The sequence below is a fragment of the Mesocricetus auratus genome, unplaced genomic scaffold, assembly GCF_017639785.1.
Source record: "Mesocricetus auratus isolate SY011 unplaced genomic scaffold, BCM_Maur_2.0 Super-Scaffold_100004, whole genome shotgun sequence".
Lineage (NCBI taxonomy): Eukaryota > Metazoa > Chordata > Mammalia > Rodentia > Cricetidae > Mesocricetus > Mesocricetus auratus.
In genome coordinates, this window is record NW_024429189.1 from 8,045,471 (window position 1) to 8,188,885 (window position 143,415).

At 42.9% G+C, this 143,415-nt stretch overlaps 5 protein-coding genes, 1 long non-coding RNA gene, 1 other non-coding gene and 1 pseudogene across 11 annotated transcripts; 2 read left to right on the forward strand and 6 right to left on the reverse strand.

Annotated features, from left to right (window-relative positions):
- The first annotated feature begins 3,551 nt into the window (after positions 1-3,551).
- Positions 3,552-35,872, forward strand: LOC121140335. Its single transcript, XR_005877115.1, has 3 exons — positions 3,552-3,734; positions 3,813-3,903; positions 35,779-35,872. It is a non-coding gene; the product is annotated as an uncharacterized LOC121140335 (long non-coding RNA).
- On the reverse strand, positions 8,857-8,962 carry LOC121140575. The gene has a single exon (XR_005877504.1). It is a non-coding gene; the product is annotated as a U6 spliceosomal RNA (small nuclear RNA).
- Positions 28,497-36,304, reverse strand: Il1f10 (interleukin 1 family member 10). Its single transcript, XM_005083746.3, has 5 exons — positions 36,258-36,304; positions 31,346-31,406; positions 29,773-29,858; positions 29,365-29,492; positions 28,497-29,094 (listed from the first exon to the last, which is right to left on the reverse strand). The coding sequence occupies exons 2-5, from the start codon at positions 31,375-31,377 to the stop codon at positions 28,882-28,884; spliced, it is 459 nt and encodes a 152-aa protein (XP_005083803.1). The 5' UTR covers positions 31,378-31,406; positions 36,258-36,304; the 3' UTR covers positions 28,497-28,881.
- Positions 36,305-42,598: 6,294 nt separating this feature from the next.
- On the reverse strand, positions 42,599-50,485 carry Il36rn (interleukin 36 receptor antagonist). Of its 3 annotated transcripts, none has more exons than XM_040745293.1 (5): positions 50,331-50,485; positions 47,132-47,184; positions 44,935-45,020; positions 43,694-43,821; positions 42,599-43,489 (listed from the first exon to the last, which is right to left on the reverse strand). In XM_040745293.1, exons 2-5 carry the CDS (start codon positions 47,161-47,163, stop codon positions 43,265-43,267), a joined length of 471 nt encoding a protein of 156 aa, XP_040601227.1. In that variant the 5' UTR covers positions 47,164-47,184; positions 50,331-50,485; the 3' UTR covers positions 42,599-43,264. The 3 variants fall into 3 exon arrangements, with proteins under 3 accessions (XP_040601227.1, XP_012978725.1, XP_005083804.1); XM_013123271.3 differs by lacking the exon at positions 50,331-50,485 and adding an exon at positions 47,533-47,645; XM_005083747.4 differs by lacking the exon at positions 50,331-50,485 and adding an exon at positions 47,521-47,645.
- An 11,335-nt stretch (positions 50,486-61,820) lies between these two features.
- Il36b (interleukin 36 beta) lies at positions 61,821-72,048 on the forward strand. 2 transcript variants are annotated; one of them, XM_005083776.3, is made up of 5 exons: positions 61,821-62,170; positions 63,032-63,110; positions 68,535-68,642; positions 70,392-70,531; positions 71,312-72,048. In XM_005083776.3, exons 2-5 carry the CDS (start codon positions 63,044-63,046, stop codon positions 71,522-71,524), a joined length of 528 nt encoding a protein of 175 aa, XP_005083833.1. In that variant the 5' UTR covers positions 61,821-62,170; positions 63,032-63,043; the 3' UTR covers positions 71,525-72,048. The 2 variants fall into 2 exon arrangements, with proteins under 2 accessions (XP_005083833.1, XP_040601228.1); XM_040745294.1 differs by lacking the exons at positions 61,821-62,170; positions 63,032-63,110 and adding an exon at positions 67,698-68,034 and having other exon boundaries at positions 68,540-68,642.
- Positions 72,049-89,371: 17,323 nt separating this feature from the next.
- Positions 89,372-89,915, reverse strand: LOC101824478 (annotated as a pseudogene).
- A 2,293-nt stretch (positions 89,916-92,208) lies between these two features.
- Positions 92,209-104,732, reverse strand: Il36a (interleukin 36 alpha). 2 transcript variants are annotated; one of them, XM_040745295.1, is made up of 6 exons: positions 104,602-104,732; positions 95,291-95,368; positions 95,091-95,204; positions 94,485-94,624; positions 93,315-93,528; positions 92,209-92,443 (listed from the first exon to the last, which is right to left on the reverse strand). In XM_040745295.1, exons 2-5 carry the CDS (start codon positions 95,304-95,306, stop codon positions 93,316-93,318), a joined length of 483 nt encoding a protein of 160 aa, XP_040601229.1. In that variant the 5' UTR covers positions 95,307-95,368; positions 104,602-104,732; the 3' UTR covers positions 92,209-92,443; position 93,315. The 2 variants fall into 2 exon arrangements, with proteins under 2 accessions (XP_040601229.1, XP_012978721.1); XM_013123267.3 differs by lacking the exon at positions 104,602-104,732 and adding an exon at positions 95,692-95,829.
- Positions 104,733-109,574: 4,842 nt separating this feature from the next.
- On the reverse strand, positions 109,575-113,447 carry LOC101825001 (interleukin-36 gamma). The gene is made up of 5 exons (XM_005083778.4): positions 113,386-113,447; positions 112,752-112,891; positions 112,240-112,347; positions 111,270-111,409; positions 109,575-109,829 (listed from the first exon to the last, which is right to left on the reverse strand). Exons 2-5 carry the CDS (start codon positions 112,789-112,791, stop codon positions 109,620-109,622), a joined length of 498 nt encoding a protein of 165 aa, XP_005083835.1. The 5' UTR covers positions 112,792-112,891; positions 113,386-113,447; the 3' UTR covers positions 109,575-109,619.
- Positions 113,448-143,415: the final 29,968 nt, after the last annotated feature.

The following is a 143,415-nucleotide window of genomic DNA, read 5'->3' on the forward strand; positions in this document are numbered from 1 at the left end:
AGCCTTCTAATATAAAAATGGAGATTTTTGTTAAGACAAGTAAATAGAAAATGTTCAAGTAAACATTTTGGTTAACACAGTTAATACAGCAAAGATACTTTTTTCACAAACTTGCTTCTTTAATATATAAATTGAAGGAAAAATAAAAGATTGAAGTCGTAGATTAACATTTAGGAGATAGAGTAATTCTGTGTACTGATTGGGCTTCTGTGTTAAACAGACCAACTGAATAAAGATCCACCAGACTACTGGGAAAAGTTAATGCTGATGATGTAGTTACTGCTATTAAAGATATTTTATTAATTTAAAAGTTAACTATAGTATTTTGGTTGTGTTTTTAAGGAATCATATTTTAGAGGTATTTTTTGAAGTATGTATAGATGGAACAATATAATGTCTAGCATCAGTTTCAAAATAACAGAATTGTAAAGTTACAAAAGGGAGAACAGATGAAACTAGAACAGCTTTGTGTTGACAGGTTTCTTGACAATGTGTTTTGGGCACATGGAAGTTCATGATACTGGTGGATGGGAGGATGGCTTGGGTGGGAGCATCCATGTAACTCTCTGATGTTCACTATTGTAATCCCAGTGGTACACACAAACACATGCAGGTCAAACACTCACATGCATAAGACAAAACAAATAAGCGTAGAAAAATATTAAGTGCATTGGTGGTGCATGTCTTTAATCTCAGCACTCAGGAAATAGAGGCAGGTGGATCTCTGTGTGTTCGAGGCCAGCCTGGTCTACAAAGCGAGTTGCAGGGCTGTTACACAGAGACACCCTGTCTCAAAAACAAAAAAAAATTAAATGTGAACAAATCATTTAAGGGTTTAGATCAATTAGCTCAAGTAGCTAGCTAAATGATATAAACAGCAGTGGAAAATAAAAATTGTTTGCTCCTGAAGTGAACCTTGTGTCCTGTGTGTCTGCCTGCCATTGACCCTCCTTTCCAGTCCATGTGCTTGTTGCTCATGGCTATGTTAGCTACAGCCCCCAGCCCCCAAAGAAACCTTTAAGTAATGGAAATTTTCTCTCACACAAAAGCACAGAGGGAAATAATATGAACTCTGTGTGTGTGTGTATGTATATATATATATATGTTAATGTTTGTATGTACATGTATTGAGGTAGAGGTCAGCATCAAATGTCTTTACCTTATTATTAAAGATTTGCTTTTACTATTTTAAAATATTATGTGTAGGTGTGTGTGCCTATATGTGCATATGTGTGTGAAAGTTGAGGTGCCCTGGAGGCCAGAGGCATCAAATCTACTGGAGATGAAGTTACATATGGTTGTGATGCAGGGAACCAAACTTAAGAACTCCAGAAGAACACCCAATGCTCTTAAGTCTTGCTCCATCTCTCAATAGAACAAACACATCCCACAGTGCAGTGAAGATTCTTAACCCAAGAGGTTTGGGAGAGATATTCCAGGAACCCCGGACCTTGAATGTCTGGTGTATTTTGAGGATAACAACCCATATTCTAAAAGTGTGTGCAATATCAAAAGTGCTCAAAAGTCACTACTCTGTGGGAGCTTTATGAAAATAATTGAATAATTTGTATCTTTCCTCATTATTCCTTGCTGATCTTATTTCAAATCCACTCTCCCTTTATGTGGATTTAAGAAAGAACAATGGAATAAATATAATTTGAAATCACAAACTGGAAAGAAAAAACCTGAAATTTTAGTAAGCAAACAAAAAGTAGAATTCAGATAAAAATAGAAATATGGAAAATGCTTAACTTCTACCATAAACAGGAGAGCAATAGCTGAAACACTCATATCTAATAAAGTAGCAAAACTTAGGGAAAGTGTTCTTCCCAGTGTTGTTGAGATGCAGTAAGATCTATGCAGTTGGCTATTGTTATTCTAACTTCCTCAAATGGTGACTTATGACATGTATCAGCACTTTAAAAACATTGCTCCATTTTGTTTGAACTGTATATCTCATTTTAACAATAAAAGACTAGCTAAAACAGCAATGCATCTCACACATTCCAAAGGGAAGGAGAATGGACATGTTAATCCCATTTTCATGGATATGTCCACAGGAAAAAATCCAAAAGGTGAATTGTGCATGATTGCCCCACCACAGATGGAAACAGTAAAAACATTAGAGGAAAACTCAATGTCCAAAATGAGGCTGGCTAATTAACAGGCCGTATTTATGGAAAAAGTATGCAACCATTTGAAATGTGCAGTTATGAAAACTGAGGGGTAAGTATGAAACAACTCGTTACATCACCCACCAGAGGTTTGAAAAAGGGAAGATTTCTGAGGTGCACAGTTCTTGGAGGCTATGGAAGGATCATGCAAAATTTTCCTTATTTAAAAATTTCTGAGCACATGGTTATGCCTCATGAAAGGATAACCGTATTGCCTGGGTGATACACCATGAGGTCTTGACTATGTTTGTACACTTTACGTTTCCAAGGAAACAATCATCACTGACAAAAGCCACCCTGACATGAAGATAATGAGCAGCATAACCACTGAGCATGATGATGTCTGTGAGCAACTATATTATCAGTGTGGCTCCAAGAATCAGATGAAGTGTGAGGGTTTTCTTTCCACGGACTCTGCAGTCATTGTCTGTGTCAACAGTAGCCCCTGACGTCATAAGCCCTTGACTCACTGTCGTCATCTTCTGCCTACTCATGCTTCCCAAACGCATCCACGTGTCTCACCTCTATGTCCTTCTACCAGGAATATCCGATTGGTCAGACACTTATGCACGCACCTCAGCTCAGCTCTAAGGCCACCTTCTCTGAGAAGCCTTACATACATGTTTACATACATGTTTCCCCTTATTGACCTCAGAGCTTCCTGCCAGGCTTCCCATGCCCTGGCTTCCCATGTTCCTTTTGCTTCTAAGTTATGCTGTATCTTCCTGTTAACCTATCTGCTTGAGATTGAGGGTTTTTATAAATCAGAACCGTGCTTAAAAATGAGTCAAGTATAGATTTTGGAGTTAGGTAACCTTAGTTTCAAATTTTAGCTGTTTCACTTAACCCAAAACACGCTACTGAGTCTCTCTGGACTTCTGTTTTATTCACCAGGCCGGTGTTGAGAACTCAGTAAGAGTTGTGCAGACATCCGGGTGTGAGAGCCACTGGAGAAGAATAAAACCAAAGTCTTCCAGCGGTCAGCTCAGTCTCACGCCAAAGAATGTATAGAAGACGCAGAGGACCTCAACCCTGTAAGCCAGTGAGACACCGACTCTTACATCTGGACATTAGCCTCTGCTCTTCCTGTCTCCTTGGAGACATCAGACATCAGAGAAATCACTTGGCACACTACCTGCCCCAACAGTGAGGAAGCCCAGGAGCAGACACAGTGGGCATGAGGGAGTCAGATTCCCTATCTGTCCAGCTCGCCACTCCTTCTTTGGGCTGACAATGAGTCATTGTTGACATCACCTGAAACACTTCTGGGCTTGAAGCTGGTGACCTAACAACATGAGGACATTTTCCTTCTGAGAAGCATTTCCTCCAGTTAAAGGAGATCCAGCTCCTTTCTCACTACCACTGCTTTAACATCTCCTCTGGCCCCTCAAAGTGGTCCCTTATCTCTGATACCCATTGTGATGATGCTTCTCCTTCTTCTGTGTGGTTGAGAAGATCCGGGTCATGTTCCAGGACTCTCTTCCTCCTGTAATGTGCAATAGGTGGACTGAACACCACACAAGGATGAAAATCGTTCAGTCTAGAACCAGACCGGACCAGGTGGGTCTGAGGTCTATCTACTGTAGTAGACTGTGTGATTTTATGACCAAATTCATTAACTCCTGTCTACTTACCCAGGCTGCTGACCCGGCAGAGTCTAATAAAACAAGCCACCTCCTGGATGTCGGGAGAGTCAAACAAGACAACTTGGCAAGGATCCATGAGCCTTGTAAGTGCGTGCCAAAATTAATCATTGCCTCCCTCTTTTCCCCCTTAAGGTGTTGCTGTTTGTTGCACACTGCTCTCAAAAGTCCCATCTGTTGGACACGTGATGTCCAGAATGCAGAAAAGAGTCTCCACCCAGCTGCTGGCCTTCCAAAACAAGCCATTTCTTCTCACTGCTCTGTTTCTGTGCACAGATTACCCCCTTCTTGTGGTCATTTCTCATTGCTGCTCTTAACACATTACCATAAAAGTCACGTTCCCCTCAAACAGTCTACCTTTTTGTAGGTCAGAAGTCTGACATAGGTGATAGAGAGCTAAAATCAAGGTGTCATAAAAATGTGCTCCTCCTAGACTCTCAGAGACAATTCATCCCTTTGCCCTCCCCAGTGAATGGAGTACTCAGAAAGCAGGAACTAAAGGTGCAGTTTCTTTCTGGGATTCTACTGTCCTCCTGTCACTTGTTCGACTGTCTTCCCCCACAAGGCAAGCCCAGGAAACAAGAATTTATTTTTCTCAAGATGAGACAGTCAAAGAAATGAGAACCCATTTCCTCCCAAACAAGCCATAAAACTTAAAGTATAATCCTCCTTCCATCTAGCCTTCTGTCTTAACATTGACCACAAGTAAATACTCTGACACACCTTGTCTGACTCTGGGGCACAAGATCCCCTCCCTATTCTGGAATAGGTCCTGCTTCATTATGGGAGGAAGGAATTCTGCACAGAGGTCAAGTAGAATCTCTAGACATCTGGTTTCCTGTTGAGTGTAGCATCATTACATCATACACCTCATCCAACCACCTTTTCTAGACAGCTGTTCAAACTTCCTGCAATATAAGTGAACAGTTGACAGTTCACCTTATCATCATTGATGCAAGTGTGAACTAGTGCAGCTACTATGGAAATCAGCATAGAAGTTTCTCAAAAAGCTAAAAAAATAGAACTTCATGTGACACAACTATACCACACCCAGAGAACTCCATATCTTACTATAGAGTTCATCCCTGTTCATTGCTGCTCTGGTCACTACAGCCAGGAACTGGAATCAGCCTAGATGTGAATGGATAATGGAAATTGGTATGGACACACCCAATGAAGTGTAACCAGCTGTAAAGAAAAATTTCAAGTAAATGGGTAGAATTGGAAAACACCAGACTAAGGTTACTCTGGCTCAGAAAGACCAATGTATTAGTGTCCTCTAGAAGGACAGAACTGGCAGAATGAATATATATGGGAGATTTATGAGGATGACTTACAGCCTAAGTAATTAAATAATGACTGTCTCCTGATAGAAAGGCCAAGGCTTCTATAGTTATTCCATCTACAAGACTGGATGTGAGGGGAGCAGGCAAAGAACAAAGACTTCTTTCTCCCATGTCCTTTTATGTGGGCTGCCACAAGAAGGTGTGGCCCAGTTTTAGGGTGGACCTCCTGACCTGAAATCATCCAGATTTAGGGTAGGTCTTCCCACCTCAGATGATCCAATCAATAAGAATCCCTCATGGTGTGTCTGGCTGTTTGGGGTTTAGGTGGCTCTGGATGCAGTCAAGTTAACAAGGAAGATTAGCCAATGACAACGAACATCAACAGCTCTCACCATTACACCTATCTGAGCTTCATAGTTTTAGAGTTGAGTATTTAAGTTTGGGTGTGTGCATATAGAGCCAAGAAAGTTACAAAAGAATGAGGAAGGGGAGAATTAGGAGGAGGGTGGAACAGACGCTATAGGAAAGTACAGAGAGAGGATATTGGATGTGGAAAGCTTAAATGGGAAGGTGTGTGTGGGTGTGTGTGTGGGGGGGGTTGAGATTTGGAGGAGGACTAACCAAAACTAAGGATGTATGAAAAACCATATGGGAACCTACTGTGTAACTAATTTTAAAAAAACGGTCAGTTTACTCCTGACTTTTTTTATCTTCAATTTTGATTAAATATATTCCTTATGCTTTTGTTTTGTTAATTCATCTTTTGGTGTTGGGGTATGGAGATGGTCCCTATTGTGAGCAGAAAAGGATCTCCACACCAGCTTCTAGCAAACTCACCTGCCTTAGGGAGTTCACGCAGTGATGGCTGCATCAATCCAACCCCTACTATAATCTATGCACCTTATCAGCTCAGCTTCTGCCTCATTGTGCAGACCCTTGTGGTATGAATATGAATATATCTACCTTCAGAGAAGTCTCATTTTTCTGGCTGTTAAGGAAGAACAGAATGTCAGAGAGGAATCCTCTTCTGTGAGTGATTTCTCTCTATTCTCTGGATTTTTGTTCAGGACATGAAACTCTCCTCCCTTAACCTCTGATCATTTCTAAGTCGATTCTTCAGCCTTCTCAAATAATTGCTGGAAATTACCAGTTAATTAAAAAACTCTTTTGAAAAAGTCAATGAATTCTTGTTTAAATGCATTAACTTTACTTCTATTGTGTATCCAGTAGAACTCCAATAAATAGAGGGATACACGTGGACTACTAACAGGATTCATTTGCCACACCAATGTCATCAACACACTGTATATGCACTGATACTTCCAAAGTGCAGCATGACTGTCTTTGGTGTCACTGGAGGTGATTTCAGATCTCTGAATGTTTGTGTTAGTTACGTTCCTCATTGCTGTCACAATAATATCAGACAAGAAGCAACTTGGAAGGAAGGAGGCAAGTGCTTGTTTTTGCTTGTAGTTCAAGGACACAGTCCACTGTGTCAGGGAATGCATGGGGACAAGGGTATGGGACAGCTGATCACATGGTATCCATAGTCAGGGAGGAGAGGGGGGGGATGAACGCTGATGCTTAGCTCATTCTCTTATCCCCTCCACACCCCAGAGCACCGGATGCTGCTGATTCCATTCAGAAGCTGGTCTTTCCTCGTCAGTTAAGCTTCCCTCATAAACACACCTAGAGACGTATTTTCATGGCAGTTCTAAATCCAGTCCGGCTAACGATGACAATTCCCCATCCAATGCTTTTATGTTTTAGTAATATAATTATGTGTTTATGTTAAGATTCAGCAGAAAAACACTGATTAGCATCTTAAAGTTATGATTTCACAGCTACTGGTGTTCAGGAGGAGGCAAAATGGGCAAGCTCTGTGTAGAAATATACACAACGACATTCGCTTTCTTGGTATAGTAGCTTTTTATTTTTTTAATTTTTTTTATTTTAAATAGCTTGTTTTACATGTCAATCCCAGTTCCCTCTCCCCCGTCCTCCCGCACTCCCCCCCATCCCCCCCATCCTCCCACCCTATTGCCAATTCCTTCTGAATAGGGGATATCTAGAGTCTGTCATTTCATTCAGGGTAGGGTCCAGGCACTTCCCTAAGAGTCCAGGCAGAGAGAGCAACCCTCTTTGTGTTATGGACACACAATGTCTGTTAGTATTTGAGGGATAAACACTGATCCACTGCTCAGGACCCCATAGGTAGCCCAGGCCTCCTCACTGACTCTCACATTCAGGGGGTCTGGATCGGTCCCATGCTGGCCTCCCAGCTGTTGGTCTGGGGTCCAAGAGCTCTCCCCTGTTCGGATCAGCTGTCTCTGCTGGTTTTGCCAGCCCATTCTTTGCCAATTTGCTCTTCGCTCCTCTCTCTCTGTCGCTGGGTTCCTGTTCAGTATTTAACTGTGGGTGTTTGCCTCTGCTTCCATCAGTCACTGGATGAAGGCTCCAGGATGGTTATAGACATCAAGTTCATTATCAGGAGTAGGCATTTGAGGTGGTCTCTCCACTATTTTTCATTTGTGATCCACTAAGTGTGCATGTTTCCCATTAAGAAAAAGACAAATAAGAGGTGGGAGTCTACGATGTCGGGCTGGGATATGGTTGTCTTCTGGGACCGGATTACCACTCTTTACCTTACGCGTCTTCACCTGAAAGAACCAACCCTTCCCTCCTCTCTGGGTGGTGGGGAGAGTGTAAACACAGGAGCAAAGATAGGGAAAGTGTGTGCTTCTGTTAAGGACCTTGAAGCTGACAGGGTGGCACAAAGACACAGGAGGCTTTCAGTTTTCCATGGTGACATGCTGTGGATGGCATACACATTGCTGTATAGGTGATTTTACCAAATGAGATGTAGGATGATATTAAAGCACTTGATCTGTGTGTTAGTTACTATTCTATTGTGAATGGGAAAAAATAAAGAAATAAAAAGGAAAGGACATGACTACTACTAGGTATGGGTGGAGGAGAAAGTTTATCCTAGATGTGTGAGAGAATACCGTCACAAGTAGGAATATCTCAGAGAGTCCAGAGTGGACTTGAGCAGGCTGAGCTGGGCTGTGTGGGGGTTGGGGGGAGAGAAGAGAGAGGGGAGCCAGGTATAGTAGCCAGGAAGCCAAAGGTCCAAAACAGGAAGAGTAACCAGAATGTCTGTATTATATAGGGAAGAGCCTGTGGGGGAAGGGCAGAGAGCTCAGGGTAGAGGGTAGGGTATGCAAGCCAAACCCAGTAAAAGGTAGGTACTGAGGGATGCTGGAAGAATCTGCTGGCCAGGTCCAGCGTTGATGTGTTAAACAGGCAAGCACCTCTGCTATTTGTCTCTGGTTTGAACTTAGCATATGGCTGTGAAGACACACCATGATCAATCAAGGCAACTCTTATGAAAGAAAGCATTTAGTTGTGGGCTCGCTTACGGGTGTAGAGGATTAGTCCATTATCATGGCAGGGAGCATGTTGGCATGCAGCCAGGCATGGTGCTGGAGAAGGAGCTGAGAGTTCTACATCCTGAATCTGGAGGAAGGAGGAAGGAAGGGAGGGAAGAGAGGGAGGGAGGGAGGCAGGGAGGGAGGGAGGGAGGACCTTGAACTTACAGAGATCCACCTGCCTCTGCTTCCCAAGTGCTGGGATTAAAGGCATGCGCCACCACTGCCTGGCCCATTCTTTTCTTCTTCTTCTTCTTCTTCTTCTTCTTCTTCTTCTTCTTCTTCTTCTTCTTCTTCTTCTTCTTCTTCTTCTTCTTCTTCTTCTTCTATGGAATGCTTCAAGAATTTTTGTGTCATCCTTGTGCAGGGGGGGCCATGTTAATCTCTGAATCATTCAATTTTAGTATAAGTGCTACCGAAGCGAACACTCATTTTCTTAATGTAGATTTTAGCTACTATGACATGTTTCTAGAGGTAGCGTTTTGATTTCTGAGGAAGCTAAAGCTGCGTCTTTCCAGAGTCAACCAGGCTCCAGCGGCAGGCAGTGGGAGCCTGACGTGCAATGGCATCTTCCTGATGCTGAAGTGACAGATGACAGCAAGCCAGTTCTGGAGGACTCCCCTGAGAACGATTCTTGATGGCTTTTCTCTGCAACAGACTCTCTGAGTTCTGAACTTCTCACATGAAGGAAAACATTTCCTTTTCAGACATCTAGTGTACTCTCTAGTTCCTGCCATGAAATTCTTACAAATAAATCAACATTCAACATTTTTCTTATGTCTATGATGTGACAGGTATTCTCGCCTCTGTCTAAAAACTCCCTTGCTCTAACCTGAATAATCTCTCCTTTTCCAAAAAATTTGACTCAAACTTTATCACTTCTTCCTTAACACGTTTACCCCATGGTTGGTTTTCTTCATCACCATACATAGGATAATGCTTATACACCTTTTTTCCTCCCTCCCTCCCTCCCTCTCTCTTCCTTCTATTTCATTTATTCTTTTATCACATTTATATTAAATATCTACTGAAAACTGACCCACTGGGGCTACAATAATACACAGGGCTCACTTTTTACCCTTAAGTTGATGATAGATTACTGAAAGGGGCTCAAAATCAATCTAGTTTGGCAAATTTTGTGCTAGGAGTGAGTCACAGCCTACAGTGATACAGGAAATGGGTACTACAAGCTGGCTGTAGAAATGTACAGGGTGTTCCAGTGGGCGTCGTTCCTTGACCGAGCTCATAAATATGAGTATGCTTAGCCTATATAGCCAGCAAGCATGGGAAGGAACTTGTGAGAGAGCGTGGGGCCCTAGGGGACCTGCCAGTGTTTTACGATGGCTGTTCTTAAGTACGGTGTGAGTGCAGGAAGAGGAGAGGGCAACTGAGAGATAGCTTGAAGGATATGTCAGTACTAAAAGCATATGCCATTGAAGAGAAGGCATTGATCTGTCCAGGTGGGATGCAATTGTGGATTAAGGTTTCCTTGAAGGATATGTCAGTACTAAAAGCATATGCCATTGAAGAGAAGGCATTGATCTGTCCAGGTGGGATGCAATTGTGGATTAAGGTTTCCTTGAAGGATATGTCAGTACTAAAAGTATATGCCATTGAAGAGAAGGCATTGATCTGTCCAGGTGGGAGGCAATTGTGGATTAAGGTTTAGAACAAGGTCACACTTTGCAGTAAGGAACTTGCTTCAATGACCCACAGATTAGGAGACAAGATCTAGACAATGACGCTGGCTACTAGAGAATCTATTAGGAATGTTAATGGTGGTAGATTTGATAGGACTCAGTAACCGTCTGAGGCCAGAGGTACTATGGAGTGTGGAGGGAGAATAGAGACCAAGGGTATTCTTACTTTGCAGCCTGGATACCTGGGGTATTAGAAAACAGTAAGCACGTCTGGGAAAGAAGATTCATTGGAGAGCAGCAGGATATTCCTGATGGAAGTGGGAGGAAGGCGAACTCATTTTCAGTTGTGTAGCGTTTGAGATGCAGGTGAGAGACACCAAATGGCAATGTTCATTTATCAACTGTATGCATAGACCTCGATGTTAGAAGACAGTCCCCCAATGACGAAGACCTGCATGTCATATCTGAAGCCTTGAAGCAGAAGAGAGAACATGAAATGAAGGGCACACCAACGAATGTCACATTATTTGACAATGTCACTCAAAGTATCCGTACTTCCTGGGAGCTTAAAGTTACACTTTTGTATATTAAAGTCTTTATATATAATTTTTTATAATAGTATCTTGAATATAAGTGCTCAGCAGGTAGAGGTGAAATGAATCAACAGTAGGTTCATTTGGTCGTTTATTTTAAAGGGAGGGGTGTAAGTTAGAGAGGCTGATTTTCTTCACGATCTCAAGGGAAAACAGGGAATCAGAGATCCTTAGGAAAGACAGACTTCGTGTTATATAATAGAGGCCAATCAGGCAAGGGAGCAAGCATCGAAGCCCGGGTGGCATTTCCAACCTTTTGACCAATCAGAGCACCAATGATTACAGGCTCTGGGGCCACTGTTTGGGGGCGGCCTGGAGTAGCAACATCTCAAATATCCCTACTTCTCACCACCAGTCAGGGCTGGCTCTACGTGCCAAGCATGTTTCAGATCTTCCTTTGCCCTTGTTTAGAGACCTATTAAGAAAGTTTCTTATGTCGCTTAGTGCCTGGTGAAGCAAAACTTCCTTTTCTTTTGCCCTAAAAAGGTCTCTTCCAAGCTTCACTGGGTGTCATGTCTGAAGTACTAGCCACTTCCCTTTGCTCAACTCCCAAGAGCTCCATTACTTCCTGCGCAGCGTGCAAACTGCCTTGCACGGAGCCTCCCACCCCCGCACAGTGGATGTCTGCTCCTGGTCCCCAGTGTTTCTGTGACCTATGGGCCTGCGGGCAGGTATTGCAACCGTCTGGCATTGGCCTTCAGGCTCAGCAAGTAGAGCAGACACAGCTGACCACAGCTTCTCTCAGGGGGCCACAATGGAGGAAGAGTTCTGAGAATCCTGCTAATGACTCTGCAAAATCATGGGTCCCACAGCAATGATTAGTAAACTTTAATGTGTTTTCCTCCATCTGCTACTCTGCAAAGCTATTTGCTCTAGCCAGCATTAATCCAATACGATCTATCTGGGCTTACTATTTACACAATTCCCAGGACACCCTCCCTTCCCTTTGGAGAGCACAATATGTGACAAAAAAAAGTTTCACTTCCTGAACACTTTCTTCAGCCTCCACTTAATAGCCTTATTTGTTTCTTCATACGACGTATCACTCTCCGAAATTGTATTATGTGTTTGCTCAGGTATTTTTTTGCCTGTTCTGAGCAATGGAATATGAGTTCCTTTATCGCATCATATTCACACACGTGCCTTAGCGTCTAAAACCTATCATACTTAGAGCTTGCACACCATGCTAATTTTTAAAAGGTTTTCTCAATATATGTTTTTATTTAAATTAGAAACATGAATTCTTCACATGTCAATTCCAGCTCCCTCTCCCACCCATCCTCCCTGTCTTTCCACCAGGCCCCCAGCCCCCCCATCCAATCCCCACATCATTCCTCAGGGAGGGTGAGGCCCTCCTTGGAGGGGATCTCTAAAGTCTGTCAATTCATCCAGGGAAGGACCTAGGCCCTTCCCCATGTGTCCAGGCTGAGAGAGCATCCCTCTATTTGGAATGGGCTCCCAAAGATCATTCATAAGTCTTGGTAAACACTGATCTACTACCCAAGGCCCCAGTGATTTCTGTGGCCTCCTCCCTGACACTACATTTATGGATTCTGGATCAGTCTCCTGTTGGCCTCTCAGCCATCAGTCTGGGATTCAAGAGCTCCCCTTTATCCGGTCAGCTGTCTTTGTGGGTTTCATCATCATGGTCTGACCCCTTTGCTCATCACTCCTCCATCTCTGTCACTAGGTTCCAGGAGTTCAGTGTTTAGCTGTACACCATGGTAATTTTAAATGAGTGAATCTTGCCCTCCATTTTCTCCAGTTCTTGCCTTAGATTAAATCTGCCTTTGGTCCAGGACTGTCTCTTGAAGCTTTCTCAAGAAAGAGAAGGAAGACCTGGTGTCCCAGAACTCTAGATATTTTGGGCCCAGAGAGATGGGCAAGCATGTTGTTGTCTCTCTGCCATCATTAGCAGATTATGACTTGTCTGATGTTTTTAAAATGCACAACCAACCCAAGGAAACAAGGCTCTGGTCTTGTGAAGTTGACACTTGCCTGTACCCGTCATCGTATCATTTAGCTACCAGCTTCCTGGTCTCCCCTTTATTTATCAGACATTTGGCACATTGAACCAATTCTTCCTGTTTGTCCTAAGCCCCACAGGTCCTCGTCCATCTGAATGATCAACACGGAAACTTCCAGGCCCCTTGACTTTCTCACCTTTGGGGAATTTCCACTTTCGTTCCTTTCTTGGCATTCACTCCCAGGGCATTGTGAACTGCCCATCACCATGCTTGTGGGTCATTCTTTTTTTTTTTTTTTTTTGTTTTCGAGACAGGGTTTCCTTGTGTAGCCATGGCTGTCCTGGAACTCACTTTGTAGACCAAACTGGCCTTGAACTCACAGAGACCCATCTGTTTCTGCCTCCCGAGTTCTGGGGTTAAAGGCATGCGCCACCACTGCCCAGCTCACCATCATTCTTGACCCTCTCACCTCTATAGCAGGCAAATGTAAGCATGTTGTCCTCTGAAATGAACGCTGAGAGTCTTATGGCATGCTCCCCCTACATTTCCTTTTCCCCCATTAGCACCATTACCAATGAATTTCAACCACCTAGGGACCTGTTGTTCTTTGACCTACCCACCTACCCACCTCCTCTTTGGAAGTCTTCACTTCTTTCCAGCCACCTACTTGGATCATTCTTCTGTCAATATTCCTCATGACCTGGTTTCCTCTGCCCTCTAACTGCACAGTAGGCAGAGGTTTAATGTCCAGGGACTACCCTCTTGGATTTTGTTAAGGAGTCTCTGAGCACCTCAGGAAAACATGGCAGCTCAGCATCATGTACACTGGTGATAATCAAACTTCCTGGCCATTGTGATTGCTTTAGCAACCTTTCCACAGTTCTCTAGCTGATGGGCTCTTCCGTCTCCACAGAAAACACTTAAAAGCATCTCCTCTTTAATGTTCTACTGCATCAAATCTTCCTTCAGTCAGAGGGGAAATTGCATGTAATAGCAAAAGTTTCCACCTGTCTGTATTAAATCTGATGGATTTCCTCCATTTCCTTTGTCTCATCCAATGGAACCAGAAAGTTACTATTCTCCAAGGCAAGTCTACTCTTTGGCCTTGTGTCCTATATAAGCTCCCTAAAGTATTCAACATCATCAATCACTCAGTAAACACTTTGGGGTGCTGGGCATATTCGAGATTACTCAGCCTGTAATGCTTTTGTTCCCACTTGCTCAAATTTATGCAAGGTAGAAGAAAACTGTTCTATGCTATTTATCCCACTATTACTAAGTAAGATCCTATTTAGTCCTTATTTCAAAGTCCAAAGGCCTGCTTGTTTGCTTGCCATACAAACAATGCTGCTTGTAGTGGTGGCATTCAGAATTAACCAGGAAAGAAAAAGTTTCAACAGCTCAGGGAATATCTCTTCTCCCTCATGACTTCAGTAAGAGAGATGAGGTTCTGCAACATAAACTTGTTCAGAGACTCCATTTGAGAGCCACTGAACTGAGAACAGCCACAAGCTAGCACTTTCTCTCTGCAGATTATAAAGAGTGTAATGAATGCACATTACCATCACCAGTTCTGTGCTGGGCTAAAAGAAATATGCCCTGCAAGAAAAGGGGCCTGATGATAACTAGAGGCTGAAGAACTGGGCACTTTATCCCACAGAAATTACCACCTCCCCTCAAAAGGAAACATGCCATTTTAATCTGTTGTTTTCGTTGAAAATGTGTTCTTGAGGTTTTAAAACAGACTCACGAATCTTGAGAGACCTTTATCAGTGAGAGGTGGGGTCTAACTTCTCCCCCTTGAATGTCAGCTGGCGTTAGCAAATAGGATGAAGGGTTAGTTATGCTGAGTGACTTCTGAAGTGAGGTCATGAAATGACACATAGCAGTTGTCCGCTAGTCACCATCTTGTAGGGGAGATGAAGTGGTCTGAAAAGGCCACCTTAAGGTATTTTGGTTGTCTCAGAAGTATTTTGGCTGTCTTGTTGCGGACCCTTCAGACAGCCACCATCAACTTCCAGACCTGTGAGGAGGAAACTCAGGTGACTCCCGGGCCCACTCTCTGAGCCCACTCAGCATACGCTCGATAGAGCAAAGCGGTGAACTCTGGCTGCTTTCGTCTTCATAAACAAAATCAGTGTTGTCTTCTTTTTGTTTTGAGGCTCTAGGATTTGGGTGGTCTGTTCTGTGGCGATTGAAAAAACGAAACGGTTGTCTTGGAAATAGTAGCGAAAACCCATTTTTAAATATTTAAGGGTTATAACTACTGGACAGATTTCTTATTAAATCGGAAGGTCAGTAACATTTTTTCCTCAGATGCATCAGGGAACAATGAAAACATATGATTCTGTAATACTGATCATTTGCAAAATTACCTTAGTACATCTACTTCATATGATTTGCGCTCTGCAAGAAGTGTGGAGTAGGATTGTTGATTCGGACCGGTGCTTAAGCTCACACACGTAGCTACTGACCCAGACCACAGTGGCGCCTGCTTTCTCTGATTGCCCCTTCAGAAGCTCGTGTTTTAAACAGTTGAAAACATTTTGCCTTAGCTCCGGATCTGCCTCCGACTCCACCCTTCCTCTTTCTTCCTTTTCACAGCCAGACTTATAAAAGACTCGAAGCCACGACGCCTGTGTTCCCACCCTCACTCTCTCCAAAGATGCTGGCCCTCCGTCTTTACTCCTGGAACTACTCCAGTCTAGGCTCCAAGGCCCAATGAACTTGACTGGGTTTGATCTATGCCAGTGCTCTTTACTGATGGGCCTTGCTCTGAAAAGCTCACTGCCGTTCAGACTTCCGTAAGGCCTGTCTCCTGATTCTACTTGCTTCTGCCTCCTAGAGCAGAGTATTTTTCTGACTGTCCTTCCAGGCTTGGTATATCCGGCTCTTCTCTCTCTGCTTCTTCTCTCTTAACTAACCTCTCTCCAAATCCCACTCACTCTATCAGCTTAGTTATCACATGGAAACTCCAAAATATTCATATTTATTCCAAACTTCTCTCTAAATATGTATATGCCACTGCCCGCTGAACACCTCCACCTGCAGGGTTAGATATTTCTTTGAACCCAAGCCCTTCAGAAATACAGTTTATCCTTTCTCCTCCATCATACCTCATGCCAGGAGATAAAATCAGCAGTCATTAGAATAAGTATTATAATAAACAGAAAAAGTATAAATTCCAACTACATTCAATAATTCACCAAAATTGACCAGTTCTTTATCCTAAATATGTCTTAAACTAAATAACTTCTCTCAGCAATTGCTGGACACTGACCATCCCTCAGTCTGGCAGGAAGCCATTCTGTGAGGTTTCTTACAGAACTGCCAATGGCCTATTCTTGAGGATGGCTAGGTAGAATACTTATTTAGGATGCAATTCTCACTGTGTTGGTGCCCTACTTAAAGTCATCTCTGGGGACATCACATTTCCTTGATAAAGACCGGGCTTTCGGTGCACCTTCATGACTTTCATGGTCTGGCGACATTCTGCTCTGCTTGTGTGAGGTTTTTCAGAGTGATGAGCAAACTCCTTCTGACTTTTATTCCCATCAACTAGAAAACCATTAGAGAGTCTTGTCATTTTAGCACACATCAGTTTATAGCCAGTTGTCATAAGCATTCAAGTATGCAATTTCAGAATGTAAGTGGTGACTCTACGAGTTGTTTAGTGAAGTTTGTGCATCCCCGGGAAGGTCCCAAGAGCTTCATGTTGACTCATAAGTGTATCTAAATAGAAGGTGTCAAAGCTCCTGCCTTTGGAACTCGCACTCCAGTGCCACCTAGCAAACAGGTTGATAAAGGAGAACTGCACGTGGATAAACACGGATGTATCCATGTTTGGTTGTCAGGATCTCGTCAGAGCAAGAAGATCTGTGTTCTTGGGGATGTGACCGGCTAGGCCCGGGGAAGGGCTCTCTATAAGGGACCACAGAGCTACGACAAGGAATACAGTAAGAAGGGCCTGGCCTCCAAAACAGGGAGAGAAGCAGTATAATCTTGAACTGTCACCAAAAATCCACACTCCTGTCCCCATACTAGCCAGCCTGGGAAAAGCACCTCCTTCCCCAAGTGAACCCCAAATCTTTGCTTTCCCTGCCTGTCATGTTAGGGAGGAATCCCATTTCCTTGAATTTCTCTATCAGGTTGTCTGTTTGCCTCTCTTGAGGAAGTGTGTGGGGAAGTCATGACCAGTGTGCAGCTTCTCCAAATGAAGACAATTTTCCATGGTCTTCTGTGACTAATGAGCTGAGCAGAACACACCATGTTGGGTCACAATTGTGGCACATGGTTCTACAGAGGGCAGTTATGTTTTGATTGTCAACTTCCTATTTAATTATTCCCTTTCGGTCATGGAAACATACACACACTGTGTCATATATTCTGACTGGGATTTGACTTCCATGGGGGCTGACTCATGCCTTCACTCATGGAAAGGACAAAGGGTTTCCTGCCACTCAACCCACAGCTGAGCTTCTTGTAAAGGCATTATATAACAAGGTGCTCGGCTAGTTTCAGGGATGGTCAGCCTAGGCTGAGCCCTCTCCTCTCCCATTTGCTCACAGTGACTTGGAGAACAAATTCCTTGCAGTTCTTCCCTTGGGAGTGGTCGAATTCATCGACCCACTCACTCGCCTTGAGCCTGGCTATGACTTGTTTGAACAGGATGTGACAGGCATGGCTGTGTAAACTCTGGAGTTCAGACCTCAAGGGTAGCCATAACAACCACCTTTGTCCCTTAGATAGGTAGCACTCAGATGGTCACACGAGGAAGTGACTTCAGCTTGTTGAAGGACTTGAGGATACCCAAGGGAGATCCAAGGCCCACAAGCAACAGTCACACCAACTGTTAATCATGTGGTTGAAACTGCCTTGGACTATCTAACCCAGACCCTCCAGCTTATTGGGAGTGTCTCACATAGCCCACAGGTAAGACCAAGTGGTAAACTGCTGTGCTAACTTACTAAATTACAGATTGTTTCGTTACACAGCAATAGATATTTGAGTTGTGGTGCATACCAAATTTTCAGACACAGCTGGATGACCAGACCATGCTCTGTACCCATATTTCCAGAGATTAGACTCTTTTCACTACTCTCACCTGCTAACACAGTCCTTTCTGATCATTGGAACAGGCATAACAGTTCAGTTCTCTGGAGGGCCAGACCCTCTAGTTGGACTTTTTTTGGTTCTCCTACTTGGTTATTATGAGACTGGTGTCCTGATTAGTCAAGTGTTCTCCCAAATTGCCTGTGTGTTTATTTCTTCAACAATGTCCCTGCCATGTGTCATAAACACTTGTATATGTTAGTGATATATAAACCAAGTAGACTCAAACCTCTATCTAGTTGATCTTCTATTATGGAGAAGGAGAAAGATGAGGAATGGAAAAGATAGCTAGTGAATAAAAAATAAACCAGAATGTTTGGGAATATAATAGAAGAAGATTTGCTGCTATAATGTAGGTGATTTGGGAGTGCCGAGATTTTGGTACTGGGACATTATAATTTTAATTGAAGCAACTGGGGTGGCGTTCTTTCACAAAAGATGTGAGGCATGAAGGTAACCAGGGAATAATGAATTCTTCCAAACTGAAGACTGAGGGTAGCATCGAGGCAGGTGGATGGAGGAAAGGAAGAGAGAGGCATCAAGACTCAGAAATAAAAGAAAGCACTTGGCAGAGGAAGACTGAAAACTCCTCTCTACACCTCGTTATTAAACAGAGGGCATGTCAAGAAAAGTCCCCAGATCTCCGAATAGGAAGAAGACGGAAGCTACAGAAATGACCTGAAAGGGTGAGGACATTCATGGCCTGGGGTTTTGAATCCATACTGGTCCTGGGGACACCAGGTTCAAATCTTCCCTCTTCCTTTCTTTGCCTAATGGAACTTCAAAGCTGGGATGATTCCATCAGACCTTTTGGGATGTTGGTGGGGCTTCTGCCAGGCAGAGAAGTATGTGGGTTGACCAACCGTGCTGAGCTCATACCTAAGACTACAAAACAGCTGCCCAGGCAGATTCACATTTAAACTGGGGGGCCCACACACAGGGCCGCAGTACCCCCGACCAAGCCTGGAGATGAGCACAGCTGTGATGTCCCTGGGGACCCATGTTCTACAAATAACTGGACTAATGCATACACAGAGCTGACCACTAACCCTACACACGGACAGCCGTGTGGGCAATCAAATAGGACAGCAGATATACAACCAGTCAAGATGGCGACCACAAGGACAACTAAGATAGTAGCCACATATGGGGGTGGCCTTGATGGCGCTACTAAAGCAATGGCATTGAACAGCATCTGGAGATCCATATCGCCACAGAAACACATGACCGCCACGGAACCTGGGTCTTTCTGTGTCACTAGCATTGACTCACTTCCTCTCTTCTTTACTCCTTCCTTTCTTCCTTCCTTCCTTCCTTCCTTTTACTCCCAGTGTCTCCCTGGGATGACGGGAAACACAGGTTCCCCCAGAGTTCTGGTTCATATACTACAGCAACTCTATCTTGTATCTTCCACCCGAGAAAATCTCCCAGGGACCCACTCCCACCCCAGGATACTGATTCTATTGCTTATGCTTAGTTAAGACTATCTGCTGTGTCCCTGGGGGAAACAAAAGATCTGGGAGGAAGACCCTTAAAAGCAGCATGCAGATGAGCTATTTGCATAGTTATTTGCTAATGACTGTCTGTCTGTCCAGTGCGCACATTCTCCACCAGAAACCCAATGCTTGGGGTTGTAACATCCCAGCAGGCACCCAGAGAAACAAGAGGATGACAGAAAGCATTAGTGAAGGAATGAAAAAACGATATTGATAAACAGGTTGACTGTGACATGATCAGGGAGGTCACCCAGGGCAGTAAAACCTTGCCCCATTTTCTTTCTTTTTTTATTTCATAACTTTATTTTACATCGCAACTGAAGTTTCCCCTCCCTCCTCTCCTCCCATTCCCTGCCCATCTCTGCCCCAGCCCACCCCCACTCCTCCTATGTTTCTGTTCAGAAAGGGATGGGCCTCCTCCCATGACTATCAACAATGCATGGCATATCAAGTTGCTGTAGGACTAAGCTCCTCCCCTTGTATTTAGGCTGGACAAGGCAACCCAGTATGAGGAATAGGATCTCAAAAGACAGCCAAAGCATTAGGGACAGCCCCTGCTCCCATTGTTAGAATAAGCTATACAATTATCACATATACATAGAGGGCTTACGTTGGTCCAAGGCAGGTTTCCTGGTTGTTGGTTCAGACTCTGAGTTCCTACAGGTTAGGGTTTCTTGTGATGTCCTTGACCCCTCTGGCTTCTACAATCCTTCCTCCCTTTCATCTGTAGGTTTCCCCGACCTTGGTTTAAAGTTTAGTTGTGGGTCTCTGCATCTGTTTCCATCAGTTACTGGATGAAGGTTCTCTGATGACGGCTGGGGTGGGCACCAGTCTGATCGCAGGTGATGGCCAGTTCAGGCTATGTAATCACTATTTCTAGGAGTCTTGTCTGGAGTCATCCTTCCAGATTTGTGGGAGTTTTCTACCTGACCCCGAAATGCACCCCTTTCCAGTAATCTCTTACAGTACTCATCCCTCCTCTTCCCTAGCCCAACCCCTCAAGTTCCCATCCCCACTTCCCAGTCCACCCAGGTTATGTCTTCTAGTTCTCCTTCCCAGGGAGATCTGTGAATCCTCCCTTGGGTCCTCCTTGTCCCATTTTCAACAGGCAAATTGAAGCATTTAGGAAATCTATCAATCTGTCCCCCCGTACCCCAAAGAAAAAGTTCCTTTGAGCCACAATATTATTAGCCAGTCAGCCCCTGACAGCTATAGAAAGTTCCAGAAATCAGATACGACCTCTGACTACACATATTCAAGTGTTAGATGAACATCAACTTCTCCCTGTTCAAAACTGGTACTTGAAGAAAGGCAAAGGAACCCAATGACCGTGCTTGACTCTGCAGGAGCCATTTGCCAGCCCCATCTACCAAGCGCTCCCCCTGAAAAGCCTCAAAGGACAGAGAGCAGGTCTGCTTCAAATGTGAAGACCCAGGCCATCGGACACATTACCATATCAAATGTGCCCTAACCTCATGGCCATAGCCATTAAGTCAGGGTCCAGAGGACTGGCCCTGCTCCTACAAAAGGACAGGACCAGGGAAACAGACTCAAAAGCTGGCTGAAGCCTTATAGGTTTCCAACCCAACCTCCTGTCACATTGTTAATGTAATTGTGTCCTGTGTACTCATGTAACTGTTTATTTGTCATTTTGTGTTAAAACAACGTGGAACAGAGGTCTGTCTGCTCCTAGAATTCCCAGAAATAATGGAGAAACAAAACACATGGTTTTTATTGCACACTTAAAAAAAATGACTTGCTGGAGTACGTGAAGAGGCTGATCCTGGGGGATGATAACTCCATGACTCAGGGCAAGAGCAGGATATCCTAGAGGAGTTTTGGTGAGGGTTCAGTGATGATGGTGTGCCAGAGGCCAGAAACCTTGAACCAGACCAATGACGCACTGCAATGAATGTTTTGCAGGCGGGGCTGATGGGGTACATGATTGGCTGGTTGACAAAAGGGTGTGCTTCACGACACACCTGCAGCTCCTGATGTCATTAGGGTGAATGAAGAGGTTGGAAAGACAGAGGATAGAGGTGGTTTTTGTTTGTTTGTTTGCTTGCTTTGTTTTTAATTAATGTAGGGGGCATGTTGCAGGGGTGAGGAACAGATGTGGATGAACTGGGAGGTGAGCTGGATTGGGGTGCATGATGTGAAATTCCCAAAGAATCAATAAAGAATTATGTTTAAAAAAGTGTCCATGTGTGTGTATTTTGGGGCTATCTTAAAGGGCCTAGTAAATATATGCTGCCTTATAAATTTAGGCATTCTTCTTTAATTCTACTGAATGGTATTTTCAGATTTATTAAATGTTTCACGACACTTTAAAATGCTACTTGTTTATAATAAGCCGACATTCAACTGAGTTACTAAGCTATGAAATTTAACATTGAATACAGATTTTGGTAAGGCTTTCCTTTCATCAGGTTCTGGAAAAAATAATTTAAGGTTAGTAGCAAAAAATAAAAAAAACATAAAATACTCTATGTTAATCAAAACATCTTCAAGTGATGCACATTAAAATATCCCTGTTAGACTAGTTTCTATGATTTCTTTTTTAGGAATATTCTTAATATGCACGTGATAAATGTGAGATTTTTATGAAGACTATAAGAGATGTAAAATGATGGCTACACGTATATACTTGTCAAGGGCCTTTATGTTAAATTTCCTTTCCACAATCAAAATTCAGGTGCTGTAATCCCAACAAGCAACGGAATTCAGAATCTAGGTAAGTTTACTCTGTACCCAATAAAAATGAAAGTTACTGCATCTTTAAAAAAAATAATAACTAGTAGCTCATATTTTAAGATAAAATTTAATGTACAGTTGTGACATTGAAATATAAAAACTATTGCCTATCCTCTCTTCTTTTTTTATTTATTTTTCAGTTTAAATTTAGATAAGAAACAAGGTTGCTTCACAAGTCAGTTCCAGGGCCCTCTCCCTTTCCCTCCCCTCCTCCCGTGCCCTCCCCCCACATTATCCCCTCATTTCCCCAGGGAGGGTGAGGCCCTCCATGGGGGTATCCATAGTCTGTCATTTCATATAGGGCAGGGCCTAGACCCTTCCCCAAGAGTTCAGGATGAGAGTGCACCTCACATTGTTGGACGGGAGTAGACTTTGGATTCCTCTCTTCTTTTGACAACAACAAAAAGCAAACAAATAGGTTTGCAAAGTTCTTCTTCAATTTAAAAACCAAGTTGTTGGGACCAGTGAGGCGGCTCAGCAGGCGAAGGCACTTGTTGCTGGATTTGACAACCTGAGTTTGATCCCTAGGATCTATGTTGTGGATTGAGAGAACCAAGAGTCACAAGCTTTCCTCTGACCTACACACACACACACACACACACACACACACACACACACACACACACAGAGACACACACACACCCACACACCACACAAACACACACACACACACACACAAACACGCACACACGCACACAAGGGGGGAGGGAGGGACTGTGGCTCACATGCATGTGCATACACACCTACCAAATAAATGAATGCAATGAAAACATTGAAAACAACAACAATCTGTAGATACCTGCTCAGCCTGCTTAGAATTTTGTTACTGATCAGGTTAGGCTCAATGTCCCTTGAGATATAAAGTCTTTTACTTTATATTAAGAGCCATGTCTTTGCAAATCCAGACTTGGCATTAAAGATTATTTAATGTTATTTAGGAAAATAATGAGATCAACATTCTAACTTTAAAAAAATAAATGTAAGTGAAAGTCACAAAAAGCTTTATTTTTAAAAATCTATCTTATGTGTACCTAATGTTTATATACTTTCTCTACAACTTAGCTTGAATTTATTTTAGTATTTTAATTCACAGCGTAACTAAAATTGTAGAGCAGAGGAAAAGTTATGTGTAATTAAGCAGCCTTAGTCAAAATGTTATCTGGTTGATCACTGCTTAATCTATGTCCTCAAGAAGTCTGAAGAAGTCCCTGTTACTTGGGAGAAAATTACAGAAAGAGATAATAAGACCCAGATAATGCAAGTTAACTTTTCAACTTGATTTTGGGGGTGCTGGAGAGATGACTAAGAGGCTAAAAATGCATACAGCTCTTGCAGAGAAATCAAGTTCAGTTTCATTACCTACAATGGGAAGTTCACAGCTGCCTGGAACTCTAGCACTAGTGATCTGAAGCCCTCTTCTGGCCTCTGCAGGCAGCTGAGCTGAAATAATCATGCCCAGAGAGAGAGAGAGAGAGAGAGAGAGAGAGAGAGAGAGAGAGAGAGAGAGAGAGAGAGAGACAGAGACAGAGACAGAGACAGAGACAGAGACAGAGACAGAGACAGAGACAGAGACAGACAGACAGTATGTATAGTTGGACAGGGGCATACACACAAATTAAAAAGAAAATAGAGCTGAAATAAATAAATATATAAATACATAAAATTGTCATTTGGATTTCCATCAACAGAAATAAAATAAAGGCAGTTAAGACCCAGAGGAAGCAAGTTACCAGCTCAATTGATAGCTTTGCCCCAGGGAATAAAATATTTCCATAGACAGATAAGCACTTACCACCTTAAGCAAGCCCTAGGCTGGAGAAAAGCTATACAGGAACAATACTTGCCACAGCTATGGAAAAGCAGGGTGCTGGGAAGGAACTGCCCTCAGCAGGGAACTGGGAAACATCTCACTTTCTGCAAAGGAAGATGTCCTATTGTTTGAAAGGAGGCTGGGCTCCCTTCAAAGACCAATGATACTCATGGTTCCCTAACAAAATCTCCCCCACCCCAAATGTGATTTCTTTCCCAATATTAGGGCTTTGTTCTCTATCGGTGACTAGGAAACTTATATAGTAACCAGTGTTAGTGGAAATGCCCCAAAGTCAAAGGAGCTGTTGCCATCAGTCAGTCCCAGCTTTGGGAACTGACCCACACATGGCACCATAACAAAGGATGGCAATGGGAGGGAGGACTCACCTCGTTGGGAGTGTCAAAACTGTTAATATAGCTTACTTCACCAGTTTGTAGCAAGCGAATATCCAAAATGCTCATAAACTGTAGTAGCTAAGTGGTTCTGGTAGATGTACTCTTGTCAAGAATATAAATGTCTTCTGATGTTTCCTCACACCTCCCTAAGGTAGAAAGACGCATTCTACTCAGTAGTTACTCTTTGAATTCTTTCTCTTTTTGTGCCTCTGTGGTCTCAGGAACACCTTAAAGACAAGGCCACTTGCACACACAACTAAAAGGTTCTCTCCAAACAAAAAGGATATCTTAATTTCTTTCTTTTTTTTTTTTTTTTTTTTTTTTTGGTTTTACGAGACAGGGTTTCTCTGTATTGTTTTGGAGGCTATCAGTCCAGCCTGGCCTCGAAATCACAGAGATCCGCCTGGCTCCGCCTCCCAAGTGCTGGGATTAAAGGCGTGCGCTGCCAACGCCCACAAAGATGTGACCTTTTTATAAGCAAGTAACTGTAAACTTTGTGTTTTAGCTTTATTTATCGTTTGATACCATTGGTACTCTGCTGCAATCCCACACTAGCTTCCTTTGGATCTATTCTACTGTTAGATTCCTTTTAGAAACTGTAGTTTTGGGTTTTTCCACATTTTCAACCAATATCGTATTTTATCAATAGTCAAAGGGACCACGCTTCCAAGAATGACCTAGCCAAAGACGGCTCTTCTGGAACAAGCATGGCTGTGGCTTCCCGGGATCTTATCCTTTCAGGGGACAAGGACTGGCATAACTTTGTTACTCTTACTTAGGCCTCCTGCCATTAATCTTGTAAAATTTGTGTCTTCCAGGATATGATAGTTTTAAACTAGTTCTCTATGATGCAACTTCTACTATTTGTAGTCCAAACCCTCCTCTCCATTCAATAAAGAATGGAGAAAGTCAAAGGACTGCTCTCAGGGTTCTGTGTCCCTCATTAGCATAGACAAAACTATAGAAGACCGATTCTCATCATTCAAGGGCCCCGGAAAGATTTCTGGGCTACTGCTTTTAGGGTGGGGTTGGATCAAGGTAATGTGGGAGGAAGGCATATGTGTTGTCTGAGGACAACTGTGCCAAAAAAAAAAAAAAAAGATACTAAGAGCGAATGTTTATTTTAATACCCCAATTCCCCCCCCCCCCCCCAGATCCAGGCTTCTAGAGAACAGGGTCAACGGTGTCTTGTCACAGGTATACTGTCAAACCTTTTAGTGGCAGAACCAGTGAGGCAAAGCTTCTTAAGTGATGCAGAGCTACACTTGCTGTTTGAAAGCGAAGCAGTGTTGGGGCACAGAGACTGGCGACTTTGCTCACCGGAACTCACAGTCTCACAAAGCAAAGCTGAACTCTGTCGCCACCTGCAGTCCAAATGGTACATTGCAAATTCCCCATCTTAGACGTAGGCTCCAAGGATCCCACCTTGCTTGCTGGGTAGAGTTGAGACAGGAGTTTCTCTAGGATGTAGAGTCTATGTTCAGATAGAATCACAGGAGCTGACTTAGCTATGCAAATGTGAAGTTCAACTTAAAATGTGGTCAAATAATTCAAATGCCAATGCATCAGCTTTTTGATTTTTGCTGACTGATACTCAGGATAAGATGATGTTCATTAAAGTTTTATTTGCTTTCCTTTACTTACTTTTTCTTTCTTAAACTTGGATTGCCTTCCCTTGAACTAACATGTTTAATGTGTGTTTTGTGCAGTTGTTCATCGGGTCTACAGGGATGCTCAAGTTGGTATCTTAAAATAAAAACCTGGTCCAAAGAGAAATATCAATGTAAAATTTGGATCTTGGTTTGAATGATTTAGGAGACTCTGAACATATTTCCCTTTAGGATAGAGTTGTTCTAGAACTTCTGCCCACATTAAATTCTATAGCAGATATACACGTGTGTGTGTGTGTGTGTGTGTGTGTGTGTGTGCACATCATATACACGTGACCACCCACCAAGTTCCTGAGTGCTATCCAAGAGATCTTTCACACTATGTACCAGTCACCTGTCCTGTCCCCACACCCACCATTCTGAGAGTGGTGGATAAGATCTTAAGTGTGCCTCTCCCACACATTTGCATAATTATAACTTCTGCAGCCTGGTTGAGACATTGGTGTGGTAGGGAGGAGAAGGAATTTAAGTACAAGTCTTGGGCTATGACAGAAAAGTATCCCTGGAGTTCCTCCTGAATTGTACCTGTCAGAAGTAAGCTTCTTCCACTTTTGAGTTTTGGTACCCCAATGCCATAACATCCTGCCGCCAATTCTACCAGGGCTCTGCAGAACACGAGTTTTCCTAATTTATTTACTTGTCTTGGTTTTTCGGGGTGGCAGTAGGGGATGCTCACGGCCCACATGTGGGGATCAGAAGACCACTCGGAGAGTTGGTTCTCTCCTTCCACCGTGTGGGCTCCAGAAATTGAACTCAGATCGTCAGGTTCATGAGCAAGTGAATGCCTTTTCCATCTGAGCCGTGTTACTCCCCCCCCATCCCCCCCCCTCCCCCGTGTGTGTTTTCCCTTGCCCTGGACACGTCAAGCTAAGCTCTCAGCCCCAGGCCTGCCCAATCTGGAGCAAGGTGATCTGCTTTCTATAACGTTCACTATACCCATGTGTTCTTGGAGGGCAGAGGCTTCGGGGCTCTGTGTCCTCCCCCCAGTGCTAATGTAAACCTAGCAAATATCAGCTACTGAAAATGTTTTTGTCTGCGCAGAGAATGTTATTCTGCTGGTGCGAGGAGGCCTGATGTGCCTGGGTGGCCCATGGGCACAGATCTTAAGAGGAGGCCAGCAAAAAACAAAAACAAAACCAAAAAAACGAGCGATCATTGTTAAAATAATCAACTGGGGGGGGCCGCTGTTCCAAGTCTTGGGTTTCTACTTTGTCAAACCGACAGGCAGCCCAGAGAATGGTCATAGCCTAAGAAAATGAAACTTAGATTAACTAACCAGAAACTGCCAACTAACCTCTAATTAGAAGCTCAAACAATTAGAAACTACTGACTAACATTTAAGCTGGGACTTTCCACTTTAAGCAATCAAATTTTTCTTCCCCTTGTTTCCTGAATGTCTTCTAAAACTATTCCCCCATCCTCCAATGAGCCCCCCTTGGTAAAGCCCTAAACAACTTGTCATCCGTGCTGCCTAACTCATGAATCACCCAGATAAACTCTAACAGGCCTAAGCTCAAGTGCCTAAGTTTATCTTCTATAATCTTAGTAAGCGAAGGAGAAGATGAGGCATGGGCAGGCTACCCATGGAACCACAGAGCAGAAACTGACCTCTGCAGGTACCTGACTGTGGGGTGAGGGTGTGGGACTTAAAGGAGGCTCTGGCAGCTTCTAGGTCAATTCAGGGATGATCACAGGGGCTCTGCTTGGAATAGCAGATAATTCCTCTGGCCTTCCCAGATAAGGCCTAAACTCCTTTGCAAGTCATTTGCAACTGGACTCCACCCGTCTTCCTGTTTTAATTTTCATCAACTCCTCAACCGCAAGTCTTGGGTTCCAGTCACATGGGTGACGCACCATACCCCAGACATGCCTGGGGCTCTCCTCTATCACACCTTCCTGGGTTGTTGATTCTACACAGCATGCTCGACCCCGTGTTCTCGGACAGGAAAACTCTTTTTCCTTTGAGTCCAGGGTTAGATGTCCCTTTGTGCGGCCCCGTTCTTCCTGGGCATCTCCTGTCATTGGTCCACCTTGCACTGTGGCTCCGAGTGGATGATATCCTGAGAATCCAACCAGAGCCTCGAGATCGCCTTCCCAGCCAAGGTTTTGTACCTGGTACCCTTTGTGCTCCAGCGCTGCTCTAGATACTGGTGATGCCAAAGAGTGCCGGTAGCTCACCCCTCACTGAACCAGGGTAGTACAGGCTAGGTATTGTCAAGTTAGAGCAGGGACAAGGGACAGGATAGTGTCATGCTAGAGCAGGGACACAGACTTTCTGTGAAATGGAAAGTTGTTGGGGCTGTTGGGCAAAGGGTGCAACTACAAACTCTCAGAAGAGTCGAGCCTGATATTCTGGTTGTGATGTCCCCTCAACGTAGGGACACCAATGGATCCTGGACGCAACATCCAAAATAATCTGTGGGTGACTGTCCAGGAAATCACAAGGGTACCTATGCCCCTTGAGTTGCATGTGAAACACAGGTCTTACTATGCCTGCTTCAATAAACTATCACAAACTCAGTGGCTTAAGACAATGGAAGGATATTATTTTACAATTCTGGAGGCCAGAAAAGTCCAAAATCGATGTCAGGAGAGCTCTTGCCTTTTCCAATTTGTAGAAATCACGTGCATTCATCATTTTATAGTCTCTATCTCCATCCTCAAATTCAGTAGCAAAGTTCACTCCAGTTTCTCTCCAACTCCTTCCATCTCATGAGGCCTCATATGATTTCACTGGGTCCAAATAGACCTTGGAGGGAGAGTCCCCTTTGTCATTAATGTAAGATTGCTATAGATTCTAGGGATCAAGACTCAGACATCTTTGATGGACTGTCATTCTGCCTTCTGCAGACTCTGAGCAAGATGGGCTCAGTTTGGAGGTCCTAGGCTGGACCTTAGTCTTAGGCCTCCCTACCGACTCTGTTCAAAGTAGAACTCAGTAAGGGTAGAGGGCTCACTCTCTTTGGTAAGCTGCACTGGCTGCTGGGGCTCAACTGGGCCACAGAGGAACCAGCCAGGGAAAGCAGCAGCCTCGAGCTTGAAAGCAGAGCCCAGGCTTCTCTGGAAAAATGTGAAACGGGTGGTTTGTTCACCGCCCTTGTACAGGTCCTCGATGCTCACATCCTGTGGGGAAAAAGAGAGCCAACTATTAGATGAGTGTTCTGATTGCGATGTCAGCCCTTAATGCCTCGGTAGCTTGGCCAAAGGACTTAAGAGGAAAGAGTGACTCAGGGATTTCCCTTCTGTAGATCCCAAGAGGCTGGGATCCCCTTTCTGGAAACAAAGAGAGATGAGGGGACAAGAGAGGGAGCATACAGGTGCAAAGATTCCTTTGCAACCTGACAACCTGGGCAAGACTGACTCTGTTCTCCAGAATGGGGAGGGGTCTCTCACCTCCAGCTTCAGGGAAGGCCCCTCTCTTGTCTCAACACATGCCAGGCAGCAACTTCCTCCCTGGATCCCCAGGAAGATGGGCACCTTGGAGCGGTCCAGGCCACGGTTAGGAAGGATACAGATCTTCTCTGGGAGGTAAGGCAGAACACAATACAAGAAGTAAGAGGACCCCAGACAGAAGGCTTTTTAGCAAGATATGGCTCAGCCAGGAGTGACTGGACCTGGGCACACTTGGCCTGTTTCTGCATGGAGACCGTAGGGTGAGTGGAAGTCACTAGGACAGGCTGAAACTGCCCTGCACCTCCTCTGGTTATCATGGGGACAACATTCTCATGTCTCTAAAGATGTGAGAGAAGAAAAGAATCAAGGTCCTGTAAACAGATTGAGATTGGGCCCCCTGAGGCTCACCGGCACTGCAGTTGTCTGCATCAGGATCTCCCACCAGGAGCTGGCCATTCCGGGTGTACAAAACCTTTTGATGTGCATCTTTGATTCTGAAACAGGAGGGCAAAGTTAATGGCCTGCTGCCTTCAGGGATCACTGTGCTTTTCAAGCCCTGCACTATGGACCACCACACTGAACCTTTGGTGACTTCTCTATTTCCAGAGAGGAGAGGGACACTGCTCCAATAAGGGCAGAAACAGTTCCATCCCAAAGCAAGAGCAGGTTTCCGAGACTCAGGATTGTCACAGGCTTACAGCGTCCAGTGCCTTCTCATGAAGAGATAGGGGATGTTTTCCTGGCTGTCTGAGTAGTTGCCTTGAGATTCGGGTATCCTGGGGACACAGTGAGCCCTATCCCAGATCTGGAACCACTCATTAATGAAGAGATTGAGACTGTAATAAGTGTGGTTCACTTTGTAACCTTAAAAAAAGAGAGAAATTGAAAATAAAGAGTGTCACTAGACTCTGAACCCACTCTGGCCATGGTGAGGTAAACTCTGGGTGAACCAAATGTAGGAGGCCAAACCAGAAGTAGCTCAGAGCCTGATTAGTCAGCGGGGATGGCTGCGGCTCTAATGACCTGCCTGGGAGGGTAAGTATGCACCAGGGAAGCTGGGGAGAAACAGTCGTGCATGTGAAGCATCAAAACCATGCCTGTTATTAGCCTAGCTGCCCAGCTGGTTTCAGAGATGCCCAGCAATTTCTCTCAGAGCTCAGGAAGCTCCCAATGCCTTTGGACCAACGCCACCACCTCCAGGAGCCTGACTCTGCAACAGCTAGTAATGGCTGTTTAAAAACAGCTCATCTATTGTTTGTAAAGTAAGCTCACTATACATTACGAACAAAGCTCTGGCATTCTTCTCGGATTTGGGGATCTGGGACTTAACCGTTCACCTGCTGGAGGCATTCTGTTTAGACACCACTAAGTTACGGCCAAGGAAGCAGTGTGGTGGTGAATACTTTCATCCCAGCACTTGGGAGGCAAAGGTGAGCAGAGCTCTGTGAATTTGAGGCCTCCCTAACATATGTCCATAGCAAGTTCCAGGATAGTCAGGGCTATAGTGGAATTCTTTTTTTTCTTTCTTTCTTTCTTTCTTTCTTTCTTTCTTTCTTTCTTTCTTTCTTTCTTTCTTTCTTTCTTAAAGATCCAGGTATCAGCCAAGGTCACCGTGAAGATGCTGCCATTGGGACTCAAGATTGTTTAAGCTTTCTAAGAGCTAGATAAGTCAATTCAGGGAACATGGAGTCTGAACCCACTCCCTGCTTTTGGTAGCTGTATGGCATAAGGAAAATTATGCAATCTCTTGGAACTTCAGTTTCCAGATCTGTAAAATGGGCTTCGTGGTACTCTCATGACACATTTCTTAGTCTGCCTCCAAGAGACAGGGCTGTCGTTACTGACAATGATGAAGACTAATTATTAAAATTCTTGAGTTTTTTTTTTGTGGCCAGAGGGAGCTTCATTGCCTTGACTTGGCCTTTTCCCTTCTCATGTGATCCCCAGACCCTTTGATTGAGAAATCACCAAAATTACTTACATGTAGTATCTTGCCATGGGAAGGGAGCACATCCCTGCAGTTAGGAGTTGTCTGGTCTTCACTGGGGAGAAGAAGAAGAGCCGTCAGGAGAACAGCAGTGTGTGTTTGGGGGCAGCCATGCTGGGGCTCAGAGTTACGGCGTTGCATGCTGTTCCCCACCCCTAGGCATCACAGAATCCACCAAGATCTCCCCAGCCCTCCCAGCTCTAGGAAGTGCTACCATATTCCTGGCCATTAGATCAGGTTTAGCCGGCAGAGGTGTGAGCCCAGGACTCTGTCCACTGATGCTAGCTCTCAGAAGCTAGAGAGCAGATTCACCTAAAAAACTACCGTCTTACTTCCCAGGCTGAGAGGTGGGTGCTCCACAGACCAGGGGTAACCTCAGGGCAGATCCAGTCCCATTTCCCAGCCTGGCCCTGATGGTCACCCCTCTCCGTCCCCCTCAACGGGCAGGGAGTAAGACACTTAGCACAGGGAAGGACATCTTAGCTGGGGAGGACAGGCAGGGTTTGAAGGATAGGAAGCATCATTCCTGGGAACTGCAGCTGCTGACACGTGTGCAGAGTTGGTCCAAACGCCTGTCTTTTTTTTTCCAGGTGAAAATAAGAATAGGATTGACAGAGACTCATGCTTTTGAAAATGAGCACCCTGTCGCGAAGAGAGTGGCCGATATATAAACCCCAAGCCATGAAGCTTCCCAGGACTGTGTTCCTTCCTGGAGGAGTGTCCCACCCCAGGGTGCCTCCCTAAAATGGTCACCCAGAAAGTCCAGCCCAGAACAGCACACAAGGAACTCGGAACAGACCCAAGCAGGGGAGCAGACCCCAAGAGTAAATGCCGGGATGACTGGGCCTGACGAGTACGCTCGATCCATGCTGAGCAGGAAGGCAGACAAAAAAAAGAAACCACTGTGTGAGAAAGTAGAGGATGAGATAGAAAAGGAGTGTGTGGGACGAAATGGGGCTTGGAGATGGAAGAAGCCATACTGAGGGAGGCAGATGAGGAGGCAAGGCCGATGCTTGATGGCTGAGTTTCAGGCCTCTTGGGTGTCGCTGAGATCCGTGGCCTGGTATCATAAGAAATGGGGATGGAGCGCAAGTGGCTTCTATTGCTGGTTACATGATTCTGTCACCTTGGAAAGCAACTGGGGTAGAGTTTAAGACCTGTTGAGAGTGAAGGATAGCAGGACACCCATGAGGGTGGAGATGCTGTATGGATGCCAATGTCATGGACCAGGCTCCAAGCATTCTGTGTACTCTGGGATTGCGTGTGTTGTTGCCATGTAGGCAGAGGTAATGGATTGCCCAAATGTTTAGTTATAAAATAGTTCAATTAAATATTTTTACAAGGTTGGGAAGTTGGAAATGCTCTCAATGTCCAATAAATAGGTGGTCGGCTGAAAGGGAACGGCAAACCCAGTAAATAAGAAGTATATGCTCATTAATGATGACATTTATGATGCAAGATTTCCAAATATATGAAGTGAGAAATGTAGGTTAAAAATAATATGCACATTATAATCCCAATTAAACTCATAGTGTAGAGAGGTGCACACATGGGAACAAGGACTTCTGGTGGTCTCACAGCACTCATTCGTGGCTGACAGGGTTGTCAATCATTGTTAATACTCCTCAATGTTTTCCTGTAGTAGATTTGATTTCTTTTGCAATGTAAGCATTATTCTTTAAAAATATGAAGCATTCAGTTAAAGTTATAGGCGCCAAAGAATGCCTGTACATCTGAATCACTTGGTACGTCTTTTCTTCCCACTGTCCTTATTTAATAGTGCTTGAAGAGATTCAAGTAATGAGCCAGGCTTGGGAACTGACACGGCAGGTCAGTTGACCTCACTCTGTGGGTTTCTCGTGTGTGTGTGTGTGTGTGTGTGTGTGTGTGTGTGTGTGTGTGCGCGCGCGCGCGTGTAATGTGTTTGTGTGTGGGGGTGCGGGTACACACATGCCGTGGGGTACGTGTGAAGTCATGGGACAATCTCAGTTATTGGTCCTTGCCTTTCACCCTGTCTAAGACAGGGTTTTGTGTTTACTGCTGTGCACGCCACGGTAGCTAACCCATAGCTTCTGGAGAGTCTCCTGATAAACTCCCGCTTTGCCCCAGGACTGCTGTGATTATAGATGTTCTCTACTGTATCCAGCTTTGTGTGGGTTCAGGGGATCTGAAATCGGAGCCTCAGAGCACATGGTTAGTGCTCTACCTGCTAATCATTTCCCCAGTCCTCACTCTCTAATGCATATTGCTATATCTTGTTTTCTTGTTAAAACAATGAATCCTTTTCTCTAGGTCTGGGGTGAAGCCTGAGACTGCATTTTTAACATTTGACCAGGTCTGGATAATGCTGCTGCTGCTGGCCTCCCAGCCACACTGGGGGTAGTAAAGAATAGTGAATTCTTCCTCTAGCTCAGGTAGACTAATAGCAGCATGGTCTCAAGGCAAGTCTGTTTGACGACATGCTCCCTCCGAGCCAGACCACAGAGTCTCCTTTGGTTGTGGTAGAGGAAGTCCTAGCAGCCAGGAAGCTGGACTGAGGTCCAAGAGCGGCTGCTGAAGTAGGATGTCTGTATGAAGTTGCACATGCGGGAGGATGACTTCAACTCTTGGTCAATGTCAGCTCAAACAGCCAACAGAAATGCAGTGTTCTAGTCAAGCTGGATCCTTGGGGCTCTAGAACTCACCCAGCTTGGTACAGCCCAGACTTCCAAAGTTTCCTATAGCAGGGTCTCTCTGCCTAGGTTCTGGCTAGATTGTGATAGAAGAGTATGAAGTTACTTGCTTGTGGTCACACAGGAAGCTTGGGGTCCCAATGCTCTTCCCAATGTGCCACACACATGACTCCCAAAGTTTTCCCTTCCTTGTTAACCCCCAAACAACCATTCACTCAGTTTGGGTCTGTGTTCCCCTTTTCTCTCTCTAATTTATTCCTGGCCATGGACCTTGGCTAACTCAAACTTCTCTAACTCTCCTGCCCTGGGTCAAGTGCCACCAACACATTACCCTCATTCTCTTGTATATTGTCTATATGAAGCCTGTTGTCCCCAAGAACAACACCAACTTTCATGGAACCTAAACCAAAGGCATTTTAAGAATTATTTTTCTGTTTCTCACTGCCTCCTTGGAATCTTTGGTATTAGTTGATTTTTTTCACATCTCCCCTTCTATTTGTTGAAGACATATTGTGGAGTCCCCTAGGGTCGTTCCTAAGGCTGAGAGTCACAAGGAGATGTCCCACGCACTTGTATTTTCATATGCTATGGAATTACAATCCATCACTTCTTACAGCTACAGTGACCACTTTGGCCTAATGCCTCCCAGACCCAGACTGAACTTCAGCAGTCCATAGTACACCCTCCTCCTTGGGTGTATTGTCATGTACACCAGATATGTAAGATTAAGTTATCTTCTCCTCTCGATGATCTTCCTCAACTCTACTTCTCTCATTTCCCTAATATTTATCTCATTAGTGAACTTCAAACCCCGAGAAGCATTGGAAATACACCTCTGCTTCTCTTCAGGAATCATTCCTTTAAAATGTAACTTTGTTTCTGTTTTTAGTTGCTGCTGTAAACAAGGTAGCCCTCCTGGTTGCTGGACCTTCCACCCAACCTATGGAAAGCAGAACGAATTCATCTTTTAAGCTCATCCTTGACCACATTGCTGCCCAGTTCTAGAATCTACAATGGCTACCGATTTTGCCACCATCTGGCCCTAATTTGCTTGTGCAATAGTATCTCATTTCTTTCTCCAGGACTCCTTCCTCGTCCTCTTCAAGGACATACTCCACACTACCATTGGTTTTCCTGTTCAAAAGCGTTCCCCCACCCCCACTTCCCTCACATCTCACATCACTCATATTAAGGTCACTGGGCATGGCTTCAGTACACACAGGCTCAGTGTCTTGTCTGTCCAATCACATAACAACTGAGAATGAGAGCTCAAACACACAGGGTCATGTCCCCCTCATGGCCAATCCTCAGGTTCATGACATTAGATTATGTGGTTGTCAAGGTTCTTTCTAGGTCAAACTATGATTCTCCCCTTTACTATTGTAACACTACTCTGAGCTCCCATTACACTTTGCTGTATTGCTTATTAGTGTGCATTAAGTTAATTGTTTGCCTTATAAAAGCTGATAAGATCCTGCAATCATGAAGCATGATGTATATAGCTCGTCTGAAGCTCTATCCAACCTCATGATTGACACACACAGGAACTTAACACTAGAACACAGAAACACATGGATCAGGCTTTGACGGCAAGGCTGGATTCCAGAAGTAATTGTGCTACCAGTTCATCCTGATTCTTTTTGTTCCTGAGCCTCCAACCTATTCCCATAGGAATGAGATGTTGGGTAAGATTATTATTTTTTAAACACAGTTTTAAGTTTCATAAGGAGTTCTCTGTCTCTCTTTCTTTTTTAGAAAGAAATCAGTTGGATATATGACAGTTAAAGGGGCGATGGAGACTGCTTCAGAGGTGGTGATGGAGACACTAGCACCTTGGTGGCATTCCTACTGTCTACTGAAGTGAGTCACAGAATATCTCCAAGGAATGTCTTTGTGTCACAGACCAAACTCTGTTTGAATACCACTGACCAAGTTGATTTTTTGTGAGATGATTTTCAAAACTCTGTGATTCTAAATGTATAATAATCTTGTTTTGACCTAATATATACTCCTTAAATTTTACTAAGTGCTCCTAAACCTATAGAGCATCACACAACATTCTATAAAATCATTCCTTGCCCCTAGAGAGCCTAGGCACTGATATAAAAGTGTGTGTGTGTGTGTGTGTGTGTGTGTGTGTGTGTGTGAGAGAGAGAGAGAGAGAGAGAGAGAGAGAGAGAGAGAGAGAGAGAGAGAGAGAGAGAGAGAGAGAGAGACTATCTGTCACCACTGACCTGCAAATTCTGGTGTCTGGAACTCTGATGACTGGAACCTCCAACTGATTTCTTCAGGGAATCAACACTGTGTTTATAATGTCTGGTTAGGGTGGGTCAGGCCTACAGCATCTATAATTGGCTCCAGATCAGGGAAGAAGAGCCCAGAGATTTCATAACATCTTCAACATGGTACAAATAATAAAGAGGTGGGGAGATTAATGAGTGTTTGTGGGAAGGGGAGAGAGTCACCCATAAAGCCTTGACAGAGGCTAGACAGTGACCTCTTGTCTCTGTAGCTACTGTCATTGACTATGTTATTAGTGGTTTTGCTGCTAGATAAACAATGCTGGGGTCAACATCTTTGATGTTCCATCTGAGACCTGGAAAGGTCTGAAGGACCAAAAATAGAAATACTATTGCTGCTGGAAACCAGATGCATCCAGAGAGCCATAATGAAGCGGGGGCTGATTACATCATGAGTGTGGTGGCTGTTTGGGAAAATGAGAAGGAACCCTTTGCTTTTCAGACTTAATTAGTGATCCAAACTTACTGAGACAGAGAATCTAAGGAAACAGCTGTAGAAGATATTGACCTTAGATTTGTATGGAGACTGTATAGGAGCCATGCGCCCTGGACTATCGGGGAGGATGAGAATGTGAACAGTGTAGGGTCAATAGACTCAGTTCTCTAGTTGAGATTACATAACTCTGCCCATCTGTCCATCCATTCCCCCATCTATCCACTGATCTGTCCAGTTAACTATCTATCCATCCAACCATCTACATATTCATTCACCCATCTGCACATCAACCCATTTGTCCATTCTTTATTCATCCTCCACTAGGGGTAAAGAATTGGACAGAGTGTTTTCTGGAGATTTACTGCCTTATTGTAATTCTCCCTTTTGGGTCGTTTGGCAATTTCCACAAAGGACGTGATGAGGATGACTGGATAGGCACAGAATAAGAAATGAGAAAAGATGCATGGGGACGAGACACAGTTTTGCTTTTTTGTTGCTGTTACTAACAGCTGTTGCTGTTTTAAACTGACAATTTGCCAATGATATATATGCCAAGAAACATATATATGGACGGTACTGTGTTGTTTTGGAGAGATAAAATGTTTAGCACATGATTGAGAATCTTTTGGGTATATGCTTAAGAGTGGTATAGTTGGGTCATATATGAGGTAGATAGATGCCCAGTTTTCTGAGAAATCTTCATATTGATTTCCAAAGTGGCTGTATAAGTTTGCACTCCCACCAGCAGTGGAGGAGTGTTCCTCTGACTCCATATCCTCTCCAGCATTGTCTGTCACTTGTGTTTTTGATCTTAGCCATTCTGACAGGTATAAGATGGAATCTTAAGAGTCATTTTGATTTGTATTTCCCTAATGGCTAAGGATGTTGAATATTTCTAGTGTTTCTCAGCCATCTGAGATTCTTCTGTCGAGAATTCTGTTTAGATCTGCACCCCATTTTTTATTTGGATTATTTGTTTTTTTATGTCTAGTTTCTTGAGTTCTTTATGTATTTTGGAAATCAGCCCTCTGTTCTTATCACACAGGTCTTTCACTTGCTTTGTTAGAGTCACCACAAGATATTTTATATTATTTAAGGCTATTGTAAAAGGTGTTGTTTCTCTTATTTCTTTCTCAGTTTGTTCTATCACGCCACAAGGATACTTCCTTAGCTATGCTCATAGCAGCTTTATATGTAAAAACCAGAATCTGGAAACAACCTAGATGTCCCTCAACCGAGAAATTGATCAAGAAAGTGTGGTACATTTACACAACGTAATTTTACTCAGCTGTTAAAAGCAATGCCATTGTGAAATTTTCAGGCAAATGGATGGAACTAGAAAAAAATCACCCTGCGTGAGGTAATCCTGACCCAGAAAGACAAACATGGTATGCACTCACTCATAAGGGTGTATTGTCAGCAAAATAAAGGATAACTATCCTAAAATCCACTAGATAACGAGGGTTCATAGGGGGAACATCCAGATCTCCTTGGAAATGAGAAGAAATAGAAGAGATTTCATAAGTGGACTGCAGATGGGTGGGCATGGGAACATGAACAACCATCAGGTTTGGGGGTAGAGGGAGAGAGTACTGAAGGAGACTCCTGAAAGGGGAGCATTTCAGGGTCAGGTAAAAGCTTGATACAAGGGCATCTCCCAGGAATCTGCAAGAATGACCCCGAATAAGACCCCTAGCTGTAGGAGATACATAGCCTCAACTGGCTGTCTTCTGTGGCCAGGACAGACATCAAGTGGAAGGAATGGAAAACAAACCCAATCACACAACCTTCAACGTATAGTCTGTCATGCCTATGGGATGTGCTGGGGTAAGGTTGGTTTAGAGATTGAGGGAGTGGCCCACCAATGACTAGTCTGCCCTAAAACCCATGCCAGGAGAGTAAGCTCATTCCTGACAATGCCTGAAGCACCAGGACTAAAGTCTGGATTACCCAGAGACCTAGGATAGAACCAAACATGACTGCAGGAAAACTATAATGCCAATATAATAATGCCTAACAATATTCTGCTATACTCAGATCGGTGACTACCAAAATTGTCATCAGGGAGGCTTCATTCAACAACTGGTGGAAATAGATGCAGACCAACAGCCCAACATTAGACAGAGCTCGAGAATTCCTGCTGAAGAGAGGGAGGAAGGGTTTCAGGAACCAGAGGAGTCAAGGACATCACAAGAAAACCCACAGAATCAACTAACCTGGGCTCACAGGGGCTCACAGAGACTGAAAAAAACCAGGGAGCCTGCATGGGACTGATCTAGGTACACTGCCTAGGTGCTACAGTTGTGTAGCTTAGTTCTCTTGTGAGACTCCTAATAGTGGAAACAGGGGCTGTCTCTGACTCCTTTGTGGCTTTTTGGGACCCTATTCTTCATACTGGGTCATCTTACTCAGCTTTAATAAATGGGGTGGTGCCTTGTCTTATTGCAACTTGATACGCCATGTATTGTAGATACCAGGGGAGACCTGCCCTTTCCTAAACAGAAATGGAAGAGGAATGGATTGGGAGGGTGGGAACAGAAGGGTTGGGAGGTAGGAGGGAGGGGAAACTGTGGACCAGATGTAAACTAACTAACTAACTAACTAACTAACTAACTAACTAACTAATGTTTAACATTTTTAAAGACTCCTCACCCTCTGAAAATGATTTCAGATCTTGGTTTGGGTTACCTGTTTTCTGCTTTTATTGTCAATTTTTATTCTTCATTGTTCTTTATAAGTTTGCACCCTCCTGTTGAAAGTACCAAAGCATGAGGGGTCATGTCAGGCAATCAGTAGTGAATACCAAGAACTTACACTGCTGTGTCAAAGACACATAGTGTACCGTGTCTGTTGTTAAGGAACTTTACAGTTTAACTGAGGTGCTAAGTCACAAAACTCATACTCATCTGCAAGCCAAGGGCATGTGAGAGACAACAGCATTGGAGAAACCCTTTAGACATGACGTCAGACCTTGCCTCCAAGTGACCAAATGCTGTGGCATCTCAAGAAATAGTTGATCAGGATTTCCCTAAATAACTCCAAGGTCGGGGACTGTATAGCCCTTGGGAGAAGCACAAAGGTTAAGGTTAAGACTTGGGAGTCATTCAGGCAAAAATGTCCTCCAATAATTTGTACCCAGTGGTCTTTGTTGCATCTTTCTGGATTATAAAAAACAAGTGTATCCTTCTGCCTATAGACCTTTGGATGCTTTACATGAGGTAGGCTGGATTTTACTTTTTCAGGATAAAGGCCATCAGCTCCTTTATTTCTCCCCTATGCCCTGATCTTGAACCTTCTGTGCTCTTCAAGATCTGCAGTTGACACAAGTCCCACCTGCCATGAGCATTTCCTCTCTGAAAATATAGGCCCGGAGCTGTGGTTTCTACCAAAATTACAGAAATCTAAAAGCACATGATGCCAGACTTTCTCAGGCCACATGTGCCTCCTTTTACTGTTCCTATCACAACAATGACAAAACAAATGTGTTTCTATTCCTTCTTTCGATGACTTTGGAAGTGTCAGTTTGCCTAGGATAAAGTCTTTTTGAATTCTCCACCCTACAGAAGATGAAGCAACCACTCTGACCTTTGAGAATGATGTGGGATTTGAACTACTGTTTTATAAGGGTGTAGATGGGTGGAGGAAAGTAAAAAGATGTTCCAGAATTGTGAGTTTCCACATTCTGTACTCACCATGTTCCAAAAGTTTGCCAAGTATTAATCTAGGTGCTCAAAAACATATTGATGCATCTCCAGCCTTAAGGTCATCTGGGTTCTACAGACCCTGAGCCAACTTTTTATAGGGAGATAAGCACAGAGTATCATCATAGCAAATGGCCAGGGAACTTATCTCTTCAAATCTTTTTACAGTAGGTGATATCTTAGCAGGGTATTAAAAAGTGAGTGACTTCTGTAGGCAGACAGGATGGGTACAATGTCTCCAAGCGGAAAATACACCATGACACTGTTTGACTCACAGATATTGTAAATGGGGGATGCAGAAATACAGTCTTGTACCTGAGATTCATGTCCTTGGCATCCCCAAGAGACCTGTGGTAGAAATGGTGCTTCCTGTTGCTCAGGAAACCTTAGGAGTATCTAGACTGAAGATTCTAGGACAAGGTGGAGGTTGCCTCTTCTATCTTGACCACTTCTTTGCTGGTCCTTCTGCTAACCTGCCAACTGTAAACCTGGCCTGACAAGTGAACCACAGCTAAACACCCGGGGCTCAGATATGGACCCCTTCTTTTGCTTTCACTCTTGGTCCCCAATGTTTTAGGTAGGAGTGTTAGAGACAGAGACTGGTGTGTAGGCAGGAAGTGCAGAAATGGTCAGAGATGAATCAAACCTTATGGCAACAGGCTGACAGCTAACAACTGAAGTATGATCAGCTTTCAAATAGGCTATTTGGGTTAATAAAGGGCTGGTGTTCATGTTGAGAAGGAAAATGAAAATACTGGAGAAAATTTTGAGCATACTAAAGTACATGCATGTGTTTCTCTTTTATTGAGTATTACTGCAGGTTATCAACTCACTCCAGAATCTAGAAATAGCATTGGTTAGCTCACAGGGTTTCTATGAGACAGGAATCTGGAGGAGCTTGGTTGGGCAGCCCTGCTTTAGTTTCTTACGAGACTGTAATCAAGCCAACAGCTGGGTCACAATGGCTGCTGGGCAAGCCCTGCTTCTGAGCTCATGTGTGTAGCTGTTGTCCATGGGAGACTAGTTTTTTTGCCACGTGATCTCTCTATAGGGCAGCTTATAGCACAGAATAAGGCTTCTGCCAGGGTACAGAAAAAGACCAGGTACCCCAAAGAAGCCCCTAAGGTGTCTTTTATAATCCACCCTCTGCAATAGGCGCTATCACCTCTGCTGTATTCCAGAGTCCAGAGATAACTGATAGAGCGTTAGAGGGAATGAACACGAGGAAACAGGGGTCACCAGCAGCTCTATCCATTCCCTCCAGCTGCTAGAGCCAATTACCACACACTTAGTAACTTAAAACAGTGCAAATGTATCCCCTGACAATGCAGGGGACCGGAAGTCTGAAATCAAGGCGTCAGCAAGACGGCAGTCCGTCTGAGGCTCTGGGAAGGAAACCCTCCTCCCCTCTTCCTTGCTTCTGGGGGTCCACACTGCCTGGGCCCTCTTTGGCTGGTGGCAGCACCGCTTCAACCTTTGCCTTTGTGTCACATGGGCCTGTCCCCTGTGGCTCTTCTGTGCCAAGTCCTCACGCTTGAAGGATCCCAGTCAAGTGAGATTTGGTCCAGCACTTTAACTGCAAAGACCCTGACAGGGTGAGATCATCGTAGATTTGGGGAGGACATAAATTTGAGGAGGGAACTTTCCAACCAGCACAGTGGCCTCCTCAGAAGCTGGTCATCACTCAGAATCCCAGGGGTTGCTATCACCCCAGGTCAAAGCACAGGGTAGCTTCCCTCCCCCTCCCCTCCTCTCCCCTCCCCTCCTCTCCTCTCCCCTTCCCTCCTCTCCTCTCCCCTCCCCCCTTCCTTCTTTTCTTTTCCATCACAAACTCTTCACATTCTTCCTAGCTTTTCTGGGATTTGCCTCTTGCTCTCTGCTCCTGACACTCAGAGCAGCTGAGCTCAGCTGGATTTCACTTCAGGGTAGCTGGGGTGGGGTAGGCAGACGGTGGGGGAGGGGGAGGAAAATCAGAAGTTCTATCTGCTCCGCTTCCCTCCATATTGATTCCTTTTCATATTATTATGCCAATAATACACCTCCATAATGGAAAAGTTAATAAACACAAATAAAAAGTCACCTATACTGCCCCCATCTGGAGACTGCTACAATTGATGTAAACACTTCCAGACCCCCCCTTTAAAATATGCAATACAGAAAAGTACATTTTAATAAAGATGAAAATACAAGATATGTTGCTTTGTAGCAAGCTCTTCCAAGCTAATGTTCATGAGCATCTTTCTGTATGAGTAGAGACCAGAATCAGGGATTTTTATTGTACCTCTGGGTTCAAACCAGGACAGTGTATCCGTCCATCTTCTGTCTTCTATACTAACATGAACCCCTCAGCCCAGGGCTAGAGAATGAAGGCAGGGATGAAAGAGGCAGCAGATGTCAGCAGCAGGATTGAGGGGAGGGGCCCAGCCAGCCAAAGACCTTGGTGACCTCTCCTTCTCCTGCCCTCTAGGGGGAACTCTGATTAGGTCTCTCTATGCTTAACAATCCCTACCACTCTCTCACACGGCAATCTTTTGTTTTGTTTTGTTTGTCCTGTGTGGTTTGTACTAGTCCCACACCAGAGGTAGTACCGTCCAGTGTGGAAGGAGTCTACACACTGAGCTCCGGATACCCGAAGAATTTACTGGGAACCTGGAGAAGGGAGAAGAGAACCGCTGTGTGCCTGCTAAGTAAGAAGCGGGAGTCTTGAGGGGAGGGAGAGGAGTAAGTCACCCTCCATCACTACCTGACCCCCACCACACTGCCTGATCTGCCTCTGCCTTGGGAATGTAGGGGACCACGCAGCCCTAGTCACACTGCTGAAAGTAGAAGTCCATGATGGGAGTGTCCCAGGCGGCATTCTCAGGGATTTGGGTGAGCCTGACCGGCTGGTCTGCTTCAGGCACAGTGCATAGGAACCAGCCTGGGTAGGCAGCTGACTCGAAGCTGGAGGTGAGGCCCATATCCCGCCGGTAGAAGGTGAAGCTCTTGGATTCCTTGGTCCCGAGGTAGAGCTCCATAATGTTCACTGGCTGTAGAAAGGGCATGATGGATGAGACCCAGGAGTGGGCGAGAGAGAGGGCAAAGCTGGACCAGGGAACGGAACTCAGAGAGGAGCAGAGGTTATTCAACAGTGCCTTCGCCAGCATCCCAAGGCTACCTAGGCTGTGGCGGCAGAGTATGCTTGCCGTTCCTGTGTTAGGCCCAGGAAACGAAGAAGATGCAGTAAGACTCACCTCAAGTTTCAGAACTGGCTCCTTCTCTGTCCCACAGGACAGGCACTGGCTTCCTCCCTGAACACCCAGGATGACGGGGGACAGACTGGCATCCAGTGTCCGATTTGGGACAACGCTGATCTCCTCGCCTAGAGGAAAAAGGCAAGATGCAGGAATTTGCTTGTCCTTCTGTCCACTCTCCCTCAGAAGGGCCTTTAAGGGATTAGAACCAGTGTGAGGCATCTTGCCTTCCAACACGTGGGTAAGGCTAACCTCCTGTCACTTGGTCCAGATTGTAAACCAAAGCACAGGAATACCAGGTACAACCTCCTACTCCATCCCTCTTGCTCAGGGCCAAACTTTGAGAGATTCCCTAAATTCCAAGAGATCATCCTTTCCATCACTCCCTGGACTCCCATGCCTCTTTTCTGGACCTTGTCTTATCCTGCTAGCGTTGTGTCCTGCCTTTAGCCCCCATGGGATTTTTGCAGAAGAGAATTTCTCTTTTCTCTGTACATCACCCATCATACCATGTACACATGCACACACACACACACACACACACATACACACACACTGCATCAACAATGCATATATACATAGATATAATCACATATGTATGCATCCCATACATATTACACATACTCAAAACATGTATATATCCTTAGGCATATATACAGACAATACTTATGTGCAAATGGTATGCACATACATACTTAAGCAATAAGCATATATATATATATGAGCTTATGTGTGCACATAAAGCTATACCCTTTATATGTTCACATTTGCACACATGTACACACAATGCAACAAAGGTGTCTGTATGGATCCAGTACCCCATAAGGGTGTCCAAATAAACATGTATGCACCAATGTGGAGAGGCCTGTCAAAGCATGAGGGCACAACGAGTAAGCAAGAGGCCAGAGGGGCTCCTACTATCCAGATCTCAGCATTGAGGATAACCAAGGATCCCTAGAAAGCAAGATAGAAGAGCAGAGCCTGGGAATGAAGTTCTGTTAGCCTTTTGCACAGTACTGTCTCCCGAAGACACAGAATACCCAAAATAGTCTGTGATGGAAACCTAAGTCATTTGTCCTGGAAAATATCTGACATCTCCACAGACGCTTGAAGCCTGTTTTATGGTGCCCTATCTGACATGGTTCTTGGGTCTGCAGGCCTGCCACTGGTTTACAGAGTCATTTAAAGGCTTCTAAACACATACCCCCAGAGAATCCAGAGGCTGGGACTCAGATACCAACCTTTAATGACCTTCCCGGCATGCAGCCCTCCAGCCATCAGCTGGTTATTGTGCAGATAAAGTACCTTCAAGGCTGAATCCTTCATTCTGTAATACCAGGAAGGGACAAGACTCTGTAAGGGTAGGGATGAGCACCCCACCTTGCCCTGGCTCCAGAAGGTCTCCCAATACTCAGGTATCTTGTCTTCTTCTATTTCCACTGAGCCAGACACAGCCAACAACTTTCAGCTCTGCAAGATGACCCCTCTGCTATCCATCTGTGTCTGAGGTCTGCTCTCTCTCCCTGTAGCAAACCTTGTATATCTCAGAAAATCCCCCTCTCTGTTCAGTTGAAAGAGTCTATGAATTGGAGCCCTGTGTTCTTCAATGCCAGGAGACCACTTCTCCAACCTTCTCCGATGTCCTTGACACATAGGCTTCTTTTATTAAAAACTTTATTGATGAGCCTCAAATTGTTTGTAAATTTCTAGCCCTGTGGCATCCCTGTGAGCAGAAGAGGGTTGTACCTGAGTTAACTCTGCATTGGGAAGATTTGGAGAAGAGCTGCAACAAACAAAACTCTTGCCCTGAGTATGACTCTGTTTATTGCTAAACCATGACATTGGGTTAAATAACACCCAGAACACTTTCTAATTAAAATCTGCTGCTTTGCTTTTTGTTTTGTTTTGTTGCTTAAGATAGGATCTCACTGTATAGCCCTGACTGGTCTGGAACTCATTATGTAGACCAGGCTGGCCTTGAACTCATAGCTTTGCGTGACTCTATCTCTACTCTTACTGAATATTTCAAAGCACACCTGTTTCCACGGAGCCATGGAGTCCAAGTTCTATTTTACTTTTCAAAGTTACTTTTCACCTGATTTTTTGACACTCTGTAAGGTGAAATATGCATTAAGTAGACCTTAAGTAGACTTAAGTAGGCCTTTGCTGATGTCATATGGGGAAAACTTTACAGTGTAAAAACTGTTTTGATGTCTGGCCAAACCTTTTTTTTTGGCATGTGTATTTGTATGTGGTGTGCACATGCCCACAAGTTTGAGCATGTACACAGGGGGAGGCACAACTCCACCTTGGGTGTCTTTCTTAATCTTGTACCACTTTATTATTGAGGCAGGGTCTCTTGCTGAACCTGGAGCTTGTCAATTTGGCTAGTCTAGCCAGCTTGCCCCAGGGATCTCCTGTCTCTCCATCCCAGGTGCTGGGACTAGGGACTGCTTTCAGATAGCCACCAGGCTTTTATGCAGATTCTGGGGATATGAACTCTGGAAGTCACATTTTCCCAACATGAACTTTATCCACTGAGCCATCTCCCAAGCCCCAAATGTGAGGAGGAAACAGCATTCTACACCCTCACTCAGAGAACATGATTGCATGAACTATCTCATGGGACTGAGCTTCGGAGAACACACTTTGAGAAATCCTCCAACCCTTTGGTAGCATACAGATTGGCTCTGGGATGGCTACAGATACCCAAACCCATAGGTGCGAAGACTGTTATACAAAATGACTGTAGTATTTGTGTCTAACCCATGTCCATCCTCCTGAACTCCTTAATCATCTCTGCATTACTGTAATACCTAACAACATGTAAAAAGTACGTACACAGTTATGCTGTTATTTAAGGGAGTAGCAACTAAGAAGTCTGTATATGTTTACCATGCTTGCAAATTTTTTCCTATCATTTTCAGTTCAGTTTGTTGAATCTGTGATTGGAGAAACCACAGATACAGTGGGCTGACAAGTTATAAAACGAGTCCAATGAGAATAAGGACCATTCTCATCTGCCTCTGTAAAGTCTGTAGTAGAGTACCTACCAGGGAGTGAGAGATGGACAAGCCTTTGTGCTACTCCCACCCCCAGAGAGGATCACCAAGGAATTAGTCCGGTGGTGGGTCTGATGGCAGTTCTTCTAAAGGGGACACAATAGTGGAGTTCTGTAAGGGACACTGAACTCTCCTTCTCACCAACAACAGCTGGCTGCAGCTCTAGACTGTCTAGTTAATAGTCCCATCCCCCATCCCATACACTTGGAATCAGGGCCCTGTGAGAATCCTGCTCAGTCCTTCCCCAGGCTGAAGAAGGCCAGAGGAGCCTTCTTCCCAGCTACCTGTGAGAGCCCAGCTGGGAGAAGGTCCCTTCTTTTCTTCCCGGAACTCACTTTTCGGAGACCACCACCAAATCAGATAACCAAATACTCACCGGAAGCACAGTGCCCCACTCAGAACCATCATGAACACAACAGTATGCAGACCCTATTGTGAAAGAAACAGTAGGAAATTTTAGGCAAAGACCGGGCTGGGAAGTCAGAGGCCTGAATAGAGAGCAGGCTCCAGAGCCTGTCAGCTGTGAGCAGCCTGTACACAGCAGGACATTCCAGATGCAGAAGCCAGGAAAGAGCCCACACAGGACCCCTCAGATCTTGCCTTCCTCCAGGCAGGAGCCTGTGGTTGTCTGTCTGCCCCTCCAAGATGCCCTGGTCCTTTAAGTACATGAAGTGCACTAATGATCTAGGGAGGAGTCCTGAAACTCAGTAGGGAGGAGCAGGGTTTCCCAGAATGACTTCACATCATCCCAAACTCCCAAGGCACCTGCTGCTGCACCTTCTCTCAATGAAGGAAGCTTCTGAGACAGTCTTCTTCCCACAATTCTGAAGGACTTCCCCTGGACTTGACAGCTCTCCAGGAACAGCAGCTTCAGGTAGTAGATCCAGGAAGCCAGAGCAACCTTCTCTCCCTCTCTCCCTCCCTTTCTCCAGTCCCTCCTTCCTGCCCTTGCCAGACCTATGGAGCTGTTGGAGGCGGAGATCTGCTTAGGAATGTTTAGGCAACAGTTGTAGAAAAACCAGAAAGTCCAGACAAGCAAAAAAGAAAAAAATATGCATGCTTACTTGTCTTTGGATACATTACCAAAAAACAAATGTCAACACCTTTTCCTTTGTGCGCATTTAATCACAGGCAGCTTTCTATATGACGATGCCATAGAAACTATACATTTTTCAACCTCCATTTTCATGTAGGAACATATTAGGATATCTTTCTACACCAAATATGATAATGACATTATAAATCTGAATAGCTACATAGTATTTTATGTATAGTTGTAGAAGCATCATTCATGTACTCATCTACTTACCATTGGTCCTTCTATAATTGGGTTTGCTTGCTTGCTTGATTTTGCTATTGAACACTATATTATGATAAATCTCTATGATTCTATACTGTGTCTTAAATACTTGGTTAGTAAAATAATGGCATTTATAAAATAATTTATATGCTTGTGACAGAATTAGAGCTATGGATCAAAAATGTTAGAAGTTTTGAATACTGCTAATAACTGTTGATTGTCGTGACAAATCTCTCAGAAAAGTAAATTTTATGTAGAAGCTGTCTAATGCAAAATTGGCAGATGAACTACTAGTTGATCAAGTTGAACTACACTATAATATCTAAAACCAAAACAGAATTCTAGGAAGAAACAGCCTATAGGCTAATCAGAGTTTTAAGTAAGATTTGTTCTTATCTGTCAGAGAAGACAATATTGTTTCATCTAAAAAAAACCAGAACATCTGTTGCAAGATAGTGCCCCCTAGACATGACAGGGATACCGCACCCAAGAGATCTCTATGATGTAGTTGCCTAAACAAGGCCTGCATAATGACTACACAAGTTGACATGTAATTGTGGATGAGGACATTCTCAATGCCCTCTTCCTAGATGGAGAACTATAGGCAGTCATGCCTGCTGAGAGATGGAAAATTTAGTTTTTCTATGGATGAACTCCCTAAAAGGTTATTTGGTCCCAAATGGTCACCCTAAATGCATGTACATACAAGCAACACTAAACAGACTAAGTATCTTGTGTATGTGTGTGTGTGTGTGTAAAACAATAATAATTATAGAAGAAACAGTTTTGAGTTTTAAAGAAACTAGAAGGTATATTTGAGCAGTTACAGGGAGGAGCAGGAGTAGACATGATGTAAACACAATACCCATGTATGAAATTCTCAGAAATGTGAAGTTAAAAATTAAAAAAAGAATACCATCTACCCAGGTCACCTTCCCTGACTCCTTGCTGCAGTGAATTGTGCCCAAGTGTCCAGTGAACAGTGTCATGAGGCCCTGAGACAGAATAATGCCTATCTATGTGTGACCTGTAGCGATGTGGCAGACTTGCAGGATGCACAAGCAGGGATGTCTCTGCCAGGGTTGCTGCTGTAAAAGTGCTGATGTAAGGATCCACACTAGGATGAATGGATGGAAGGAGGCACAACCATTGTTAACCAAGTCTCCACATGTCAAAAGAAATGATGCCAGTATGGGGTTTGGGCACAACATGAAACAAACTTCACTAACCATTAGCTCTCTCAGAACACATCCCTTGCTTTGAGTTGTTGATTGCTATGGATTAGGTTTCAATGTTTGCCTATGGCTCAGTATCTCCATTGAGACAGGCTGGTGTGCATCTCTACACTACTCACAACATCCAAGCTGTAGAACCAGCCTAGTATTCATCAGTGAATGAATGGGTGAAGAAAATGTGGTTTACACATGCTATGGAGTCTTGTTCTGCCATAAACTATAATAAAATTGTGTTACTTCAGGAAAAATGGAGCTGGGGTTCATCATGTTAAATGGAACAAGCTAATCTCATGAAGACAAGCTATGCATGATCTTGCTCATTTGTGAAATCTAGCTAGAAGAAAAGAACAAGAGAGGTTATTAGAGATTTGGAAGTGGAAAAGAGGGGAGAAGGGATCATAAAGAGTTATAGAAAGAATGATTATGACGAAAGTATATTATATGTGTGTATGGAAATGCCATGAGGAAACCCATTACTTTACATAAGTAATGAATACACATGAAGAGTGACTCATGTTGAAATTTAGTCCTCATTGTAGATATCAAGAAATGGGAATAGTTGGGACCTTTGAGAAGTTATTAAGTCCTGAGGGCAGGGAATGAGTTAATCTAGTTAAGGGTTACAGGTTCATTGGATTATCCAGGGTGTGGACCTGTATACAAGCCAGCTTGGCCCTCTCTTCTTTGTGCATGCCTCCTTCACTGGGCAGTGCCCTCACCCACCTTCTTAGGTTCCTGAAGATTCTTCACCAGCAAGGGGGCCTTCGCCAGATGCGAGTGCAGAGTTTGACCTTCTAGGCCTTATAGTTGAATTAAATAATCCTATTTTCCATATAAATCAAGGCAACAAAAAAGTGGATTGGGTAGATTCAAAGCATGTCCATAAATTCACGGAAATTTCAGAGGGAGCTTGTCACGGGGGAGGGGTAACGTAAGAAAGAGACCATGAGAAAAGTAGAACAATGTACATGCATGAAAATGCCATATGGAAAGCTATTATGTTGTATGCCAACTAAAATTAACAAAGAAAACAATCTTACATGAGATCATGTTTCATTCGCCTTCTCTTGAGAGTAGGCTAACCCTGGTGACTTGTTTCCAGTAAATATGTTCTGTGGCAGGAAATGACAGAGTGCCACTTCTGAAACCAGGGCATAAGAGGCACCCCAGCTTCCTCCTGGCTTGTTTCTGGATTATTCACCTGGGGGAAGTCAGTTACCACATGACAAATACACTCAAGTGACCTCACAAAGAGGCCCACACTCTGGAGACTTGATGTCCTGAGTGAAGGTGTATTGTTGACATAAGCATAGCCATGTCAAGTACCCAAAGCCTCCAACTCATGGGAATGGCAAGGCCTTGCCCTGGCCTGAGTATGGATGTTGGTGAATCTGGAATCAGACCTAGCTGATACCCGGTCAGTAACCCCATGAGAGCATGGTGAAGGAACCATTTGATCCCAGAATCACATGTTTCTTGCTTCAGTTTTGGGGCTCATTTGTTAAATATAATTGATAACTAGTACACCTTGTCTTGATGACTGGAAGTTTGTGCTACTGCTGTTTTTTCATTCTCCACAGTGGCCAGTGGGTTTCTTCCCCTCTCAGCAAACATTTCAATTATTTATGGCCATCATATGTCCTAGATTGTGTCAGATTTGGAAAAGGGGCAGTGTCTCCTAGGTGACTCATCACCACCTAGATGATGGCAGTACCTTTGGATGGATAGACATATAGCAGTAACATAGTGTATTCACTTCCTGAGCGTGTGAGCACAGTCCAGGGTCCCCTGGAGTTAGGCTAATGGTTTGCCTGTCATTTTTCACCCCATATTCTCATGCTTGTGTGAATCTGTTCTATGAAGGTAGAATCAGACACAGAAAAGTTCATTCCATTTCCTGACATGTAACAAAGCAAAAACTGAACCCAAGGCTGTTGACACCAAGTGGTGTCTGACTAATCCTTTTGCTACCACAGTCAACCCTTACTGTTCTTCTGGTCCTCACAATAATTATAAGACCCTACAAAGTAAGGCTCCCATAAACCACTAGCCCCTCCTTTCCTCACCAAGGAGAGTAAGAGCCACCAACACAGAACAAGCCAGGGATGCTCCACCCAGGACCTTTTCACTCACCTATCTCCCTGCCCAGATAGCTCTGCACCAATGCCTTAGCACACTCCCTCCCTTGCCTCTTCTAGGCCTCAGATTCAATGCCACCTTCTCCATATGTCGCTATTGCATGCATTTGTTTTGTGCTCCTACACTCTTACCATTCTTCATTTTTCGCCCTGGTACTCACCATCATTTAGCACATCGTATAATCAATCAGATGCAATGGCGAGTATCAGATTTCTCTGCCTAATACTGTTGGATGCTAAACTCACATCCGGGAGGTTTACTGTCAATTTCGTGAATGGATGAAGCCTAAGCCCTTTGGATGGTCCTAATATGGACTGTGTTTCTATAAACAGATACTGTAACAGGATGAATTGTATAGTTTCTTACATTAAAAAGGCCAAGGAGTTGTCTATTATTTTATCATTGTTATTTCACTTCCCAGAGAGATTTGGAGATGATAGGGATTCATTTTTCTTGATGCGGTAGTTAAGAAGATGAGTTGGGGGACTGAAGAGATGTCTTGATGGCTAAGGGTACTTGCTGTTCTTGCAGAGTGTTAAGAGAAGCTTTCCTTGAGAGGAGCCTTCCCGTCAGCCTGGTTCCAGAGCCGCTTCAATCCCAAATAAACACACAAGAGGCTATATTCATTATGAAGTTGTTGGCCTTGCTTGTCTCTTACTGGCTAGCTCTGCTTTAAGTAATTACCCCATAATTGTTAATCTAAGTATGTCTCTTACCGGAGAATAGTTCCGGGGTCCTACCTCATGGCGTTACATCTCGACTCTCTTGTGTTTCTCCTCCCCAGAATCCTCCTGGATTCCTAGCCCCACCTATCTAGGTTCCTATTGGCCAGACAGTCTTTATTGACAAATGCACAGGACTTCCCCAACATCTCCTCTTTTCTGTTTAAACAAAAAGAAAGGTCTTAACTTTAACAGTCAAATTGTATATAACAGAACAGTTATCAAGTAAGAACATAGTTACAATATTTTAGCAAGATTTAAAGAAAATATCATCCATCTCATCCTTGTGAGTCCAAAGTTCTATATGTAGTTTATCTCTTATCATAACTAAGGAAAACTATAACTATAACTATCTGTCTTCAACTCCATCAAAGACCACAGAAGGATAATATATAAACACTAGGATTGACAGAGACATCTTACTGCCTGGACAGTCACCTGAAGTTCCTCTGTAACGTTGGGGCATCCATCTTCAGCCCATAGGCCACAATGTGTCTGGAACACTTCTCAGCAAAGCAGGAAATTTCAAACTGTCCATCTGCATTGGCAGTCTGTCAGTCCTTTTTTCTTTGTCCTGCAGAAAGTCTCGTAGACTCTTCATCAAGCAGGAACCCTGTAAGACTGAGTTCAGTAGTCACTTTCCTGTGGGTCCTGCATGTCCAGATTATACAACAGCAGTCAAACAATCTAGGCAAGAGCAGTTTCTTGCCCAAATGGCTAATCTTGCCATGTTGAAAGCAAACTTTATAACGAGTTTCTTCGATGCCCATCTTCCTCTCAGACGTAATTGGTGCTGCCAGGAGCAGACATTTCTCATTGTCAAGACAAACCCTAAACCATTTTAAATGCCATGTTCTGAAGGTCTTTGAGAGGTTTGAAGATTGCCTATCTCAAATATATTTCTGTATATCTAGAAACCTAACTTATGTAACTAGAAATTCTATTATAAGTAACTATCTATAGTCTGTATTCAATTATGCATTACATTTTAAAAGATCAGTATAAGCACAATACTTAATCAAGAGGAGAAATATAAGCATCACAAAATTGACCTTGATTTTGTCTCAATAAATGAAAAACAATACCTATATCATAATTCCCCTTTTTACCATTAAAAAAATATTGGCTGTGATCATTAGCCAATTATAAACAATCCCATTTAAATGAAAACAAAGTTTTATAAACAAGATGGGAATTGGGACGTCGCTCATTCCAAACTGCTTCCTGCTGGAAGGGGGCGCTGTTTATACCATGGGGATCATGACAAAACTCAGAAACCTGTATAAGTCCGTATTTTCGGGGTCTGTAAAGCTCCATCATCTTAGCTGTCTCAATTGTTGGAACCCCTGGTCCACTGCTTCCGGGGGTCTTGGTTGGTCAAACCACAGAAGCCTGGAAGGAATTCTCAGCTTTTCATTTTCTGTAGAAACATAAATGAAAACTCCTTTTCCGAGTAACATATCCTTATGCTTAAATTTTGAAGTCAAGGTATTTTCAAAAGATATAAGTTGTATTAATTTAGCAGCATTTATAAGCAAGTGTACTTTAGTAGCAGTTCCTTCCTGAGCAAGCAAAAAACTGAAAAACATAATAGCGTACAGTATCCAGACTCTCTGTGTATTTTCCATCTTTACGTGGCTTATTTATTTATTATTACTTTATTTATTTTACTTTTATTTATTTTTCTCTGAGACAGGGTTTCTCTTTGGAAACCTGCCTGCCTCTGCCTCTGGAGCAATCCTACCGGCATGCACCACCACAACGCCGGCTTTTGTATTTATTTACCACTTTGCCATTTCATTTTCTCTCTCAATCTCACGTATATTTTTAAACACACTGTAAACCTTTAGAGGTTTTTCTTCATTTAAGTCTGACTTTACTGTAAATCTTTATGTTTTTCTGGCCACGTGTCTTATCTGTAAAACCGCGACTGTTTTAAACTGCCGTTTCAAGATGGCGGGCGTAAGCGTGATTCCAGCTTACCGCCTCAGTCCATGCTGACATCCAGCAAAAGCTGCCACTTCCAGCTGTACGTACACACCTTTTAATTGTTAGCAGAGTCTCTTAAAACAACCTTACTGGTTTTTTTTTCTTTTTATGCCGAGTCAGGAAGACTCCAGTAAGCAAGCCACGTGAATCTTGGCTTGTCGATAGCAAAACAGAGCACACCTGAGAAAAATGCTGCTACCAATAATCTGTGCTTCTCTCTGTTCTTCTGTTTCTAAAATTCCTTTAAAGCTTTTGTTATTTTGCATGGAAATTCGATCCCACTCCTGATCACCATTTTGTTAAGGGAAGCTTTTTCTTTGCTAGCCACTTTGGTTTATCACCCGCCAGCCGCCTGGGCTCTGCCACATTCTAGTCCCCAAATAATCACACAGGACGCTGTATTAATTATGAAGCTGTTGGCCTTGCTTGTCTCTTACTGGCTAGCTCTGCTTTAAGTAATTACCCCATAATTGTTAATCTAAGTATGTCTCTTACCGGAGAATAGTTCCGGGGTCCTACCTCATGGCGTTACATCTCGACTCTCTTGTGTTTCTCCTCCCCAGAATCCTCCTGGATTCCTAGCCCCACCTATCTAGGTTCCTATTGGCCAGACAGTCTTTATTGACAAATGCACAGGACTTCCCCAACAGCAGAGGACCAGGGTTCAGTTTCTAGCACCCACTTAAGGCAGCTCATAACCGTCTGTAATTCCAGTTCCCTGGAACCCAGCGATGACTCCTTTAATAAACCATGGGCACTGCACTCACATAATGCACACACTCACATACAGGAACACAAATTAAAAAAAACTTTTGTTTGTTTGAGACAGAGTTTTGCTGTGCAGCCCTGGCTTATCTGAAATTCACTTGAACTAGGTTGGCCTCAAACTCAGACATGCGCCTGTGTCTGCCTTCCAAGTGCTGGGATTGAAGATTCACACCACCATGCACCACCCCCACCACCAAATTTAGAAGAGCATGAATTAGAAAACATCGGTTTTGGCACCAAGATAAGCCCCACTACTTGTTTTATAAATAAAGGTTTACTAGGATACAGCAAAGTTTATTGGCTGCAATATTGCCTATGGCTGCATTTACACTCTGAAGTCAGATGTAAATATTTGTGAGTGATGCTGTGTGATCTGCAAAAAAATTTTTTACTGCATGGCCTTGTATAGGCTACCTCAGACCAGGTCTAAATCTGTCACTTCCTGGAACAGTGGCCAAGTTACCTAATCTTTATATATTTTAGAACTTTCACATATGAGGTGAGAAGTGCATTACATTGATAATAATATGATTGTTGAGTGAGTTAATACATGTGTTGAGTGAGAGTGTGGCAGACAGCAGGAACTTGAATGGCAGCTATACCATTGTTGCTAAGAGCACCAGCAGCATCGCCACCACACCCTCCCCTCCATTTGTCATCACCGCCAGTGGGGTCTGCACTGTTTCCATCAGAGTCTTGGGAGACTTGTTTCATCTCTTTGATACAACACGTCCTCCTGCCTAACTTCTGGTTCTTTATATAAAGAGGATGGTGATTTCCTTTTCACTGAGATCCTGGGAGGTCTGAAGGAGGCAGAGTCTGTGAAGAACTGGATCAGCGGGTAGTACAGATCCTGGTCACAAGTTTCATGTCCCCTAGGTTTCCCCCGCCTCTTCTGCCCTCATCCTAAGTATTAAAGAGAACATAGAAGAGGCCTAGCTTAATTTGACCTAAATCTGAGGCAAGTTTCAAGGCCAAATGCAACCTTGTGTGTTTGGGCAATTTCTCCACCCAACTCACCCTGTTAAACGACTAGGACAAGAAGGGTTAACGTTTGCTACATATTTACTGTGGTAGGCGCTGTGTCAAAGGACAGCCAGCTCTTGTCTTATCTCCTAGTCCCATCAGGGTATTGAAGGCAAGAGCTGTTTTTATTCCCATTTAGTTTCACCTAAGGCCATACATTTAGTGGGATGTATGGTCCTGAGGAGTTCAAGTCCATGCCTTGTAGAAAAACTTTGTGCATTATAGATTTAAAGAGAGTGGAGATGGATAAACGGCAAAACTAGGAGTCAAGGCACATCACTGGCACATCACACTAGGAGTCTGACTGCCCGAAGGACCAAGGGACTATTTGAATATAGTGGGGTTTCAGAGACAAACAACAAAACAACATAGCTAGCTTAGACGAAGAAAACTCTGCAGCACAGCAGCATGCTACCTTGTGGGTAGGGATGCTCCTCATTGGGGGGGGGGCAGCTCTGAGGAATAAAGGCACGGGTGAGATATTGCTGAGGCAGGGAGCATGGAGATGTGAGCAGACGCGAATGTCTTACCACACGGACTCCTTCTTCCACTGAGCTACACCACAAAATCATCCTGTGGGGCAATGGGGTTGGGGGTGAGGGAACAACTTTGGAGAACAAACATGAGAAAGACAGGGCGACCATGAAACGGAGGGAAGCTGGTGGGTGGTGTCACAGCACTTCGGCTGGTTCCATCGTGGCCAAGTAGGGGATGTAGGTGGTGGTGGATGGAGGGGAGGGTGTTGAGGGGAACTGCCAGTTCTACCGGCTAGGATTGGGCATAACGTGCGCGGACAACCCACAGGGTAGGTGAGGCTCCCATGTCTGCAACACCCACAGGCAGTTTCTCCTGACTGAGTCACCGAGGGAAAGGGCCACCCTAAGGTCCCCACCCGAGATCCCGGTCAGACCCTAAGGAGCAGGTCCAGGCACTTCCCCTGTAATAAATATCTAGCAGTCTCCATACCCCGTGGACCCTCCCGTGGATTGTAAAGTTTGTCCATTCTTGGGAGGAACCTAATATTAAATTGAAATAAGCCGTTGGTGAAAGACAAAAGCTACTAGGTCAGGAAACCTAGTAGATCTGGCTCAGTGGGCGGGACCCGAAAGCACGTTGAGCTGCCAGTCTCACACTGAACAGAAGAGGGCGCTGTTATCCAGGATAAACTAGATAAGCGGCATATTTAGCTCACATCCCAACTGGCACATGATTGAGTCTTTTCTTTCTGCAAATATCCGAGCAGCTCACCCAGGCAGGGAACACCCGTAAACAAAAACACTTGGCCTGGGCTCATGGGTGTATGTCTGAGGGTGCTGCCGCTTCCCTTGACTTTGTCAGCAAAGCCTGGCCCTAAGGGGGAACATATGGGAGCATCACATCCTATGACATCCTTAATAACAGACTTTTTTAAAAAATAAAATAAATTTTAATTATCATGCAAGTTATTAGATATTATTATGGCATTTTGAGCAAAGTGTTTTAATAGATTTTTCTCCCTTGTCTGAGTTTGGATCGTCTCACTTAATATTATACTTCCCAGATCCTTCCATTTTCCTACAAATGTCATTTTTCTTTACAGCTTAATCATATCTCACTGTGTAGATGTCCTGCACATAACACATATCACACTGCCATTACCTAATAAGTCTTAATGTATCTCAATGTACACACCCCGTCTGCCTCCTCCCTCCTATCAGTTAGTGTCTGTTGTAAATAATCCTGCCACAAAGCATGAAGAGTTGCCTTTTCAGATGTCCGCTCTTTATTCTTTCTAATATATACCCAGAAATGGCATTGCTAGAGCCTATGGTAATTTTTTAACTTAAATTAAAATGTTTAAGTATTTACTTATTGAGACAGGGATTCTTTGTGTATCCTTGGCTGTCGTGGAACCAGCTCTGTAGACCAGGCTGGCCTCCGACTCAGATCCAACTTTCTCTGCTTCCCAAATCCTGGGATTAAACCCATGTGCCACCACCATCCGGCTTAAATTTTTTATTTTAGTAATTATATTTTGATTACCTCTTTGTGAATTTAATACAACATGTCGTGCTCATGTTAAATGCTCACTCTTCCCCCTGAATTCCTCCCAGGCCCCACCCCTTCTCCTTACCCCTCACTTCATGTCCACTTTTTAAAAAAGAGACTACCTTGCAGCAGATGCCCTGGTCCTCTGGCACTTACACTCTTTCTGCCTCTCTTCTGTGATGTTCCCTGAGCCCTAAGTGTAGGGGTTGTGCTGTAAATATGTTAACTGAGGACTGTACTCACAGCCAGTTACTCTCTGCGTTTTGAGCACTTATGGCTTCTTGTGATGGTCTCTATCGGGTGCAAAAAGAGGCTAAGGATAGATATTTAGAATACAGTTAGGAATTAAGATTCCATGGCATCAACCCATTACAGATAGTTGGCTAAATTTACAGTATCAGGCATGAATTGAACAGGTCTTAAGTCCAATTTGGTGGTTGTTGGTAACTGCCAGGATATAAGCATTGCTTCTGTGCCTTTGAAATGTCTTGCTGTGATGGCCATTGTGGTTCATGGACATTGTAGCCAGAGAGGACTACTGACTGCTTTCCTCCCTTAGTAGCTTACATTACTCCTTCCAGTACTGAGAGCCAGCTCTAAGGGAGGAGGGCTCCAGGCCAGATCTCGATAGATTCCTCCAAGTCCTGTTGCTGAAATGTGAAGCATCTTTGGCAATAGCCTCTTTACTTCTTTCTCTGGAAGGCACCAGAAATGGCAATAGCCTGCTTTGAGAGTCTATTAGATTCTTTGGACTAACAACTTAAAAGAAGGCTTCCCAGGCCTGGCATCAGGGGTTTTGTAAGATGGTTTATGGTTTGGGAGGAAGTACAGTCACCCTAAGTAATGTACCCTCAATTAAATTATATATGTACACACACACACACACAGCCTATATTATATGTAATTTGTGTAACCATAAAATAATAGGACTCCCTATGGATTTTTTCAACTATCCTTAGTATTATTTAGCTTTCCTTATCCCCTCTCCCTCTGTGTAGCCCTCATTCCCTGTCCCCAGGTCTGGGATGCTTCTTATTGTTGTCAGGTGAAATGTTGCACAAATAACATGTTGTTCCAGTCAGCAAAAAGTATTGCTCAGGTCTGTGTCTTATCTCATCAGCATTCCTTACTACCTGTTTCCTTGTTCTATTATCTATGGAGAAAGGAGTGTTCAGTTCACAGAAGAAATAGGAGGGACGTCTATTTGTTCTTTTAACCTTACTGGTTCTTGAATCATATTATTTGAAACTGTGTTATTAGAAAAATATACATTCCAAATTATTCTGTGCTTGGGAGATTTGACACATTTACCACCGTGGACTGTTTCTCTTCATTCCTTGTTAATCTGTTTTTCCTAGCATTGATATAGCCAGTACAACGTCCTTTTGGCATTTATGTGGTATCACAATCATTTCACTTTCATCTATGGCTTTACAGTTTAGGTTTTTTTGGGGGGGGTTGTTTGTTTGTTTGTAGACAGGATTTCTCTGTTCAGTTCTGGCTGTCCTGGAAATCACTTTGTAGATCAGGATGGCTTTGAACTCACAGATATCCACCTGCCTCTGCCTCCTGGGTGCTGGAATTAAAGGCATGCACTGCCACCTCCCTGTTATTTTTTAGCTTTTTAATTAGATTTTTTTGCAGATATGCATTTTTTTTTAAATACAGGGTCTTCTAGCCTAGTCTTGCCTGGAACTTGCTATCTATCTTTCCAGACTAGCCTCAGACCTATAGCAACAGTCTGCCTGCCTTAATCTCCCAAATGCTGGTATATATAATGTACATGAGCCACCATATGCAACTAGATTTTGAGTTTTTTTGTTTGTTTTGCTTTTTTGAGACAGGGTTTCTCTGTGTATCCCTGGCTGTCCTGGAACTTGCTCTGTAGGTCAGACAGGTTTTGAACTCAGCGATCTGCCTGCCTCTGCCTCCCATGTGCTGGGATTAAAGGCTTGTACCATCACAGTCTGGATAGTTCTTGTGGTCTGAAAAACTCAGATCTACATTTAATTTGCATATTGATGTGGCTGGATTAATATCTACCATCTTGCTATTTTCTGTTTATTCCATCCTTACTGTCTTCTTGTGTAAACAATGTTTTATGATTCAATTTACCAATTCACTTGTTATTTATATCTTTACATTTTTTATTGGTTACCCTTGGCCTCATGTGTCCTTAATTAATGAGGCTAAGTTTAAATTATTTCATACCATTTAAAACTGTGTTGTAAGGATTTTGTATAATGGTTTGATCCAATTTCTCCTGTTCTTAAGGTTAGAGATAAAAAATATTTTAAAAGATAGAAAACACAATGCCTGGAAAACTCATAATTCAGAAAGTACAGGGTACATTATTTACATGGACTTATTTAAGAAATACAAAACAATTAGGCCTAAACCAAATTCTCGCAGATCCACCTATCAAATCTTAACAGCGAGCTCATAAGGATTGAATTCTTTCCAAATGCCTTAGTTGTAGGTCAGAACAAATTGTTACCCCCCCCCCAATAAACATAGTGATCCAAAAATATCTGGAAAATAGTTGACTTTCAGACTTTGACAAGAAATAAACAGACTAGCCTCCATCATCCTAGAGAGAAAACAATGACCTGGAATTTTAAAAACCCTGTAATTGTGAGGCTGTTTTCAAAGAAAACAAGGTCTAAATGCAAACACCTAATTGTCCAAATAGGAGCAATCTGGGAGAATTAGCATCAGTCCAGTGTGAACTGAAACGAGGGAGATCTTAGGATAGAATTAGCGTCAGTACAGTCTGGACTGGAGCCAAGGAGATCTTAGGGTAGCAGCAGAAGCAGCAAGGAAAGAAAGAAGGGTGGGTCCTGTGGGTTGGGATGATCATGGTAACAGCTCTGAGCATCCTGTGATGATGTTGACACTTAAGAGCTCTGAGCATCCTACCATGAAATGACACCGTTTGAGAGTTTTGAACAGGCAAGCGATGTGACCATATTTCTGCCTTATGCTGGTCATGACTGGGTGGACATTTGAATCCAGGGAAAAGCAGTTTCCTGGTGTTTTCTCTGCTCTTGCTTCTCCGGAAGCCCACACCAGTCACACCTGTATTGCTTCACAGGTCTTTTATACCAGTCCAGGTTCTTGGTTAAGTGGTACACCTAGGGCCAGATAGGGCCAGTAGTTAGGGACTATCAAAAGGGGAAGATTTAATGGTGGATTTCAGAGAATATAACCATGATCCACATTTGGGAGTTCCCAAAAGTGGAATTTTGGAGAGCAGATTTTGGAACAGAACAAGTAGGGTTCTTTCAGTGTTTAACACTGATCCATAATATTATAATATTATTATATATATATATTATATTATAATATTATAATATGTTATAATATTATTCCAGGAGTGAAGATTTCCTTCTATTATCAGTGTCCAGACTGCACCTGACCTGGGCTGCAAGCTAGGAACTCAGAAACCTGGAAGTCTTTCATAGCATCTCCATCTGCTTCCCTGGACACGGAGTGAAACTCAAGGCCTTTCGGTATTTCTAATGCAGTATGCAGAGGATGAGGACCCTGAGTGAACACATCACACAGCACTGAAGAGTTCACACTTGGATGGGCGGTGTGACTGGCTTTGTGGCTTGTTTGCCATTTCTCCAGGCAAAGTTCAATGTCCTGCGATGGACTATTGTGAGGATTAAAGGATTACTCAGGAAAGGACCTCATCAGAAACAGAAGATTTCATGAGCCGTGGCATACTAAATATGTAAAACTCTTGGGATCAGGACTGAGATTGGCCATGTTTACCATTTACATAGCTACATTTACAGATGTAACATTCGCCATGCAAATAACACTTTGGTGTCCTGCTGTTCACCGAGTCAAGATAGCCGCACCTGTGCTTCAAGGCAGCCCAGAACCCATGCTCTCCACGTGACTCAACTTCTAGCCTGTGCGGTTCCTCATTATTGTTTCCTGGTGTGTGCTCTGCTTTTGTTTCTCCAGGAGCCCAGACCAGTTACACCTGTACTGCCTCCCTGCCTCCCCTCCAAGGTCTCACAGGCCCTCCTTGCCAGCTCAGACTTCTTGCTAAAGTGGGCACACCCAGGGTCGGGAGATAGAGCTGTTGCCTTGCTAATTAAAAGCCCTGGAGTTCCTTACTGGCTCTCAGTGCCTGCTGATGCAGCTGCGGCCAAAGCTTTGATTCCAGAGACAAGAAGGTCTTCAGGACAAAGGTAATTTCTGCTATTTAGAGCCTTCTTAGGGAACCTTTCACGGCTTTCTGTCTAGTTCTGTGTGCTTCTGGAGGCCTTGACTCAAGGTACTAGGTATTGGGGGAATTAAAGTTGCTTATAATAAAAATGCTGCTTGCAATTTGCTTATTCCCTGCTTAAAGACAACTTTCAAGTGAGATGCTGAGGGTCCTGGACAGGGAGGTGCCTCCCTGGATGAAGAGTAAAGGAATACAGATGCCCGGGGAACTCCCAGCTTATAAGCATGAAGTGTGGTGACCCATTGTCCATGGGGAGAGCTAGAACAGAGGTGGAGAACACACCCTGCTTTTCTCTCTCTAGTGATTCAACGCACAAGAAGGCACCTGGAGTGATGGAACTTCCTCACCATCCAGATGTGGTGGTGGATGACGTTTCAAAGCCATCATCTCTTGGAGACCTAGGACCACACCAGTCACTAAAGGGCTGGAAGTTTCCACTCAGGGCTTGCTGGCCTTGAAATGTTCTGTATAGGTACATTTTGACACATTAATCTGGATGCTAAAAAAATGGCTTAGTGCTTAAGAGCGTTTGCTGCTCTTGCTGGGGACCAGGGTTCACCCACACTGGGCAGCTCACAACTGTCTGTAATTCCAGTTCCAGAGTATCAAATTTCCTCTTCTCATTATACAGGCACTGGGCACACACTTGGTGCACATGCACACAGACAAGCAAAATACTCATATACATAAATACAATAGATAAGTCATTAGGATATTTTAATGTGAATATGGGGTGAGGGCTTAGGGAAGCTCTTACTAAATGCTTTCCATAAAATTCTAGGAGATAAGAGAAGAATATTTTTCTTTTCCCTTTCTTTCTCAGGGCCAGGCAACAATGGATTCTTCTTCACAATCTAGTGAATTTTTTCTTCCTCAAGAAAACTCTGAAGAAGCCAAAGAAAGTAAGTGTGAATCACAAACCAGTTTGGACCATCTCCATTTGCTCTCACTGAAGACAATAGGGTTGTGTAGCACAAATAATAATAAAAAAAAACCCAGAGACAGGTATTGGGGTTCAAGCTGGAGATCAGAAAACATAAAGCAGTCAGCCAGTAGCTCTTACCTCTACCAGTGCTGAAGTAGAGATCCTGACTTCCCTGTGACTGGAAACTGAATCTCACATGAGACCCTTTCCTTCTTCCTTATGTACCTCTCTAGTGCTGGGATTAAAGACATGAACTCTGTTACTCTTTAGAATGATTCACTCTCTTGCAGCCCTGGATGGTCATGAACAAGCAGAGATCCATCTGTCTCTGTCCCTTGAGTCCTGGAATTAAAGGTGTGTACTACTACTGCCTGACCTCTGGCTAGAGCTAGTGTGGCTAGCTTTGTATTCTGATCCCCAGGCAGGCTTTATTAAATCATAAACAATATACCACCACAATTCCCTATGTTATTAAAACATCTTAAATGCCATATTCTGTAGATCTCTGAAGCTTTTGAAGACTACCTGTTTATCTAAAATGTATCTCTGTTTGACTTTGATAACATGCCTAATATGACTATAAGTTCAATTTTAATAGGTGACTAATTGCTAACCTGCATTTTCTCATTATTCTACATAGTTTGTAATAATAATGTTCAAGGACTAGAAATTTGCATTACATTGTTAAATGGGCTGTATAGGTACAATACCTTGAACAAGATTAGAAAGATATGTATGGTATGTTTTAACAAAATTAATCTCAACTTTGTATCAATGTACAAAATTTGTATACAATATGCAGAAGTCCAATCTAATGTAAAATATTTGAAAGTTGCTTTTTAGAAGTGGATTCAATAATCTACCTTCTTATCTTATATTTATATCCTCCCTTTTTTCTTTTCAGAGTAGATTCAATCATCTACCCTTTTATTCTATCATATCTGTATTCCTTTTTTCTTTTCAAAACAAAAACCTTTAATATCCTTTGTTTAGCTGTTTTTCCTGACCATTACCAATAACAACTTGTAACCAATCCTCCTAGACAACAACAAATATCTATAACCTATTGAATGACTGAAAACCACATACCCCATCTCTTGGAAGTGTGAGGATCATGTTTTTAAAGTTACATCCTGCTATCTGGGGGCCACATCATCTTTAGGGGATCCTGAAAAGAAAAATTTGGGCTAATTGTCAAGTCCTGGAAGAGGTAGCTGTATCATTTGTTGTTCAGTCTCTACGTAATGGGAAAGCGCAGGGTTTGTCTCAAGTCCTGGCTACAGTAGTATGCGAGGCTGAATCACCAACTGGCCACCTTGAAATAGCCCTGAGAAGTTTGAAGTCCAAAACTGATATTCAGGTGGTGTTTTTCAGATTAGCCGCATTGTCACAGTCCTGGTGGAATCATCATTGTAGGGCTCCCTCTTGTTTTTGGATACTTCATAGATTGCATTAGGTCAGATTATTTCTTTTCTTAGTAATTTTTTTCTAGGTTGTTCTCCCTTCTTCTTTAGATGCTTATTTGCCCAAAGGTCTTTAAATTCTTCAAGATATTTGGTTTTTGTTTTTCCTGAAAAGACAAAAACAAAACACTTTCCCAACCCTAACTTTGTGGAGTTTCCTAATCTAATCTTTATCAATTTTGATTTATGATTTCTTCTGAAATTTTTGTTTTAGCTTCTAAGCTCTTCTATCATCCAGAGCAGTATGTTTTTTATTTTTTTCATTAGGCACTAGGTTCTTTAGTTGCTCCGGGAAGGAGTTTCCACATTGACAGGAAATGACTGAACCAGGTTTGGCATAGGGGCCTGTGAGAGGCCCCTCAAAGAGTTTCCCAAAGAAATGTTACCTTGAACATTTCTTGCTGATCTACATTCATTAGTCCAATGCCTGCCTGTGCCACATCTTCTGCTTAATCCAGAAGGGAGGGGTGTTCTGTTTGGGATTATGCTTAGAAAAAGCATTGTTTCTAGGAAAGTTCTGTTTATAATATCTTTTAAGGTGCATTGTTTGCCACAATTGAGACATTTGACATTTTGATTTTATCCACGCATCGTCATGGTCATGAGCTTCAACATTAATTGCATCTTGGACCCATTCCTCCAAAGGTGCTGACCTTGCTTTTAAAAGCCTAATTATCTGTTTGCATTGCGCATTAGCATTTTCAAAAGCTAGAGATTCAATTATTATTTGTCTAGCTTCTGAATCTGGTAGCATTCTATTTACTGCTGATGCCAATCTTTGTAAGAACTCCATGAAGTTTTCCTTTGGACCCTGTCTTACTTTAGTAAATGATTCAACTTTCTTTCCTACTTTGCCAATTCTGTCCCAAGCATTCAAAGCTGCTGCATGGAATAAAACCAAGTTGTGGTCACCATATAGACACTGCTTTTCTAAAGTAGCATAATTTCCTTTTCCAAGAAGTTTATCTTGGGAAATATCCATGCTTCCAGCTTTAACCCATTGTTCAATAGTCTTAGCCTCTTCTCTGAGCCAGGTAGTCCATTGCAATTGTGGACCAGGCTCTACAACAGCTTTAACCAAATCTATCCAGTTTGGATAATGCTAATACAAACTGACCACATGTTTATCATCTGCTTCACCAATGGTGAATGCATGCCATATGAAACTACTGTTTCCTTGAATTTCCCTAAATTTAACATTGTCACAGGCATTCAGTTAACTCTTACAGAACCTATATCGTTTGGCACTTCCTGTATGGTTACTGGATATATTAAGGTTGGTTTTTCTTAAGACCTTAGACTGTTCCTCTCTAACTTATAAAGCAATGCTGAGACTGGTTCTCCTTTATGTTCCTCTGTCTGGGTTTGAATATCTCTGTGATATGCTTTAATAAATTTTCTTAGTTCCTCATCTTGGCACTCATATCAACCAACTTTTTTAGAGATAAAACAGGAATTATCAAACTGACAACAAAGACTGTCAAAATGATAATTGACAACATGTCAATCCCTTGATTAAGTTGGTTATCCCTTCATTTACTTGTTCCAATTTTGAACCATCCATTGTGTAATCATACAGAGACCTAATTCTCTCCCATTGTAATAGTGTTTCCTATTTTTAATGTGGGAAAAGAAACTCTTTCAACTAATTCCTTTCTTTAAGAATTTGCATTTGTCTCACCCATTGTGCTGTCAATGACAAGTCAGATGAGGATAAAGTGTGAAGTGTCTGCTGTTGCACAGAACGGTAGAAACCTGAGCTGCTTTTAGAGCAGCTACCTTGTTTGGCAGCATCCTGAGATGGGGGTCCAGGGAGTCCAGGGAAAGTCCACAACTCACTGGGAGAAGAGAAACCCAACAGCCACATACCTACATGGGGAAATGTCTGAAAGCAGCTAACTCCTGCAGCTTTGGAGCCCAAAAGCCTGCAGAGTTTGCTACAGAGAGGCTGCAACAGATAAATCCTAGACCAGCTCAGAGACTTGGGGGAGAAAACAAAAGTAAACCTAGTTAGCCAGGCAGGGACTCCAGTGGGAGCTCCATGTGCAGCTCTGGCATGGGCCTGGTGGCTTCAAAGCCACAGGCAAGCAGCTTTTCCATGAATTCGTACCTTTATGTCGGAAACCAATTTGGTAATATGAATGATAAAAACCCAGAGATTGGATTCAAGCTGAAGATCAGAAAAGCAAAGCAACCAGCCAGTAGCTCTTACCTCTACCAAGACTGAAATAGGGATTTTGTCTTCCCAGTGACTGGACAATAAATCTTACATGAGACCCCTTGCTTCTTCCTTATATACCTCTCTAGTGCTAGGATTAAAGGAATGAGCTCTCCTTTTCTTTTAGGCTGATTCACTCTCATGTAGCCCTGGTGGTCTTGGAGTCACAGAGATCCATCTGTCTCTGTTCCCGGAGTCCTGGGATTAAAGGTGTGTACCACTGATGCCTGGCCTCTATGGCTAGCTAATGTGGCTAGCTTTGCATTCTGATCCCCAGGAAAGCTTTATTAAATCATAAACGATGTATCACAACAGAGTTGAAGGGGCCTGTTTCACTTTCTTAATCAGAAATCTATTTGCTCTGTCTGAAATACTCAGACACCTACATATTGACACCTCAAGGCTCTTAGCTCTTGCCTTAATAGTTATATTTAGAATTGCTTGTTCCTTTGCCAATTCTAGCAAGTCATAGATGGGGCAGACATTAGGGTGGGCCAACCAAAGGCCCAGGTTGTGGGTCTGGGTGGTAGCTGAGCTGGTTGTGTCTGGCCACTAGGACCCCACCCCCTCAGATGAGGGGCAGAACCAGCTCTCCTAGGCACATGCCATTGGGGCCAACTCTCCCTTGCCTGTGGTGATGGGGAGGTATCAGCTCTCTCATGGTGGATGGGGTCACCTTTCCTGCTGCAGTGTCCAGCGAGGGGCAGGTATCCTGGGGCCGGTGAGGGGGCAGGGCTGAGCCCTGCCCTTGGATTTCAACACAATAGTTCCTATGACCCTCTGTAGTAACATGAGCCATGGACCATCAGCTCAGACCCTGGCTGCTGTTGGGTCATAGACCCAGACATGACCCATTGAAGTAATCTGGGCCCAGATGACACCATAGCCCCATGTGGCTGTACTAGTTGGGATATGGTTTTCAGACACCAACATGGCCACAAGATGTGACCTATACCCCGGGCATGCATGTGGGACTGGCCCTGTGGAATGATATCCACAGGATCCCATTGACTCAGGGCAATAACAGGATGTCTGAGAAGAATTTCAATGAGGGCCCAGTAATGATGGTGTGCCAGAGGCTGGAAGTCTTGAGCCAGACCAATGAATGAGTCATTGAAATGAACATTTTGTGGGTGGGGCTGATTGGACATGGTGTGACACACTGCAGCTCCCAAATGCCACTCAAATGAATGAAGGTGTTGGGAAAAAGGCAGAGTGAGGTGAGTTTTTGTTTTGTTTTGAATTAACTTTGGGTGTCATGCTGGAGGGGTGAGGGGCGGATATGAAGGGGCGGGGAGAAGAGTGGGATTGGGGTGCATGATGTGAAATTTCAAAGAATCAATAAAGGAATATGTTAAAAAGGATTGCTTGTTCACTTTGAATAAGATGATAAAGACAGGGATTATATACACACTGATGATGGTTTAAGTAGCTTTGGTTGTGGTTGCTGTGCAGAGACTTTATAAAACCGGAAAAGATAACTCCAGAAGAACTGGCAAACGCCGGACATCTCTTACAACCAGGAATGTATTCTTCTTTTCTGTGCCTTGATCTATAAACAAGTCTTTCCACATTTCCCTTCCTGTGTTTTCATGGCCATTTTTTTCTCAAAACAATATCTATCACAGAAATTCACATTTCATTGTTATTAGAATGGGGCCCAAACCTTAAAGTTAATTATACCCACAACTGTGTCTTTTGCTCTTCTGTTATCTGGCAGGACAGATATATCCCAGAACCTACAAGATCCATGATTCCCAACAGATGGTGTGGGTCCTAACAGGAAATTCTTTAATGGCAGTGCCTGCTAGCAACAACGTCAAACCCGGTAAGTGACATATGAGGGTACTGTCGCTCTTGAAGAGTCATCAGGTTCACTAAGAGTGGACGTGAGCCTGCAAGTCTTCTGCCATTCCTTACCTGGCCACCAATCTGATGTTCAGAGGAAAGGCAAGGAGAAGAAGATTGTCCCTCTGCTATAAAGAAAAACATAAATATATATATACTTACATACATACGTACATATATATATATAGAGAGAGAGAGAGAGAGAGAGAAATGACAGTCTTCAAATAGAAAAGACTTGTGTCCCACAGTTATTAAATTTCTTTTTAGAATGGCATTTCTTTAAATCCCAACTAGCATCAACTCATATCCATAGATTCAAACTCTCCCATCTTGCCACTGTCAAACTCACCCGCTCTTCTCTTTTGGCATCTTCTTTCCTAATAGTGGTGAAACATTCCTTCTTCCCACCAAAAGGAAATCCACCTCAGCCTTGTCTCACTTCTTTAAAGCTTCCATGTTTTATATAACTTCCCTCTTAACCTTGTCTACCACAGAGAGACTTCTCACATCATATCCCTAGTCTCAATACTAAAACTCCCTCTTTTTTCCCACATTCCATCCCTATACCATTTGTGTTGGCCAGCTTTTCATTAGTATGACAGCCTATCCTCACCACCACCAGAAATAATACTTAGAGGTTGATTTGGGCTAATTAGTTCAGAGTTTTCAGAGCCTTCTGCTGGCTCCATTCCTTTTTATGTCTGTGTCAAGACAGACACATGGTATGGTGGAAAATAACTTCCCTCCTCATAGTAGACAGGAAGTTGAGATGGGAGGTTCCAATCTTCTTGCTTTAAAGGAACATCACTAGTGACCAATTAGGCCCTGTATCAAATAACTCATTCAATTGTGAATTCATTAATGGATTAATCCATTGATGGAGTTAGGACTCTCATGATCTGATTATGTCTCAATAGTGCCTGTGACCAGGTGATGTTTAAGCCTTCAATATATGAAACTTAGACAGGAGTGTTTCATATCTTGCTCTAAGCCAAATCTCCAATGTCCACATAGTACTTTGTCTTAGGTGGGTAGTCAATAAATAGCTGTTGAATGGATTTGTTTTCTGTCCTCTGCCAAATAGATATAGAATGCCCAGACTCTTGGGAATCTCTTCCTAAATTATTGGATAATTAAATTCAGCCAAGACTGATGGACAACTCACACAATGAAAACTTAAATAAGATAGTGGTTTATTTCTTCCATATATATAACCAGTGGGCCAGGATAGGCTGGGTTCCATGTTAGTTCCATAATGCCACCAGAGGCCGAGGATTCTACCTTTCTGCTTCACCAACCTTAAGTTTACCTAAGCTATTGCTTAAGTGTTTGATGTAGGTAACATGATGTGACAAATGAAGTGTTTCCAGGTAAGTCTAGTCTCTTAAGAAACAATTTTAGAAGCACTACAGGGTATTTGCACTCATATATCATGGGCTACAGTAAGTGCATGACTGTATTTAGCTGCAATGGTAGTAGGTAGTAAAATATATTATTTTTTTTTATTTTTGGGAAACAATGTGCCCAGGTGACAACTGAGGTTCTGGTATCAAGAGGAAAAAGGAAACTGGCCTCAGGGAGCAACCAATAATTACTATTATGTGGCTAATATGGGTAGCTTTGATGGGGAAAATGATGATGATGATGATTTGGAGGGTTCACAGGATGGATCAAAAGACGGGATATATTTTGAAACCTGATACTGACCACATTTTCCTTGTGTTTCCAGTCGTCCTTAGCTTGATAGCATGTAGAGACTCAGAATTCCAAGATGCCGCAAAAGGTAATCTAGTTCTCCTGGGGATTGAAAGTAAAAGTCTCTGCCTCTTCTGTGCTGAAATCAGTGGCACACCGACTTTGCAGCTTAAGGTGAGTAACTACAGCTGGTGAGGGAGGTATATACCAGATAGACTTTTATTTAAGGAAGCTTACCAGGTTACAGAATAAAAATGATATCCCTGCAAGTTTTCACTCTTCAGAGTAAGGAAGGAACCCTTACCTAACTGGTCCCCAAATAAGTTACAATGCCACTGAGTAGATACAGCATTTTTTAAAGCCCCAGAGAACAGGATTTAAATGTGAAAATCAGAACATCAAACCCATCATGGAAATGTTTCTGAAAAGTGAAGGAACAGTGGCTTCTTCATCCTTAGTCCTGAGTAATTCCCTCCTAGACATCTCCAGAGATGCTAATATGCCACACCTAGGCAAAGGGTTGGTAATCTGGAGTTTCATAGTACATATGCATATCTGTGTGCTAAAAGAAAAGATGTATAGTTAAAAGTATCATCCCTTGCTTAATGATGGAGATTTTAATGCATAAATTCATTCAGAGGTTGGGTATTCAGGCTGGTTAGCACAAAACTGTAGATGAATGTGTACCAGAAGCCTTCCATCCCTACCCCATTCTCTTCCAGGGAGCACAATGCCTCAAAGAATCAGTAACCCCTTGTATCATGGGACTATGGGAGAAAGCTAGGCTATTTGGAAATTAGTGTGTGCCTGTTTGGATAGTTTTCTATCTTTTCATTTGCCACGTCCCTCCTATTGGGCACAGTGGTTACTCCCATGATATGCACTCAGTGTGCTCAGTTACTATAGCCCCCTCTCCCTGGTCCTCCCCATTAACAAGCCTCTTTCTTACCCTAGAATGTAGACATCATGGAGATGTACAATGTGGACAAAGTACAGAAAGCCTATCTATTCTACCACAGCAAAGAGGGCTCCACTTCTACCTTCCAGTCAGTCTCCTATCCTGGCTGGTTCATAGCGTCCTCTTCCACAGCAAGACAAGCAATCATTCTCACACAGCAGAGGGGTGAAGCTAATAACACCAACTTCTACTTAGAGCCTGAGGATTAAAATCCAGTATGGGCCATATGTGGCTGAGTCCAGGACAAAGAATCAAAGTGGTGGAGAGTCTTTTACTTGAAAACACAACAAGCCATCTTAAAAGACCACTGTATCACCTCTTCTCCAGACATCCGTTTCTGAAGGGTCACTCATCTGAACATCATTCCTGTGTGAAGCCCAAGAATCGCTTTTATCCTTTCTTGATCTTGTCTCACCATCAGCTACCAAGTACAGTCAAGTCATAGTCGCCTTACATCCAACTCTCCCTCCCTGTTCTCACAGAAGCCAATGGTGCAGAGAAGTCAATTCCAAAGAGTCAATGCAAGATTCTTCCTTCTTAACTTTATTATGTTTATTGTAAATATGATAAATACCTAAAAGATAAGTCTCAAGAATAAGGCCATATAAAAGATCATTTTTATCTGTCTTGATGATCATGATATATTCAGAAATTATCAGTTAATAATTTGACACATAGCATACACTTTTATTATGGTGATTGTCAACCTAAGTGAATAAAAAATAAATCCAAATTTCAAAGGGTCATTCACATCAATTTGCATTTCAAACTAATTGTACCGTCTTTAACTTTGTAAAGTGATTGGAAATTATCAGCTCTGATACTTTCTTGTGTTTGCTGGAAATTTAGGAGTGTTTGTGGGATAGTTTTAAGTCAGTTGTTTGTTGTGTGACGGTGTGGTGGTTTGAATAATAATGGCCCCTATAGACTCCTGTTTGAATGCTTCATTACCAGGGAGTGGAACTGTTTGAAAGTATTACAAAGAGTAAGGGGTGTGGCCTTGCTGGAGGAAGTGTGTCACTGGGAGTGGGCTTTGAGGTTTCAAAAGGCCATACCAGGCCCAGAGTCTTTCTTCCAGACTATGGATCAGGATGTATAACTCTCAGCCTCTTCTCCAGCACCATGTCTGCCTGCCTGCCACCATGATTCCTGTCATGATGATTGATAATGGGCTAACCTCTGAAATCCCAATTACACGCTTTCTTTCATAAGAGGTGCCACAGAACAGTGACTGAAACAGAGGGTTACTTTAGCTAAAAGACACATGGATTGCACTAGACTGTGAAATTCTGAATACAAACATGAGCATGATAATCTCTCTTCCTTCAGATCCCAATATGCAAAGCAGTAAATTAGGTCTTGTGATGCTACAAACACATTGCTGAGTTCAAAGTTCTTGGCCAGGTGCGCTTGTCTTGGCATTATCTCCCATAACAACACCACCAGTGATTCTGTTTGGAGTAGTCCTTGAATCCTGCCTTACATCTTACAGCTTACCTCTTAGTCCTGTTATTTCTATGCAACAGGCTTCAAGAAGGTATTATATGCAGTCTCTTAGTTAGGGTTTCTGTTGCTGTGAAGAGACACCATGATCAATTCAGTTTTAATAAAGGAAAACATTTAATTGGGGTGGCTTACAGTTCAAAGGTTCAGTCTATTATTATCATGGAGGGACATGGCAGTATGCAGGCAGACATGGTGCTGGAGAAAGAACAGGACATTCTATATCTTCGATCTGCAGGCAACAGGAAGTATACTGAACTAGGTGTAGCTTGAGCAAAGGAGACCTCAACCTCCCCCCCCCCCAGTGGCTCACTTCCTCCAACAAGGCCACACCTACTCCAGCAAAGCCACATCTCCTAATAGTGCTACTCCCTATGAACTTATGGGGTCAATTATATTCAAACTACCTACCACAGAAGCTTGCTATCTCAGTCACATTGGTCATCTCTTCCTGCTCTCTAGGACATCTGGGGACATACAGTTGCAGGTCCTGCTTAGTGTTCACACATGCACAAACATAGATCTGAGAGAGAGAGCTGTTCTATGAAAAACACTTGAGCAGTGTATGTAGCAGCAGGTCATGGATAACAACTCTCTTCTATCTCTCACCAGCAAAATTCTGTGATGTGCTCCATGTTGCTCCTTAGAAGGTCTCAGCAGGAGTAAGATGGAGTCACAAACACTGAACTGAAAATTTTCTCCCTGTGCTGATCAACCTCATTTTCCTTCTTTAATTCCCCAGCTTCAACTTTTGTTCCCTGGAGTAACTTTTCATCACCACACACGCACAGCTTTACCTCAGGATCTGCCCTGGAAAAGCAGATTCTCTCTTTTTTCTACTATCCTGTGTTGGATTTCTTCTCTCTGTATTTCTGTTAATGTTTTCACATGTGGCTCTAACATATACAACACTGCACAACCCAATTATTATGTCTTCTATTTTTTCAAGTCAGGGTTTCTCTGTATAGCCCTGGCTGACCTGGAACTTGCTCTGTAGACCAGGCTGGCCATGAACTCACAGAGATCTGCTTACCTCTGTCTCCTGAGTGCTGGGGTTAGAGGTGTGTGCCGCCACCACCTGGCCCTGTTAAGTCTTCTTTTTTTCTCCCAACATATTATTTTTATCGATTATTTGGAAATTTCGATCAATGCATCCCAATCACACTTGCCTCCCATTCCACCCAGGTCTACCCTTCTATAATTGTGACCCCCTATAACCAAGTACCATTTGTGTTGCCCATCTACTTATTGGAGCATGGTCAAACTCTCAGTGGCTAGCCCCTTAAAGATAACTGAGTCCTTCCCCATGCCCTCACCAGAAGCCAATAACTGTGAAGAGCCATGCCTCAGCATCTTTATCATAATTTTAAAGGACTTTCCTCATTGGTTTCCTGTCTAGACTCTTTCTGTTTTCTTTGGGAAAGGGGAGAGGTTGTTGCAGAAGATTTAGATGTCTTTCACTCTCAATTATGTGTCTGTGGTCATCAATACCACTGCAATAGATGCTTCCTTGTTTGTAACGGCCAGTGGCAGCATGGATCATGGACTTCTACATGGTTTTCCATGTCTGCATGGACTGCAGGCATCCACACAGTCTCCAATGGCAGCATGGACCATGGATCTCATTCTGGCCTCCAGAGGCAACATGCATCACAGTCATGAACACAGCCCTAGCACTGATCACAAACAACAACAAGGTTTCTGGTGGGAGCATCGGTCATGGACTCAATAAGGTCTCTTGGCTTAACAGGGATCACTGACATCAGCATGGATCCCTGCAGTAACACAAACCATGGACATCAGAATGGTACCCAGTGGCATCACGGATGAGGGACATTAATATGGCCTCAGGTGGCAGCACAGATCAAGGACGTTAATATGGCCTCCAGCAGGAACACAAATCACAAACATCAACATGGCCCCTGGCGGCAGCATGGGCCATGAACAGTGTAAAACCACCTCTGGCAGCAGCACAGACCACTGACGTCAACATGGCCTCCCTGGGTAGCACAGGCCACAGAGGCTGACATGGCCTCTGACAGTAACAGGAACCATGGACATCAACATGGCACCAGGTGATATCTTGGGCTATAGACGTTAACATGGCTTTGGATAGCAACACAGGCATCAATACAGCCTGCTGTGACAGCCCCAACCACAAACAACAACACAGCCTGTGCTGTAGCATGCACCATGTATAGAAACCTGTTCTCTGGTGACAACATGAACCATGGAGGTTTTTGAGAAGGCCCAGTCCAGAAAATGAAGCGTTCTCCATATCTGATATCCTGCCATTGCTCAGAGCCAGGGTAATCACAGGGCTGGGCAGCATGTTCAGGGGCAGAGTCTACGAGGGCTCCAGGCTGTAGCCCACCATTTTGCCTGTCCTACTTGGCAACTACATGCTCCCTGGTCCACAGCAACCATGCTGCCAACACCTGTCACTGCTGCATCTCTGGTTCTGTCTCTCTGTCACATACACGCTGCTCTGTTCCTCCATTCTCCCCACCTCTGCTCTGCATCATTATTTATTGACGTGGCATTGCAAACTGCAGTGTGTGTGTGTGTCACACCATACATACATACATACATGTATTTTTTTTGTCCAAACAGTTTTATATGCAGATAGTCATTATAAGGAGTCATTGGTCTGGTACAAGGTCTCTGGGTTCTGAAACATCATAAATACTGGACTACCACTGGAACTCTTCTTGGATAACCTGCTGTTGCTCAGAGTCAGGGTGATCCTTCAGCTGGGCAGGGTGTCCAGGGACAGAATCCACCAGAGCTCCAGGCTGCTGCTGGCTCATGTGCTATGACTATAGTGCCTGCAGCCCTCACGCAGCAACACAGCAGTAGAGGCTCTATGCTGCAGGTTGGTCAGTTGACCCAAGGTTGTGGCTGAGGATCCTCCCTACAGCTACTCCATGGTCCTGCTGCTGCTGGTGGCCGCCACCATCCCTGGAGGTGCAGCTGTTCTGTCTGATGCTCTTCTTTGAGTTCCTTGCAGCAGGGCAGAGCTCTGGCTGGGGCTTGGGTGACGGCGGCAGCGCCTGTGGCTCCTCAATGCTAACTGCAGGGATGACGGTGGGAGGGAAGGGGCGCTGGCTCAGCTTCTCTCACCTGTGCACCAAGCCCTGAGCCCGGCGTGGCTGCTTCAGGTCATCAGCTATGGCCTGGTGCAGGATACCCAGAGCCGGGAAATATGGAAGAGACTCCTACACTGCGCTTCTTAAGAGAGCTGGCCCAGCTCCTCTTTTGTTTGCTTTGTCCTGCAATGCCCGCCGTGTCTTCTTAACATCCTAAGTCTGAAATGTTTGGAGGTCATGCTTCATTTCCCTAACCAAAGGCAACCCCTTGTCTTCTTTGAAGTCATAGCAATTTTACTTTCTTATGGAAGATTTCTTCTGTTTGACTTTGCACTATCCTTGACTGCGGCGTAACAATTCTTTGGGAAATGTTGCTAAAATAAATTATAACTGCATACTGTGTATCTTACATCAACACTAAAGTTTGCCAGCAAGATCTTACATTGCAGCATTGGGCAGGGGCAACATTTAACTCCTAGTAACGCTAAGTGGATACGAAGCCCCTCAAGGAACATGGAGCTGAAACAAACAGAAAGGTTTCTTAGTAACATCTTACTGCATTTCCTCCTCCACTTTTTCATGATACTTGTGACCCCAGGGAACTGTGGCCATGAAAGGATGTCTACTCACAAAGAGGTGGGCGCAGACAGCACAGAACTGAATATTCCTGGAGAGGCCCCGGGTGCTGCCCCTGCAGTAGTGTTTGCTGCCTGCCTCACAGACTGTTCTGGGTACAGCCAGAGGGTTTGTATTTTGTCCAAGTTACATGCCCTCCATCACATACCTTTAGGAACATGCACAACATCCGAGTGACACAGGAGGAAGAATCCAAAGAACCCATTGAGACATTATTTTTCTAGGGCAGAGCAAGATTGTGGGGACACCAGATCTTGAGCAGAAGCCCACTTCCCCTTCAGCCTGGGAGCAGGCAGCTTTGAGATAATGTTTACTGAAAACAATTCAGTGCTATAAAGCTCTTGATAGGGCTCAGATAAGGGCTCACTCACTGAAACACCATGACTTTGACACCCCCTAAGGCTAGATGCCTCTTCTTGCTCCCTGCTGTGTCTCCCCCCTCCCCTGATTCTGGGGCCGGAGATTAAACCACCAGCCAGGAGGGTGAGAAGGCTGGAAAGAATTGTATGTAGATGGATGGCAGAAGTCCTTAAAAAGGGAAGCGGGTTTTTTTTTTTTCTTGGAGAGATTTCTCCTAAGCGGACAGACTTGGAGACTTCTCCTAAGCTTACTTGGGGTCTCCTCCTAAGCTGATTTGGGGTCTCCTCCTAAGCTGACTTGGGAAGCATAAAGTTTTCTTAAAGCAACCGACTGGTCTCTGAGTCATCTATCCCGACTACCTCGCTACATTCTCAGATGCAGGCCGCACAACAGGTGCGACACAAGATGGCTCCAAGTTTGACCCGGAGGGACTTCTAACAATGACCAAGAGGGACTTCCAACAACTGAAGGTCAAAGAACAGTAGGGCAGTCTACAAAGATCCTGAGTTCTGTAAGCACAGCGATGCAGAGACAGAATGGCCAGTGATACTGAAAACATAATGTAGTTCTGGACTGTGCTTATACACAGTCCAGAAGGTCCATAGGCGCTGAGCATGAGTGGGAGAGGGGAAACCCATCCCCCTGAACTATCTTTGATGTCTGATACAGCAGGCGAGGGTGGTGCTATGGTGAAGGCAGAAAAAAGGAGGGAGCAGGACCAGACTCAGGAAGTGCCCAGATATCCTGTTTGCCTTACTGGACTGATGCACTCGGTCTTTATCTCTTGAATTTAAGCTAGAGGCCAGAGAAGGAGGCGCAAGGATAATGGATTTCTGCATGGTCAATAGCTGAAAGCAATTCCATAAAGCCACGCTCCAAGATTTGCAGGAGAAGGACGGGTTCCTTGTCTGTCTGTGGCATGCAGAGACTTAGTGAATATGCAGTTGTGCACAAGACAAATAACACGTGGGAAAAGAATGCAGCATGGTGTCGCTTCTCCTGCTCTAATCTCTGAATCACAAGTCCTTATAACTTTTTCCTGCAGTCTCTGAAATAGTCTAATATTGCAAAAAGTGTTGATACTGTTTTGCCTTCTTACACTGGAGGCATGGTGACCGCATTCAAGCCTAAGACTGCTGAATGGTGGTCTATTCAAGGGTGTTTAGAAAGGAGGTTCACCCTTGTATTCCAGTTTCTCCCTGAATTTCTCTCATTCAGCAACCTGAGTGCAAATCCATTTAATCTGTTTCATTGGCTTTTTAAAATTCCTGTCCACCTATTCTTTCCTCTCATTTGTTTGTGGTAGCATCTATATTTACCTTTCCCTTTCCTCAGATGCGATTTCCTTTGTTATTTGGAAAATATGTTTTAAAGCCTCTATGACTTAAAACTGAACACCTCTGTCACTTATATGGGTCAAAAAGGGCATCTTGATTTTGTTTACAATCTAGTATAAACAGCAGGCAAAGAAAACAGTCATGCTATTGATGTGGAAGCAGGAAATGTGGATGGGCTGAGGAGATAAAAGCCACCTTTGGGTCACCTTTAGGGATGGGAAGTAGCCCTAGACACAAGTGGGCATTACACAAGGCACAAATGTACGGAGACGTCACAGTGTGTTCCCATAAAGATGAATATTAGTGCATGTCAACTTCAGGTGTATGGTAACAAAAGCTTTTTCTGTAAGGCAAGATTGTCCAGTCCTTGCATAATGGGGGTAGTGATAGCTCCTCCTTACTGGCAGACATCCATTACTCACAGCACTCCACTGCAAAAGGACACTTTCACTCAAGTATATAATCTACTTCGGTCATACGCTGCCCTTGTCTTCCCATTTCTTCACTGCCCACCCCTGGACCTTTGTCTCAAAGGACTATTTCATGTCTACTTTCATGATATGTATTGCAATGTGCTTTATGTAGCTATACAAAAAATCCAGGAACCACAAACTAGAGAAATATGTATCTTTCTGAAACAGACTTAATTTGCTTAATGTGATTGTCTCAAGTTGTATCTATTTTCCTGCCAATTATATTATTCCTGATGTTTGAAAAATTCACGTGTGTGTGTGTGTGTGTGTGTTTATTACATTTTCTTTGTCAACTCCTTTGTGGATGGACACTTAGGTTTGTTCCTTCACTTAGCTGCTGTGAACAATGCTGCAATGATTCCCGGTGAGAAAGTATCTCTGTGTGTGTTCATTTGGGCCTTACAGGAGAGGCAGAGCTGGGTCACATGGTAGATCTACGTTTAACTTTTTGGAGACCCTACATACTGATTCCCATGGTGGCTGGATTAGTTCGCATTTCCATCAGCAGTGCATAAGGTTTCCCCTCACCACATCCTCACTGTCATTTGTTTGTGTAATGATTGCCTAGTACCTTGTTTAGGTCACCATGTGTTAGTTATCTTACTAGAAAATGTTCAGTCGCCAAGCACCTGGCAAGGATCTCAGTGCTTGAAAATGCACAGCCTCTGATAAAGATAATTTCTTTTCATACTGTCTTTTTCATTCTTTCCACTTTAAAAATGTCAGGTAAAGGTGGTTGCTGCCAAGTCTGAGAATCTGAGTTTGACCCCCAGCACCCTCATGTTGAAAGGAGAAAATTAACTCCTGCAAGTTGTTCTCCGACCTTCACACATATGTATAACACACACACACACACACACACACACACACACACACACACACACAGGCATGCACAAACACAAACTACACACATGCACATATAATAAATGTAATATCTCTTTAAAATACTGTTTTTATTAGAATACATTCAGCAAATAAATCTACACTGTATCCCCCAAAAGACAAAACAAAAACACGCAGTGCTTTTCTCCATGTGCCTTTGTGATCTGTGTGTGTTACTTATTCACATATGTCTCCCTGATTAGTATGATAGACTCATGTGTTCATGCATTTTCCCACCCAGCCATGTGTTTGAATAGAGGCCTATCCTGGTATGAATAGCTTTAGCTCATTTTCTGTAGCTGCTGCCGAGTTTCCAACAAACTCATTTCATTGTCAGTTGTCAATCCTTCAGAGATAGACAGGGAGGTTGTTTCATAAACAGTGTGGCAATGAGTGTATTCCTGAAGACCTCCTTGCACGTCTGCATAGTTTGCATATACATGCAAGGCCTTCTTTAGAATAGAAGAGTGAATAGAGGGGCAATAGAGAGGGACATTCTTTAATTTCAAGAGATCCCTGTCTTAGATGTGGCTTTTCCCATTTAAACACTTCCAAGCTGTCCTTACTCTTCCTTGCCTAATACTTGCTTTTGGATTATGAGTTTTGTTAGCTCAGTATAAGAAACATATATCTCATTGTTATTGTAATTTGTTCATCACTTATTAATAAGCCACTCACTATTCAGCATGATCTAAACTGTCTGATTTTTCCACCCAAACCTATTTTTGGAGCATCATTGATAATACCTATCTGTTGCCTAATTCAGAGAACACTGTTATTTCACCTCAGACAGTGTTAGAAACAGCTCCACTCCCCTCACATCTCTTACTCATACACCAGATACTCTGCACCAAGTCCTGGTTTGGTTTTCCCAATCTTACTAGGTGTCTGCTCCTAATCCAGTTTGCTGATTCTTCCTCATGTTACTTCCAAAGGTTGAAGCTGCTCTTCAGTCACCTCGATTCCTCCTTCTTCCGTGTTATTTCCCTAGGTAGTTCTATTAATTTCATGGGCTTAAGTTCTCTACTAAACTGCAGGTTGGAACTGTGCTGATTTGCAAGCTCTGTCTCAGATCTTAGACACAAATCAAAGGATAACCAACCTACAATCCACAACCCCAGAGAAGCTAGGACACAAAGAGGAACCTAAGAGAGACATGCATGGGCCCCCTCACCCCCCAGAAGAGGAAAGGGGCAAGACCTCCTGAGTAAATTGGGAGCATGGTGGGGCAGGGAGAAGGAGGTAGGAGAAAGTGGAGAGGAGAAGAGGAGTGGGGAGGAGATCATGAGGGATCAGGAAGGTTGAGTTGGGGGGAAGAACAGAGAAGGAGAGCAAAGAGATACCTTAATAGAGGTAGCCATTATGGGTTTAACAAAAACATCTGGCACTAGGGAAATGTCCAGGGATCCACAAGAATGACCCCAAGTAAGCAGTTGTGGAGAAGCTCCCTTAAATGCCTTTCCCCTACAATGAGATTGATGACCACCTTAAATGTCATCCTAGAGCCTTCATCTAGTAGCTGATGGAAGCAGAAGTAGATATTCACAGTTAGGCCATGAGCCTAATTCCTGGAATCCAGTTGTAGAGAGGGAGGAGTGATGAGCAAAGGAGGCAAGACCATGACAGGAAAACCCACAGAAACAGCTGACCTGAACAAGTGGGAGCTCACAGACTCCAGACTGACAGCTGAGGAACCAGCAAAAGACCTAACCAGGCCCCCTGAACATGGGTGCCAATTGGGGGGCTTGGGTAGTCTATGGGGCCTCTGGCAGTGGAACCAGTATTTATTCCTAGTGCACGAATGGGCTGTGGGGGCCCATTCCCTATGGAGGGAAACTCTCTTAGCCTAGATACATGGGGGAGGGTCTAGGTCCTGTCCCAAATGATGTGACAGACTTTGATGATTCTCTATGGGGAGGTCTCACCCTCCCCGAGGAATGGATGAGGGGTGGGATGGAGGGTTGGTGGAGGGAATGGGAGGGCGGGAGGGAGAGGGACCTGGGAATAGAATGTAAAATAAGGTTGGTTTTAATTAAATAAAAATTAAAAAACAAATAGATGCATGGCACCCTAAAGAAGGGGAGTGAGGCAAGATCTCCTGAGCAGATTGGGAACATCGGGAGGGGAGGAGTAGGGGAGCAGAGAGGAGGAGAAGAGGAAGGGAGAGGAGGACATGCGGGAGCAGGAAGTTTGAGTGAAGGGAAGAATAGAGGAGAGAGACATACCATAGTAGAGGGAGACATTGTATGTTTGAGGAGAGATCTGTCACTAGTGATATTTCCAGAGATCTACAAGGATGACACCAACTGGCAAACGAAGCAATAGTGGAGAGACTACCTTAAATGCCCCTCCTTGATAATGAGATTGATGACTACCTTATATGCCATCCTAGAACCTTCATCCAGTGACTGATGGAAGCAGAGGCAGACACCTACAGCTAAACACTGAACTGAACTCTTGGAACCCAGTGACAGAGAGGGAGGAGTGATGAGCAAGGGGGTCAAGACTGGGCTGGTGAAACCCACAGAAACAGCTGACCTGAACAAGGGGAAACTCTTGGACCCCAGACTGAGGACTGAGAGGCCAGCATGGGACTGATCCAGACCCCCTGAATGTGGGTATCAGTGAGGAGGCCTAGGCAATCTATGGGGCCTTGGGTAGTAGGCCAGTATTTATCCTTGGCATACAAATGGACTTTGGGTGCCCATCCCACAATGAGGGATGCTCTCTCAGCCTGGACACATTGGGGGAGGGCCTAGGCCCTGACCTGAACAAAATGACAGACTCTGGAGATTCCCCCATGGAGGGCCTCACCCTCCCTGGGGAATGAAGTGGGGAATGGGTGGGGAGCTGGGGGAACTGGTAGGGGGGCAGGTGAGGAGGGGAGGGAGTTGGGATTGACATGTGAAGCAAGCTTGTTTCTAATTTAAATAAAAAATTAATTAAAAAACAACCAAATAGATATGTGGCAAGCAGAGCTATTAGTGCTCTGAGTAACCTTCCCTTTCCCACACCCAGTTTCCTTCTGAGTTTCTCAAGACAGAAACCAAAGAGTCATCACTGATTCCTCCCTTTCCTAAAGCCCAACACTCCATCAGAAAGCTCATTTTCTAAGATCACCTCTGAACTACATCTTATTCTACCCATCTTTGTGCAAGAAGCCTGCCACTCATCACTAAATGCCAGGGAAACACAACAGCTCAGTTGGATTTTGGGTCAGCTGCTGAGTGGTACCCTCAGTCCTCTGCCACACCCATTAAATCCATCTTCTACATGGCTACCAATATTTAGACTCTCCCAGTTTTTACATTTGCACATCCTTGCCTACATAATCAGGTACAACCCCTCCCCCATTCTTGAAAACTCTTTCTCCAACAGTTATTCCAATCTTTCAATTCCTTGAACATACCAAGTTCTTCATGGCCTCAAGACCTTTTCAAGTATGATGCTCTTTCGAATCCCTACACCTGGGTTGTTTGTTTACATTGTGCTGCCTCCTTCTAACCACCACGCCTGAAGTTCTCTTCTTACACTTCTTGTGTTTTCTATCCCCAGTCTTCATTTATACAAGTTGTCTGTGTTTTTCTCCTTTTGTCTTCCCTTTCTTTCCCCATTACTTTACAAAGTACCTGGTCACTGGGGTGTTTGCCAGTTTAACCACTGTGTCCCCAGCCCCCAATACAATGTCTGTTATATCCTTAATAAATATCTGTGGAATACACTAGTCAGTTAAATGAATCAAAACCTCCACAAGTGTGAGATCATGCAAAACTTTCCTCTTTGTAAGTTGGCTGTCTCCAATATTTAATGTGCTAATGAAAAACTAGTATGACTAGCTCTACTCAAAGTAAAATCCATCACCCTGCTCCCAGCCTTTGGGCTCACAGAGAACGACGGAGTTGCTATCTGCACACAATTCCTTCATAATTACTCTCACGCATACACATTATGTGGTCTTATGAGAAACACATTGCGTGGCTCTGCTGCTGCCTACCTACTCCCCACTGATAACCAGATGATATGAAGAAAGCCTCCACATTATACTGCTCCTTCATTATTTCCAGCGTTGTGAGCACCATCCTCACAAGACAGGGCACATATCACTGCAAAGATGCGTGACTGCCAGCCCCATGGTCTTTGTAGAATGAACCCACATCATCTATATTACATTAGTCTATAAAAACTAGCCTTTGTCTTAATTCTCATTTGGCATTTAACTCTAAGATGGGGGGGTAGTCCTCTAGACAGGTCTAATATTTGGGCTTGGACTTAAATACCAAGCAGTCATAAACATCTTGACAGTGCTGGTGAAGGGGAAGGAAATATCAGTTGGGGCAGCAAATGTGGTTTAATTATTTGGATAAAATATCATGATGCATACTCACCAGGGCCCAGTTGTGACAGGCTCAGGCCTAATTATCACACTGTCCTTCCCATATGGATCTACAGTCATCAGGAACACCTCTGAAGTCCAGCAAAGTCCAGCTTTTTGACTTACTGCTGGAAGACAGTCATCAGAGGACTCGGAGAAGGGTGGTGTATTTAGGTGGGATTTACAATGTTTAAATATCAAAGCAAAACGTGTGCTGTGGACAGGGTTTGCATCAGGGCAGGAAAGTGAAGCTTATGCAGGGACTGGGTTTCCCCAAAGTATACAGTTAGGAAAGCCATAGAGTGCCTTTATCTGGTACTCTGGGCACAGGATGGACATAGATCCTGTGGTGGTTTGAAAGAAAATGCCTTCCCCCAAAGTGGCACTATTAGGAGGTGGGGCCTGTTGGATAAAGTGTGTCAGTATGGGGGGCAGACTTTGAGGTCTCTTTTACTCAAGCTTTCCTCCGTGTGACGTTCAGTTGACGTTGCCTCTGAGACAAGCTGTAGCTCTCTCAGCGCCAGCATCATGTCTGTGAGCATGGTGCCATGCTCCCCCACCATGATGACAGCAGACTGAACCTCTGAAACTGTAAGCGAGTCACCTCAATCAGATGTTTCCATTTGTAAGAGCTGACACGGTCATGGTGTCTCTTCACAGCAATAAAAACCTTAACTATGACAGTGGCTGCTTCTCTGTGACAACTGATTATTATCCTCTAGCAAATTTGGGAACAGATGCCTCATTCTTGGGGCTCCTAAGAATTCAGGCAGTCCTAGTTGTGACTGGGCAGAGTGGGAAGGAATAAAATCTCTGTGTGAATAAGAAAGTAACAATCATTCATCATGTTATTTTTCACAAATAATTAATTCAATTTTTTTGTGCCATTACCCTCTACCTTGGAGGAAGAAATATGGCTTCTGATACTTTGCAGCTAGCTTTATGTGTGTCTTATCAACCTCATAATTAGTGTGTTGATTTTTACTTTGTTGCTAGATAACACAGGATCTTCAATCTTACTCAGCCTTAGACTTGCTATTAGGAACAATGACCATGGTCCCACCAACTCTCTGCTCAATAAGAAACAGTAGTTTCCTTGAAGTCAAAGAGACTTATCCAGGGCTAGAGTTGATTTAATGATTTAAGAAAAGGCACCATCTGCCTCCTGATGAGCAGAGCTTAGGGGACCAGATAGAGATATCCATGTACTTTGATCTTGGTGGCTTCTCTTATAACAAACACCCTGTGCCTTGACTTCTGAGGTAGAGCTTCTGGCCTTTGGCCAAAGGAGCACGTGCAGGTCCTTTCTCTAGAAACATTATTCCTGGCGAGTCTTTGGGCAGAGAAGTGACAGTTGCAGAGCAGGTCAGAGAATATCAAGGGAAAAAGGTGAGGGAAATCCCTAGAATAGGAAAACCAGAGGTGAAATGGCAGAACCATTTGGCAGATTCTACCAAGCCAGGTGCCTGGAAGTTTTCCTCTCTGAACATGGGAGCTCCCTGCAGTCAGGTAAGACAGTTTTCTAGGGTTGAACAGTGAAGTCCTGGTAAAAATGGCTCTTTCCAGCAAGCTTTACTTCCTTAGAGCCTGGGGCAAGTCACTAGTGCCCAACCTAGTGTCTGATGATACACCCAAATCCCTTTTCAAGAATCCAGAAAGTTCTTCAACCTCTGGTTCCTAGCTCTTTCCAGTGCCTGTTCTTTAAATTCTATGGACTGGAAATAAAAGCATTTCAATAGAATGTAGTTGTGCTATTACCATTTCTTGTGGAAATGACATGAAGCGTCTGTGAAACTTTAAAATATGATGCTGTGCCTACAAGATGTGAGGATTCACCTGCATATTTTCACTGACCTGAACTCCAGACTCCTCTGATTTTTAAAAAGCACCATGAATGCTGTTTTCAATGGAGACTCTTTGGTGTAATTTGGATAAAAAGAATCAACCCAAAATCTTTGGTTTATCTCTAATAAGAGTTACTGGAGTCAACGTTACTCCTAGGCAGACAAAAGGCCACAAAGCTTCCAGGAACCTTTCATTCCTGGGCATTTAACATTTGGAATTTGAGTTCATTAATTAGAGTTCTTATGTTTGGTAGGAATGTTGAGTTCTGTTCTATGGAGCATCTAGGCACATATGTAAGACAGACTGTCATTGGGATCCGTGATATGAAATGCAGGCAGCTCTAACAGATTAATTGTGATGTCTGTAAGCCTGTTCTATTTTGACATTTTAAATATCAATAGCAACACAGAAATTAAGTTGGCTGGACCAGTTTATCCCCTCCCCTTTATAGGAAGTGTTTTTTGTGGCTCTAAGAATTTGACTCTAAAATAAGGGTGCCTCAAAAATGGAAGTTTTGGGGGAAAGGCTTACAATAAGGCTCTGTTCACCTAAAACCTGGATGTTTTATACAGTCTATATTGAATGATAATCATTTTATGACAGTAACAAAAATGTGAATTATTGGTTAAAATACAGTAGATGGTTGTGGAGTATTAGTTTATACTGCGTGAAGATGTGTCACTGTGATTGGCTTATTAAAAAGTTGAATGGCCAATAGCTGGTCAGGAGAGGTAAGGCAGGACTTTTGGGCAGAGAAAGGAACTCCTGGCGAATCTAGGCACACAAGAGTGATACCAGCAAGACATGGAGGGAATTGGACATACGGAATGGAGGAGAGGTAAAAAGCCACGTGGCAGAACATAGGCTAATAGAAACAGGTTAATTTAAGTTATAAGGCCAAGCTTTCATAATCAATAATAAGTCTCCATGTCATTATTTGGAGGCTGGTGGTCCCAAAAGAAAGAAAGTCTGACAAGAAAGACCTGTTACAGTAGATAATCAAGGTAGGCAAGCAGTCATGGAAAAATCTTGATGAAGAGATCATACTTGTTGGGCTGGCCCAGATCTTTGGCCCAAGAGGGAGTCACCTAAGACACGAAGATGGGTAACCCATGTGGGATTCAGCTCATCAGGGCAATGAAAAGGGACTGATCTACACTTCTCAGAGGTCTGATGATGCCTTGTCTTAGAAGAGCAGCTTCACCACAGCCTCCAGATCCCCCTATCACCAATAAAAGTTTGCTTACTGCAGGTCCATTTGCTGAGAGCCTTTGCTTACTGCAGGCCCCTTTGCTGAGAGCCTTTATCATTTATTACAGAAGCAGCAATCGATATTCTAGGTATTAACCCACTAGAATTAACTTCTGATAAAGAAAACATACTGGGTGCTTTATATTCTCAAAAAGGCCCCAGAGAAAAGAAATTCCTTCTCATGCAGGCATTAACAGTAAGAGCAGCAGCTTCTAGATCCCACACTACATAGCCTTAGTTTTTCTCTTTGATATGCTGCTGAGAAGTCACCTTTAATCTGTTAACAGCACTTTTTATAAATCATGTCCTCTCTGAGACCAAAGTTTGCCTGAACTTTTTACAAGTCATATCCTCCCTGAGACATGAGGGACCTGCCTTTGTCAAGACCTAATCTGGAATCCTGGTTCTGAGAGATATGCATGCCTGGTATTATTGCTATTTTTAGAGAGTTGTTAATTATATCTGTATTGGGTATATAAACTGGAAGCCTTGTGGGACCCATGAGAATTTTTAGAAAGATCTTTTGGAGAATTTTTTAAGGAGGAGAATTTTTGTTTTTTAATAAAACACATCAGAATTTTAGTGCTTGAAGAATACACCATGTGAAATCACAAGAACATCAAAAGTCACTAGGCTTCAAAAATATATTATCAGATGCAGTAAAATATTAATTAACCCGAAGTCTGCATCAGAAAGAAAAAGGTATGGAAAAATATCTAAATTGTTTACTTGAGAAACACACACTTGAAACAAAGTAAAAGAATGTTACAGTACAAATTAGAAAAGCCAACAGTGACTAGCTTATTTTTGTAGACTAAACTACCTACCTTTGATACTTAACCTTTTTGAAAAACAAAACAAAACAAAACAATTCCTTCTTTTTTTTCCAAATATTTCTTGGGAATAACCATGAAATACCTTGAAATAACTTCAATATAAAGTATTCAGAAAATTACTGCCCTTTTTACTACCATTTCTTTTATATTGGGGAAGTATGTCTGTCTGATAAATGCATACCAATATTTCCCTTTTTCTAGAACTGCAAAAATATGAATAATAAGAAATCAAATACTTATAAACTTTACTTAGCTTTCCAAATAAAATTAAAACCCTGGCAGCTAGAATCTCTTCTGGGGCTTGGTGACTACAGAAGTCAGTTGGCAATTGATATAGGAACTTAATGTCTTCCTATTATCTTAGATGACATTTGCACCATTTCTGCAGCTACACTGGAACCCTCTCACAAACACTACCACAGTTTAGTCATTGAAGCCAAATGAAAGCTGCTCACTTTTAAGAAGCAAGTTAACAGTTCATATAGAACTGGTCAGTTATGATACTTTTTAATCAAATGTAAAAGTTTCAAAGCTATCACTCAACTATGTGATGGGAACAATGGTGCCATATTAAAAGTTAGCAATGGACTCTTTAGGCCATCTAGTCAAGAAAATGTAAATGCTATGTTAAAACCAAACAATAAGTAAACTACATGTTAAATAAGGGTTTTAAAGCCTTCTTTCATAGAAAGAATGCTCCTTAGCTTTCATTTATTCCCCAAGCAAAAGTCTGAATATCCATGAGCCTCAGTTAAACCAATGGCACTCAAGCAACTGTTTCACAAGTCCCACCTATATACTCAAATGACATAAACATGAATGAATGATGCAAGTAATACTATGAACAATTACTGAACTGGAGTGAAATAATAAGAATCATGACAATCTTCAAGATTAGCCAGTCTCTAAAATGGCATAGTGTAGTTCAGGATAAATTATACTATAATTAAACTGGTTTTTATTGCTACACAAAACAGTAACAAAATAAAAAACATAACATCAAATTTATTCAACTGGCAGTGAATACATTTCCTTCCTAGTTTTTAATGTCTTATTTGAGTTTTTCTCTTATCAAGTATATTTATCTGAGCATATATAATTGTTGCCTGTGTATGTACTCACTTTAAAAGACAAACACATTTAGATACTTTATAGAAATGAACTTTTTCTCCAGTCTTATTCTTCCTTACACCATGCCCCATCTTAATATAAAATTCTCAGTTTTAGTTCAGTTACAAGGGCAGAGAAGATGCAAATACAGATGATGTGTGTAAATGTCACTGTATTTTTTGTAAACCTGATGCTTTCTGTAATACTGTTTATTGACCAAATACAGGGTTCAACACTGCTCTTAGGTTCTAGAAACACCATTACAAATTGAAAGCTGATCTTATATTGAACCTTAAATTTTCAATAGTTCGAAGAGACAGCTTTACATGTATAGCACAGTAGTTGAATCTTTCACTGTTTTCTTATAGAGGAAACAAAAGCCGAGATGGTGAATTTCGGATATCATCACCTTCTTCATCTTGAGACGATGCCCCTGGTTGGATGCACTGGTTGAGGCTGCAGCAAGCTGGGCTTGTTGGGCAGCTTGCTGCATTTGAAGCCATTCCTGCTGGGCCAATTCTGCTTGCTGCTGCCTAGCTTTTGCAAATAATTCCTGTTGCTGTCTCATCAATTCTCCAGGAATGCCAAGGTTTTCCAAACGAGAACTGGCCTTTCTTCTTTTTAGTGCAATTGTCTTGCATTCTTGTAAGACATCTTTTACTTCACTGACGTAAGAGCCAAAGCCCAAACTTTCTAGGGCTTGTATGACATGCTCTGGTGAAATTGTCTTCTTTTCCGACTTGTTGCAAATCTCATTGGCTTCAGAAGACATAAGGTGCAGCAGTTCACTACCAGCTCTCAGGCATCGTTGATCAGCAGGATGTTAGGGAGAGTCTCTTTGATCATCTTATTTATAGCAGCTCTGGGGATAGTGAGAACATCACCGTTGCCAGACAAGGAAGCCATGGTACCTTCCTGTCTTTCAAGCCCCAACGTCTTAAACTCCTCGACTCCAGGGTCCACCACTGCAAAAGGCTGCTCTGGGAGAGGGAAGTGGGAGTCAGGGAGCTCAGAAAGAGGGTGTAGAAACGAGGAAGGAGGGGTCCCAGGGCCGCGAATACCCACTGTGTGAGTGATTTTGGTGCGAGTCTGAAGAAAAGGTCAGGGTGCTGAGGCCCTGGGGACACCACTCCAGGGCTGGACGTCTGAGGGGCTGGAGAACTACCCTCCATGTCTCCTCAAACGGACTGACATTGTCGTCTAAGTGGACGCATGCAGGATGCAGGAGTAGCCGCCAGGGCGCAGTACCGGGGCGAGCCGACACCCAGCAGAACCGGCTGTACAGAGCAGTGCCCCCGCCGCCTGGGCCAACAACGAGTCTGCCCAGGCTGCTGCCAAACCACGCCGGTTGCCGAGAACGAAAGGACTGGGCCCAAAGAAGCGGGTCGCAGTAGCAGCAGCGAGCGCGACCACTTGGGCAACAGCGGATTGTGGAAGCTAAAGCAGCGCTAAGGAGGAGAATTTTTAAGGAGAATTTCAAAAGAGAGCTTTTAGAGGGAAAATTTTTAGAGAGAACTTTTGAGGACAAATCTTAAAGAGAGCTTTTTGAGAGAGAACTTTTGGAGAGAAATTTTTGAAGAGAACTTAAAAAACAAAAAACAAAACCTCCTTTATTTGAAGAATAAAGAGCCACGAGAGAAATGTGTGTATGAACTGATTCGTTCACCCGCAGATCTTATTAGTCAGCTCGACCTACCTGCTGTAAGACTCCCTTTTTCTTTAATGCTCTCCTGCCATACTCCCACCCAGCTTAAGGCACCCTGTACGCCCCAAGCTCCTCTTTGGTGGCACTGCACTCCCTTTTCTTGGGGACAGTCCTGCAGTCAGACTGCAGACTGCAGACTGGAAAGCTTTGCATTTTGACTCCAGCCCAGCTCGCGGTCTGGCTATAAGTCAAATCATCCTCAGATGTACTTTTACAAAACCACGATCATTGCCATTTCTATTGTTCAGAAAGTGTACCAAGGAAAAAAAGTCAGCTAACTTTTAAGAGACCCAAATATACACTGGTTTGAGACACATATTATAAAAGAGCTATCTAGCAGAAATATACAAGAGGGGTTTGGAGTTTCATTTCCTGATTTTTTAAAATTTTTATTAAAATAAATTATATCTTCGAAACATGCATGCATGCTTCACATGTCAGTCCCAGCTCCCCTCCCACCCCTCCTCCCCTGTCCCTCCACCAGCCCTCCCTCAGCCCCCTTCCCAATCCCCACATCATTCCCCAGGGAGGCTTTGACTTGCTGTCTTTTCCAGCAGGACTGAAGAGATTATTTTATCAGCCACCACACTGCAAAGAACTAAAAACTTCGTGTGTGTGTGTGTGTGTGTGTGTGTGTGTGTGTGTATACATAACAAAAAGAAATCCCGAATGTATCTGCCTCCTGCAAGGCAGCAGAAACGGAACTCAATGGGTTTAAAAATAAACACACACACACAAAATGAGGACACAGAGTTTGGTGGGTAGGGAAAGAGGGACGGATGTAGGAGGAGTTTGGGGGATGGAGTGAATGTGATCAAAACACATCGTAGGAAATGCTCGAAGAACTAAAATATTCTTAGAGAAACTTTAAAAGGGTATAGAAAAGGATAAACCTTCAAAAATGAATATGCTCACCATACATGAAAGCCAAGTCAGTTTCTGGTTGATGAGTTTGAAGGAAAAACTCACAAGATGCTCACAGAAACAGATTCCAGGGTGGGGCAGATTTTCAGTCAGTTATGTATCTGCACTGTGCGCTGAAATATAGTGAATGGCTTTTATTAATGGAGCCCTATTTGTCCTAGCTACCCCATATTTGGGCCTTGAAGAACCTGGTTTTGGAAGAGACCACCTTCCTTAGGAATCTTGCTATTTCTAAAAACTAAGAGACTTGGAGCTAAGGAGATGGAATAGAGGGAGTGTCAGGGAAACATCAATGACTGGAACCAGATTAACAAGGGAGTTCTTTATGAGCAATCTGGCTGGCTGCACTAGCTCTGAGCCCACACGAAAGACCCTACTTCAACATAAAAGGTGGGGATGATTAGGGAAGATATCCAGCATTAACTTCTGGCCTTCACATGTACATACATGCAAATACATACAAATGTACATACATGCATACACACACACATACGAGAGAGAGAGAGAGAGAGAGAGAGAGAGAGAGAGACTTCATGTGAACCTGCTTTACAAACTATGACTCCTTATACATGCAGAAATAACATGGCTATTTTATTGCACTAAAGTCATTGTATTCAATAAAACAAGAGAAATAAATGATTTTATTCTACAAAGTTGACATCTTACAAAACCCAGCAGTAACGCTTTGGATGAGAATGTGGTAAGATGCATCTGATTCGGTTGTCACAGAGAGGGAAGCCAACCACCGGAGAGCTCAGCTTCTTGTCAGGAGAGACTCTTCAGAGAGAGCCACAGAGCGATGTGTCTGAAAACCCAGAAGCATGAACACGGATGGTCACCATTCACATTTCTTAGTTTACACATTAACAGCTATATATGCATATGTATAATATACAGCTAGAGCTTTCTTTATCAGTTTTGTGATGGTGTCATGATTTAACTATATCACTATGGCAAAGACACCCAATATACCTCTGTCATTTTCCCAACAACCTACACCAGCATTTAGATTCTTGCATGAATATATTGGAGGGCATCAATCACCTTTGAGTGAAAAATCCAGCAACAGATTCTTTCTTCTTATTCTAGTTCAGACTTTATCACCCTTTATCCTGCACTTGGATGTGTGGGTTAGTTTATACCTTTGTTGCTGTGATAAAACATTTACCAAAAACAACTTGGCAAGGAAAAGGTTTATTTCATTCTACACTTCCAGGTACCAGGTACCAGGTACCAGTCCATCACTGAGGAAAGTCAGCGCAAGAACTTAGGACAGGAACCCGGAGGCTGGAATTGAAGCAGAGACCACAGAGGAATGATACTTTCTCTATGTCACTTGCTCAGTTTGCTTTCTTATGAACCCTAGGACTCCCCGCCCAGGTGTGGCACCAACCACAGTGGTCTGGGTCCCTCCCACATCAATCACTAATCAAGAAACGCCCCACAGACTTGCTGACCAAGCAATATAATGGGGGCGTTTTCTCAACTGATTTGTTTTTCCTTCCCAGATGAGTCTGGCTTGTTGTAGGTTGATGGAAACAAACCAGGACAGCATGAGCAAACCTGCCTCCCTATGGAGGACTGGCCAGGATTACAATGCTCATGAAAGGAGGAAGAGCCTTGGGGGCTAGGATGGTGGAGACAAAGGCAGGGTTCTCTGCGTGGTGCGGACTGACCTCAGTGCACCAGAGTCATTTCGAAGTCAGTGATGTGGGTTTTCCCCAGTTCTTGGGTCAGAAAGAGCGGACAGCTTCCTTTGGAACAGACAGCGATGAACCAACCCGGGAAGGCTGCGGACTCAAATGTTGAGGTTGTGCCACTCTTGCTGTGATAGAAGACAGAGGGTTTTACAGGCTCCTTTTGGCGGTACAGTTCCAGTATGTCCTCTTTCTGGTGGGTGAGAAGGAGATCCCAGGAAGAAACATCACTACCTCAACAGTTCCCTTGTTTTTAACATCAGTCCCCAACTGTTAAAGCAGGTCTGGAGACTTCTGTTTCTTACTAGACTATAAGAACCACATACCCCTAATCTGTGTTAAGAGTGCAGTAGAAACATTGGGACACAGGTTTCAGCTTTGTTTGGTTGTCTGTAGTTTGGTATTGCTAATGTTTTGAGACAATTCTCTCTGTGTATCCCCAGTGCTGAGATGAGAGGCAGGTGCCTCCGTACCCAGATATTTCAGTCATTCTCCCCCCCAAGTCAGCCTAGCATAGTTGGTGAGCTCAAGATTTAGTGAGATCCTGTCTTTAAAATGATGTAGGGAGGGTGGTGGTGGCACACACCTTTAATCCCAGCACTTAGGAGGCAGAGGCAGGTGGATCTCGGAGTTCAAGCCCAGCCTGGTCTACAAAGTAAGTTACAGGACAACCAGGACTGTTACAGAGAGAAACCCTGTCTCAAAAACCCAATAATAATAACAATAATAATAATGATGATGATGTGGGGAGAGATAAAGGAAGAGAGCCAGTGTCAACTACTGACCTATACTCACATGTCTGCACACATACACATAGACACATAATCATGCATATGAATGCACACACACACACACACACACACACACACACACACATAACTCTAAAAACTTTCCTTGACAAAACTTCCTTTTGTAAAATAAAACAAAAAGTTACTTTGGAAACTACTTTCAAATACCCCTACATTTTTTGTTCTTGTTCTTCGGTGCTGCATGTACCCTTAGGGGAGCAATAAATTGATGTGAGGATAATCTGTGAACTGCCTTTTAAAAGATTTGGAAATCAGGGTTTCCGTCAAGTGGGAACTTTCTGGCCAGATGCGCTCCTCACCTGTGGCCAGTCGAGAACAGACCCTTCCTTCCTGAACTCACCTTAAGCTGCAGCACCGGCTGCTCTCCTTGCTTTGTGCAGGCCAGGCAGCACTGAGGCTCTCTCAGGCCCACATACATGGGATCCCCCCTGCCCTCCTCAAGAGCCTCCGGATATTGGCACGGGAGTAACGTGACAGTGACTGGGAATGCAAGAGCAGAAAGTGGGGTTCAGTTCTTACTTCCAAAGCAACACTCTAAGCTAGAGACATGGAAACAGTGGTTGGAATGTCCTTACCAGCCTTCATTTCACCTGCCACTCACCACCTGACTCACAGGCATGGCACTTGGGTGACTCTTTCCATTAGAGAAGCCAGCCTCTCATAGATTCAAAGATTGATCCCATAGAGCTTTCTCTGTCATTTGACTCTGAAACTTCTCAGATAAAAAGTCTTCCACCATTTCCTCAACCTTCCACTCCTCCCGCAGTCAGTCACCTCTGTCCCTTGACCCATCCCACAGCTGTCTGAGTCTGTTTGGCCCTCCATTCTAAACTGCCCATGAAATGCTCCTCCAGGCAAGGGCAGCTAACGCACGTGCAATGGAAGACTCAGGACAGACCCACAACATTAGCCGGATGGGCTGCCACACAGGGCCTGGGCTACTCACCCGGAACCGTTTGTTCTTTCCTAGGGACTGCAGTGAGGATGTCGTTATGAAGAACCCACACACGACTGTTAAGGTCCTGAATATGTCTTAGCCAAGGTTCTGCTCTGCTTAGGTCTGTAAAGGAAGTAAAAATACAGATATGTAAAGACAGAGGCACAGGGCCCTCCCCCCCTTTTCCAGTCTTCCATAAAGATCTTTACGTTTGCTTGTATCCATTACGGTGGCGATGTTTCAGAACTGCCAACCTAGCTCCGGTGTCATATATGTGCAGACTGATCCTAGGTGAGGAACAGAGTTAGTCCTAAGTCCCAGTTTGACCCCAGGTCAGAGGAACTGCTGACCACCTTAACAGCCAGTCAGACTCTCCTAACCCAAGTCTCACCAAGATCCCTCTACATCCTTAGACTCAGCTCATTGCCCAAGAAGCTACTCTACAACTTCCATGCAGGCCTGAGGTTTGGAAGGACACGGAGTACCAAGGCCAGACTCAAACATCAAGAGATCAGTGGTCAGTGACCGAAAGCCAGAAGCTGCTTCTCTACCCTGATTACAGAGGAACTGTGCCTGCCCACCACAGCCCTACCTACAGCTGCTGCTGTACCTGTGCCTGCCAACTGCGGAACTGCCGCTCCTACTGCGCTCAGCCTCTCTGACAGGCTCTGCTGCGACCCATGCCTTTTTATCCACAACATGAAGGAAGGAAGTTCTGCCTCAGTGGATCTCGGACTGCCTGGCACCCTAGATAATTGCTGGTTCCTTGTGCAGAAGGACTTGCTAAGTGTTTATTTGGAGGAAATGTCAATGTCAGCATGGTTGTGACCTATCAGAGTGCCTTGGGATGGGAGGGCATGCTAAGCAACAAGCAGGAAATACAGTTATGGATTCTGGCGGACTGAGGAAAGAAACAATGTGGGATTTCCCCAGGGTGGATGACTGGACTAGGAGTTGTAAAATGACGTACTAGAACATTGCTCATACAATAGGAGCCTGTAGCAAGTGCAAGAGCCAATGGGGGTGGGGGGAGGGGCAAGATGATGTCCTGCGTAGCTTCTAACCTGGCGCAAGTCACCTTGGCTGACTGGAGGGGATGCTCTACTTTCTCCCAGCCCTCACGCAGGCTGCTTCTCCGACAACACACTTTACCCGAAGCAGTGCCAGCTCTTGGACTGTCTGACCACACCTCAGCAGATTTAGCATTGCTTTGTTATAGGATAAGGAAGCCCGAAGGAACCTGCACACCCTGGGTTGCCCCCTTCCAGACCCAGAATTAGGCACAGACCACACCCAAACTCCAATTTCCCATACAAAGAGATCCTTTATTAAACAAGACAGGGAGACAAGGACCGGAATGGGCCGGAGACAGCACACATGGCTCTGCAAGAGTGACTTTTAACGGAAAAAGGGGAGGTCTGTGCGAGGACGAGCTAGGAAGGGTTGGTCGGTTCTGGTGGAGCATGGTGGTCAGTGCAGCCAAATAGGAAACTCTGATAGCTGGACTTGGCAGTTATTCTCAGGAAGGAGTCAGGCGTATGGAAGTGGCCAGATAGGAGAATGGACCTTGATGGCCAGCTTTAGGAATGTGGAATTGCCTAAATAAGAGAATCTAATGGTTCAGGATGGGGAGAAAGATGAAAAGAAGCCGTTTCTGGAGAGTCATGGGCACAGGTGCAAGGATCTTGGATTATATAAAAGAGGTGCACTCATAACTTCGCCGGGATGCACTTTCATAAGATTAAAGACAAAAGCAAAATAGTAAAGCTAACAACTAATAAACATGCATTTCCCTCAAGGAAACCAAAGACTGAAGTAGTAGGATGGAGAAGACGGTAGACAAGCACCCCCAATGCTGAATTCAGCGGGACTTTTAGGTAAGATGGCTGATTATAGGCTGACTCCGCGTGAGGCAGGAAGGAGTCATAATTTGAAGTAATAGACTTTATCTCAAGGAGAGAAATAGAGGAAGAGCCTTGGGAATCCAAGAAGGAAGTAAAAGGTTTCCTGAAAAAGCAAAAACAAAGAGAACATGTAGAAGTAACCTGAGTACAACCTCAGCCATAGAGTTCCGTGACTAGGGAAAGAGAAACAGACAGAGTTTCCAAAAGGTGAACGATCTTCTCCTTGGGGCAAAGCGCAGCCCTCACAAGCTTCAAGTGCAGTTGCAGGTTTCAGGGAGAAGTTGAGACAGCAGTGGAGGGAAAGCCTAGGAAGTAAACGATATTCCTTAGAGATCCTTCTCCCATACCAGTCTCTGTGCTGTTTGCTTCCCACACTCCTACCGTACTTGGGGAGACATCCCAGCTCAAGCATTAGCCAGACCCTGCAATGTGGGGAGCATTAGGAGCAGGAGATACAAGACCATGCAATGCAAAGCTAAGCACTGCCAGCAGGGGCTCCTGTTATATGGAGGAAGCCAGCTGCCACTGAGATGACAACTCTGGTGGACACCAGACACTCGTCCCGACTCAGTGCAGACTCATCGACTTGACTCAACTCAGCTGACCCTTAACTCATTCCTCGGGTACAATGGGAGTTCCCAATTTTTGAGGGCCCAGACAGCTAATCTGACACCACATTTTCTACTTTTACTTTTTGTAATTCCTCTCTCCACCTCATGTCTAGCAGGATTTCGATTTTGTTGTATTTCTTAGTAGAGGAGTAACACTACCATTTAAAACAGAAGCAGTCAATTCCAACTATTTCATTAGCCATTTTGATGTACCATGACATCTGAAATTAGATGAGTTTATTCTTCCAGTTAAGGGTAGGATACTGGCATACGGAAATGGCACTAAGTATCCCATGGAATATGGGATATGCAGTGAACACTTTGTGCCACCATTTGGAAACATTATCATTAACAAATGACATGAACTCTTAAAAATTTCAATGTTTCCCTTAAAACACTGAAAACTATAAAAACTGATAATGAAGTGGAGTGGGGAGACTTGGGTCACACAATACATAGTCATGTGCAAACAGCTCGTAGTTCCCTTGGCTCATTGAGAAAAGTTTTTAATTTTCATTTCTAAATTTGTTATTTTCTAGCCTTGTTCTCCTTCTTGTATCCTTCTATAACATTCAGCCGCACTCCTCTTCCTTTTCCATTCATTCATTTAACCTAGCTTCCCTATTTCTCCCTCTCACCTGTCTCCTTCCTTTATGTCATTAATTTACTATTCCATTGTTACACTAAATGGTTCTTCACTCCATAGCACATTCTTCCAGTAATTTTTCTTTTCTCCTTTTTGTGGTCACTGATGATGCATTATGATGTACTAGTGAGATATAGTGTTTGTTTTAAGTGCATTTCTGTACCCTGTATGGTATGATGTTTCTGCTACAGGAGTTTGCTTTCTCTTTACTGAGTAGTACTGGGGATTGCAACTTGAAGAGTAGGCTGCTCAATAAGAAGGTAATCTCCACTCATCCACAGAAATATGCAAACCAGATACACAGATTGCAACACAGAATTGCAAGAAGCATGAAAAACAAAGCAACATCATTTGTCCAAAAGATCATAACCACTGAACACAAAAATAGGTAAAATTCCAGTAAACTTTCAAAAGTTTACTTATAAAAGTGATCAAGGACTTGAAAGTGTACATAAACAATCAGGTGAATTCAATCTGTGACTTTTTAAGAGGAAAAAATCTACAAAATGAAATTTAAAAACACAGACATGTGCATGAAAAAGTTGACTACATGAAGGAAAAGCTCATCAAGAAAATTGACATTAATAAATTAGTTAAACAGAGATTAAAAGAACAATGAATAATATAAAAAATTGGTAACAGAAACTCTTTGCTAATCTGACAAAAAGAAAGAGGGAGAACACTCAAATTAATAAAATTAGAGATCAAAAGTGTCATGAACAAATGAGGTCTATAATATGAGTTCTATTATAAAGATAAAATTTATGTATAACAAATAATTATATACAATGTTTATAATAAATAATTTAGAAAAGGGGGTGTCATTATAACTGGATCCAAAGAAATACAGAACATTTGTAGAAATTACTATGAAAATTTATATGCCAGAAAGCTGGATAGGCCAGAAAATATGAAAGAATTTCTATGTGCATATCATCTACTAAAACTAAGCCCTGAAGATATGAACAACTTAAATTGACTCATTACAAGCAATGAGATTGAAGCTGTTATTAAAAATCCTCCTCCGTTGGTTTAACCCCCAGAAACAGCTGACCTGACAAAGGTTAACTCTTGAATCCCAGGCATCAGCCTGGGAATCCAGCATGGGACTGATCAAGACCCCCTGAATGTGGGTGTCAGTGAGGAGGCCTAGGTAATCTATTGAGCCTTGGGCAGCAGATCAGTACCCATCCCGAGTATACACACGGACTTTGGACTCCCATAGAACAATGTGAGGTGCACTCTCACCCTGAACTCTTGGGGAAGGGTCTAGGCCCTGCCCTGGATGAAATGACAGACTATGGACACCCCCATGGAGGGCCTCACCCTACCTGGGGAAATGAGGAGATAATGGGGGGCTTAGGGGGAGAGCATGGGAGGAGGGGAGGGAAAGGGAGAGGGACCTGGAACTGACTTGTGAAGCAACCTTGTTTCTTATCTAAATTTAAACTGAAAAATAAAAAAAAATCCTCCTCCGTTCAAAGAAAATTCCATAACCAGACAGGATTCAATGGAAAAAATAAAAACGTTGAAAATGAAAAATTACAATGAACTAAGTAAAAGATATAGTAGATAGCATCACCAATGTTCCATATAAGCAGTGGAAAAATATCAGGGATTGAGGGGATTTATGAAATGCTGCATCCTAACAACAATAAAGAAAAATAAATAAACGTATGACCACAATATCCAAGAAATCTGAGTTACCACCAAAAGACCACACCTGCTATCCACAGGGCAGAAGGAGCTGACACAAACACCAAAGTCATGAAGACTTTATTAAACAAAATAACAGCAGAAAATGTCTCAAGTCTGGAGATATTAGCAGACATTCAAATGTAAGAGGATTTATAGTTCAAATAGACAAGGCCAGGGTAAAACCTCCCCATAACATATTATGTTAAGATGTCAAAAATACAAAGTAAAGAAACAATATTAAAAGCTGTGAGGACAAAATGCTAACTCATCTAAAAATACGGAAACACAAGAATGACACCATATTTCTCATCATCAATCTTCAAAGACAGAAAACCATGGAATGATACCCTTCAAACCCTGAAAGTAAATAACTGCCAACCAACAGTGCTATATCTAACAAAACACCCTGCTTTTGTTGAAAATACTCTTTTCTCATATAATTTATCCTGCTACTGGCTCCCCTCCTCTGCTCCACCTCTACCCCCTCCTCCCCTCCCATATGGATCCACTCCCTTCCTGTTCCTCATGAGAACAGAATAGGCTTCTAAGAGATGGCAACAAAACACAACAAAATAAAATGCAATAAGATAAAACAAACGCCACCACATCAAAGTTGGACAAGGTAAACCAAAAGTAAGAAAAGAGCCCCAAGGGAAGGAGCAAGAATCAGAGACCCGCTTGTTCCCATAAAAGTACAAAACTGAAAGGTGTGATATCTGCTGGTAAGCCTGGTGCAGATCTGAGTAGGCCCCATGCTTGTTGCTTCAGTCTCTGGGTTTACATGAGCTTTGCTCGGTTGGTTTAGAAGGCTTTGTTCTCCCAGTGTCCTCCATCCCCTTTGCCTCCTCTTTTGAAGAGTTTGGATATGCTCTGTATTCATTTTAGTGCAATTCTTGAAAGTCTGTCTTGACCCATTTTTCATTCAGTAGTATTGTTCAGTTTCCATGAATTTGCAGGTCTTTGTTGTTTCTATCTAGCTTTAATGTATACTGGCCTTATAGGATGAAGAGTTATTTCAGTTTTCTTGTGTCTGTTCAGATTTGCTTTTTGCCCGAGTATCTGGTCAATTTTTGGAGAACATTCCATGAAGTGCAGAGAGAAAGGTATGTTGTTTAGTGTTTGGGTGAAATGTTCAGTAAGCATCTGTTAGGTCCATTTGGCTTATAATATTAGTTAGCTCCAGCATTTGTTTATTTAGTTTTTGTCTGGGTGATCTGTCTATTGGTGAGAATGGAGTATTGAGGTCCCCCCACTATCATTATATGAGGCTCAATATGTGATTTAAGAGGTAGTGATGTTTCTTTTGCAAACTTGGGTGTCCTTTTTGTTTGGGCATGGATATTAAGAATTGAAATGTCCTCTTGGTGGATTTTTTTCCTTTAATGAGTGTGTAGTATCCTTCCCCATCTCTTCTGATTAGTTTTGGTTTGAAGTCTATTTGTTAGATATTAAAAAGGCCACACCAGCTTCTTTGTTAGGTTCATTTGCTTTATCCAGAGGTAGTGTTTATCCTTGATGTTGAGGTGTATTTCTTGGATGCAGCAGAAATATGGGTCCTATTTTTACATCCATCCTGTTAGTCCATGTCTTTTCATTAGAGAATTGAGTCTACTGACAATGAGAGATATCAATGGCCAATGGTTATGGATTCCTTTTTTTTTTTTTTTGCTGGCCTACTATTCATTCCTGTGTTTTCACGGTTGTAGTTAACCTCCTTAGAGTGGAGGTTTTCTTCTGGAATCTTCTGTAGGTTGGAATTTGTAGATAAATATTGCCTAAATTTGGTTTTGTCATGGAATGTTTTATTTTTTCTGTCTAAGGTGATTGTACGTTTTTGTTGGCGATAGTAGTCTTGGCTGACATCTGTGGTCTCTTAGAGTCTGCAGCACATGTTCTGTTCAGACCCTTCTGGTTTTAGAGTCTCCATTGAGAATTCAGGTGTAATTCTAACAGGTCAGCCTTTATATATTACTTGGTATTTTTGCTTTGCAGCTTCTAATATTCTTTTTTTCCTCTGTACATTTAGTGTTTTGGTTATTATGTGCTAAGAAGACTTTCCTTCCTTCCTTCCTTTCTTCTTTCCTCCTTCCTTCCTTTCTTTAAGATTTATTTATTTATTTATGAGTGCTCAGTCTGCCTGTATACTTACACCAAAGAGAGTAATGGTTGTGAGTCACCATGCACCCTATGGTTGCTGGGTATTGAACTGAGGACCCCTGAAAGAACAGTCAATGTTCTTAACCACTGAGATATCTCTCCAGCTCCAGGAAATGTTTCTCTAATACAAGTGTAAAGACTCTGCTCCAGCAGGGGAGGGTTTCCCCAGTGAGGATGCTGCAGCTCTTCTTCAAAGAAGAGTTATACCTCTGCTCTGTTTCCCAGGAGTGTCACAATTCTATGACAGCAAGAGAAAGATTATTCAGTCAAGGTGTTACAGTTCTGCTCTAGTCCAGCTCCTGTCTGCTTCTCTCTGGCAAGAGGTGTTACAGCTCTGCTCTGCTCCTGAGGAAGTTATTACATCTCTGCTCTGCTATTATGACAAACCTCACTTAAGAGATTTTTTGGGAGGGAGGAATCCAGGACAGTGACTGTCTCTGCCAGGGCAGGAAAAGGCGGCCCCAAAATGAACAGGTACAGGGCTTATATAGGGTCCCCTAGGGACTGAGCTTTCCAGGGTAAAGACTTTCAGGGTGGAGATTGGTAGGATCTCAAGTACTGAGCTTGGGACAAACTCAGAAACTGGTTAGTTTTTATGTTCAGGGACTGGTTGGTTTTTGTGCTCAGGGATTGGTTGGATTTCCAGTCCTGAGTTGGTTGGGGACAGAGTGTGTTTCCTTGGCTCTGGTCTCAAAGCCAGGGTGTTATTTCACTGGCCCTTTTAATTTTGTTTCCTATCTAGATTTGAGGAGAGAGTGTAGTGTGACTGTGTTGACTGGTAGGAAATCTTCTGTGAACCTGATAGGTGTGGCCACTGGAGGTTCCAGGTAAAATCTGCTTCTGGGTAATTGTCACGTCTGCTGCGCGGCCTGTGTCCGAGAACGTGCGGAGGGTGTCGGGGATTGACAACACAGAGACTTGTTCAATGATGTAAAGAAACTTTAAACAGGCTCCAAAAAAGGTTCAAGAAAACCTCCTAAGAAAAGCTCCCACCAGAGAAGCTTCTGCTCTCTCCTCTCCCCTGCCTGGTTCTTCTCTGACACCAGAGGTAGATGTGTGTGGGTTTTTGAAGGTGCGGTTAGTCTTTGGACAAGGTCGAGGTCAGGGCAGTTTCCGTGGGAAGGCCTTTTCCAGGAACTTATTGTATCGTTTTTAGTAAACATGTTTTTACTAAACATTGTCTTACAGCTGCCTACTCCCAGGCAGAAGGGGAAGTGGGTCTCTGCTCAAGGTCTGGTGTTCCCACAGGTAATGGAAGCTGATACTTAGGAATAGAGGTAGGCCAAGGGTCTGAAGGGTTAACAGAATTGAGGAAAGTAGTATGTTCCATCAGAATCTGCTTATTTAGTGTCTTTGTAATAGGGGCAGAGAGTGAAGAGAGAGGTCATCCTACAAGTTCTGCTACAGAGCTGGGGATGAGATGGTGACTAGATATGGAGGAATAGTAGGAGAAGAGAAGATCTATAGTCAGTCTACCTACTTTCCAGGCAGGAGTTGCCTGTGGGTTAGCAAGGAATGCCTGTTAGAGTTGGGGTCTGGGATAAAGCAGCAAGTAGAGGGTGGAGGGTTAGAAGGGGAAGAGCTGTGGGGTCTACCAGAGATGGGGTTCAGAAGGCTGCTGCAGGTGTTCTGGGGGATTGATCTGGGGGACCAGAGGGAGAGGTTAAGATCTGTCCAAGGATAAGTGTTTAACTTGACATACTAAAAATATTTCAAGGAAAGTACACATTAAGGAAACTCATGACTATCAGGTCAGCACTGCAGAAGATACCTATGAATATTATATATAGAAGAGGAAGAAAAACAGCTTCCATTACGAGAGCACAGAAAAGAATACATTTCTTGAGAGGAGTGCAAAACAAATGAATTCTAAAAATCAGTCCATTTTGTCAGACATAGTAAATTAGTAAACCCTTGATATTACTAGGGAATAAAGAACAAATAATAATAATTCAATCCAGGCGTTGGTGGGGCACACCTTTAATCCTGGCACTCTGGAGGCAGAGGCAGACAGATCTCTGAGTTTGAGACCAGCCTGGTCCACAGAGCAAGTACCGAGTTCCAAGACAGCTCCAAAACAATACAGAGAAACCCTGTCTCGAAAAACCAAACAAAAAAATTCAAACCACAAACCAACTAAATTACATAAACTAATGAAAATATCTCAATGATAACATTAAATGCAAATGACCTGAACTTACCAATGAAGATCAATGTAAACTGTCTGACTTGGTTAAAAATTTGTATCCGAATATATGTTACCAGCAAGAGACAAACCCCAAACTTAGAGTCAAACATAGAAAACTAGAAAATGAACAAAGTGGCATAGCTGTTCTGATATCTGATAAAGCAGACTTCAAACGAAAATTAATTAGAGGAGATAAAGAAGGGTACTATATATTACTAAAAGAAACACTTCATCAAGAAAATATAATAGCTATAAAATATATGCATCAAGCATTAGTATTTTCAATTTTATAAACACAAATACTTAAAATACATACAAGATCCTGATACAGTAATAGGGGTGATTTCAACACTTTGTGCTCATCTCCATGTAGTCATTCAAATTAAGATCCAGTAAGAAAATCCCAGAGTTAAAGTGTACCATAGGGCAAATAGATTTTACAGGTATCCATGGAATGTTCTACCCAACAGAAATAGAGTCATAGAATCCTTCCTAAGATACATCACATTCTAAGCAACAAATTAGCTCTTACTAAATATAGAAGAATCATAGTCATCCCTTGCATCTTTTTAGATCATAGTTCAATGAAACTAGAAGTTAATAGAAAGAAAAACTACATAAGCATGTGAAGGCTAAACATTTTTCACTACTGAATGATCAGTGAGTCATTGAAGAAATCAGAGAGGAGATGTAAAAGTTTCCAGAATACAATGAATTCCAAGGATGGGATGTTATCCTTCAAGATGTAAAATATGAAAGGGAAGTTCCTCACTGTCTACTCTTGACTACTCTCTCCTGGGCTTTTCTTAAGTATCTTGCCTACTGAGTTTCTTGGCATCTTCTCTGCTGCTAAACACCTTAACTCACATGAATGATTCCCAAGATTGTGGGCTGGAGGTGAATGCATATCTATGATCTCATCTCCATAAAAATTTAAAACATATAAAGCTAAGCACTACATATTTTAGGGATATTCATATATATAGTAATATTGTAATGAAGTCCAAAGGAATGGTGGCCACCAAATTTAGGGTGACAGCTACAGATGCAAGAAGCTGGGGAAGGAGCTGGAAAAGAAGATGGAAAATTGATGCTTCCAAGGGACTATTATTCCACCAGGTGATGAGACCTTGGATATATTTACAGGCATGTACTACCATGTAGAATTTTTGCTTATTTTTCTATAGAGTTCATTATTCTTCCACAGTTTTTTCCACCATCAAAATCTCTCTAATTTATTTAAACATATTTATCTCAGTGTCTGCACAGCTAGCTTAATCTCATCTGAGCCTATGACAGCTCCACTCTGCCTGGCTATCTTCTGGGGTCTTCTTTTACATCACCAGGGAGGTTCTCCTTCCTGTTTGTTCTCTGGTGGGGATGGGTACTACTTTAAAGAGGTCACATTTTTTCTCTTGTTTGGGCAGACACATTCTTCAGTCATTTTCAAGCAAAACCTATAGAAACAAATCATTTTTAAACTTAAAAATTTATGTATTGTGTGTTTGTGTGTGCATGCTTGCGTGCGTGTGTGCATGCGTGTGTGTGTGTGTGTGTGTGTGTTGTGTATGTGCATGAATGGGTGTCATGACATATGTGTGAAGGTCAAAGAACAACTTTTGTGAGTCAGTCTTTACTTCCATTGTCCTAATGTGAGTTCCAGAGATGGAACTCAGGTCATCAGGCTTAGACAGCAAGCATTTTTACCCACTGTGCTGTTTTCCATCTCTGAAAATAAACTTCTTTGAATGGGCTTATTCTACTTCTATCCTTAACTAATAAAGTTTGTGGATAAGGACTTCTACCATGGAAGTAATGTTCCCCTACAAAGTGTTGCTCCAATGGCCTCTGGTGCACTTTGTTGCATTGAGTGGTGCAAAGCTATTTGTTCTTCCATCCTTTGAATGGGACCAGTTTTAATTCTCTAGCCACTTTAAGAAATCCCCACTGTCTTTCCTTTCTCCAAAGCACTGATGCTCTGATTCCTATCATCAAAATTAGTTTCACCTATTCTTGAACTTCTTACAAGGGAACCCATACATTACATCCCTCTTGTGCCTGCCATCCTCAGGACATTCATGACATTCATCTAGCTGAATATCAGTCATTACCTTTTACTAGTTAATATTGAATACATTGTGCATATCACTGGTTGATAGAAATATGGGTTCTTTCTATGCTTAAAATATTATGAAGTTTGATTCCAGGGCTTGAACATTTTTATGCAAGTCATTTTGCACAGCTCACTTTTAAATCACTCAAGAGGCAAAGGCCTCAGAGAAGAAAACATCAATTCAGCAAGAAAATATGCATTTTAAGATAACTTGATTTCTACAGAAGCATACATATAACTATGTTAATTTGAGTATGCCTATATGGAAAAATATACTGAGAAGATCTGGGAAAGCATTAGTCAAATCAGCAATCCCTAGGGAACATGTTGCAATGCTTATAAAGTTTTAATTTACTAGGTGTGGGGTTTCTGAAGGTTAGCCCCTGGTAATTCTGATGTTGTTTCAAGTTTGAGAAATGCAGTGAAATAAGTACATTTCAACCCTTGTGTCATTACATAATCATATTGGATGACCAGAGGCACTGTGTTTGGGTGAGCCATCTGCTCATACCCTGCAAAAGGTGAGTCATCTGCTCATACCCTGCAAAATAAGGCCAGCCTCAAGGGTAGGAGTGACGTTTCTGGAGTTTGCTGTATGTTATGTAACAGTTTCTGCTAAGATTGAAACATTCTATCCTCCAGGCAAGCTCCTTAAATAGGAAAGTAAACAACTACAAACAGCTTTGGAAGTCCCTGAAACTGACCAGATTCACTAGGCTTCTCTTTGTCGGAGTAAACAGGAAAAGCTGAGAGTTCCCCTCAGAGGAGCCAAACTGCAAACAAGACTGAGACCAGACCACCTGCCTGAAAGAGCAGAAATGAGCCAGCTGCCTGGAAGAGGTTTAGACCAGCTGAGTCACCTGGAGAGGACACTCTTCAACATGTTCAGTATGCTCCAGGTTCCCAGCTTGTGTGAGCTGTCACTCATGCTGGGGTGGGTCTTGGTGAGGCATCTGCCTTTGAGTCACATCTGCTCCTGTAAGTAGCCTCTTCCCCACACTCCTGTAAGCAACCCCAATAAAATCCATTGATATACCAAGTTGAACTTGGATGGTATTTGTAATTTGGTCTGTCATGGGATCCTTCTCTGGGGGTGAGTAGACATGTGTGTTGTGTCTCTCCAGGAAAAAGTTTGTCATATACACCATGCCATCATGAAATGACTAAGGTAACCATCTTATCCCAACATTATTTTGTGCCTGCCTGGTCACTTCTCAGCCTTCTGCTCTCAATAGCTACATTCACCCTGGTCTAAACATACTGTGTAGTGTCTGGAAGACAGTCAATGGTTGTCATTGATTATTTCATGTGGGTCATTTCAGTCTTGCTCATGAAAGACCCCAAGCGGGGGACTTTCACGGGAGAGAGACCCGAACCCAAGGAACAACGAGACCACGAGCTTGGATGCAACAGCAAGAGGCTTTATTGATAATACACGGGTACCCGGGGCGTCTCAGTCTCGGGAACTGAGAGCCCCGAGCTGGGGACTCAGGGGTTCTTTTATAGCAAAAAGCGCAGTACAGAAGCGAGAAGCCTAGTTACAGGACCCTGATTGGGCAATTTAAATGAGGCTGGGGCTCAGAACGAGGGCAATTAAGGTTTCTCTCGGAACTCAAGTCTCGGCCTTGGCCCTATCTGAGGAACAATAGGTCTCTGTGCGTGCCCAATCTTGCTGGGCTGGCCATCTGGTCACAGCAGACACCCAAGGCCCGTGTCCTTGGGCAGAGCTCCCTTCTGATAGCAATGACTATTCAGCTGTGGGGGAAACAGAATTTTTCATAAGCCTCAGCTGCCTGCCTGTGTAGACTGGGCCGGGGTCTTTCACTCAGGGTCATTTCTGCTAATTTCTTACACTGTGTTTCATAATGACTCAACTCCAGCAGACAGAAACTTGAAGTCCCCAAATCAAGGGTGTCATTATTTCCAGTTATAGTACTCAATGTCAGCAGCGTCATCTGCATTTTCTCTTCACTCCAAATACCTTCCTGTCCTCATTCATAAAATAAAAAGGCAGGGGAAATGACATCATTTAAAATGTATCTGTGGACTGGAGAGATGGATCACTGGTTGACAGCATGTACAACTCCTGCAGAGGACCTGAGTTAGGCCCCCAGTACTCATGTCAGGCAGCTCATGACCTCCTGGAATACCCAGCTCCATCGAATTCAATGGCCTCATCTGACTTCCACAAGTACCTGCACACCTTCACACACACACACACACACACACACACACACACACACACACACACACACACTTACTTAAAAATAATAAAATAAATTATCCAAGTCCTAAAAACAGTCAAAAAGTTCTGGGCCACTGCGCTACAGGCTATCCTAGTCTCACTGTGGGTAGATACCTCTCTGCGTGACCAGTGTTTACTCCCATGTGTGTCTGGGTGCATGGAAATAAGCTGCAGGGGGAAAAAGAACTGAAAAATAGGAAGTGCCTTGGAGAGACAGGACTAGGGTGGGTTACTAGTGCTTTAAACCACAGACGTGCATTAATGGAAAGAATATTAAAAGATTTATGGAAGTCTAACGTAAAAGCTAATGTTTTATTGGTGTGCACCATTACTCATACATATTTTTCTCAGTGTTCATCTCTACCAGGATGATTCAGGAAAGGGTTGCTTAAGCCAAGTTAATTGGTCTAGGTATTCTAAATCTATCTCGTCACCAGGAAGCATCCTTCCCCTTGAAGGAGCAGCCACAGTACTCCAACATAGTTTTCACAGCTCCAGTCATTTTTAAAACTGTTCATTCACCCAGGAACCAAAGTCCTTTCCTGGTACGTCCAGCTCCATACAGCAGTCAGCTGCTAAAGGATCAACACACTTGGCTGTTGCAGTGAATGTTATCGTGAAGCTTCTGCTGTATTCCAAATGCAAGGATTTGATACTACAAATGTATAAAACCTGAGTTAGACCAATGGCTGGGAAACAAAGATGTCATGACTCACAGGGCATTCCAAGTTTTACACACTGTGGCACAGCACTCTGTTTCTCAGGCATGATGCCACGTGGTCTGGACCACTTCAGCCCTAGAGGACAGCCTTACGCCATTCCCATCCCACTTGCTTTGGAGTTCCCATTTTATCGCCCATTCATCTATGAAATGAGATAATGTTGGTGCTGCTCACTTTTCAATGTGTAAACCCCACAGATCCAACACTAGTTTTAAGACAAAGACTTTTAATCAACCTTTAGGTTTATGCTGAGTTCAAGGCCCTATTTGTAAATTGAAGTTAGTGTTGTAGGACTCCCCCTGTTCCGATGTGAGGAAGATGGGCTGGCCATTCTTGGAGGAGGCGATGAAGCTGCCAGGGAAAGCCACTGACTCAAAGGTAGATGTTCTACCAGTCTGGGTGTGGTAAAACAGGAAGGGCTTCTTGGGCTCAGGGTGGTTGTACAAATCCAAAATATTCTCCTCCTACATGTGAGAGAGAACACTTGTGAACAAAAATAGATGCTGCTTCTGATAGGCAAAGCTATTTTTACACAACCAATAAATATTCCCAATTTCAAGGAAGCCTCTCTTACAACAGGACAAGAAAAGGACATTTCAGGGATTCCAAATTGAGCTCAGTGGTAGATAGAGCAGGGCTAGCAAGTGTAAGGTCATGGGTTCAGTCTCTACTAACAACTCCCCCCCTAAAAAATAAAAAGAAAGAAAAGAAGTAGAAAGGCAAGGAAAAGGAAGACAAGGAAATTAAGGACAGGTAGGCAGACATCAAATCTCCCTGTTTATCATGATCTCTGTCCTGGCTTTTTCCTTCACTAGTAAACACCCTCTACATTTAACATTTTTACTCACTAACCACAACTACTTATCAGGCTTTCCCACTACTGTCCTGACATTCAGCTCAGCCTAGATTTGCTGACTGTTCAAAGAGTAAAGATCTGCCCTCTTATTTCGAGCTCCCACACCTTTGTTGTCATCTTCATTCTCAGTTTCCAACTCCCTGAGGAAGCTGAGGTGCCTGGATGAGAATGTCTCCAAACTACCCACTGACAGGCACATCTCACCCATACCTGTGTCTCCCTACCCGAGAAGGACTAGACAACGACTTGTCTCCACTCACTTATCCACGGACATTCTTCTAGCCATCCTTCCTGCTCACTCATGCAGCACCCATTTTTGCTTTCTTTGCTCAGTCATTCTTATCTGCATATTTGCTTTCATTTTGAAAAGCATAGGCATGTCACTAAATGACAGACACACTCTGCAAGAGTAGTCATTGGTGATTTTACTATTGTGTCAACACTGCTAATGTGGTTACGCAATCCAAAGCAGCGACAATGTCACTGGATGACATGGTTTTAGGAGACCACTGTTTATGAAGTCCATTGTTGGCCAAAACATTGTCATGTGTCACATAACTGTGTCTTAATGATCCAATACCTCTGTCAGTTCTTGCTTTACAGAAAACCCCTTGCAATAGCTGTCAATGTTTGCTGACTGATTTATCTCTTTAAACTCACTCCATGTAAGCAAGATTTTACCTCCGACACTGTCTCATTAAGATCCTCTAAATCCATATGCTACCAATGAGCAATTTCTGAGGCCGAAGTGACTTATCAAAGACAGAGAGTAGAATGTAATCACATTTAATCTGTTCAAAATCTTGTTGATAACACTTAAACTCATTTTAGAATCTCCCTGCCCACAGCACTGCCCCTCAAGAGTTATCAGCTCACATAGAGGAGGGAGCTGGAGGGTTGAGAATCTACTAAAATGTGCTTTGCTTAAAAGAAAAATAAAGACACCACATGCAGCCTAATTCTTTATATGCTAACTTAAAAAAGAAAAGTATAAGAAAAGAAACACAGGCTTTTTATCCTTATGTTATTTTTTTTCTGGATCACTGACCTTTAGCTGCAATGTGGGCTGTCCATCAACTTCCTCACAGAGCATGCATTTGTCTGGATTCTGGATTCCCATGTAAATGGGAATCCCTTTGTTCTGCTCAAGAGACTCTGGATACTTGCACGGAAGGACAGTGATGGTGACTATAAGGGTAGGAAGACAACAATTTCTTTCTGAGGCTGGGAGATAGACTGTTCTAATTGTTCTGGTTTAACAGAGCAGCATTTGCTGAGCGAGGCCAGAAGACACTTGAAGAGTGTAACCCCTGCTACCCAGACCAACCACTATCCACCACTCTCCCATTCATTCTGATAGGCAAGCAGGGTCCTAGCTATTGGGGCACTGAGTTAAGCAAATGGCAGGATTTGGATTTTCACACCTATGCTTAAACACATAGGAAGTCACAGTTCCTACCCTAAGTCATTTCTCTGATTGCTGGAGAGCTGTGACCATTAGCGAAGTTTGCTTAGTGGGATGCTGAAGTTTACCTCTTTGTGTTATTCACTCACTTAATCGTTTTGGGATGCCTTGATGCCATATAGGCATACATTTTCATCTTCCATAGGACAGATTCACTGCTTCAGATCAATGAGTGCAAGTCCCTTATGCCTAAGAAGGCTCGTCCACCCCTGTGACTGCTTCACCCTAGTCTGGGACAAACCGCTCCCTGACTTCTCTTCCCAGGCAGGTGGCCCCCATGGAAAGTTAAACTTGGTTTGACACATAATTAAACATATTTTGGAGGTACAAAGTATTGATTTAATACATCTGTACCATACAACAATGAGGAAACCAGAGGAGTCAGTATATCCTTCATCTCATATAGTCAACGTTTGTTTGTGGTCAAACACTCAAGGAGCTCTCTTCTAGCTACTGTTAACTGTGGCCATCCCGCTGCACAGTGGGTACTGGTACTTTCTTTAATGGAAGTCTACACAGTGTGAGGAACAAAGCAATGACAACGACTACTGACCTGGGGCCACATTGCTATTCCGAGGAACTGTCACAAGGCTCTGGCCACGGAGGATCCACACTTGCTGGTCCAAGTCAGAAATCTCCCCAGCCTGAGCGGTACTTCTTGCTGTTTGAATGGGAACAAATCAAATGATAGACATGAGGATTACGTGTCAGAATAGGAGAAAGACGACCTAAAGTCGGGCCCTTTCTGTAATGAAGGATTATTATATCCAGGAGTTTACATCCCCAAGTTGGCAGCCTTTATGTGACCTGTCAATCCAGACTTTCTTTGCAGCAAGTCAGCGATAAGCAAAGGCTTCCAAGGGTGACTACCGTTCTGAGAGGACAAACTGTTGAGGCAAAGTGACAAGCAGTTCCACAGTTCCTATGTGTTAAGACCCAGCTGCTCTGTGCTTGATCTAATGCTGGGAACCATAGCTAGGAAAGTAGATAAGTATGTGTCTCCAAACTCCAGAAAAATGAAGGCTAGTGGTATATGGACACATTGCTGTGTGCCAAGAGCCATACCTAAGGGGTAGTGTTCAAATCTTGGGTGTCCAGAGGACATTGTTAAAGATATAAATGGCTCCGTTTTCTAGTATCCCATGCCAACATCACCTCCAAATTCAGTATCTTGATTGTTTTTCATAGTGGGCTTGTCCTGGTACCTAAGGGAGGAGACATCAGGAAGAAAGATAAAACTCAGGAGACATTTCTAAGACTTTCCAAGATTCAGGACAGAACAGAAATACATAACCAGACATGACGCTCTAGTCAGAAGAGTTAAGCTGTCTTCTGGGATCACACCTCAAGGCACCATACCAGAAGAGTCTGCAGAATCTTTCTCTATTCAGAAATTTCACCAAGATTATCCCCCTACATGTCTCAAGGCCATAACTAACATTCAGCCTTAACCATTCTCCCAGCATCCAATTCCTCTACATCCCTTTCCCAGAGGCCCTTCCCCTCCACTGCCATCTCTTTCTGCCTAAGGCAAGGCAGGTCTTCATGCTGGGCAGTTTGGCCAGAACCCCAGCAATTCATAAGTGGAAGACAGAGGCTCACACACAGGGCAGTGCCCAGAGTTATGGTTTTTGCTATTCACTGAGCCCTGAAGTACATAAAGCTCTGAATCAGAGGGTTTTGTAGGAACAGGCTATACCTGGCAAGAGGAGTATTTGTGAAAGTCTGGGAGAGCAAATCACAGCAGGGTCAGCTCCCACGTGTAGTGATGGGCTTTGACAGAGCCTGGGTTATTTATCTAGGTGAGTGCAGGAGGCTCCAGCCTCTTTTGCGGGGTGTGGCAAATGTACAATGTGGAAAATACCAGTTCCTCCTGCCAGAACCTTGCTCTAGGGAGGCACAGGTGAAGAAATCTCAGAATCAGCCTGAGTGTGACTTGTCTAAGCTCGACTAGAAATGTTAGGAGCCCAGCCCCATACGTCAGCCACCAGGAAACAGAGTTCATGACAAACCTTAGATTTCTCAAAACAAAGAGACTATGGGGTTTTCCCAGAGGTCAGCTGACCTGACCTGTCATCTGGGGTTAGATTACAAATTCAAGGTACACAAAACAAATGATAGGATTGGCTCCTGGAACCTGGACTTCCAAAATTCTGCTCCGGGATCCCACTGGTCTCCCTAGTTAAGCTCTCTTACTTCCCATCTGAATCTCTTTCTGGCCTTGGAAGAATTGCTCTATGTTACCTTGGGAGAAGGTGTAAAAATGAACTGAGAATCACTCTTATCCAAAATCAGGTTTGGTGCCTGTCACTTCTCAGTCAAAACGTCCTCTTCCTCGGGATGCTCATCACAAAACAGTAGTGAAAAGGTACTATCTGCCATCCAAATCCCTTAGTACTCTGTTTTAGTGAGAACCCTATCTGGAAAACAGAACCTACTCTAGGATTTTAAATGGAGGGAACCAAAGACAAGAAATTGGGCTCACCTCTACAGAAAGGCTCAGGGAGGCTAAAGAATAAAAGGAACTGTAGTATTGTAGACAGTAGCAATTGTGGTTATGGGAAAAAAACCCACTGGAGCTCAAATGAAGGATCTTGGGACTGACAAGTTAAGAAGTGGGAAATCCTGCACCAAACTGATAGACCATAAGAAGAGTATGCAGAGAGCACACCAATTGCTTGCCCAGTACCAAATGGTCAGTCCTGAGAACATACATACAAGCAACATTATATGGGCTGAACAAGTTATATTTAGGGATATATGTGTATATACAACAACACTTAGTGAAAAAGAGGCTAAAATTTTGAAGAAGAACATGGAGGGATATAAGGAAACATCTGGAGGGAGGAAAGGAAAGGGAGAAATGTTATCTCCCACCAAAATGAAAACGATTCTGTCATCTGGATGTATGCCTGCATCATGGAGATGGAAGGAAAGGGTCAGCTACAAGACTCTCAGAGAACCTGAAGTACACAACTCAGAGTGAAATATTTACATGTGTTTAAAAGCCTCTTGAATTCTCCATGGCTAGAAGATTGTAAAAACTTACCTAGTCTGGTGCTGTGTCTCTTTAATTTTGGCTTTCTGCTCCAATTGTTTCTGACCTGTCCACAGCTTCCTAGCATTTCAACAATGTAGGCCCTCCTCAAATTGCCATCCTTGAGTCACTGGTTTAGACTTTAGTGTGACTCTCAAAGAATAGAGAAATTAGAGGAAATGGGAGTGTGTCAACCTGTTTTCTGTTTCTATAGAAACATTTCAGCCTGGGATGATGATGGGTAGAAAAAGAACAAATCAGCAGCACTGTGGCTTCCATCCCGGTGGGAGCCAAAGCACCCCATCATATTAGTCTTCTGCTCCACCCACGGGACTAGGTAAACCAGGGCCCATATCTGGGCCACCTGCCTGTGCTTGGGGTCATTCCTGTGGCAGGAGCCAACTCATCCCAGCATTCTAGCTTCCTGCTAGACTAGGGACTAGGATCCAAAGCACCCCAGCATCCTAGTACATTTCTCCACCCACTAGATGTGGAAGTGCAGAGCTACGGAGCATTGGACTTGCCTACACCCACCAGAAGGGAACTCCGGTCCTGCAGCCACCAGGAGAGAAAGAGGCCCCCTCGGGGACCCACTGGAAGAATGGATGGGAAGGAGACAATATAAAAGCACACTGAGCAACAAAAAAACCCCAATATGACACCACCAGAGTCCAGAGACCCTACACCAGCAAGACTAGAAGAGCCCCACACAAATGAAGCAGAAGAGAATGAAATAAAAACAACTTCATGAAAATGATAGACGCCCTTAAAGAGGATATGAGAAAATCCCTCAAAGAGAAGGAAGAAAAAAAACAATCCAAAAAATGCAAGAAATGGAAGAAAAGACAAAGCAAAAATTGCAAGAAACAATTCAAACAATGCAAGGGCTGAAATCTGAAAGAGAAACAATAAAAAACACAGTATGAAGAAATGCTGGAAATAGAAAAGCTGGGCAAATGGTCAGGCACTACAGATGCAAACATAACCAATAGAATACAAGAGATGGAAGAGAGGATCTCAGGTGTTGAAGATACACTAGGAGAAATAGATTCATCGACCAAAGACAATTTTAAGTCCAACAAATCCCTAACACAAAATATCCAGGAAATATGGGACACCGTGAAAAGACCAAACTTAAGAATAATAGGTATAGAAGAAGGTGAAGAAACCCACCTCAAAGGAGCAGAAAACATATTCAACAAAATCATAGAAGAAAACTTTTCCAACCTAAAGAAAGACATGCCAATGAAGGTGCAAGAAGCTTACAGAACACCAAATAGAGTGGACCAAAAAACTCCCCTCAACACATAATAACCAAGACCCCAAAGATATAGAATAAAGAAAGAATTATTAAGAGCAGCTAGGAAAAAAGGCCAAGTAACATATAAAGGCAAAGCTATCAGAATTATACCTGACTTCTCCATGGAAACTCTGAAAGCCAGAAGGTCCTGGATAGATATCCTACCAACATTAAGAGACCAGGGATGCCAGCTCAGACCGCTATAACCAGCAAAACTTTCAATCACTATAGATGGAGAACACAAGATATTTCATGACGAAACCAGATTTAAACAATACATATCCACTAACCCAGCCCTACAGAAAGTTCTGGAAGGAAAACTCCAACCCAAGGAAGTTAACTACAATCAGAAAAACACAGGCAATAGATAATCCCACTTTACTAACAGGCAAAAGAAAAAGTGGTGGAAATCCACATACAATTCCACCACCACTAACCATTCCAAAACACACAAAAATGAGCTATCAATGGTCATTAATATCCCTCAATATTAATGGTCTTAACTCACCCATGAAAAGATGCAGGCTAGCAGAATAGATTTGAAGACAGAAGCCATCCTTCTGCTGCATACAAGAAACACACCTCAGCTTCAAAGACACACATTACTTCAGAGTTAAGGATTGGGAAAAGATTTTCCAATCAAATGGACCCAAGGAACAAGTGGGGGTAGCAATCTTAATATCTAACAAATTACATTTTAAACTAAAATCAATTAAAAGAGATTAAGGAGGTCACTTCATACTCATCACAGGAGAAATCCACCAAGATGAAGTCTCAATTCTGAACACCTATGCCCCAAATACAAAAGCACCCAGATTCATAAAAGAAATATTACTAAAACTCAAATCACATATAAACCTCATACACTTATAGTGGAAGACTTCAATACCCCACTCTCACCACTAGACAGGACTACCAGACAGAAACGTAGCAAGGAAATGAAGGAACTAATAGAAGTTATGATCCAATTGGGTTTAACAGATATCTATAGAACATTCCATCCAAACACAAAAGAATATACCTACTTCTCAGAGTCACACGGAACCTTATCAAAAATCAAACACATACTTGGCAACATAGAAAACATCAACAGGTCCAAAAAATTGGATTAACTCCATGCATCTTATCAGACCACCATGCTTTAAAGTTAGAATTTAACAACACAAATAGCAGAAACCCTGCAAATTCATGGAAATTGAATAATGTGCAACCAGTCATCAAAAGTCTCCCAAAAAAAAAAGCCCAGGGCCAGATGGCCTCAGTGCAGAATTTTACCAGAAATTCAAAGACTAGATTATACCAGTTCTCCTAAAAGTATTCCATGCAATAGAAGCAGACCTTAAAAGAACAATTCTCAACTTTATATGGAAAAACAAAAGACCCAGGATAGCTAAGCTCAACAAAACAACATCTGGAGGCATCATCATCCCTGACATCAAGCTCTATTATAGAACTATAGTCCTGAAAACAGCTTGATATTGACACAAAAATAGACAGGTAGACCAATGGAATCGAATTGAACACCCTGAGATTAACCCACAAACCTTAAACACCTGATTTTCAACAAAAAAGCTAAAATTGCTACAATTCCACTCTTAGGCATATACCCAAAAGTTGCACACTCAAACAACAAGGACATCTGTTCCACTATGTTCATAGAAGCATTATTTGTAATAGCCAGATCCTGGAATCAACTGAAGAGTAGATAGAGAACATGTGGTATATTTACACAATGGACTAGTACTCAGCGGAAAAAAAAAACAATGGAATCTTGACATTTGCAGGCAAATGGATGGCACTAGAAGAAACCATCCTGAGTGATGTAACTCAGTCACACACACACAAAAAAACTAACATGGTATGTACTCACTCATATATGGAATTTAGACATGAATCAGGGGAGTGTCATCCTACAATCCCATTGCCAATGAGTCTGGGAAACAGGGAGGTTCCCAAGAGATATGCATGATAACCTAGAGAAGTGGAATGAGGCAAGATCTCCTGAGCAGATTGGGAGCAGGGGGGAGGGGAGAGGGAACTGGGAAAAAGAGAGGGGGGGAAAGAGGAGGTGAGGAGAAGAAGATATGGGGGAGCAGTAAGTTTGAGTTGGGGGAAGAATGGAAGAGACTAGGATGAGGGATGCTATAATAGAGGGAGTCATTATAGGTTTGAGGAGAGAGCTGACACTAGTGAGATTTCCAGAGATCTACAAGGATAACACTGACTGGTAAACTAAGCAATAGCGGAGAGACAACCTTAATAGCCCCTTCCTGATGATAAGATTGATGACTACCTTATATGCCATCCTAGAACCTTCATCCATAGACTGATGGAAGCAGAGACAGATACCCACAGGTAAACACTGAACTGAACTCCTGGAACTCAGTGGCAGAGGTGGAGGAGTGATGAGCAAAGGGGTCAAGACTGTGCTGGTGAAACCCACAAAGACAGCTGACCAGACAAGGGGGAGATCTTGAACCCCAGACTGATGGCTGAGAGGCCAACAGGAGACTGATCCAGACTCCATTAATGTAGTGTCAGTGAGGAGGCCTCAGAAATCTCTGGGGCCTTGAGTAGTAGATCAGTGTTTACCATGTTGCATGAATGAACTTTCGGAGCCCATTCCACATGGAGGGATGCTCTCTCAGCCTGGACACATGGGGAAGGCCTAGGCCCTGCCCTGGATGTAATGACAGACTCTGGAGATCCCCCCATGGAGGGACTCACCCTCCCTGGGGAATGGTGTGGGGATTGGGTGGGGTGTTGGGTAGATTAGAGGAGGGATGGTAGAGGGAGCTGGGATTGACATGTGAAGTAAGCATATTTCTAATTAAAAAACATAAAAAAAGAAGATATCAGCAGTGGGAGTGATAATATGGTGAGAGAGGAAGCCAAAAAGGATGGAGGAGTCGATCTGACTTTGGTAACGACTTTCTCTCTGGTGAACTAACTGGGGTCCCTCAAGAACTATGTTAGCCTATATTAAATCAACATAATATTATGTTAATATAATAGAATATTATATTAACTATGTTAATCTCCTCTGAGGTTGGGACCCCCTTTTTTCTAGGCTCACCTCATATGGTCTAATTAGCTCTCAGTATGACCACACTGGCAACTGGTCTAAGGCATGCATGCTTGGGGGCCATACTTAGGCCACATCCAACCACAGCAGGAGTGATAATGATAAAGAAGAGCAGAGAGCAGCTCTTGAAGAGCAGCTGCTGAGGAAGTTGTTCAGAATTCTTATCTCAAAATGAGATGGAGTGATATTGTGAGTATGAGGTCCCCTCGTTTCACTTGAGATGATTTCCAATATTGACGCTAGCTGTTAGACCATGAACTTGTTGCTTTAAAATGAGGCCACTTTAGGAGACATGGCAGCCTGAGAGAGATCTAGTCATATCTCCCTGAAGCTCTGGTTGCCGATCCTCTCTATATATGCACAAGTAGCAATGACAATAGCGAGGGTCACTCCCCCATCTCTGCTGCTGCAGTCAAATACAGTTCTACAGTCCAGGCCAAGACAAAGGCGCCTTAAATTATGCTAGAATATTAGATCCTCTAGTTGTCAAGCTGTCCTCTTTCCCCTAAAACTCAAGCCATGTCCTCCACAGTTTCCCCTCCCCTCTCACTCCCTGCCTCTTTCAAGAGAACTGATACACAAAGTTTACTATGGCGTTACAATCTCTCTCCTCATTGCCCATTGCAACTGTGAGCAAACCCAAATTAACCTTGAATTGCAACTTTACTTTTATCTAGTACCCTCCAGCCTATGACTCCAAGCATGTTGGCTAGATGAAACTAAGTCACATGGTGTAGAATCTTCCCTTCCATTTTTGGAAACCCAAAACAGAGAAATTCCCTTTGTGTTGTGGAATTGAAGGGTCTGCTTCTCCCTTTAGGGCTTCCTCATGACTGCCTATGGCAATAGTGCCATGTGATCCTAGGCATTCAAGGGGCTGGAAGAGGACCCCTTTCAGGACCTATATTGAGCTTCCCAAATGAAGCTCTTTCGGGGACCTGAAGGCTTGCTTTCCCACTTCAAGCCATGCTGATGTAACTCCCCATCTGAACAGTGGCTCCTCTCAACTTTCTTTCTATCAGCTGTCATAATGTCCTTTATCATTTCTAACAGCTAAAAAGCAGAGCAGAATTTTTCTGCTAAAATAATCCAGTTGCCAATGCTTCCCATTAATGTTTTGGCATCATATAGAATAATGACAACAATGGACATTAAGTGTGGTTTGAGCTGAATCCCAGTTAAGTATGCACTAGGCTAAATGTCTTAGATATAGGAATAATTTCAAGATAACTATTAGTTCAGATCCTAATTTTCAGACTCTAAGATGCTACTATCTAATTTTTATGTATCTATCTATCTATCTTGGAGAGATGGGGAGTTAGAGAGGGTGGTAATTAGTCCTACATATTTATTCACTTAACAGGCCTATGACCTTATTAGATTGAGGAACCTGAGCAGAGTGAGAGAACTTCAGTATCATGAGAATCTTTATAACCACTTCCCAAGTATCCATTGCATAATCTATATTCATGTAATCAGGTTGGCAATCAAAACAAAAACATCAGTGATCATGCAACAATAAAGCCCATGCGACCCTCCCCCAATACTTATCAACGATACAGAAATGCTAGTATAGTACTAGACTAGAGTCTCAAAATCAAGTTCAGAATTCTCCAGTGACACACTCACCAGAAGACTAAATCCATGTTGCTTGTAATCTGTCAAGACTGATCTACAAACATGGCTAGCATTCTGGTCAAGGGATGCTACTGAATGGAACTGGCATATATCCCTGATAGGGCATCAGGGGTATACCATGTATCACAGAGACCACTGTAGAGTGTAGTTTTCCCTGCCAGTTGCCTGGGTCCTGTCGTGCTGTCTGAACCCCCAAATAACACACAGGACACTATATTAATTATAAAGCTGTTGGCTATTTGCTTGGTTTCCTGCTGACTAGCTCTGACTTGAGTATTTAACACATAATTGTTAATCTAAGTATTTCTCTTACCAGAGAAAAGGGTCCGGACCTCTTATTCCTCTGGTGGCCTACATAGTGTCTGACTCTGCCTCTCTTTCCCAGAATCCTCCTTGACTCCTAGTTCCACCTATCTTGCTTCCCTATTAGCCAACAGTGCTTTATTTAACAACCAATAAGAAAGACAGATTTACAGAATGACATCTCCCATCAGACCACGATGGGTTCACTTATATGCTAATAGATTTGAGGAAGTACCAAGGAAATTTCTGGGGCAGCCTCTGTAGCTAGAATAATAGGATGGACATGTTTAAAGGTTTCTGCTCTGTCAAGCAGTCCAATCCTGCGGTCTAAGATATGCTTCTATCACATTCTCCTGAAACTGGTCTCCATGAAACCCACATTCTATGATGTGAGCCAACATGCTATTTAACTTCATCTGTCCCTTGTATGAAAGCAAAGGTCAAATCTACAAAAGTAACCCCTAAACTACTCAACAAAATATTAGAAATAAATAGAAGCATTAACAGAATTCTTATAAAAAGAATGGGACCATGTAGGACCACCATGAAGCTGTTTCTCACTATTTACAGCAGTTATGGATCATTGTGCAACTCTGCAAGTGGAAAGCTAAGGCAACGAAAAGCACTAATTTGAAAAGACAGAACACATTACACCACTTAAAAATGGTCAAGTGCCTAACATTTACATTTCTGGATAAAGAGCCAATGGCAGAGACTTCTTTGTCATTGCCCAATGGGCTATATCCTACAAACTGCAAAAGAAAAGGTGAGACATTAGGTGCCATCGGAATGGTCAAATTTGGGAGAAATGTGGATCAAACACATCATGAAAGAAAATAAAAAGACAAGCTACCCAGGAAAAATTATTTGCAACACACTGAGAAAAGAGGAAATTCATACCCAGTTTTTAGTTACTACCTACTAACTGATAGGAAAAGGCAAATTTAAAAGCATTTGTACCAGACATGAAATACAAATATTCAATAAATATAAGTAATTATAATTACCTATAATAGTTACTAGCAATGTACAAATCACTTTCCACCCACCAGCAAGCCACTAATTAAAAAGACAATATGCAATGGTGTGAGGAAACAGACTCTGTCTCTCTCCATGTGTAATATATGAATCAGCATAAGCATTTTTGGGAAACAGATTATAGAAACATTAAAAATTTAATGTGTGTAACCTTGACTTGGTAATTCTGCTTACAGGAATGTATCATTTTGGGGACTTCCAGCTCCAACAACTGGAAAATCCATACTGAAGACCCTAACACCACCAAAACATTCTTAAATTTCAGTGAAAAACTGGAGCTTGCTTTTACAGTACATTTGAAAACACTTTCCATATTTGAAACGACTACTAGCAATTCCAGAGCCAACCCTTTTAGTAATGATCTTTCCTTCTACATTCTGGACTGCTGTCATCAATAAAAAATTTCATACAAGGAACACTGCATTAGTGTTTATTGTCTTTTAGGTACTTTATAAGGATTCTGAGTGCTCTTATTTTTCATGGGAAAATTCTATTAATACATTCTCCACTGTTGCAGTCATATCACCAGTACACAGGCCCCCTCCATGGTGTCAACATTTTATTAATACAAAAGGATTGCCCGTACTGGTTAGCTTCTGTCAACTGAAAACAAATGAGTTAGCTTGGAAGAGGGAACTTCAACTGAGGAGTTGCCTCCATCAGATTGGCCTATGGGCAAGTCTGTAGGGACAATTTCTTGATAATGATTGATGAAGGAAGGTTCAGCTTACTGGGTGCTGTGCCACTCTGGGGTAGGTAGTCCTGGGTCATATAAGAAGGTGAACTGAACAAGCCATGGGAAGGAATCTAGCAAAGCTTCATTCATCCATGGTCTCTGCTTTAGTTCCTGCCTTGAGTTCCTGTCCCCATCTCCTAACAGAAGGGAATGGTGCAAGAGCCGGCTTTCAGTGGGTAGCACTGGAAAAGGGCTCAGATGAAAACTAAGTTGCTTAAATGTTTTGTATTAAACATTGGCACTGAGGCTAAAAGGAATTTTAAGGTTAAAACAGTCAAATCAAGATGAGAAAACAAAGAGCTTGCAGCTGTGTGTGAGACAACCAAACTCACAGATAAGAGGAAAGATGGGGCTGGTAGCCAGAGTCAGCTGTCCCAGTGGCCCTGGGACTAATTCAACTAATTGTAACAGAAGAAGTAAGGATGGGTTCTAAGAAAGCATTTGCCTGTTTCAGAAAAGAGACCTCAGACCACCTTGTAGAAAGGCGTTAACTAAGAACCACTGCAACTACTTCTTGGTAGCTGTGAGAACAATGGGGAGTTCAGTATAATTATTGAGACAACTGGAAGATCAGAAAGGATGATACCAGCCAATGACTCACAAAGCCAAAGTCAAGTACAGACAGAGGCGAGGGGGTCTACCACACTTGTGTAGGCAGCACTTGATCACTTCCAGGTGGATCAGTTGAACAAGCACAGAGTGTGTGCATCCTCCATTGGCTCAGCCCATGACAGCTCAGAGAACTAATCACTGTCACAGCAACTGCCTCAGCCTTTGTCTAGTTTTTGCCATAGCCATAGTCAAAACCCCCAGATAAGGAAGTTCATTTTTTTTCTCTGTTGGGTACCCCTCCTAACACTTGGGTGTTTTTCTTTTTCTTAATTTCTTATTTGTCCTTAATATCTTTTAATAAAGTTTGCTTCTTCTTTGATTACTCATGGGAGTACCTATGTCTTTGACTATCCTTGACAGGAACAAGCGAACTCTTTTTTTTTCTTTTATCATTTTTTATTTTAATTTTAAATAGCTTGTTTTACATGTCAATCCCAGTTCCTCCCGCACTCCCCTTCCCCCCCACCCTCCCACCCTATTGACAAATCCTTCCACATAGGGGATATCTAGAGTCTGTCATTTCACTCTGGGTAGGGTCCAGGCACTCCCCTAAGAGTCCAGGCTGAGAGAGCATCCCTCTTTGTGCTATGGACACACGATGTCTGTTTGTATGCCGGGGATAGACACTGATCCACTGCCCAGGGCCCCATAGGTTGCCCAGGCCTTCTCGCTGACACTCACATTTGGGGAGTCCAGATCAGTCCCATGCTGGCCTCCCCACTGTCAGTCTGGGGTCCAAGAGCTCTCCCCAGTTCAGATCAGCTGTCTATGCTGGTTTTGCCAGCCCATTCTTTGCCAATTTGCTCATCACTCCTCTCTCTGTCACTGGGTTCCTTGGGTTCAGTTCAGTGCTTAATTGTGTGTTTGCCTCTGCTTCCATTAATCACTGGATGGAACAAGCGAACTCTTAAGCCACTGTCCCAGGTCAGTTTTTGGTGACTGAGTGTCTGGAATCCTAGGTCCTTGGATTAAGCACAGAAGAGCCAAGAACTGTTCTATTGTGCTAAAAACAAAACAAAAACCAAACCAAACCAAACCAAAACCTCTGCAGCAGTTCTATTGATGTTTTCAGTATTTTTCATGTAAATGAGATATTTGGGCTTAAAGAATAAAGTAATGAATGGGGTAATCAAATTGAAACTGAGGTATTCTGTGATATAGCACCTGACCTGAAAGTAAATAATGGTTGCCTTGTGAATCTGTGGCTTTCCAGCTTTAATTAAAAGTTATGCATGATATTGACCACAAAATGAGTATATGTAATACAGTGAAATCTAATTACATGCAAAACTCATAGAAATCTTTATAGCTTTAGAGAATTAGTTCTTTTTGTTGTTGTCTTTTTTTTTTTTTTGCTTTGTTTTGTTGTTGTTTTTTGAGAAAGGGTTTCTCTGTGTAGCACTGGTTGTCCTAGAACTTGCTTTGTAGATCAAGCCAGCCTTGAACTCACAGAGACCTGCCTGCCTCTGCCTCCCAAGTGCTGAAACTAAAGGCATGTGCCACCACACCCATCTGAGAATTAATTCTTAAACAGTTGTTATCTTTAAAAATAGTTCACCACAAGTCCCACAAAATAATGGATAAACCCCAAATTTGTTAGCAAATTAACTTTAGTCCACAATGGAATTTCCAGGACATCGCCAAGATATAAGAAAAACAAAGACTTAGGCATAGGTTAGTGATAGAGAGCTTGCCTAGAGTGGGCCACCACACCTAGATTTCTCAATTCTTATCCCATAGTATTACCCAGGAACTGAATTGCAACACTAATTAGGCACCACTAATCTTATTACTGATTTTTAAAGAGAATCAACATGTAGGTTAAAGAAACACTCTCCCATTATTTCTAATTTGTAAAGATTTTGTAAAAAAAAGTTGGAAATAAATGATGAAATCTATCAAGTGTTTTTTCATATCAAGTGCGATAACATTATAATTTTAACTGTTAATTAATGTAACATTTTTCTAGTGAATTTTTATGTTTGTAGGATAATATATTATTATTAGATTTGGAGAGCTACTGGTATTTCGTTCACTTGTTTTCAGTTTTTAGAATTTTCTCATTAGCAACCAAAGATGGCATGATACCACATTGCCTGCTCATGGTTCCAAAATTAAAAAGATATATTATCCTTATGAATCTGAGTAACTTTTCATTTTCTTTCTAGAATAACTTGGATGCAACAATAATTAATTGTTCCTCAAAAGTTTGGTGGGACCAATCTATAAAGTTACCCTTATTCAGTGTTTTTGGGAAAAGAGATCCTAGAATGTCCTTCCAGTTTCTTGCCATGTGGACTGGCCTAATTAATAGAATAATTTAGGATAGCAAAAATTTGAGAGTACTTATTTTAGTGTGGCTTCTGTTTTTCTAATAGGGTTTCTCTGTGTAGTTTTGGAGCCTGTCCTGGAACTTGCTTTGTAGACCAGGATGGCCTCGAACTCCCAGAGACCTGCTTTCATCTGCTTCCTGAGTGCTGGGATTAAAGGTGTGCACTTCCACCACTGGGCTTGTTTTCTAATTTCTTAGTTGTTTCTGTGATATTGCCACTGCCCCAATGTAAAATATAGTGTGTTGGCAAGTATTTCTTGTTAATGACACTTATCTTTTCTCTACTGAAGACTGACACTGACATCTGCCCAATAAGAGTTGGCCAAGGACAATTTAAATCAACAAATGGTAGTTGTTAAAAATCCCTCTTTTTCTTAAAAAAAATAATGGTACTATGGCTGAGCCAAGCCATGTTTCTTCTCACAGACTAGACAGGAGGTGTAGCTAAATGGTAGAATAGCTGCCTACCACACCAAGACTTGTTCAAAACACTAGGAAAGAACAAAATAACCTAAAAGGGAAACAAAAATGGAGAAAACAAAAGAAAATTTAATAATATCAAACATTAACTCTTTTCAGCTTTGTGTAATACCTAAATGAAATGGATAGCTTTCTAAGGAAGGATAATGTATCAAACTGTATCAGAATTTTTGTGGGTTTTATTTTGTTGTTTTTTAGTTTACTTTTTTAGAGATGGAATTTCTCTGTGTAGCTCTCGCTGTCCTGAAACTTGTTCTGTAGATCAGTCTGGCTTTGGATCAGAGATCCACCTGCCTCTGCCTCCTGACTGCTGGGGTTAAAGGTGTGCCCCACCATGCCTGACTGATCTTTGTGGGTTTTAACAAGATGTGATTCACCAGCAGAGGTGTGGGAAACGCTGCAGACTTCAGAAAGGCTGTTAGTCATTATGAAAGGAGTTTAGGTGCCGGGCTGGGAGGGCAAGCTCCCCTTGCTGAATGAGTCATGCATCTCCCTGAGGGACAGAGCCAAGGCTTGGAGTGTGTCACTTACGCCACACCGTTGCTGATCTCACGGCCTTACCTCCCAACATTCAACTTCAGGAAGCAAGGAAGACAGGCCAGAAACAAGAGACCCATCCTTCAGTTCTGATTCTGCTGTTGCATGACATAAAGGGCTCTAGAAATTGCTCTCTATTTCTGTGACTTGGTTTAAATAGGACTTGCTCATCTCTGACTACATAAACCTCCAATTGTCAATGATTCCAAAATACAGAGACTCAACTCTCAATAAGGCCACTTTGGTCTTAGTCTTTATCAACAGAGATAAAGGGTCATGATGGAAATTACTATCTGCATGACCGGGGAGGCAGTTCAGTTGATAAAGTATTGTGCAAGTATGTGGACCTGAGTTCCTATCCATAGCATCCACATTCAAAAAATATAGGCAGTGTGGTATGCATTTGTAATCCCAGAACTCATGGGGCAGACGTAGAAGGGTCCCTGGAGCTTGCTGATCAGCTAGTCTACTGGTTGGTGAGTTCTGGGTTCATTGAGAGGCCCTGTCTCAAAAAATAGGATTGAAAAGTGATGAAGACAGAGAACAGGAGACCTCTGACTTCTCTATGTACACAAAGAACAAATGTGTTCAAGGAACTTAAAAAGAATATGAAGAAATGCCATAATGGAGACACAAATGTTTAAGTGAAATAAAAATAAGACATAATAAACTGATAAAAACAGGTACTATACTTGATCTTAGCCAGAAGTTCTAGAATAATGGGGGAGGTGAGAAGGAGCTGGGAGAAAGATGGGGGAGATGAGGAGGGGAGAGGAGGACATGGTGGAGCAGAAAGATCGATGACTACCTTATATGCCATCTTAGATCCTTCATCCAGTGACTGATGAAAGCAGAGACAGACACCCACAGCTAAACACTGAACTTGAACTCCTGGAACCCAGCTGCAGAGAGAGAGGAGTGATGAGCAAAGGGGTCAAGACCAGGCTGGTGAAACCCACAGAAACAGCTGACCTGAATAAAGGGGAGCTCATGGACCCAAGACTGATAGTTGAGAGGCCAGCGTGGGAGTGATCCAGACACCCTGAATGTGGGTGTCAGTGAGGAGGCCTCTGCAATTTATGGGGCCTCAGGTAGTAGATCAGTATTTATCGCTGGCATATGAATGGACTTGGGGAGCCCATTCCACATGGAGAGAGGCTCTCTCAGCCTGGACACATTGGGGAGGGTGCCCTGGATGATATGATAGACTTTGGAGATCTCCCATGGAGGTCATCACACTCCCTGGGGAGCAGAGGGGGTATTGAGTGAGGGATTGGTGGGGTTGGTGTGAGGTGGGGGAGGAGGGGAAGGAGAGGGAGCTGGGATTGACATGCGAAGTAAGCTTGTTTCTAATTTAAATAAAAATTTAAAAAATAAGACATAAAATATCTTAATAAGGAGAGAAAATTTCAGGAGAAAAAACTGAAATAAAGAAAAGTGAAAATGTTAGTAAAGCAAATAAAAAGCTCAACGGAAAACCTCAGCAATAGACTGGATCAAGTAGAAGAAAGAACGCATTGCTTTACATTATGGTTGTGTAGTGTGGTGTTCTTGTGGGACTCCCAGCAGTGGGAACTGGGGATGTCTCTGAATATTTTGCCTGTTCTTGGGACCCTTTTCCTTCTACTGGGTTGCTTCATCTAGACTTGATGTGAGGGTGTAATCCTAGTCTTATTTCATCTTGTTAAGCCATGTTTGGTTGATATCCATGGGATGCCTTCTGTTTTCTGAAGGGAAATGGAAGAGAAGTGGATCTGGGGGGAGAGGGGAGGTGTGATTGGAGAACTTGGAGGAGTACATGGAGGAGAAACTGCTGTCCGGATATAATGTATGAGAGAAGAATAAATAAAAACAAAACAATAAATTAAAAATAACATTGCTTTAAGATCAACAACAAATATTTAAAGAAAGTAAGTGAATAATCCATTCACAACAGCATAAAAATAATATCTTGACTCCAGGAGGGAGGAGTGATAACATTAGCAAAGGGGTCAATATCATGATGGGGAAACCCATAGAAACAGCTGACCTGAACAAGTTGGAACTCATGGACTACAGACTGACAGCCTGCATAACACAAACTAGGCCCTCTTAACATGAGTGGCAGTTGGGTGGCTTGGGCAGTTTGTGGAGCCACTAACAGTGGAACCAGTATTTATCCCTAGTGCATGAACTGGCTTTTTGAATCCCATTCTCTATAGAGAGATTCCTTGTTCAGCCTAGATATGGGGTGGGGGTAACCTAGATATTGGAGAGGTGCTTGTTCCTGCCTCAAGTGATATGACAGACTGTTGATTCCCCATGGAAGGCCTCACCCTCTCTGAGGAATGGATGAGGGGGTGGAGTGGTAAGAAGGTGGGGGGAGGGGACTGGGAGGATGGAAGGGAGAGAGAACTGGGATTGGTATGCAAAATAAGATTGCTTTAAAAATAAAAATAATTAAAAACAATATCTTGAGGGCTGGAGAGATGACTCAACGGTTAAGAGCACTGGAAACTCTTCCAGAGTTCCTGAGTTCAATTCCCAGCAACCTCATGGTGGCTCATAAACATCTTTGGTCTGCATGGATACATACATACAGAACACTGTATATATAATAAAACAAATATCTTGGAATAAATCTAACCAAGGAAGTTAAAAAGTTGACAACTAAAGTATAAAGACATTGAAGAAAGAAATTGAAGAAGATATCAAAAGATGGACAGACCTCCATGTTCATGAATAGTATTATTATTGTGAAAATCGCCATCCTACTAAAAAGCAGCCAAATCAAAATTCCAATGCAATTATTTGTGGAAATTGAAAAAACAATCTTGAATTCCATGTAGGAAACCAAAAGACTCAGGTTATAAAAAATAAGCTCAAATAATAAAATAATGCTGTAGGTGTTGTTGCCCCTGATTTAAAGTTATATTACAAAGCTATAGTAATAAAACCAACATGGTACTGCCATAAAAATGTGTTGATCGATGGACTAGAACTGAGGACACAGATATAAGCCCATATACAACAATCTGACTTTTGACTTAAAAAACAAGGTAAAAAATACATGTTGTAGAAAAAAAACTAGAATCTTTGACAGATGGTGTCAATCAAACTGGATATCTACTTGTGTAGTAGAGTGAAATTTCATCCTTATGTCTCATCCTGCACAAAACTCAACTCCAAATGGATCAGGGTCTTTGCGTGTTCTTGAGCATAGGTGGATACTAGCTTTGAGTTTAGAAGTGTGTGATTAACCAGAATACCTGTGGACCTCAAGGAACTATCAAGGAGTCATTGGGGAAGATCTTTTAAGAGAGGATAGACAAGATGCAGGTTGTATAAATAAAGCCACCAATAATGGACCAAGGATTAAGTGGGGTTGGGGAATACAAGTGCAGGTTGGAGAAAGAAGGATGGAGAAACATAAGTGAAAGGTGGATTGAAACCTACTACTGTAGAAGCTTCCTAAAATATATTCATATACACATGTAAAAGAGCTTGAATGAAGTGACTCTGTAACAGTGTGAGGGACTCCGTGCTCCTCCTAGATGTCACAGAGTAACAAAAATCCCAGTACCAGGAATGGGTTATGAATTTTGGGGCTGTTGGTCAGTGAGATATTGACACCGCTTTTAGTTACTATGGTGATTTGAATGAGAAATGTTCCCCATAGGTTCAAGTGATTGAACACTGGGTCCCCAGGAGTCCAGTTTAAAGAATGTCAATTATCCTCTTTTCCTAACATCCTTACAATAAATTTCTAGTCTTTCAGCATTAAACACTGACAGGATTTAAATGTTTGTAACCCAAATCTGTTCTGTAAGTTAATTCTCAACATAATAGTATTATGCAGTAGTGCCTTTGGGAGCTAATTAGGTGAGTGTGATTAGTGTCATGATGAAAGGGCTTGAAGATACAGTGGTCATTTGGTTGTCCCTTTCGCAAACATTCCAAACACATCGCGTCCGAGAAACTGGCAAGTGTGGGTCAGGGGAAGAGCACCTCAACTCAGGCATTCTTTTCATCCAGTTTACAAATGACAGTCAACTGAAAAGTCAACGTTATCACAAGGAACTGGAAACATTGTGGGCTTTCCAGTCCACTCCCAGATACCCAACCTAAGAAAACTACTGCCACAAGGAGGTGCCAAAGTACAGCAAGGGCGAAGATGAACATGTGCGCTCACGTGCGCGCGCGCGCGCGTGTGAGCAAGCGCGCGCGCGCACGCACGCACACACACACACACACACACACACAAGAGAGAGAGAGAGAGAGAGACAGAGACAGAGACACAGAGAGACAGAGACAGAGAGACAAAGTGAGAGTTGCTCACTAACTGGAGAATTCCCCAAGTCTTTTTGCTAACTTCCTAAGAACACACCCTGTGTTTATAGCTGTTTCTGTTCACATATGTGCATTACTGTGCCCGCATTTTCTTTTTCCCTTTCCTTTTATTGATTCTTTGTGGATTTCACATCATGCATTCCAGTCCTACTTATCTCCCTATCCCCTTGAATCTACCCTCTGCCTTTGTAATCTCCCCCCCCCCCCCAAACAAGACTAAATTTAAAAGTAAAACCAAAAACCAAACAAAACAAAAATTTAAAAAAATCTTGTGGAAGCTGTAGTGTGTGTGGCCTACTAAGTTTACCCTCTGGTCCATACATCTTTGCTTGTAAGTGTTCATTGCTGAGCCATTGGTCTCGTTCGAGGCCTCGGCTTTCTGCTACGCCACCAGTGATGGGTTTTCACTGGGGCTCTTGGATATCCTGTTGTCCTGTGTCATGGAGATCCTCTGTTTTGGATCGTCCCTTTCTTTTTTTTTTTTTGTGAACCTATCAGATACTGGGACCCTGTCCTTATACAAAGGTTATCAGATTGTCAAATCATTTACTATCGAAAATGACCTCTGAGTGAACACGCAAATTAACAAAATTGGATCGTCCCTTTCACATGCTCCAACAGTTCATAGATTCAGTGGGTGTTGGTGTGGGCCAACTCATAACCCTGGTTCTGGGCCTGGGTAGTAGCTAGATTGGTCAACTAACCAGCTTTCCCTCATGGTCACTATCTAGATGAACTCTCCAGCACTGCCTTGGCTAGCTCCCCAACCCTCCAAAAGTAACAGCCTAAAAAGGAAGTCATCAAAGAGGACTCTTAAAATTATAAGGATGCTAACATGTGTAGCTCTCCACAATTGATGGCTTCTGGTAGGGGTGCAGGTGGAGAAGGACTCAGCTTTTTTAAAGGGACTGGCCAATGAGGGATTTTTAAAATTATCCTTTCTTCTTCTCCTTTGTCTTCTTCTTCCTCTTCCTCTTCTTTCTTTCATTCCTTCCTCTCTCTCTCTCCCTCTCTCTCTCTCTGTCTCTCTCTCTTTCTCCTTTTGGTGGGAAGAGGTTACGAGGGTGGGGGACAGACATGGGAGGACTGGGAAGTGAGTGTGATTGGGGTGTCTGATGTGCAGTTCCCAAAGAATCAAAAAAATGCTATGTTGAAAAAGAAAACCCTGATTGTTAGTTCAGTGTAATAAAATACAGCAAGGATCAAATTCAAATATTTATTGACATTGGGTCCTCCCTGATTTACTAATTGAGCAAGAAGAGTAATGTAAGCAGTTTGTATTTTATGGCCCTTATGGTGAAAATAAACCCATTCCAATAGTTTATCCTTTTGTGCTATAATACCAATAGGAGACAATGTAGCGGGGAAAATAAGTGTACAGTAAGTAAAGGATCCATGTGATACACATATGCCTCTTTTAGTCTGGATTCAAATAGTTGTAGCTCTTTCATTGCCTCTCAAGATAGATAATATGAAAGGACTGTCCAGCACTGCCTCTCCTCCTAGAGTTTTAAATAGATTTGTTAGTGCATAATTAAGTATTTTAAAAGTAGGATGTAGCCAATTAATGCCTTCTAATAATTTCTGAAGTCATTAGCTGTTTTTAAATTGCCTTCTCTAATGGACATTTGTGTGTGTGTGTGTGTGTGTGTGTGTGTGTGTGTGTGTCAGTGTCTGTGTGGTTTAACAGTTGTTCTAGTGTTGACCTTTGTACTTTTTCTGGTGGAATAATAGCCCCCTTTTTATGTAGCATATCCTGAGTCATGTCATATATAGATTGTAGCTCTTTCTCTTTTGAGGTGACTAATATATATGAATAATATAAGCCTGAGGGAAGGCCCATGTAGCAGGCTCTAAAATCTTTCCTACATAGGATTGGCACATAATAGGGGAGTTTGTCATACCTTGAGGTAATACAGGTGTTGATATTCTTTATGATTCAGTGAAGGAACAGAAAAGGTGAGATCCTCCTTATTCTCAGGATAAATGTGAATAGTATAGAAGAAATCCTTTAAATCCAAAACTATTAAAGGCCAATCTCTAGGAACAGCTGTAGGCATAAGGAAACCAGGCTGTAAACCTCGTATTTACCACATGGTGGCATTAACATTATCTAAGTCAATCAACAGTCTCCATTTACCAGATTTTAATTACAAAAACAGGAGAATTCTAGGGAGAAAAATCAGGTTCTATATGCCCATTCTCCAACTGTTCTCTGACAAACTGGTAAAGACTTTATAACTTTTCTTTAGAGAGAGGCCTTTGAGGTGTTCAGACAGGCTTACTGGATCCCCATGTAATTTTTAGAGGTACCATTTTTTAATTGACTCCCCTATAAAAAAACCTAATCCATGGTTATGATTTTGTCCTTGGGGGAATATAGGATCAATTTTGTCCTCAAGGTAGGTTCAGGAATCCCTTGCAACTCTTTCTAGTCCTTTCCTTTTTGATACTCCATTCTTTTCATTAGCCTTCTACTTGTGAAGAATGGGCAGCAATTAGAGGTGGGAATATTGATTTCTTCATTTGTTTGTTGTAGAAAGTCTCTTCCCCAAAGATTGATTGGAACATGAGTAAGGTAAGTCTGTAGGACTGCCATTATGCCTTCTGGACTTTTGCAGTGTAGTTTTGTAGCACTTTGTTTAACCTCCCTGGAGCTCATAGCTCCCAGCCCTCTTAGGGTTGAATTTGCCTCCATAACAGACCAATATGGGGACATTCTTCCAATTTATACTCTGAGGGTTAAGAAAGATTATCTGAGTGCTTTACACACACACACACACACACACACACAAACAACCAAACACATGTGGCAAAACATATTTACATATTTTTCTTCAGAGGCATGTAAAAGAATAGTTAAAACATTTAATTGATTAACACCAGCAAGCAATAGTGAGTAATCTGAAGTAAACTCACTCATATCTGCTACACCTGGAAGGAGCACCAACATACACTATGTTTTGAAGAAACTGAGGTCACAAGACTCTTGACTTATTTCTTGTAGTGTTTTCAAAAGCATTCAGAATTGTCCTCACAGGACTCCATTCCTGGATCATGTTCTGATACACTACCCTGATGAAGATTCCTGGGAAGAATAGAATTAACTATTTTTTACGATCTGAATGTGAAATGTCCCCTACAGGTTCATATATTGAGGGCTTGATTACAGGCTGGTGGGCTTTGAAGAAGTTACTGGGTCCTAATGGCTCTGATCTAGACAGTAGCCTAATCCCTTGCTAGATTTATAATACGATGCTTTATTTGAATGTGGTGGAAACTATGAGATAGGGCCTATATAGAAGGAATAGGTCTCTCTCTCTCTCTCTCTCTCACACACACACACACACACACACACACACACACACACACACAAACATATCTTGTCCTGGCCATTTCCCTTTCTCAGCTTCTGTAGTCAGTAGTTTTCCTGTCCTGACACACAGAGACTTAATATTATTTATAAATGTTTTGCCAATAGCTCAGGATTGTTACTAGGTAACTCTTACATTTAAATGAACCCATTTCTATTCATCTATGAATTGTCATGTGGCTTGTGGCTTGCTTCCTTGGTGGCTGGCTGGCTGGCTGGCTGGTGTCCCTCTGACTCTGCCCTCCTTCCCATTATTCTAAGTTTGGCTTCCTGCTTAACTTCCTACCCAGCTACATGTCAGTTTTTTATTAATTAATTAATGATACATATTCACAGTGTACATAAGGATTATTCCACAGCAGCTTCTGGTCCATAGGTAAATATTCTATGTGAAATGTTCCCACTACTGTGATCACCAGACCCCTGGATCAACAGTGAATTCTCTGAAACTGTAAACTAAGATAAATTTTTACTCCATTAACCATGTCAGGATTCTGTTACAGCTAGAACAAGTTAACCAACATTCCAGCTGACCTAATAGAAATATATCCACTTCTAGAAATATATTTAAAGGAAAGAATATCAGCATGTCAAAGTAGTCCTCACTTCAATTGCAAAATATTTCACAATAGCTGAAATACTCCCAATGTCACAATACTCCCAGCGTCAAGTCAACTTCCTGTGGCCTGCTTATCAAGGCATAGCCAGCACCAAGTCTGACTGCATGCCGCCATGCTCCCCATCATGATGATAATGAACTGAATCTCTGAAACTGTAAACAAGCCACCCAATTAAATGTTTTCTTTATAAGAATTGCTGTGGTCATGGTGTCTCTGCACCATAAAATCCCTAACTAAGACACAAGCTGGTACCAGGGACTGGGGTGTTGCTGTGATGGGTCAGTCAGATCATGTGTTTGTTTGGATGAATTTGTACTGTGGTACTTTGGGTTTGGAAAGTAGTGGAATCTTTGAGCACTGCTTAATAGGCCACACTAGTAGGAGCATGGAAGACAGTGGTGCTAAGAGTTATTTGAACTGTTGGGGGCTCACTCAAGAGGTTTCAGAGGAGAAGAATTTTAGTGTGTTGCCTAGAAATCATGCTTGTGATAGTTTGGTGAAGAAAGTAACTGCTTTTTGTCCTTGTCTGAAAAGTTTGTCTGAGGCTAAAGCGAAGAATTTTGTATTAATTCCCTTGGCAGAGGAAATCTCAAAACAGCCGTTATAGACTCTGTTTTGTGGTTACTAATGTTAACTCTGATGAAGATACATAATGGACAGTAGCAAACTAAACAAGGAAAACTATTTGAGGTGAAAAGTAGCACCAAAAAGTGGAATGGAACTAAATCTTCTGTTCAAGGAGATAAATAGATTAAGAAACGAAATAAAGGGAGGGGTGACCTCAGGACAATATCCCACCCAGCTAAGTTTCCAACTTGTGAGAAGAAACTGAAGAAAAGCTTAGAGCTGTGTGTGGTGGTGCATTCCTTTAATCCCAGCACTGGGAAGGCAGAGGCTGATAGATCTCTGAGATAGAGACCAGTCTGGTCTACAGATCCGGTTTCAGGACAGCCAAGCTTAGACAATGAAAGACAGAAAGCTGGTAAAGATGGAATTGAATAGGGGCATGTTCCAGCCCTAGCAAACAGCAGAACTTGGCAGCTTCAGCCACGTGGCTCTGACTTTAGAGTTAAGGACAGAAGAAAGGAGTGATGGAATAAAGCCACTGAGGCCAGGTGTGTGTCACGGGTGTCCTTGAATGGAGACCCAGAGAGGCCATTGCCTGAAGTTGTAAAGTTGAAGCCTGGATTGCCTTGGAGACCCCAAGATGTCTCTTCAGAGCCATAAAAATCCTAACTAAGATAATAGCCATGGTTGATAATGGATCTTGGGTATATATGATTTATTTTCAGATTTAAAAAAATAACACAAAAATGTAAAACATCTTAAATGTATAAATTACAACTCGAATTGGTAATGTTCTGAATATTAAGTTGTATTAGTTACTTTTTGTTGACATGACAAAACACCCTAACCAAAAGCAACTTATAGAAGGAAGAGTTTCCTTTGGTCTGCAGTCCTAGAGGGAGAGTCTACAATGGCATGGCGGCGGGTGGCTGAAGCTAGGAGCACATCTTCCTCTGAAATCATGGTGCAAACTGGATGTTGAGTGAGGCTATGGATTCTCAAAGTCTGCCACCAGAGAGGTACTTCCTCCAGCAATGCAGCACCACCTACCCAAACAGTACCACTAACAGTGGAACCAAGGGAGGGGGGAGATGGGGAACTACAAAGTATTCAAGTTCATGAGCCCATGGAAGACATTTATCATTCAAGCAACCACAGAGGTTAAGGGAAGTACTTTAAAAATTAGTTTCACCTGTTTCTTTTTTGTTCACTTTTGTTACGTGACTAGTAAAATTTTACTTTCAATGTAATTATTTATAGTGAATCATTTAACAAATTTCACTTATTTTTAATTGTGTATGTGTATCTGTGTATTGTGGGGAACAGACACATGAGTGCAGGTGTCTGTGGAAGCGAGGGGCATGAGATAGCGTGGCAGCTAGAGTTACAGGTGGTAAATAAACTCAGGTCGTCTGCAAGAGCAGCATGTGGTCAATTTCTACAGCCCCAGGCAGCTACAAGAAAATTTTAATTACACTTTTACACTATAGTTGCTGGAGTAGTTTGTAGTACCATAGTTGCTTAGGCAGAAGGATCATGAGTTTGAGACTAGCATGAGCCACATAGTAAAGGCCAGCCTGAGATGTACAATTAGATGATGTCTAAAATGGTTTTAAATTATATATGTAACTCGTATGTGCAGCTCACATAGAATTTTGATGAAACACTCATCTGAGAGATTTAACAGTTGTCCCAGGAACATCCAGGTACAAAACCAACCATGGAGTCTACTACCTTAGGTCTGGTTGTGTGCCAAGTGCCAAGATGTGCAAGGCAGGGCAAAACAGAACATTCTACTATTGATATTCTTGATTCGCATTCATTTTGCAGAGGTTAGTTACCAAGAAATGTGTGCAACCAACATCTTCATCTAATGCCTGGCTTCCCACTTCCCTTCCTGACCCAACTTTGTGAGGTACCTCCTTACTGCCTCTCATCAGTATTCTTTCTGTTGTCTAATTACGCTTTGTTTAGCTCAAGCTCAGACAATCCAATTCATTTATACATGCATGTCTCTTCAGGAAACACATCAGCTCTTTGGTCTAAAGCCCTTTGATACCCTAATCACCCATTGTCTGAAGAACACATTTCAACCTCTTCTGTCACGTCTGCTGTGCGGCCTGTGTCCGAGAACGTGCGGAGGGTGTCGGGGATTGACAACACAGAGACTTGTTCAATGATGTAAAGAAAACTTTAAACAGGCTCCAAAAAGGTTCAAGAAAACCTCCTAAGAAAAGCTCCCACCAGAGAAGCTTCTGCTCTCTCCTCTACCCTGGCTGGTTCTGCTCTGACCCAGAGGTGGATGTGTGTGGGTTTTTAAGGTGCGATTAGTCTTTGGACAAGGTCGAGGTCAGGGCGGTTTCCATGGGAAGGCCTTTCCCAGGAACTTATTGTATCGTTTTTAGTAAACATGTTTTTACTAAACATTGTCTTACAGCTGCCTACTCCCAGGCAGAAGGGGAAGTGGGTCTCTGCTCAAGGTCTGGTGTTCCCACACCTTCAACCTATGTCCTGACAATGGACAGAGCATACACTCAAGAGGCGCATGGGAGTGACTGTGAAGTTGAGGGTATCCATCATAATGACAGCAGGAGATAGCAAGGGAGCACAGGTGGCTACTTCGATTGAAACTCACCATCCTCTCTAGAGGAGAAGGAGCAGGGGACTGATTAGTTTTGTGTCAACTTGACACACGCTAGAGTCATCTGAAAGTAGGGAACTTCAATTGAGAGAATTCCTCCATAAGACTGGGTCGTGGGGAAGCCTGTAGAGCATTTTCTTAGTGACCGATGTGGGAGGGTTCAGCCCATTGTGGGTGGGGCCATCCCCGGGCAGGTGGCCCTAGATTCTGTCAGAAAGCAAGCTAAGCAAGCTGAGTACACCAGTAAACAGCACTCCTCCATGGTCTCTGCATCAGTTTCTGCTTCCAGGTTCCCTCATGGTTTGAATTCATACCTTGGCTTCCCTCAGTGAATATGATTCAGGGAATGTAAGCCAAACAAACTCTTTCCTCCCCAAGTTCCTTTTGGTCATAGTATTTCATTAAAGCAATAGTAACCCTACCTAGGACACCAGTATACTACTGCATGACCCTAGAGTTTCTTGCATTTTAGAAGAATGGAAGCTGTGGCCATCTGTAGTAGAATGCAGTCCTTGTCAACTTGTAAGAACGTGGAAGAACTCTTCTTGAATTGCTGTCTCTGAGCTCCCAATTCTTGAGCCCAACTGGGAGACAGAGACTAAAATAGCCTCAAGGGCACAGGATAGGTGGAGATACTTGGGCCACCCACCTGGGACCAAAGGATGCCATTTGTCACATGAACCTATTCAATCACAACTATCTACCCACCTCAATCTGCTGCCTCTCCAGGTTGCCTGCGAAATCCTCCTACCATGCAGACTCCATCACATCACACACACCCTGTGTAAAACCCTTCAGTGGCCCTGTTTGGCCTGTAGAGAAGTCTAAGTACCACTGCAAGACCTTTTCTCACTCCACTGCTCAACAGCTTACTTACCATGGAGTTTAACATTGATACAGTTGACTCACCACAAACTCCTTAAAGAGACACTTCCTGCGCACTACTACTGGGAGGGCCTGTTTACCAGAGAGACCAGAGTCTACCTTGCAGCCACCTTTAGAAAACATTCTAGTCTTTTGTCCTATTGGAGAGAATTGTGCCTCCCAAGACCAGTAGAAAGCACCATGATAACATGAAAGATCTATGCACTGGGGCCCACAGCTTTAGTCACAGCCTTAGACCTGTTCTCCTTAACCTTGCATTCAGTGGGACCCATGTGGGAAATAACATTTTACAGTGAGGCTCAGTTCATCCCTCTAATACTCACCTGATAGAGTCCAATTGTAAATTTCATAATAAAAAAACACAAAAACAAAGAACAGTTGAAGTAAATAAAATCAATTCATTACATTGAATTGTTGGCCTATGTATCTTCTGAAATACAAATTTTAAAAGAGTTACTAATTTAAATTTTATATGTATGAGTGTTTGCCTGCATGTGTGTATATACACTAAATGTGTGCCTGGTGTCCATGGTGGTTGGAAGAGGGGTGCTTTGGAACTGAACCCAGGTCCTCTGTAAAAACATCCAATGCTCCTAACTGCTGAGCTATCTTTCCAGCCCCTAAAATCAGACTTTAAAGTGGTTTTGTTTCTAAGTGCTTGTGTGAAACCCTCCTATTTTTGGTTATTGACTTCGTGGAAACTAGTATTTGGATATTTTGTTACTATATACTTAATTTGTTTCTATTCTTTTTGAGAATTGTAGTATATCATTTGTAAGTTGCCTTTCCTCCCTCCCAACCTTTCTATCCCTCCTTGCTCTCTTTCAAATTCACATCTTGTGTTTTGACTGATTGTTGTTACATACATTTAAGTATACATATATATTCCTAAATACAGCCTGATCAGTCTGTGTAATGTTACTTGGAGTTTGTCTGTGGCTACTGGACAAGAGTTCAACTCCTTTCCACGGCACTTCTTGGCTTTCTCTATGGGATTGTGTCTGAATGCCAAGAGCAAGCACCCCAGACTATGAAAATGTGGGAGAAGAGCAGAAGTTATCCATATGTAGAGACTGGGGCCCACTTTTGTCATAGTCTCTTGATTAGTTATGGGGCCTGTACTGATACAATAGGAGGACACAGACAACATCTCTCGGGAGAAGTGTCAAGGAATTTGCATTTATTCCTATTCTATTGTGGTCCTTTGGGTACAAATTATATTTATCTCCTATAAAAATGCACTCTTTCCTTCACATTGCCTCCCCCAAATTCCATTCAGTAATGAAAATTATTTCAAAATGCATATATGATAGTGTGTAAAGTCCTCTTTTGAGTCTTTGTCCCTTTCAACTGGAGCAAGTATAGTTATTAGAAGCAGTTTACATTATTACTTTATGACCAGCTTGACTGGGGAAAACCATATACATTTATATTTCTTTTCAAGACAGCTTTTGAGTCACCTGGGAATCCTCTGTGTACAGGCACTGACATTTCTTGGAGACAGGTTTTTACATCTTTCTAGGGTCTTAAACTTTTGCTAAGCTTCGTATCGCTTTGTAACGTGTTATTTTTTCTTTAGCTTTCTGTATATTTTTTCCTCACTCTCTAGTCATTCCTACCTGCTTTCCTGTGGGTCTTCTATCTTTTACCTGTCACACAGAATCAAAGTCAATAGTTATTCATCAGCTACTGTAGCATTCTATCTTGGTACCAAATTCTTTTCTGGTCATCTGTGACAAAGTATCCTGAAAATTAGTACCTTATTCCAATTCATAATTCTGCAATTTAGGCAGAAAATAAGGTTCAGCTGAGGCAGTTTGTTGTGTTTCATGGAGTCAACAGGATTGGGGAAGCAATGCTAGGTGATTCACTTATTGTGTTGACTAGTTGCTGTTGGTTGTCTGATAAGAATCAGATATCAGGGGACTGTCAATAGCATGGGTCTTGTCATACCATGGGGGCAGCTTCAGACTTCTTACACCTACACAATTGTGTTGTAAAATATATTTCAAGGGATCAGGAACAAAAATCATCATTTTTATTGCCAGGAAGAGGCCGGAAATGGGTCCAACATTCCTACTGTTTATTATTGATAATCAGCAACCACAGAGCCAGGGGAGGGGACCTCACCCACCCAGCAGAAAAACAACAAGGACTTTGCAGTCATCTCCAGTGTGACAAGCCAACAAAACAATTGGGTGATAATTATTATTACAATGTCCTATCTGTCCACTCCCATTATATTATTCCAAGTGAAGCAGTAGTCTCTGGGATCAGTGTCCAAAGATACTCCAGAGATTCCAGTGTCTGCTCAGAGCTACGGAAACACACATCTGCGGTCCAGGTATGTAGTCCTGGCATACCCTCTGGACTGTGGGACCTGTGACTTTTGTTTTTGCCACCTCTGATTCAAACCTCAATTCTATTGTTCCTTAGCTGTAGGCTTGTGTCACTGGGGGGAATGGAATAGCGCTTACTAAGTTGGCCTGGCTTTTGTCACTCCTGGCTCTTCTATCATTTCAAATTTTACATCTTAGGTGTCTACTGAGCAACTTGCACAGGGTACAAAAAGCAGATATTTTACCCAGCAGAACTTGTACTAGAAATTAATAGTGTCTTAGAAGTCTGGGCAGAGGTAGAGAATAGAGTTTGAGGATATAATTCCTAGGTGCACTGTGGCAAAGTGTTACTGACATCACTTGGTCCTCTCCTAGTGATGGGGATGGCATCTAAAGATAAATAGCAAACTTGTCTTAGGAAAGTGCTTCTGGAGGTTCACCTTTTTGGGCTTTCTTCTCTAGGTGGGCATGGATGCCTGATAGCTAAATATAGCATTTCTTTAAATGAATGGACATGGGTTGTCACCTGAGTAGACACCAACTAAAGGACGGATGAATTCTGTCAGTCTTGTGGTCGATGATATCTGTGTATTTATCAGTTTGCTATTATTATAATGAACCACCTAAGACTGGATAGCTTATAAGGAAATAAGGTTTATTTAGCTCATGGCTCTAGGGGCTGAAAGTCTAACCAGTATGATGCCTGCCACTCACTGTAAGGACTCATCTTCTAGTTGCATCATCTTAGCTCCTGGTGCTTGTAAGAGGGAATCAGTCATGGCAGGAAAGGGAGGGACCAGCAGTGACCTTCAGCTGGTCCCCACCTGATGAAGGCCATACTTGTTAACACCACTATTCTGGGAACCGATTTCCCAACACTTGAGCAGAGTTAAACCTCATCTGATCCACAGCAGTCTGTAACATAGCCATCAGTCCCTTGATGTCCTCAAGTCCTCAGAGATATTGGACTTACCCTGTTTGCAAAGACGAAATAAAAATTGACTCAAACCCCATACCTGTTTCCTTACCTAATTTCCCAACATTTCACAGATGACTTGTGTGTGTGTGTGCCCGTGCGTGTGTGCCTGCACGCGCATGCACGTGCATGATTCATTTCTTATATTAGCTGATTTTGTTCCCAAGATGCACAAATTATTTTCTCTTTGGTGCTAAGTTGACTCAAAACGTTGGTCTTCTTCACCTCAAATAAAATAAGCCTTCTCACAAAACACATGTATTAGCCCAACATTTCTCTAACCTCTGTTGAGCCTGCCTTCTAAACCAATAAATAAGAGTCCCTAGAGGGTGGCACCTCATCTTCAGTGCCCTCCTAAATTTCTTTGGGTATTCCTGTGTCAGCCACACTGGATGAAATGCCACGTAGCACAATGCACCTCAAGATACAAGTGTGAGTATGAACCATCCAGGGATCTTGCCAAAAATCCAAGTTCTGATTTTGGTTGAGCCATAGGTTCTAGGTTTCCAATGATCTGTAGGCCATGCTAGTACCACAGCTCCATAGAGTACACTAGGAGCCAGTAGGCACAGGCTTCGAGTGGCTCACGCCGAACATCGGACACACGCATAGCAAGCACTAGTCAGTGTCAGGGGCCCCTCAGAGCCTTCATGCACATCTAATCTTAGCTCCCTGCACTCTTTAACGTCACATTTCCCCCAGTTTCTCTATGCTTGTGCCACTTACTCCTTCATTTGGCAGATCAGTCTTGTCCTATCCCTCAGTGCACCCATCACACTGGAAGAGCATTCTTCTAACCCCTGAATGTACTATCAAAGGGTTTTTTTAAAAAATCAATTCTGAGACAGTACATCTAAACAGTCCTATTTCTAATGGACATTTGGGGATTTTTCAAGGTGTC

Excerpts from the sequence above, each read along its gene's own strand:
- Il36b (XM_005083776.3), top strand. The coding sequence starts at position 63,044 with ATGGATTCTTCTTCACAATCTAGTGAATTTTTTCTTCCTCAAGAAAAC. Across the intron at positions 63,111-68,534 it reads CTCTGAAGAAGCCAAAGAAA|GACAGATATATCCCAGAACC; the intron begins GTAAGTGTGAAT and ends GTTATCTGGCAG. Across the intron at positions 68,643-70,391 it reads TAGCAACAACGTCAAACCCG|TCGTCCTTAGCTTGATAGCA; the intron begins GTAAGTGACATA and ends TTGTGTTTCCAG.
- Il1f10 (XM_005083746.3), bottom strand. The coding sequence starts at position 31,377 with ATGTGCTCCCTTCCCATGGCAAGATACTACAT. Across the intron at positions 29,859-31,345 it reads CCCATGGCAAGATACTACAT|AATCAAAGATGCACATCAAA; the intron begins GTAAGTAATTTT and ends CTCCTGTTTCAG. Across the intron at positions 29,493-29,772 it reads TGCAGACAACTGCAGTGCCG|AGAAGATCTGTATCCTTCCT; the intron begins GTGAGCCTCAGG and ends CTTACCTCCCAG.
- Il36a (XM_040745295.1), bottom strand. Across the intron at positions 94,625-95,090 it reads GAAAGAACAAACGGTTCCGG|TCACTGTCACGTTACTCCCG; the intron begins GTGAGTAGCCCA and ends TTGCATTCCCAG. Across the intron at positions 93,529-94,484 it reads AGCCGGTGCTGCAGCTTAAG|AAAGAGGACATACTGGAACT; the intron begins GTGAGTTCAGGA and ends CTCACCCACCAG.
- Il36rn (XM_040745293.1), bottom strand. The coding sequence starts at position 47,163 with ATGATGGTTCTGAGTGGGGCACTGTGCTTCCG. Across the intron at positions 45,021-47,131 it reads AGTGGGGCACTGTGCTTCCG|AATGAAGGATTCAGCCTTGA; the intron begins GTGAGTATTTGG and ends CTGGTATTACAG. Across the intron at positions 43,822-44,934 it reads TGCCGGGAAGGTCATTAAAG|GCGAGGAGATCAGCGTTGTC; the intron begins GTTGGTATCTGA and ends TTTTTCCTCTAG.
- LOC101825001 (XM_005083778.4), bottom strand. The coding sequence starts at position 112,791 with ATGTCCTCTGGACACCCAAGATTTGAACACTACCCCTTAG. Across the intron at positions 112,348-112,751 it reads ATTTGAACACTACCCCTTAG|CAAGAAGTACCGCTCAGGCT; the intron begins GTATGGCTCTTG and ends CCATTCAAACAG. Across the intron at positions 109,830-111,269 it reads AGCCCACATTGCAGCTAAAG|GAGGAGAATATTTTGGATTT; the intron begins GTCAGTGATCCA and ends TCTCACATGTAG.